The sequence below is a fragment of the Pinus tabuliformis genome, chromosome 7, assembly GCF_031772625.1.
Source record: "Pinus tabuliformis cultivar Carrire ecotype Pingquan chromosome 7, CPIR1, whole genome shotgun sequence".
In the NCBI taxonomy this organism is placed as follows: domain Eukaryota; kingdom Viridiplantae; phylum Streptophyta; class Pinopsida; order Pinales; family Pinaceae; genus Pinus; species Pinus tabuliformis.
This window is the reverse complement of record NC_142293.1, coordinates 1,890,101,499-1,890,245,677: the sequence shown is the minus strand read 5'-3', so window position 1 is coordinate 1,890,245,677 and position 144,179 is coordinate 1,890,101,499. Positions and strand designations below refer to the sequence as shown.

Below are 144,179 nucleotides of genomic sequence, written 5' to 3'. Positions count from 1 at the left end.
AGTAGAGCATCCTGACGATTTAAAACTCTACCCCAATACTCATGAAGTTGTTATACCAAATAGTCCATCTCACGCACTACAAAAATAAACTCCTAAAGATGCAATCCAATCCTCATGAAATTGAACCCTCGTCTACCCATGCCTCCTCTGATCTCCTCTTGTTGATCACCCTACAACACCGGTGAAGTTCCCCACACCATAAATGAATCAATGAAACCAAATGGAAAATCTGCATGACCCTCCCCTGTAGAAACTAGCTCACCTGTATAGGTAGTTGAAGTGCTCATCCGTTTTATGCTATAATCTCCTGCCCATCATAGAAGGAACCTATCTTGCTGACATCGTGACACTCTAGTCATGAAGGACTGCCTAGCATGCTCGTACCAAATCTCGGCCATAACTCTAGGCCATAATCTATGTGATGATGGAAGCTAGGCCAATCTTTCCAAAGTGACTCAACAGTGCCAGCACCTATCACTTCATGGCTAGGCCAGATCCTGAGTAGTAATCTACCTTGTCCTATAGTGAGGACTTTAGTGATCACCCATATGTCCACCTGTGAATGAATCAGTTCGCTTGTTATCCCGAACATGCTCACTGAGGAGTGGAGTATCCCACCAATCTATTGGATCCCTAGATCCCATAACCATACTAGAGGTCCACAAATCCCAATACTCTCTGGTTGTCGCTATGATATGCCATGTTGTTGGGAACCTTTTGTGCCCCATCTCTGCCTCCTGTATGTATCCAATAGCTAGGCACTGAGCATCAAGAACCTGTGCCGCAAATATCCAGTTATCCCAGGTCCTAATGATGTGCTCGGGTATTGCCAGAAGCCTAGGCATCATCCTGCCAATAAGGACTATTTTCCTCCGCACCTCATGCTCCCTTGATGCCTCAAGCTCTCCAACTAAAAAAGAACCATGTAACTCCCTCTCGGTCACCTCCCCAAGTGTGAACCTAGGGGTGGAGCATATGCTGCCTTGACAATCAACCTTTCCGTCCCTATGTCCGTAACCATCAACTCGTGCACCTACCAAGTGTCTCAACCGGAGAGTCTCCTGTCGGCCCATGACACGTTATGCCTGATCCAAGTGCCTAGGGTGAGTCCCCCATCCCTTGTTGCCTGAATGGAGAGTGTGAAACTGAAACAACCAAACTCTCTGCGACTGTAAGAAACACTAGAGAATGATCAAGAGTCTGCTGGAATGCTCAAGACTAATCCTATGGACGACCCTCTCCTTGCCTCAGTCTTGTTGATAACTCCCTTGAGGCCTGGCCTCCAATAAAAATGGTGTCCCCAAATGATCGACAATGTCCTCATCGGTCCTAGGTCAGTTGTGTCTAATGATACACCTACTATCCCCGTCCAAGAGCCCGTTGCACCACATCATGTGTCACTGCATACCACCAAGTACCACCGCACTCCATGAAATACCATTGTATGTAGAAAACTATCCCTATACATCATCGGATACCCTTGACCATGACTATAACATCATGTACCCTCTTGTGTCTAGCTAATGTGACTTCACCTATCACTCCCTGCAAATCCTCAATGCAATGCAAGTCACTCCTCCTAACCCACAGTGTAAACCAACATGCTATAGTATACCACCATGTCTCTCCATTCTCCTCTACACACCACTGCTCCGCGCTACATAGCCCTACATACCAGTCAGTGTTATGGCCTTCAATTGGGTTTGTATCCATCAGGCCACATCCCTCTATATAACATTGAACGCTACAACCTAACTCTGCGTAGTCTTGTGTACCACTACCTACTATCATACCATCCTGTAACATATTGTATCCTACATGTGCCAAAGTGTCTTCCATTCTAATAATGACCCCACCATGACATGTTGTTGGCTTGTTGGGTCCTGACCTAGGTTCAGAGTTAATTAGCCAAAAAAATCCCTGTACTACTGGCCCTTTCAGCAACAGTATGTGGAGCGCTGTTATGAAACCAGCTCAAGAAAAGATAGAAAAGATAGATCAACGCCTTAGAATTCAGCCTCTTCGAGGGGGCAACCTCCTTTACATTACATAAATGAACAATTCTTGAATGATTCAAATGAAAAAACCTCCTTTCTATATATAGGAGTCTAAGGAGTCACAATATAATCCAGCCGACCTAACAATAATAATATAAAGCCACAAAAATAACAATAGAGGGATTCTATGGGGCACAGAAATAACAATATGGGGGTAATAGGGGCACAACAATATAAATAAGGGGTATAACTATAATAATAATGGGGTAATCACTAGTATTATAGGGACCCAACATGCCCCTCTCCTTCAAAAAAGTGTTGTCCTCAACGCTTGAGTAATTCTGGATACTTCTGCATAAAATTCTCATCCTCCCATGTGGAATCTTCAGCAGATAAGTTCTTCCACTTGATAAGGTACTATGAAATTGATCGATTTCTTAGCTATCGAGTTCTTGTTTCTGTGACTGCTTCTGGTTCCAATACAATTTTTCCTTCCTCGTCAAGTTCTGGCAATATTGTTTGAATTGGGAGCTTGTCGCCTATAACCTTCTTTAAACATGAAACATGGAAAACTGGGTGCAATCGAGAAGCTGCAGGAAGCTCCAATTTGTATGCCATAGTACCAATCTTTTGCAACACCTTGTACGGACCATAATACTTTGGTGATAGTTTATTATCCTTCTTAGCTTGCTTTAGGGACATTTGCTTATATGGTTGTACCCGTAGGAATACCCAATCACCTACATCAAAACTTCTTTCACTGTGATGTTGATCTGCCTATTGTTTCATTCTATTTTGTGCGAACATGAGGTTATCCTTTAAGAGTTGGAGGACTTGTTGTTGATGTTCGATGTGATGTTCCACTGCCTGAACCTTAGAATTCTATTAAATATGATGTGATGGATTGTGGTTGATACCCATAAAGTGCCATAAATGGGGTCATTTTTGTTGTTGTATGGAAGGAAGTGTTATACCACCATTCAGCCGGAGGCAACCATTTGACCCATTTGACCTACATCAAAGCAAAGAAGATATCCTTCCAAACATTTGTTTACTATCTCAGTTTGCCCATCAGATTGAGGATGATAAGATGAGCTATGAGCTAACTGAGTACCAAGACAAGAAAATAATTCTGTCGAAAAATTTCCAGTGAAAATGGGATCTCTGTCACTTACAATAATCTTTGGGTTTCCATGTAGCTTTTGAACTGTTTCCATAAATGCAGTAGAAACTGTACTGGCTTTAAATGGGTGTGATAATGCACAAAAGTGTGCATACTTGGTAAGTCTATCAACTACCACCATGATGACACTCTTTCCCTCAGACTTGGGTAAACCTGTGATAAAATCCATTGAAACCTCCTCCCAACGTTGGCTTGGAATGGATAAAGGTTGTAATAGACCCAGTGTCTTAATTGTTTCAACTTTATTTTGTTGGCAAACCAAACATTCCGCCACAAACTTTTGAATATCTGATTTAAGGCCATCCCAAAAAAATTCCTTCTTAACCCTGTGGTAAGTTTTTAAAAATCCTGAGTTCCCTCCTAAGGGAGAAGTGTGCAATTCCATAAGAATCTTTTGTTTTAGCTGGGAATTCTTACAGAGGTATAAGCGATCTTTGTACCATAACGAATCATTTTGCCAGCTAAATGTATCAGAAGTACTGGAATCTTGTTGTAGCTTTCGAATAAGTGCCCACACTTCTTCATCATTCTTCCATTCCTCCCTTGCTTCGTTTATCCAATATGGTTGGATAATAGAAATGGCACACAACAATGCTTCCACATCCTCATCCTTTCTTGAGAGTGCATCTGCCACCACAATTTTGCTTCCCTTTTTTGTAGATGATTTCAAAGTCATAACCCAACATCTTTGTGACCCAATTTTGTTGCTCTTCAGAGGACAATCTTTGTTCTAAAAAGTATTTAAGGCTATCATGATCCGTTTTTACCTTGAAGTGTCTTCCCATTGGGCAGGGTCGCCATTTCTTAAGTGCATGGAGTATTGCCAACATTTCCTTCTCATTAATAGCTTTGCTTAAAAACTTTCCCTTGATTGGACGACTTTCAAAAGCAATGGGTCTTTCATCTTGCATTAGAACAACACCAATTCCATTTCCTGAAGCATCACATTCCACAATAAAGGTTTTTGTGAAGTCCGGTGTAGCTAAGACCGGTGCTTGGCACATTGCCTCTTTAAGATGTTCAAAGGCCTTTGTTGCTTCCGGAGTCCATGAAAATGAATCTTTCTTCAATAATGTTGTTAGAGGTGCTGCTATTCTCCCATAATTCTTAACAAACTTGTGATAATACCCTGTCAACCCAAGAAATCCTTGCAGATGCTTTATGGATGTGGGGATTTTCCATTCCTTAATGGCTTTAATTTTGCTAGGGTCTACCTTAACTCCTTCATGAGATACAATATGACCCAAATATTCCACCTCCTGGACTCCAAAGAAACATTTGGATCTTTTTGCATATAATTGTTTCTCCTCCAATAGTTGTAGCACCCTGTCAACATGTTCAACATGATCCTTCCAAGATGCTGTAGATTAGTATATCATCAAAAAATACTAACACAAATTTTCTAAGGAATGGTTTGAAAATTGAACTCATCAAACCTTGAAATGTTGAAGGTGCATTGGTAAGGCCAAAAGGCATGACCAAAAATTCATAATGACCCTCATGAGTTCTAAATTCCGTTTTCGGAATGTCTTCAATATTCATTTTGATTTGATGATATCCCAAACGAAGATTCAACTTGGTGAAGTAAATTGATCCATGCAATTCATCCAGTAATTCATCAATGACAGGAATGGGGAACTTATCTTTAATAGTGAGCTTTTTGAGCTCCCTATAATCTGGACACATGTGCCATGATCCATCCTTCTTGTGCACCAATATAACTGGATCTGAGAAAGAACTTTGACTCGGTTGAATTATACCAGCCTCTAGCATTTCTGCAACCATACGTTCAATTTCACTTTTTTGGACATAGGGATATCTGTACGGCCTGATGTTTGGAGGAACACTTCCTGGAATCAGATGAATAGCATCATCATGATCACGCATAGGTGGGAGACCTTTGGGAGTCTCAAATACCTTGGAATGATTGTCCAGGACTTTTTGGAGATCTGGAGAAATATATGATTCCAATGTGGAAACATCTAGCGAACATAATTGTGCAATTACACCTCTTTGCTCCTTTTCTAGAAGCTTAGTCATGCCATTAGAGCTAATTATCTTTCCTGGTTTCCTTGTAATACCCCTTAATTCAACTTCCTTTCCTTCCATAGAAAATTTAATGAAAAGTTCTTGAAAATTAAAAGCTATTGTACCCAAGGATTGTAGCCATTGGACTCCTAGTACAACATCTGCACCTCCCATTGGAATGGAAAGCATTGAGCTAGTCAATACATATTCTCCCATGGATAGCTTGATATTATGGCACTTTCTAGAGCAATTTATTGTTCCTCCATTTGCAATCATCACTTGACACTCTGGTGCTGGATATAGGAAGCAATTCAATTCTTTTGCTACCCTACAATGAATAAAATTGTGGGTGCTTCCTGAATCAATCAACACTATTACCTTTTTCTTCTTGATTTGTCCTTCTATCTTGATGGTTTGAGGAGTGGTAATTTCCGCCAATGAATTACAAGATATGGTCGGATTTATTTGTTCTTCATCTAGGCTTTGTTCCTGGAATATATCCTCTTCTTTTGACCTTTCTTGCTCCTTTTCTTCTTCCTCTTCACAATCTATGTAGAATAATTTCTTCTCAGCACACTTATGACCTTTTGTGTATTTGCTATCACAATTGTAACAAATCCCTTTTGTTCTTTTTTCTTCCAATCGTTGTGGTGTCAACCTTGTAGGTTGTGGAAGACTAGGGGCAACAACACTTCCGTCTTTGTAGTTGTGAGTGGTATGCTTCCTAGTTTCCATAATTTTTCTTTCCATTTTTCTTGCTAACCTGAATGCCTTCTCTAATGAATCAGGTTCCCAAAGGCGAACATCATGTTGGATATTATCCTTTAAAGACCCTATGAACACATCAATCCTATGCTCCTTTGGAATGTCTTTTACCCTTATGTTCAATTTTTGGAACTCCTCAATGTGCTCCATTATTGAACCCTTTTGTTTGAGACTTATCAATTGGCTAAAAAAAGTGTTGCTTTTTGTATCCTCATAATGTGCTATCAATTCTTCCGTAAAAATTTCCCAAGTGATAAATTGTTTACGAGAACAAAGCCATTGATACCATACAAAATGATTTGGTTCCAAATATACAATTGCCATACGTACCTTTTGTGCATTTTGGACATTATTGAGATCGAAGAATTTCTCCATCTGTAATATCCGTGTGGCGGGATCCTTGCCATCAAACTTCTTCATATCGATTTTTGGAATATGATGATTCTTCGATCCAACATTAGCGTCTATGGAATCATGATTAACATTTCTTTTGTTCTCATCATGAGATTCCTTTACTACCTTTTCACCATTAGTAAGTATTTCTTGTAGAAAATTTGTCAAATCTGTCTTCAAATCTGCCATGCCTGTCTTCAAATTTGTGTTCAAATCTATCTTCAAATTGTCCATCTTAGCTTCCACGCCATTTATCTTAGCATCTGTTAACTTTTGTGAGCATGACATTTGTTGCACTTGTTCTTGTAATTTTGATATATCATGTAGCATTTCTTCCTCTTCTTCATGAGTCATGCTAGAGCTTTCAGGTTCCTTACTAGGTGTTTGCATTTTCTTTCCTCGGGGCATCAGTTTCCAATAATAATGCTCTACTATGCCCTTTGAATTCCTTGAAAATAAATTTTCAAACCAAGCTTAAGCAAAAATTTAAAAAAATCTACACACCTTTTTTCACTTTGTAGGAGCTCGATATTGCCTCTGATGTATCTCTGTACTTTCCTATCATCTAGTTCTGAATTTGTGACCTGTAGTAGCTCTCTGTGTCCTCCTTCCAATTCCACCAGTCTGATCCAAATTGGATTCTCCAAGAAAGAGTTATGCACAATCTCCCAAGATGACCTGATTATAGACCTTTCCAGAAGAGCGAAGTTGTATGAAGTGCCACGTGTACAATTTTCAATATTTGGTTCTGAAAAAGATATACAAGAAACTACAGTCCATCCTCTTTCTTTACCTTCTTACGAAATTTCAATCTGATTCCCAGAGTGAAAGTTATGAAAATTTTCCCCAGGTCACCTGTTTTGAATGTAATTCAGGAGTCTGCAAAAAGACCAATTTCCTCAGATCATATCTCCGAAAATATCACGCGAAATCTCTGAAATTCGGATCCAAGGTTCAGTGCGATCTCTTCTCAAATGGGTTTTTTTTGTGACTTCTGAAACATCACAGAAGAAAAGTTATAGCGAAAATTCCATGATGGCCTGTTTGGAGCAACGAAACCCTAGAATCCAAAACTCTGATACCAAATGTTATGAAACTAGCTCAAGAAAAGATAGATAGATCAATGCCTTAGAATTCAGCCTCTTCGAGGGGGCAACCTGCTTTACATTACATAAATGAACAATTCTTGGATGATTCAAATGACAAAACCTCGTTTCTATATATAGGAGTCTAAGGAGTCACAATATAATCTAGTCGACCTAACAATAATAATATAAAGCCACAAAAATAACAATAGAGGGATTCTATGGGGCACAGAAATAACAATATGGGGGTAATAGGGGCACAACGATATAAATAAGGGGTATAATTATAATAATAATGGGGTAATCACTAGTATTATAGGGACCCAACAAGCGCGGACTGAGGTCTCACCCAAAGTAGTATGGGGGGGTGTTGGAACCAGGTTTCCACACCCTTGAGATGTATGAGGGTTTGATTTGGTCCAACTTCTCATCCCTATGCGTAGTTTGCTTCGCGTACTTCCTTGGCATTCGTGCCCTAATATACTCTCCCTCACACAGCCCCAAGGGTTGTGGGGCTTCTGTGCTACTAGAGCAGTGCTCTGCACTATTTCCCTAAGTCACACCTGAGATCTTACCTATCTTCCTTAACTAGTTAGTTATCTTCACATAAATAGAATACTGTTGTTATATTTATTTATATAGCACACACACATAAGTTTGCGCAGCAAATAAACAGTATACTTGTAATTTATACTCAATAATACATTTAAACAAGAAAAGATACACATAAATATTGTAAACTTCTCCTTATTAATTCTTCCAACAGTTACATAGTCGACCTGCCCTACGCACTTAGCTGCAGGGGTTTGTGAACTCAACTGCAGACTACTAGACCTCTGCGCACTCAGCTGCAGAGCCTTCTCCTACTCTACAACCCAAAAGCACCCTTTACACTTTGACTCAATCTCTTAGACTCATCATGCCTCTTTTCTCTCTTCTTGCCATATCCTCTCTGCTACAGTCCCATGGTCCGCAAACCATGGGTAGCTCTATCAAGATGACATTATATTACAAAAACAAGGGAAGACAACCCTGTGACTCTATTATGACTTTGTGCTCCGCACCGACAAATCACGGAGTCTTTACAATGGACTTGACAAAAACTTTAGCTTTAAGCCTCAAAACATTCCCTGGGGGGATTCCATCCCCAACACACGTGTCATGCCCCCCCCCCGTCCATCCTTCTAGACCTGAGCACCCTAACTCCACTCCTTCTAGGGAGGCCATCTCTATTATGCGGATCGTCTCTAACCCTTGAGTCCTAAACCTCAATCGAAGAACATCGTCTCCATACAATATTCAGTCTGGTTGCCTAGCCAAGCCATCTCCTCGAACCAGCTCCTGCTAGAGAATGTTAATCATCCTCTGCCCCATGCACAACCAACATGCCAAAACAACCAATAGATTCTACTCACAAACCTCATCACTAGCATCAACTCGAGCTCCCCTAAGGAATGCATGTGCTCAAGCTTGGGGTTGATGACCACATCTATTCCATAGCCATCCCGCATGTATGATATCGAATATGAAGCCCCACCTAGATCCCAATGCCAAATTGGACCTCAAACACTCTCAATGTCTCAAAGTTTCCATAGAGCTTTACTACGAACTACGACCATCTTCATGAGTGTAACCCCTCGACTAGTTACCAACCCAGAATATCTCGCCATCCTACCCCAAGAGAGGGATTGAATGCACAAACTCTAGCACATAGAACAAGCCCGACATGCAGATGTTGCATCTTATGCAACTCTGCCCGTCTCATCCCATTACCCAGTCAACACATGAGATCTGACTAGGTAGCTCCATCCCTCTCTCTCTCCAATGGCCAAAGGTGACCCAACAATGTTGCTAACATGGTCATCCCCTTTGGTATGTCTAGACAACTCTGCCTCTCTCAATCCAATCCGTAAGGATGGGCTGATAACATTGTAGATCCTGTCAGTGTGCCTCTGAAGCGAACTATGCTGAAATCCCAACATGTGGTCTCTATGTTAGCCCTCATCAATGGCTAGACCAACGGATGGTTCTACATCCTCCTCCATTACATGCTCGACATGAACCTTCAACTGCTCCTCCATAGACAACCCAATATGCATGATATGCTCACTAGTGAGCTGTAGGTGACTTTGGTCTGGCAATTCCATCATAGATCTAGAGGCCTCTGTACCTATTGGCTCCTCAACAACAGTGAAGTTGTCTTCCGACACCTCACCAACCCGTTGTGCATTGTTATCACCCGAGAACTCGGCCACAACCTCGAATACCTCATCAATTGATGACGCCTCATCAATGGGTGTATGCTCAACTATCTCCTTGCCAACAATGGCCCGTTTATCTACTCTTTCATCTTTTTTATTAATACTTCTCATCATCCTTGCAAAATCCCATCAAATCTCCATTGGTTTGTGCATACCCCTTAGTTCACAGAATTCCCAAAAAGAGAGGGATGCCTGAAGGCCATGACCCAGTGATTGGTATGCCCTCCAGTTTTCCCCCAATAACACCACACTAGTTTCAATCATGTCCAGATTCCCAAACAAGGAATGAATCAACTTCTTCCCCACATAAATCATCATTTGTTGTATCCTCACCACCTCATTCTAGGTGACCGCCATGTTGTTTGATTCTAATATTTTCCACGGGCTAAGCCAAGATTATGGCTTTGATACCATTGTAATGTTCCTAAACAGGAATTTAAGTGATAAACCAATTAAACAAATAGTGCAAGAGTTGAAAATTAAAAACATTTAGAAAACACCCATGAAACACTGTGATACTGGAACTATTGAGCCATATATTATAAAATATGAGAGAATGAGTACAATATATAAATGGAGTAGTACACCTGGGCTTGTATCAAGGGAAATTTGGACCAAACCTAGGTGGTAGAATAGCTAGAAAGATGGTTGTTTAATTGATGCTCTACTATGCTCTATGTTGTCTAAATAAATTAATGATCTACTGACTTTGGCCTAGTAGAAAATGCCCAAAAACTATCCAGAGAATTCTTCCCTTTTAGCCTTAGACTCCTTCAACAAAACCCAGAAAAACCCAGAAGGGAATTTCTCTGATTTTCACTTTGGATTTTTGGCCCCTTGGGAGCTACTCTTTAACTAGATCTGCTCACTTTCAGCCTACTGGAAAGTGCCCAAAAACTATCCAGAAATTTTTTCCCTTTAAGCCTTACTCTCCTTGGACAAAACCTAGAAAAACCCATAAGGGAATTTCTCTGATTTTGACTTTGGATTTTTAGCCTCTTGGGCGTTGCACTCCCACCACATATACTGACATTCAACTTGTTGGAAAGTGCCTGAAAATGCCCAGAAAATTCTTCCCACTTGGCCTTAGACTCCATGGAAAAAACCCAAAAAAAACCCAGAACGGAATCTCTCTGATTTTGACTTTGCATTTTTGGTCTTTTGGGCGCTACTCTCCGACTACATCCCCTAACTTTCAACCTCTTGGAAAGTGCCAAAAACCTACCCAGAAAATTCTTCCATTTTACCCTTAGACTCCTTGGACAAAATCCACAAAAACCCGAAAGGAAATTTCTCTTATTTTTACTTTCGATTTTTGGCCTCTTAGGTGGCTAAATCAACCTTTGCATATTTATGGCTACCCAGAAAACACGCAGTCTCTTCCTCTACATGGCGGGCTAAGCTCTGAACCGCTACTAGAAACAACTACAATCTCTCTGGAAAAACCTCCCTAGGGTGGGCACGGATGGTCCCCTAAAGTACAAGTTGAATCTTCCCTGCAGAAGACTCATGGCTAAACAATCTGTTACAGGGAAAAGTGTCTATGCAGAACCGCTAATCCCACTAAGGCGAGTAGCTAACTTAGAAACAAACAAAGTAAAACTACTTCCATTTTCCTTTATGAAAGATAGATGAGAGAAGAATAAAGGAGACCAACCTCTGTCTTGCGCTTGGTTCCTTGCTCGATTCCTCTCTCTTCTGATAGTCCTTTGCTACTTGATTTCTTGTATACCCAGCTTCACAGAGTACCTGTAGAATCAAAGCAGCATAACACTATACGAGAACATGGATCTATTATCATAAACAATCTAGGATTAGATGTAAATTGACCATACAAATGCATGAAACATAAATGACATGGAGGAAACCTTGAATAGCTTTATTGATAATCAAGAAAGTGCCAAGAGAGTTACAACCAGTTGTTCTGACCCAGCATCATCCTCTCAGCAAGTAAGCCCTTCTTCACCTCATGCAAAGCTTAGATCACCCAACACTATGATGTTTCCTCAAGAAACCAACAACAATTCCTTACAAGATGCAAAATTCCAGCCTCCGGATCTCTGGGATGAAGGATCCATATATAGATGTCTATAAGGGAGATGAGTCAGCTTGTGATTTGGTTAGTGTCTTCCCTCTAATAGTTCTTGCTTCCACTTGGAGATTGATGGTCTCTTACTCATCCTTGGTCGAATTCAGAGAGGCAAGTGTCACAGGAGAATTTTCTGGAAGATTCCATGCTTCTCCACCTCGCGAATTGACACTGCCATTTGTCTCTTCTCGCCCATCGCACCCCATAGAAGGGCTTTTTGAAATGAAACGCACCCACTGAGTGTACTTAGGTGAGACGCAACACACTTTGCCTATGGAGTAGGTGAAATGATCCAGTTTTTACCAGTTCTGAGTAGTTTTTCATGGAGAACTTCTGGAAGAAGCTGTAATCAATTGACCTTGTTCCTTTAGGGGTTGGAACAACACTTTTAGGGACTTAGGAGCCCTTGGTTTATGGAAATTTTATGCTTGAGGTTGCAGTGCCCAAAAATATCTATAACAATTGCCCCCTAAAGCATGAGGTCGTTAATCTTTTTTTATGTCGGGTGAAATGATTTATCATGAGGATCCGAATTTCTTTCAAGCTAGAAGGAGACCTGTAATAAGATACAATACAATACATTATATTCATAATATTTTCATGATCTAGCTGAGTCGGGCATTCCCATGCTCAGCTTTATAAATTCATTTTCATGTACATAGGACAGACAATCGTCTGAGTGTAGACTGATGATTCTGGTAGAGCCATCATCCCTTTGATTGGATGATTATCTGTGCAGCAATGATGCACATTTGATGTCTTTATTTTCCTGAATATATATCGCAGCCCGGATGGATGAAACTAGATCCGAGGTCTTCAATCTCGTTCGATCTTCACTCAAAGTACAAGTCGATCCATGTGAGAGATGTTCTGGAGTCGAACATCGAAAGACATCGCCTGATTACCCGCCAATGGTGTAAGCTGTTAACAGGTGCGAGAGGAATCACCGATAATGATAATGATCCTCAAGGTACTGCAGTACAATTCACGTGGTGTGAATAAAGGACTTGGCGTCGAACACCACGAAAAATATTTTGGTCGAAGGTCATTGATGTAAACCTGTCACCGGAAGTGAGAAACTTGCCATTGAGGCATGCAAGCTGCAAAGTACTGAAAGGGGTGTTCCCAGATCGACTTCTTGGATAATGAGATGATGTCGACAAGAAGCGATCCGTCATAGGAGGGCCTTAATGAATCCCACGTCAATGACACGGAACGGAGCAAATGATTTTAATGGAGGTGAAAACGGTCTGGTGATATAAGGTTCAGGGTGGCGGTCATGAAAGAATGGAGTGTAAATGTATTGCAGTGGGCGAGACACAAGTGAATTCTCTGAGTGACTTCTCTTGAACATATCGGCAACACTGACATGATGGATTGGTAGCATTAACCCCAAATGTGGATGGTGTGATGTGACCATGGTGATGTGACCAGTGAATGAAATAACCCAACCCGACTTGGATGCGGAGTGAAAGTGTCATGTTCAAGAGCAACTTGCTACCAACAAAGTTTCTTCAAGTTTTCTTCCCAATTTTTCCCCAGTCATTGCTGACCAGTACCTCTTTATTTTTGTCAAGCTTGAGGAGGATAATATTTGCTTGTTCTATAATTTTCCCTTCGGAAAACCCATCGCTATGTTTTAAGGAGCCTAGCGATAGTGAAACTTGTTCTTCTCTGCTATGGACAAGTTTGTCGCTATTAGGTTTTAACGAGTTTAACGACAAAGATAACTCGGTCCTTTTCAATTTTAGAGAGTCTGAAAAGGGACATAAAGGAAACTCCAAAAATCCTTTTTCTTCATCTAATCCCTTAAGTCTGAAAAAGTATAAAGCAATACAGAAGGGATGAACTTTCGATACTTTTAACGAGCCGAACAAAACAAGCGCTCGATCTTTTGGTGTAATATTCCCTCAGGTCCAAAAATATTAAAATCTAAAGGAGGGATAGCACTTCTGGTCCCTTTAACGAGATGGAGAGGCCAATGGCTCGGCAATCTTTTCATCTTTTACGAGTCAGTTGAAAAGAGCTTAAAGGAGACTCGTCTTTTAGGAACGAGTGATAAATGTGGGTAGCAGCTGATTCCAGGTAAGGTTTGGAATTTCCCAATCACGACAGTGTTACAAGGATGGCTAACAGGATCACTCTTCACAGCTGTTCCTCAAAATGGGTAAACAATCAAATGGAGGTGAATGATCGGCCAATACAAAGTGGAGGTGATGATGAGAACACGACCAAGGCTTCAAAGGCTGAAGTACTACATTCAAGATGGTTATTTACCGGAAATTGGTTCATTTTTTATTGAGCTTAAACATTGGGGGAAACATTTGCTCATTGCTTATGTTTATTTTTTAACGAGCATGAAGTCCGCGTTAAAACTGATCGATATATCTAGTCGTATAATAAGGATGTCGCATATATAAAAACGGAAATTTTTCAAATCTTTGCCCCACATCCTTTCTTTATGCAAGTTAGGAAATGACCAATCCTACGAGTTTAAAGGATTAGAGGACCTACAAATTTAAAAAATAAATGGTCGCTCTTCGCTTGCATGCCCCCAAGTATAAAATAGAGTTTCAAGGTCACCCTTCAATCTACCGACAAAAACATCTGTTTTATCGGGAAAGGTTTATCTCTTTCAGGTTACCAAAGATTGTTTTATCTGCACTGCAAAAAAAACACTTCTTCGGCGATGCCTACCGAAATAGACAAAGGCGAGTGGCGCAGATGCCTCCACCCACATAACTTTGACAAGGGAATCTTATTCCAGTCTAACCCCCTTTTCCAATCACGGATGGAAGTGTCATACTAGTCATATATCTCTCGCGGAAACCTATCCTATACCTGAAGTTTTCTTGCCGAAGCAGACCAGGGTGCATGCCCCTTGGGTTTCAGTCATGTCCCCCGAATTACTCACGCTCATCAGGTGGATGGACTGGAGATTGATGAGACATTCCTTGCGTGAAAATACCATTCAGGGATGGTATATGACTATTTGTTATGCGTCAACCGGGGAATGAAAGTTGGTCTATGAGCTTGACCACTCTTCCTTCGTGCGGAAAACACATTACTCTAAAGAGTGATGAGACAATGGCTCCCATGCAATAAATATAGTCTCGTCCAAGGAGTAGATTATAATCCAGGGGTCCTTGGACTACCATTACGTTCATGTGAATGGTTTTCCCTCTCAATGTCATGGGCACATTGGGAAGGATCCCTAACAGTCGACTGGTTCCTTTGTCAAAGCCTGTTAGATTTCTCATCTCAGGCAAAAGTGATGGCAAACCAAGCGCTTTCCAAGCAGTCGAGGAAAGGATACTCACAGAAGCCCCTTCATCTATGATGGTACCAGCCATAACCATTCTATATACTTGAGAAATGATTCGGAATGGTATAGTAGCCGGTAAACAGGGTCTGCCTAGCTGATTCCAGTCGAAGGAAACAACTAGGTTGCTTGGAGGTGGGACCAAATAGACGGTTGGGTACAACTCTGACGAACTTCCTTCCTGCGGTAAAGGAATGGGTAAATTGCCCCCATGTTCATCGGAGTCTGTGTTTACGAAAAGAATTTGGACGGTGTCATCCTTGTTCTCTTCGGTGACTGTATCATCTGAAGATGGAACCTCTGAAGGCAAGACCGGGTCAACTGCTGCCTTGACCTTTTGACTTTCATCTAGTATGGGTTCAGATGGTTTATCTTCAATCATAGATGCTTCGGCCGACCACCTGGGCAGGTCAGCCAAATTTTCAACTAGTGACAGACTCGGCAAGAGTTTCTTATATCCAGGAGGAAGTCGTAATGGTGAAACCGGACGATCGTCCAAAACTATTTTAGCCTCGTCTAAGAAGGGACAACAGTGGACGTTGTGATCGCCTTCACACAGTTTACAAGGAAATTTGCACTTTCCTTTTTTTCCAGGGGCTTCACTTTCACTAGTCGACGGTGTGTTTTCAACATGATCATCAGAGGTTGACGACACCGGGTTGTGCAAACAAGGAGACCAGTCCCTTAATATCTGAGGGATGCAAGGACAATATCTATGGTAGTGGTCTCCTTTGCAAATGACACATGGCGATTTAGGCCTGGCCAGTGCAGTGTGTGGATTTTCACTAGACGACGCTTGGTTACCCCTTTTCACCTTTAGCTCATTCTTCTTCTTCTCTTTCTTCTTCTTTTCCTTCTTCTTCTCTGGTACTTGATTTTTTGCTTTATCAGCCTCATCAAGCGAAGAGGAAGTAGGGGAGGAAGAATTGGACGAAGTAGAGGGTTTGGGGGTAACTCTGGAATTGTCTAGTTGTTGACTCGATTGTTCAGAAATTGCGGTGTTTTGAATGATAGAGGTTGAGAAAATCCATACGGGCAAGCCAATTGTCAATCCTGGAAGCGACAATGTAGCCATATGGGGTGCACCAACATCTCCCCAAGAGGAGAAGGGACTAGGATTTCCTCCAAGCGGAACTCCTTGGTTGGTGGACTCCATTCTCTCAACCTAAGACCAAGGTAGGAAAGGTGATGATTATTCTGTTTAAAATAAATTTTAGATGCTTTGACACAACTTTTTTTTTCAATTTTAAAGAGTCGAGAAAAAACAAAAGATGACTCTAGTCGCCTTCGATTTTTAATGAGCCTGAAGTGACAAGTGCTTAGATGGACCTTTTCCATTAAGGAGTCTGAAAAGGAACGAAAGGGACTGCTCTAGAAATCTAGGTAGAGGGATTACCAAACCAATCGCAAAACTGCAGAATACATTTTACGATACGACAGTCAATCTTCCCGAATGTTGTGTTCAGTGCATTGCGATCGATAGGGCGACAGACATGGATTCCTATGGATAAAGGATTAAGCCTATTATGGTCTCCCAAAATATACTCGACGGTACGTGGGAGCACAAGTCCGAACTGGCACTTATCGTCTCAAAGTGGAGGAATCACCTAACCAACAGTGAGAACAATAGTTACCAGGATTTACGACTCCGGAATACGTCTCTAGCCTAGACTTCTAGATGTTGTGCGTTAGGTTCCAAAGCGTTGTTAGATTCATTAAATTTATTTTATAGTTGATCTTGCATAAGAAATTTGCCTTTCTGGTTCACCGCGTGATGTAGATGTACAATTCCTAAAATGCAATCTAAGATGATAAACATTCATTTTATCTTCTTTGTGCAATGAAAATCCTAGCTACTAAGGAAAGAAAGACAGAATTCTTTCAACAAAGAGCAAAGAGCACACACTATATGCACTGTCCTAAATCAAACCAATCAAACAGTCTAAATGCAAATGCACATACATGTATTTTTTTTCAGCCTTCTTAATATGTGAATGATAAAAAGAAAGGTAATTCGCAAATCTGAATCATTTTTAAAAGCGACAATTACTGACAAGTTTCTTTTCAAAATCAAAATGAAGACAATGACAACACTTTGCGATTTGGAAATGAAAACTTGCTTTCGAGACTAGAAAAACTACTAATTTAGATCAAATACAATAGTAACAGGGTAATTGACTATCAAGAGCAATCAGACTCTCTTCTATGACTGAAAACGACACTTGCGAAACTTTCAAATCAAGAAACGACAGTACAATTACATTGCTTTTTTGCAAAGGAGAACTAAAAATGACTCAACAAATACACAAAAACATTTACAGTTCCTTTCACAATGGAGGCAGAATAACAGCAAGGAAAGGGGTTTCAAACAGAGGTGTATTGACTATAGGCAGCAAAACTCTTGAATAGATCTGAAAAGAGTGAACACAAAAACCAAAATTTAGGAACAATGCCTAGTCTGATCAACGCAGCTGTAACACAGTGAATTTGAAATGCAACGCACCTACTACACTCGGGAAGTGCACTGAATTTGAGATTCACAGAACAGACAGTGTGCTGGACCAAAGACGAGACTTTTCTTGGGTTCCGGGTCACAATTTGCAGTTCAGTTCAGGGATTTTGGCCGAGCAAGTGGTAATCAATAAATCAATCACAAGGGTAGATCTAAGGAGGTTAGTAGAGCCACCACAAGGGGAATTAGAGAGTTTGTAAATCTATTGTTTAATTCACAAACGAAACCCGGAGATTGACTGAAGTGACATTTATCTACTTTGCATTTGCATAGAAAATGCAGTTCGAAGGCTACCTGGCTCAACTTCAGGCTCCGTCTGTAAGTTTATAAAGTAAACAAATGTAGATAAACAAACAACCTAGTCGCTCCCCAGCGGAGTCGTCATTTTGTTACAGGGAAAAGTGTCTATGAAGAACTGCTAATCCCACTAAGGCAGGTAGCTACCTTAGAAACAAACAAAGTAAAACTACTTTCGTTTTCCTTTATGAAAGATAGATGCGAGAAGAATAAAGGAGACCAACCTCTGTCTTGCGCTTGGTTCCTTGCTCGATTCCTCTCTCTTCTGATAGTCCTTTGCTACTTGATTTCTTGTATACCCAGCTTCACAGAGTACCTATAGAATCAAAGCAGCATAACACTATACGAGAACATGGATCTATTATCATAAACAATCTAGGATCAGATGTAAATTGACCATACAAGTGCATGAAACATAAATGACACAAGAGTATGGAGGAAAACTTGAATAGATTTATTGATAATAAATAAAGAGCCAAGAGAGTTACAACCAGTTGTTATGACCCAGCATCATCCTCTCAGTAAGTAAGCCTTTCTTCACCTCATGCAAAGCTTAGATCAACCAACACTATGATGTTGCCTCAAGAAACCAACAACAATTCCTTACAAGATGCAAAATTCCAGCCTCCGAATCTCTGGGATGAGGGATCCATATATAGATGCCTATAAGGGAGATGATTCAGCTTGTGATTTGATTAGTGTCTTCCCTCTAATAGTTCTTGCTTCCACTTGGAGATTGATGGTCTCTTACTCATCCTTGGTCGAATTCAGAGAGGCAAGTGTCACAGGAGAAGTTTCTGGAAGATTCCATGCTTCTCCACCTCGCAGATTGACACTGCCATTTGCCTCTTCTCGCCCATCGCACCCCATAGAAGGGATTTTTGAAATGCAACGCACCCACTGAGTGTACTTAGGTGAGATGCAACGCACTTTGCCTATGGAGTAGGTGAAATGATCCAGTTTTGACCCGTTTTGAGTAGTTTTTCACGGAGAAATTCTGGGAGAAGCTGTAATCAATTGACCTTGTTCCTTTATGGGTTGGAACAACACTTTTAGGGACTTAGGAGCCCTTGGTTTATGGACATTTTATGCTTGGGGTTGCAGTGCCCAAAAATGTCTATAACACAATCGGTAGACTCACTAAGCAGCAGAATGTACAAGAGTGAGTTTTTTTGTCAAATATTCAAGATGAAAACAAAATAAGAGCTTATCTCTCTTTATAACTCCTTGGGTCCCCTTAGTCTCATGTGGGCCCCTCCATCCACCCGTTCGATTTTCCCTCCAAACACATCAAATGGCTAATCCCAACTCCTATGTGGGTGGCCCCCACATTCCTCTAGCAGCTAAATAAAGTCGATTTGGATGCTAAGTCCCTAAGTCGAAAGTGTGGGGTCCTCTTCCTTAGTAAGAAATGTCCAAAATTGTGTAGTAACACCCTATTACTAATGTGTTTGACAAGGGACATGACATTGATTCTATGTGTTGATGCAATATTCTAAGTTCAGTTTTTTGTTCTGGTTACATTGATCTCATTGTTCTATTGAAATTAAGTTGGTTTTCTCTTAAGTTGATCTACAAGTTTTGATGTATTAAAGCAGGTGGATGGTGTGAAACTTTATGAAACATGGTCCATGGATGTTGCTGAGGGTTGGAGACTTTAGTGAGGAAGTCGAAGCTTCCTGCCAGTAGTAGCTGCTAATTAGATCAAGGGGTTGGAGCCTTCAGTAAAGGAGTCGAAGCTTCCTGCCAGTAGTAGCTGGTAATCAGATTAGGGGGTTGGAGCTCCCTTTTAGTAGGAGATGGATAACGATTGAAGGTTGTAGCCTTCAGAAGGTGGGTGCCTGCATACTGGTATGAGTCTGCACTAGTACAATAATGTAATAAGTTTTTGATATTAATACGTTTGAAGACTGGAACGAGAACTATGGTGGTTTTCTCCCACATTGGGTTTCCACCTTAAATCTTGGTGTTCATGTGTGATACTTTATTATGTTCTTACTACACTTGCTTACTGCATATCAAATGCTTGGTAAATCTCTTACATTATGGTTTAAGTTTAACATATAAAGAATTAGTTCTCTTACAATCTTAATAAGCATATGATAGTTTCTTTTACAACAGTGGCGTGCATTCATGACTTGGGTTTAGTGAATCCATGTATATATTTCCAAAAAGGAAATTATTATTGGGAGATTTTGAAATACTGATTCACACCCCCCCTCTTAGCGTTTTTCCCAACAATTGGTATGACAAAAGATCCTTCAAAAGAAGCTTGATTCCTTGAAGGAATATCTCCTAAGATGAGAAATCAAGATGGAAAGACTTCTATCAAACCACCACTCTTCAACGAAAATAATTTAATATATTGCAAGAAAAGAACAAGATCCTATCTTCAATCCCTTGGAGTAGATGTTTGGGAAATTGTGGAAGGAGGTTACCAATATCTAGCTGCAGTTCCCATAGATGCAACAGAAAAGAAGACGTATGAAACCAATTTCAAATTTGTCAATGCATTATTGGGAACTTTAACAAAATAAGAATTTGTCAAAGTTATGGAGTTAAACATAGCAAACCAAATATGGGATAAAATCACTCAAATCTATGAAGGTGATACCAAGGTAAAAAATGCTAAACTCCAAACTCTCAAAATTGAATATGAAACTCTCACAATGCATAATGATGAAATTATTGCTAGTTTCTTTCTAAGTATAGATGATATTGTAAATCACATGAAAAATCTGGTTGAAGAAATAAAGGACATCACTTTAGTAGAGAAAATCCTAATTTATCTAACTCCTAAATTTGAGTCAAAAGTGTCTATCATTGAAGAGAATAAAGATGTGCAAGATATTATTGTTGTTCAACTTCATTGAATCCTAACTACTTTTGAAATGAGAAATGGAGGTCACTGAGAAGTTAGACAAACCGAATTTAAAGAATCTGCAAAAGAAAAAGAAAAGGAAGAACATAAGGAATCAGGATATGTATCAAAAGAATATGAGGTGAACTTTGTAAAGAAACTTCAACTCAGCACGAGAAGGTTTAGAGGTATGCTTCCCTTCAAATGTTTTTCTTGTGGTAGAGTTGGTCATTATGCTTCTAAATTTCCTCATAAAGATAACCATGACAAAGGGAAGGATATTGCAAAAGGTAATAGGAGACGGTTTGACAATAGAAGAATTTATTATACTCATGAAGGTAGTGATGACTTGTCAAATAGTGAAGAAGGAGAATTTGATCAAGATCTTAAATTATTCATGGATTTTGAGAAAAATACTAATGAGTCTAATGATAAATTTGTGGATGCTTTAGAGGAAAAATATTTATTTGAAGAAATTAATCAACTCAATTTTTTTTTGCAAGAAAACAATGTAGCCAAAGGTACATTGAAGCATTAACTCATAGAAAACTAAATGCATAATGAGAAGTTATAATCTGAAGTAGTAAGTCTAAGAAGGAACTTGAGAAAATAAAAGCTCTGAATCTTAGATTTTCTAAAGGATTTAAAACCTTATATGAAATTATCAAGGTACAATGCTCTCCTCTTATGAAGATAGGTCTTGGATACACCGGAGAAGCATCTCAAACAAAAAGGTCTTCAGCCACCACCAGACACTATCCAAATGTAGCAAAAACTATTCAACAAATATTTAGTCCTTAGCATGGATACAAAGGAGAAACATCTCAAACAGAAAAGTTTCATCCACCACCGGAAGTTATATAAACGCAACAAAAATGAATCAACAAAGCTTCAGTCCTCAACAAAAGAATAAAGACATTCCACAAGTAAATCATGTTCACTCTAATCCAAGGATGAACAAAAACAAAAGCACCAGTCAAAACGTAAACAACACTAGAAGATTCTATGATCACAAAAATTTCTTCTTTAATGGACAATGTTTCTCATGTCATAATTTTGGTCATATGAATGCTCAGTGTGTTTCATACAAAACTACCATTACTAGAGAAGCATGAAAACAAAGGAATGAGACAGGAATCAAGAAGAATACTTATAAGAACTTCTCATCTCTTGGAGAATAAATTGAATGTTGATTTTGTAATAAATTTGGACATGAAGAATATGAATGGAGGAGAAAATTACAGCCAACATCTAAAAAAGAGAAAATATCAACAAATTCTAAGGTATGGAAAAGTAACGAGTTACAATCTAAAAGTTGTGTCATAACATTGTTTACATAAGGACAAGAAAATCAATGGTACATTGATAGTGGATGCTCAAAACACATGACATGTGATAAATATAAACTTATTTCATACAATTCTTTAGAGAAAGAAAAGAATCTCACTTTTGGAAATGACTCACCTAGTGTCATTAAGGGTAAATGTTCTATTTCTCTAAAAGAAAAGGTTAAAGCTAGTAATGTTATGTATGATGTTGGATTAAATCATAACTTGTTGAGTGTTAGCCAAATGTGTGACCAAGGAAATGAGGTAGTATTTCGATGAAAGGAATGCATGGCTCCTGAAATTGGCACATGAAAGATCATAATAAAAGGATCAAGAACATTGATCAATCTGTATATATTGAAAGGTGGCCAAGAACAATGTTACCTAGGAAAGGAAAATGAAAACTGCTTATGGCACATCTAAGCTTCTCTCAAATAATCAAATCAAGCAGGCTCAATTTTTTCATGATCTACCCAACATCACCATACCAGAAAGTACCATATGTAAGTCATGTCAATTCGGTAAGAAAATCAGAGTTCAATTCAATGCCAAAGAAGGATCAGCAAGTAAGCCTCTTGAAATTATATATACTAATTTGTGTGGACTAGTAAGAAAAAATTCACCTCGTGGAGAATAATACTATATATTGTTCATTAATGACTTTTATAGAATGTGATGGATCAATTTATTGAAAGACGAAGATGAAGCATTTGATAAATTTAAAGTCTTCAAAGCATTAGTTGAAAATTAATTATATCTAAAAATCAAATATCTCAGATCTGACCAAGGAGGAGAATACATATCAAATGAATTCTTTGATTTCTGTGAACATCATGATATAAAAATACAAATTTTTGTAGCTAAAACTCCTCAACAAAATGGCATGGCAGAAAGAATGAATAGAATTGTTAAAAAAATGGCTTGTGCTATGATTGATGAGTCTAGAACTCTTGGCACCTTCTAGGGTGAAGCTGCACATACCACAATAAATATTCTCAACAAGGCTCATGTTCGTGTGAATAGAAATAAAACTCCGTATGAACTTTGGTATGGTAAACCTGCCACTATAAATAATTTTAGAGTTTTTGGAAGGAAACGTTTCATCAAAATAAATTACGAAAAACTTGGTAAGTTTGAAGCTAGAGAAATTTAAGGAATAAATCTTGGTTACTCATCTAGAAGAAAAGCATACAAATGTTACAATAAGAGACTTCGGAAAATTGTTGAATACATTGATGTTGTGATTAATGAAGCATGCATAGATCCCAAAAAGGTAACATAAACAAAAGAGGATGATGATGATGAATGTTTTCCCACATCAAATCGCAATGATATAGAAGAAGAAACTAATGAAGCAATAGAAGAAGACACATTAGAAAAATAAAAGGCTCCATCCATGTATGTTCAAAAGAATCATTCAGAAACACAAATTCTAGGAGAAAATGAATTTGTGGTACAAACAAGAAGAAACCTTGTAGGTTGTTTTAGATATAAAGCTTTATTATCCACCATTGAACCACAAAATGTAAATCCAGCTAGAAAATATGAATGTTCGGTTAAGGCCATGAATGAAGAACTTTATCAAATTGAAAAGAAAGATACTTGGGAATTGGTTCCAAGGACTCATGATAAAAATGTTATTGGGACAAAATGGATATTCAAAAATAAGTTGAATGAAAATGGAGAGGTCATTAGGAACAAGGATAGATTTTTTGTAAAGGTTATGCTCAAGATGAAGATATAGAATTTGAAGAAACATTTGCACTAGTAGCCAGATTTGAAGCCATAAGAATATTTCTTGCACTTTCAAAGTTTATCAAATGGATGTAAAATCTACTTTCTTTAATGGAGATCTATAAGAAGAAGTATATATTCAATAACCAGAAGGATTCATTCTAGGGAATGATGAAAACCTTGTATGAAAGCTAAAAAAGGATTTATATGGGCTAAAACAAGATCCATGGGTATGGTATTATCATCTTCAAAAATATATTCAACAACAAGGTTTCGCAAAAGGATCCGTAGACAACAACGTTACTCAAAAATTTTGAATGATAAACTATTATTTCTTGTTCTTCATGTTGATGATATCATCTTTGGTAGTAATGAAGAATCTCTGAGTCAAAACTTTGCTTATGTTATGCAACAAGAATTTGAAATGTTTTTACATGGGGAACTAACATATTTTCCTCGTCTACAAGTGCAACAAGCAAGAGATGGCATCTTTCTCCGCCAAAAAAAATATCTCAAGCAGATTCTTAATATGTATGGGATGGAAGATTGTAGATCTATATGTACTCCCTTGATGACAGGATGTAGCCTCAGTTCTAATGATGATTCTCCCGTAGTAAACCAACCAGAGTACAATTATATGATTGAATGTTTGCTTTATCTAATAGGCACTAGACCAGATATCATGCATGCAGTTGGGATTGTTGGACGTTTCCAATCCAATCCAAAGGAATCACATCTTCAGGTATTAAAGAGAATATTCAAATATCTCCAAGGGTTTTGTCTATGGTATCCTAAAGATTCAAATCTTACATTTCATACATATAGAGATGCGGATTTGGCTGGAAATGTTGATGACTAGAAAAGCACTAGCGAAGGTGCATTTTACATGGGGCCCCAATTGGTATATTGGTTTAGCAAGAAACAAATTTTTGTGGCCTTATCTACAGTAGAAGCAGGATATGGGGTTGTTTCATCTTGTTCCACAAAACTCCTCTAGATGATGCAAACATTACAAGATATACAAATACAATGTTCTCCACCCATCTCCATCCTATGTGTTAATAGAAGTGCTATTAGTATTTCGAAAATTCTTGTTATGCACTGCAATATGAAGCATATTCCTATTAAGTATCACTTGCTATGAGAACAATTACTTTAGAAAATGGGTAAGTTTGAGTATTTTCCCTCCAGAGAACAAGTTGTTGATATATTCACTAAACCTCTCTACAGAGAAGCATTTGACTATCTCAGACATAAACTGGGAGTTGCCTCTCCCTCATTTTTTTGTTAATATAGTCTTCTCAGTCTATAGGTAAGAATTCAAAAGGTTGTTTTCTATACACAGGTTTCTTGAACCACAAGCATTTATATATGTGTTTTTTTTTTGCAAAGAGTCACGCATGTTTTTCTATGATAGAAAAACAATGGGATAAACCCAAGATTAGCAACTATGATTTTATTTTTCTTGGCCTGGTGTTGATGGGTACAATCTGTTGATATGATATTGAGTTATGTTTTTCTCATTGATATTTATATGATTGATTAATATGCTTTGATGAATGATTTTTTTACAATGAACAGGTAGCACGGGTTCAAGGGGAGAAATAGCCTTGCAGAATATAATGCATTGTTAGCATTATGGTTGTTGAATTATGCTACTATTAAGAAATTTCAATCTTAGTTATTAATTTCATATCTGTCATTTCATGTAAAGGTCATGTGGAGACCTGTGATGTAATAATTGTCATATTCATTCATGTATGGACTTTTGAGGTCATGTCAAATATGTAATCCCACTTGGTTGGGTGGTTAAGTCAAATATGTATCCCCACATGGTTGGGTGATTGATTTAAGTATGAGTCCTTAATGATAGGAAGGTCATACTCAATTGAGTTATAGAGTCATTTTCCTCATTTGAAAATATTTCTAAACATTCAACATGTGCTCACGAGGAGCATGCACAATATAGTGCAAATCAAATCCAAAGAGGGAGCTTTGGTCCACCCTTTTCCTTTGATGTCAAAGGGGGAGAGTATATTGGTATTTGAATAATAGTTATTTGATGTCTCTAGTGTGTTTCTATAGGTTGAGGTGATCAACACCAACATCATTGTAATGAAGTCCAAAGGGGGCGATTGTTGGCATTATGATGCATGTGTTGTCCTTGATGGCAACTCACTTATAACATAACAAGTATATGGTAGCTAGATGAATCCACGGTTCAATTCAGAGGTGATAGAGTGATCAAATAGAATAATAGAATGATGGGACAAAGGTTTACAGATCATAATTAGATCTTTGATAAAGGTGAAATTTTGAATATCTATATGTGGGTTTGTAAAGGCCAAGTCACATATACACGCAAGTTTGGTGAAGCAAAGTCACATATAGTTTTTTCACCATGGTATTCTAAATACCAAGGGTCTTTACCATGGTATTGGCCTATAGTAATGAGCACGACAACAGATATTGATTCCATCAAAGATAACCACTGGCACTAGTGTAGTTTTGACCGGTGGTATTGGATAAGGGCTAAACTATATAAGGAGATGAATATCAAAGTGCTAAGTGTGCATGTGAAGGGTTTTTTGATGAATACTTACATATGAATTATATTTTCATTGTAAGCGTCATAGCTGACACATAGATTTGAAATAATTATGCACCGATGAATAAAATGATGGATCAGGATCATGAGACCTAAAATGACTTTCCATTGTATGATTTTCTCATTGATTGACTAGATCTAAGTATTGAAGCATGATTTTTTTAATATCTGAATATTATGATCTTGGTCTCTCTGATGTTCTAAAGAGGTACGCAATTTTAGATCAAAATTTTTAGATCCGTATGTACGTTGGTATCGCTAATGTCTTGTACATAAAGGAAGGGTTTCTGCTCATTGTTGTAGATCTATACATATGTTTGTCTCGGTGAATTCATGTATACATGTTATTTCATTTCTTCAAAGTCATGTATATAAAGAAATTGTTTTGTTCATAAATGGTTGATAAACCCGATCAATATTGATGTATCTTTGTTTTTTGTCAATGATGCCCTCATGTTGATCTCATTTGAGTGATAATGTCTGAAGTAGAACTGATTGAATGAAGATGTTGAATTTGGTTACATGTTGATTGGTTGAAAAAATTATTGATGTTGCTACCTGTATGAGGGTTCTGTAAGCTAACTTAATATTTCATAATAACTTTGGTCAACTTTGTGTCTGATTTAGAATTACAAAGTTTTTAGTATATTGAGATATGTACATAGGTTTCTCTATAGAAAAGTGTGTATACACAAGGGTTTCCTTAAGTGAAGTTGCATATACATGTTGACATATGAATGATCAAGGTTGCAGTTAATTTTGTGTGTTGATGTAGTATCTGGGTTCAGTTCTATGTTCTTGTTACAGTGATCTCACTGTTATGTTTGAATTAACTTGGTTTTTGCTTCAGTTGATCTACAAGTTGTGATGTGTTAAAGTAGGTGGATCTAGTGTCAAAATTTATGAAACGTGGTCCATAGATGTTGGTGAGGGTTGGAGACTTTAGCGATGAATTTGAAGCTTCCTACTAGTAGTAGCTAAGAATCAGATGAGGGGGTTGGATCCTTTAGTAAGGAAGTCAAAGCTTCCTGCCAATAGTAAGTGGTAATCATATCATGGGGTTGGAGCTCTCTTCTTGTATGAGCTAGAGAATGAGTGAAGGTTGTAGCCTTTAGCATGTGGGTGCCTGTGTACTGGTATGAGTTTTCACCAATACAAGAATGTAAGAATTTTTTTGATATTAATAAGTTTAAATACTGAGGCGAGAATTGTGGTGGTTTTCTCCCACATTGGGTTTCCACCATAAATCTTGGTGTTGATGTTTGTTGCTTATGTGTGATGCTTTATTTTTTTCTTACTACACCTACTTACAGATTATCAAATGCCTGATAAATCTCTTACATTATTGTTTAAGTTTAACAGATAGATAATTAGTTGTTTTACAAGTTTAATAAGAATACGCTAGTTTCTTTTACGACAGTTGTGTGCATATGTGAGTTGGGTTTATTGAAGTTGTGTATATATTTCAGAAAATAAAATTATTATTGTGTGTTTTTAAAATATTGATTCACCCCCCTCCCCATCTTAGTATTTTCCCAACATGTACATGAGATGTTCAATTTTAAGAAAATATGAATGATAAAGGAGATATATGAAATGAAAATATGGTCAAAACATAGATAATGTGACTAAACTAACATCAAAAAGTGGCACCCAGTAGTAGCACTACACATCCAGAGACCACATTGACTCTACCAAGAAACCTTACTTCTATTGTCTTTCCACTATTCATGCTTGTTCTAACGTGCCACAAATCACACTAATTTTCTTCCATTGATGTATCCCTCAACATTAATTGCCATAGCATAAACATAGAAATAGTATGATCACATAATATCAAGTAATATCCACATAATACTTACCTCATAGATCTGTCAGGGCTTCTCTTCCCATTTGATTCCTCATAAGCCATGAACCTCTTAATGGCATTCACCTACATAGGAAATCACTCCTCCACAAGAATGATCCCTCAGAATTTTGTCAGACAATGACATGCATACATACATATATACATATAAACATCGACATAAAAAAATCATGATCCCTGATAACCCTATAAGACATTGACATACATACATACATGCATATACATATATAGATATCAACATAATCATGATCACAACATAATTACTAGATATCATATGCACAACATTGAGAACAATGGTTCCTAACATAGCCAAGGCATATGACGCCTCAAATACATTTATTTTACATTTCATGTTACCTTTATCATGACTTTCCTTTCGCCATCCATTTATCTCAATGGTCCCAACCTATCCAACCGATTTTCATATTCTTACCTTAAGCTACTCTTATACAAGAACTGGGCTTCATCCAAGTCTTACATTACCTATTGGGTACCACTCAACTCTCCTGACCTATGTTAAGTTCCTCCTTTCCAATCAATTCCCAATACCCTCAAAAACTAAAAGGTGAGAACCAAAAGCAACGAAGAAGAAAACCATGAGAAAGCAATACCAATACAACACCATAAAAAAACATGGTCTGGACATACACTAGACATAAACAAAACCATGAATCAAGCACAAAAAAATCACAAAGCCTCGAAAGCACAAAAATAGCAAGAGAAACCATGAATCAACCCCCATGGGTTACCAATTCTTCCAATAGAAAGATCAACCTCATCTTTCTTTAATATTTCATGGAAATCTCCTTTTCCATGCAATCCCCTACATCATATTACCATAAACACATAACTTTCATTACATAAATAACAATAACAATATATCGGTTACCTTACCTTGTTGTATGAAGCAAGCTTCCCTGAACACCTACACATATATCATCTCTCAAGGAACTACAATTCCTTAATGGATCTAGCCATAACTGGAAACCCATTGTTTATATGTCAAGTACATGTTCATAACTATAGGATGGGAAAGGAGAAGATGGATCTAGCGCACTCTGTTGTTAACTGCGAGGGTTTTGGTTAGGGCATCCTGAAACCCTATCTCCTCAGCCTGCAGACTCCCTACAGCCTACGTTTCGAACCTGCCGACCGGGCCCATTTTTTCAGGTCACAACTATCGCTGTCTTTTTCACCATGGAGCCGGTTAATGAGGTTATGGACACGGAAGAGGAAGTCGATTACTCCGAAGACCCGCACCCGTCTCAGGTCATTTTCGATCGCCCTCCTCCCGCATCATCGTTTGCTGCTCCGGACCCTCTGCTTCCTGGATCGCACCCCTCCCCTGCGGTATCTATCCCGGTCCCCCCCCCCCTCGGGCACGCCAGAAGGTGCGGTTCTCTCTGAATCGGCCGGACTGGATCTTCCCCCTTTATCTCCGGGAACCCTTCGCTTTTTATCATCAGTGATCCCTCCATCACCGCCCTTCGAATCGCGTCCCCTGTCATCCTCCATCCCGGCTCCACCCTCCTCAAGCCAGCCCCCTCCTTCTTCGTCTGGTTTCTCTGCGCTCCTCCATTCTCCCTCGGGGTGTTTTGAAACCCCAGCTGTCAAAGTAGCTTCTTCCAGGACAAATCCGCCAGACTGCCTCCCAGATCCCTTGGTTCACCACCCTTCGGCGCCGCGTTCTGGTAAAAAGAGAACAAAGTGTGTCAAATCCACAGCAAAATACATCTCTATCTGGTTTGGTAAGACTATGGCCATAACAGAGGCGGAAATCATGGCTAATACTATTCTGGTGGGCCATGTCCGGGGGCGAGCCTACTCTGCGACCCGGTTACCACAATGGGTAAAGGAGATATGGGGTGGGATTATGATAGAACTTCCTGAAGTTCAGGTTCTCCCCTGCGGTTGGTTTGCTCTACATTTCGCAAAAGAAAATTATACGGATCTGGTTCTGGCCAAATTCTGGCATATTGAGATGGCACCGGTGTTGCTTAAGCGATGGAGTCCCCTGTTTGATCCGGAACGTGAACAGATTGGAGCTGGGCCTTTATGGGTTCGATTTCCGGGTCTTCCCCTGCAATACTGGAATGAAGAGGTATTCATCCGCATTGGAAATGCTTTGGGCACATACCTCGATCATGATCGCACCTTTGTGGAGTCTAGGAACAGAACGCTCGCCCGAATCCTGGTGCACCTAGACACTCGCGAAGGTCTAGAGGAAAAAATCACTCTCCATTGGGGAAGATACACTCATGTTCAGATCTTAGATTACGAAGGCGTTCCCTTCAAATGCCGTCATTGCCATAGGGTGGGGCACGTCTTCAAGGACTGCCCACTCAACCAGAGACAAGCAGACGCTCCTGATTCCTCCATCCCCACTCCGAGATCAATCTCCCCGACTGCTCAACATGTCCCAACCACGAGCATCCCCAATGTTACTGCTCCATAGGCTCAGGGTGTCTCGCATGGACGTGCAACTGCTCCGGTCACTAGATCTCGGGCGGCCTCAGCAGCGACATCCGCAGGCATACCGGGTAACTCTCTATATCCTTCATTGTCAAATTTGTCTTCATCTCCATTATCATATCCTTCATTATCTGCTGCTTTCTGTTCGATGCCTTCATCCTTCGTCATTGCCCCTGTGGTCACCGCCACCCTACCACCTTCATCCCCTTCATCTTCCCTCTCATCTCCCAGGGGCGCAAATCACCCTCATTTCCTGCGGCCTCGCCCTCACTCACAGGGTCCTCAATCTTCACACATTGGGTTGCGTATATTTACACCTGGTCCGTCCTCCCTGCCCTTGAGAGGGAGAAAATCTGATCTCACAAAGGCTATCCGAAGAGCGGGGGCATAGGTAGCCACCGGGAGACAATCCACTATTGATGGGGTACTTAGAGCGAAGAACACCCCTGGACATCTTCCCCCATGAAGTGTCTCTCCTTCAATTGCAGAGGCCTGGCTAGTGCCTCAAAGAAACTAGCCCTCAAGAGACTGTATGAATCCTCTCCTGTCGACATTATTTTTCTCCAAGAAACCCTTGGACCTGCGGACTCCATAACGGCCTCACTATCTTCTATCTTCCCTGGTTGGCATTTCTCGGCCATGGACTCCTCTGGTCGATCAGGTGGTTTAGCGATTGGATACAATCCTGTTACCATTAAAGCCCAAGGTACTTGGGGGGGACTTGGCTTTTTGGGGCTCGATCTTTTCTCTGCAGACTTGGGCATCACTCTCAGGGCTATAAACATATACGGGCCATGCCACCAGCGTGAAGCCTTCTGGAATTACCTTCTAGGCTTATCCATCCTATCTGTTGAACATTTATTCATCAGGGGGGGACCTAAATTTTTCTCTGGGCTATGGTGAATCATGGGGAGCCTCAACACAAATTGATCCCATATCCGCTTACATGACTGATCTATTAGATCGAAATGACTTGAGCGATGTCCCTATGATTAAACCCCTACCCACCTGGAGGAACAGAAGGATCGGTGATGCTGCCCTGGCTCGTAGACTAGACGGATTTTTGATGAAAGGATCTCTGCTTCAAAGACTACACCTCTACAGGCAATGGGTGGGGAATGGAGGTATATCAGACCACCATCCTATCTATCTAGAAATAATCGGTCCAAATAAAAAACCAAAGGCGCCTTTCAAATTCAACCAAGGATGGCTTCAGGACCCATCCTACATCCGACTTGTTACAGATTTTTGGCCCTCACACCTGATTGATCGAGCTGACTCTTTGGCTAAGGGCTTCTGCACGAATCTATCGCAACTCAAGGAGCTCTCGATCGAATGGGCTAGGAACAAATACAGGCAGGAGGTAGCAGCTCTCAAGCACATTGAAGATGAGCTCACCTCTCTCACCGATGAAAGAGGATTGGGTTTCATATCGGAGGCAGATAAATCCCACTTAGTAGAGTTGGAAAATCAGAAGCAAAAAATCCTCAAAGAGAGGGAAGAATCTACTCGATTGCGCAGTAGGGCCATCTGGCTTAAGGCCGGAGATGACAACACTCGTTTTTTTCACAATTATGCCAAAGGCATAAAAGTCAGTAATACTATTTGGAATCTCCCTATGCCCGAGGGTGGAGTGGCTGACTCTTTCAATAAGCTCTCACAGATGGGTACAGCCCATTTCAGGAACCTATATAAGCAACCCCTGGGTTCCAACATTGCAGATATCATCAACATTGCTGGACATTTCCCTAGGTTTGTAAATGAAGATGAAGCTGAGAGTCTTTTTGATCTGGTGACCCCAGAAGAACTTGGGTCCACCATCAAATGGTTTAAAAAGGAGCGCAGCCCAGGTCCAGATGGATGGACCATCGAATTCTACATTGCCTTTTATGAGATGATCAAATTGGACCTCCTTCGGGTAGTAGAGGAATGTAGAATGTCGGGAACCATGTACAATGCCATCAACTCCACTTTCATTGCCCTGATTCCCAAATCTGACTCGCCCTCCTCTTTTGATGAATATCGCCCCATCTCTCTCTGCAATGTTCTCTACAAAATCATCTCAAAAATCATTGCCAATCGCATTCGTCCCATTCTGTCTCGCCACATTGCCCCTCAACAATTTGCATTCCTGGAACACCGCTAGATTCATGAAGCTATTGGGGTTGCACAGGAGGCCTTCCACTCCATCTGGACAAAACACCATAAGGCCATCATCTTAAAAATTGATCTTGCAAAAGATTTCGATCGGGTAAGCTGGCTATACATCAAAATGCTCCTCATACATCTGGACTTCCCCCACCATTTTATCACATGGATCATGGAATGTATTACAACCCCTTCTTTCAGTGTGTTGATTAATGGATCAGCAACACCTTTCTTCCACTTTGAACGTGGTCTCAGGCAGGGGTGCCCTCTGTCTCCCCTTCTCTTCCTCATTGTCATGGATAACCTCAGTCGCCTTATTGAATCTACCAAGAGAAATGGAGACTTCTATGGCCTCAAGATATCAGATGACTGGTACCTCACACACCTACTATTTGTGGATGATGTCATGATCTTCTTAGATGGTAGCATCTGAGACTCTCGCTCTTTCTCAAATATTATCACTCTCTTCTCATCCGCCACTGGGATGCAGGCCAATCATTCAAAGTCATCTATCACTCTAGCCAGAACCGCTGTAAATGAATCACAAATGGCTCTCCAGCTATTTCCCTACAGCTTACATCCCCTGGATCAGGGCCTCAAATACTTGGGATTCTGGATCAAGCCTATTTGCCCCAAAATAGCTGACTGGATTTGGCTAGTGGCCAAATTGGAAAAGAAACTAAATATTTGGAGCCATCGATATCTTTCTCGTGCGGGTAGGCTGGTCCTGATCAAAGCAGTGTTGGAAGCTACCCCGGTCTTCTGGATGGCATTGGCCTGGATCCCTCGCAGCATTTTATCTCGATTACAGCAAACCTGTAATAGGTACCTATGGAATGGGGCAAAAGAGAAGCGAATATTTGCTTGGATCGGATGGAAGAGGATTGCCATCCCCAAGAAATGGGGGGGCTGGGGGCTCAAGGATCTCCCTTCTTTCGCACAGGCTCTGGCTGCAAAGATGGGATGGACCCTTATCTCTGGGGAAAATCTGTGGACTCACATGGTTTATCATAAATACATATGGCCTCTACAGCTTATGGATTGGATCCGACTTCCGACTTGGCCCAAAGCTGGGATATCCTCTGTCTGGAAAGCACTTCTTCATGCTTTACCACTTATCAGAGAAAACCTGATATGGAGAATAAATGATGGCGCTCAGGTCAGGGTCGGACTGGATCCTTGGAATGATAGCGGGGGCAGGCACATATTACCAGAAGCTCTCATCTGGTTCCTACACTCGCAAGGGATCACTCACATTGCCGATATTGCTGATCATCAGAATACCTCCATCTTTGAACATCGGTGGAAATCTGCTGACCAGATCAACATCCCTCCTCAATGGCACCAAGATTGGATGTCATATACCAGTGCTCTATCTGAAGCACACATTAGAATCAAACAGGGCTCCGACGAACTTATATGGTATCCTTCCAAGCACGGTATCTACACCCCAAAAGATGGGTACCTCTCCCTCATCTCACACAAGATCCCGGACCACATATCTTTCTGGTGGAATTCCATTTGGAAACTAACGGCGCCTCCCAGACAGAAATTATTTTTTTGGTGCATTCTAAAGGGTATAATCCCCACGGGTGATTACCTTATGAGACGCGCGGTCCATGGACCATCCTGGTGTATATTATGTAAACGGGCAGCTGAATCGTGTGTACACCTCTTTCTGCAATGCCCTGTACTGACTCACATTTGGCATTCCATTTCCTCTGATATTCGATACTCAGGCCGATGGGAAGGAGATGAAATAAATTTTATCTGGGAAAATTGGTACCAACAACACAGAAACTCAAAATTGCAAAGCCTGCCCATCATCATCTGTTGGTACCTCTGGCTGGCTCGGAACCGTTTGACCTTTGAGGATAAAACAATACTCTGGCCTCAACTCTCTGCAAAGATCATAGTTGTCTTTAACGAAATTCCGGAGCCTGTGCAGCAGAAGACCCGTCGTCCTCATGACCCTCCCCACATCAACCAAAACAGCCCATGGGCTTTTTTCGATGGTGCTGCCCAACAGCAAGGTTACGGGGGGGGCTTTCTTCTATAAAAATCTGAACAACATTTCTTCAAAGCTAAGCTGGGATTGGGAGCTGGTTCAAACAATTTTGCCGAGCTCATCACCCTCTGCCATCTTCTACATTTTGCTTTGAGCCACAATTGCATGCATCTGAGCATATATGGGGATTCAAAGATTATCATAGATTGGTTCAATAATAATACTGCATGTCACACTCAGCAGCATATTGGATGAAATAAATTTATTGAAGGAAAAATTTAATGATATCTCTTGCAATCATATCTACAGGGAACACAAAAACAGTGCCGACCAACTATCCAAGGAGGCCACGACACTTCCCAGAGGTGAGTGGATGATACAGGAGCAACGAGGCACCAATGCATACCAGTACTACCACCATCCGTATATAGATGCACAGTATCACAAGGCTGCCAGCCCATGAAAATGTTTATGATCTGATATTTATTTTTGGAACATTTTTGTATATAGCTGAAAAATACACTGACATGCATATACAATCGACATGCATTCATGACCAACACATTCCAACAAAAACATCATCAACTTCTGCATGACAACACAATTGTAACAATAAGCATCACCTTGCATACACATCAAAAATATATAAAACCTCCATGAATGGATGAAAAACATGTTCTGCCCATCCACTCCAAGGGTTGAACCATGCTATGATACCATTATGTAACACCCTCCTCACACACTTACCCAATCTTACCGGTCCACCGGGGTAAATATGTGACAAAGAGTTACTATGATATGACTCAACTCCCCAAGTATAGTTAAGGAAGTATAATCCACAAACCAAAACACTAAGAGGTCAAATTCATCCTTATTATCACTAGAATTTGGGAGAAATCCCTCAAAATCCAAAATTTCCCTAATTTAGTGATCAGAAGAAGGGATTTTCTGCATAAGTGTCCTAGTTTGACCAATGTTGACCAGGCACCTCTATGAACCTTTTCGAGAGAAGAATAGGAATTTAGCTACACTTGTACAATGAGGATTACCCAACAGCTTTCGTATTTCTCCTATTTGTCCTACATATATGAAAAGCATGGAGTTATTATAGGAAGTTACAACATATTGTAATGTTTGGCATGTAGGTATGTAAGTCAAGGATTGTTATATGCATTAGGTTTATACACATTATGTTTATGTAAATGTATTTTTCTATTATGGTTACGTTCATGATATATTTTAGTTGATTAGTGTAGTTATATACACGTGCGTCAGATAATTGAAAGGATAGTAACTTGTAGTTTTGTGCGTTGCTCTTGTTGTTTTATGTTATATAACTTGATTATTCAGTTACATGTTGTTGATGAGCATGATAGGTTAACTTGTTGTTGTTAAATTATAGTTCACTTGATGATTAGGGTTATAGAATTTATACCTTGATGTTATATGTATCACACTAAATTGGATTGGCATATGGAGATGGTTAGGGTTATGATGTTCATGAGCCAACATATTTGTGATATGGTGGTGTACTAATCTAGATTGACTTTTCATATGTGCGAATGATAATTGTGTATGAGTTATGATGTAAACATGATAGCTAGTGACTATTGTGATATCATGATTTATCTTTGAGTTGATATGTTGTGAAGTTGTATCATGCTAATCTGGATTTATTGTGTAGACAAGATCACCTCCTCTGAGATACATTAAGGTATGAACTTGTTTATGTCATCTACCTTGAGCTTGACTGTTTGATTATGAAATATATTTGGTGTTTCAATGTTTGGTGTCTAGTTTCTTTATTTAACATGGTATGGTCACAAGTTGGTGGAATGTTTGTTGAATTTAATAATATGAGTATGTTTTCCAATGATCTTGTTTTAAGATGATTGTATTAACATATATCTGTTGAGACAATTGATATGTACATGAATGTAGTTGAAGGTTGTAGAATTATGTCTAATGACTATGAGTTGACTATGGGTTACAACATGATTGTTTGTAAAAGTTTATTTCAAATTGATAGATATGATTGTCTTGATATTTGGAACATGTGGTTGACATGTGTGAGAAGTTGCAGGAAACACGATTAGTATTAACGTGACCAGGTAATATTTGACGTGTTTATATAACTAACAATTGGGTGATGTGACAGTACATAGTAAGCCTCGATTGCAACTAGGTAAAAAGGTAAAAGGAAGGAATTGGACAAGAATTCCTTTGGCTAGGTTTGGAAACCCTAATTCCAAATGAATGAGTGCTTGACATACAAGAAGTCTTCTTGACCTTAATCTTGCCTGACATTATGTGGATATGTGCTAGATTCATGAACATGTACTTGACAGGTATATTACCTAGTTTTTAGTTATAGGTGGAACTGTGAAATGATTAGAGTCACTTTAAGAGATGGTGTGGATGTTTTCAGTTGCAAGCAATGTTCTTGGCCAAACAAGATAAGGTAGCTAGTGTATTGTTATGTTTATCTATGCATTGACATTATTTGTTTATGGCAGTATGATGCAGGGAGTTATATTGCAAGAGATATTTCCATGAAATTTTGAAGAAGGCTCTGGTTGATATTTCATTTGGAACCATGGGGATTGAGTCATGACAGATTATCTTAGTCTGGTGCTTTTGATATTTTGCAATTTTTGCACTTGATTTGTGATTTTTCATGTGTCTGGTGTATAGATATGCCACTTTGTTGCGGTGTCATATCATTATTGGTTTTCATGGTTTTCTTCTTGTTTGTTTCTTGGCTTGCCTTTTATGTTTTGAGTCTTGGGAATTTTTTTGGTGAAGAGTAAAAGTTGATGGATCTTGAGGAGATGTGTGTGGTAAACGACAGTCAATGTAAGACACAGATGAAGCTCGGTGCATGGCTAAGCATAGTGGAAGGTAAGACTATGAAAATCGGTTGGATTGGTTGGGTCCGTTGTGGTAAATGGATGATGGCAGCATAGACACAAGAAATGTAACTAGAAAAGGTAAAATAAATGGATATGAGTTTTTGGATTCCTTGGCTAAGTTGGGAATTGTGGTTCTAAATGTTATCTATGTTGTGCATAGATAAGGAAGTTCTATTAACCTAGACTTTATGTTATCTGGTAATTATTTTATGATCGTGCTTATGTTGATGTTTATATATGTATACATGTGTGCATGTATGTCGTTGTGTGACAAGATGATGATTTATTTATGCTAATGATTATATATGTATGTATGCATGTATCTATGTCGTAGTCTGACAGGATCATGAGGAATCGTCCTTGTGGAGGAATGATTTATTAAGTTGGCGAATGACATGAAGAGCTTCCTGGCTATGAGGAATCAAGTGGGAAGAGTAGTCATGTCAAATATACAAGGTCAATATCATATGGTTATGAGTTGATATTATGTGATTATATTATGTCTATGCTATGGGAAGGTTATACCAAGGGATACAACAGTGAAATGAAAGCAGTGTGGTCTGCGACATGCTGGGACAAGCATGGATAAGACACTCGAAGCAAGGTTTCCTGGTAAAGACAGTGTGGTTTTGGATGAGTGGTACTATTTTTGTGCACATGTTTCATGTGTGATGATATGTGCAGATATTTCATATTCGGTGTTCAGTATGGATGGTGCAATGAAAATGTTGGATATGTGGTTCTATGTACATATAGTAATGTGTGCATGATGCATATGTGGCATTGTGTGCATATGGTGCTCTATACATGTGGGATATGTAATGTTGTGTATAGATGATGCTATGTACATGTGGTGTTACATTCATGTTGTGAGTGTTGTGTTATGTACATATGGTATTATATGCATAATTGTACGAGTGGTGTTGTGTGCATATGATGTTGTGTACATGTTGTACAAGTTGGGCCGTGTGTAGGTGGTGTTGTGTACATGTTGTGTATGAGATGCTTTCTACATGTGGCATCATGTACATGGCATGAATGTGGTACTACGTACATGTGGTATTTTGTACATGTTGTACAAGTGTTACATTGTACATGTGGTGTTGTGTACATGTTGTGTAAGTGGCAACGTGTACATGTGATGTTGTGCACACATTTTGTAGGTGGTGTGATGTACAAGTTGTAGAGTGTACTTGTTGTACATATGGTACTGGTGTACACATCATATTGTGTGCATGTCATACATGTGTTGAGGTCATGTGGTACTAGGTGCATGTATTGTATGGTGTTGTATATCATGTGTACCTATATGTTTGTGACCCACACTACGTGTATGTGCACATGGTTGAGGAGAAGGCACTAGGTGTTTGTCTAGTCTGGAAACTTATCCAGAGTGTGTATAGAATAAATAGAAAGGAGGAAGCTAAGGATTGATGAAAGGATAAGTATCAACATTTAGTTTCTGTTTTATTATGCATGTCATTCATGACTATGGTATATGAAGGTTATATTTGATCTATGATTCTAGTATATGATGGTAACATATGGTTTATGATGTTGATCTATGATGGTTATGTTTTGAACTAACCTTATGTGATATGTTTATACATGATATTTGGATCAAGAAATTAGTTTGACTTGTTGTGATAGGAAGCGAACACGATTGCATGTATACCTTATTGATGAGCTACCAATGTGGTATGATTTGAGGTTATTTCAATTTAATTGAATCTAATGGAAATTATGTGTTTGGAATAGGAATGCATGAACATACTCAGTTGGGTGGTTGAATTCTAATACAAGTATTAGAAGCAACAAAAAAATGAATTGGAACATTCAGCAGTATGTTGGTAGAGTACTTTAGGAGCAAGACCATTGTGGGACACTTGTATCTAATAGTGTCCATTGAATGCCATGAGAATGCTATGACTAGTATGATGGTTGAGGCAAGTATATGTCTTGGTTTTTTTATCTTTTGATGCAAGGAAACCTTGCCAACGGATGGATACCCAGGATAGGGAATTTTGGGGAACTTGGAAGGTGAGTGACTGCAGAGAAGGGGGTGACCAAATTTCCCGAGGGACTATGTAGTAGAGAAGGGAAGGTCGTGGATATATTTTCTTTGGTCATGAGCATTCGTATATGGCATCAGATGCACATTGGGAGTGTGCTTAGGAACAATGAGTCGGTAACTATTCACAGAGAGGACAAGTGGCACAAGATTGTAGTGTTGGACATTCGATGCACCTTTGACTATGGCAGTGGATTCTAGACTTCTTGGGAAGGAGGTGAATCCTAGTACTACTTTGATGGTGGAGGTCTGAGCCTTCTGAGTGCCTTGTTGATTGATATGGGCATCATATCATTTTATTTGCTAGTTTAGAAAATGTGCATATGTGTATATGTGATTATTGTAAATACCATAATGAGTTGTGTTATAAAGCTCCAATATGTGGTATGTTTTCATGTTATCATGATGTTTTACTTTTGAATAGTTCATAATTTTAAATACTGCAATGAGCTAAGTTATAAAGCTCTATTAGCAGTATTTTCTATTTTCAACAGTTTTTTGAGGTCTTGGTATGGTTTCACATTAAGGAGAGTGTTCCCCCAAGGGGTGGGATTATGTAACAACTCTAATGAAAATCCTATGTAATAGTGTAAATAAAGGAAAAATAAGACCACGAGTAAGGAACATGTATTCCAAGTTGAATATTCAGAAAAGATTTCCTAGTGGGCATCACTAGATGTGTTTTTTGGCTAAGAAAAATTGCAAAGGAAAAGGAAATAGGCATTGTTCACACATTTATTTATGAAATTTTAAGAGAACGTGAAGGTAAAATATCAGAGATTGCATGTGAGGAGGAAACGAAGGAAAATAATGGAAAAAGAAGAAAATAGTGACCTCATTAATAAAAAGGTTTCTGAGGAATATCTGGCAAGCTATTAGTAAGTGAAAGCTCTTGGCTCAAGCTTAGTCAGTGTAATATCTTGGCTCAAGCTTAGTTAGTGTTAATGTTTTGTTAGTGAAAGTTGGGAGCTCTATCATTATTCTCTCTCTCTCTCTCTCTCTCTCTCTCTCTCTCTCTCTCTATCTCTCTCTCTCTCTCACTGTTGGTCACTTAGATTTTTCTTGGAGCACTCTAGATTTCGATTAAGGAAGCAAAAGAAGGAAAATGGGAAGGAAGGAAAGGAAGGATCAAGGAAGGAATGCAGGATCAACTAGCTTCAGTAGGAATACTTGTAGGTAACCTTTTACATGTTTGATTTCCTAGTTGGTTTTGACATGCTTGGATTTGCATGTTGTTGTATGGTTCGCGTATTGTCGATGGCATGATTTTTTCAAGATATGGCAATGGTTTTCAGCCTAGCCTTTCCTTTTTTTGGATGCCATGGTATGTTCTAATGTTTACATTGGTTTTGAGCTTTGGTTTATTGGACGGATCTCAGAATCCGGCGCAGAAGTGGTCTGAAGGTTCATTCCCAAAGGCTTAGGAATCCCTTGATCGGTTTTGATAGCATACACAGTAAAGCCTGAGAGAGGAGTCTTAGTTTAGGGCCTAGTGATCTATGTTTTCATTATGGTAAATCCCGAGAGACTGGTCTCAATTTAGGGCTTGGTGATCTAGGATTTTATTGCAGTAAATCCTGAGAGACAAGGAGATGAAAAACTCCTCTAGGATAGTGATGAATTTTGGATGGCATTCCCAGTTTAGTTCGAATGTGCTCAGAGCATTAGTTTTGGTGTGATCAAATTTTGATGAGGGTGGAGGTGGTTTAACCTTTGGATTCCCTTGATATTCTTATATTGTTTGTTCTATGAGATCCCACATTCATGCTTGGAATATGGAACAAGCTCATAGGTACGTCCAAAGATGGGACCATAATAATGAGATCCAATATCATTGTAATTCAACCTCATATGTAACATGAACTTTGCATATAAATGCTTGAAAAATAAATGGGGACCTGGTCATGGTGGGGGAACTGGACCCAAGCTCCAACGAATCTATCATACACAAAAGTGGTTGAATTAACACTCCTAAAATAGTTCATTGGAATCATACCTTTATGTTTAATAGAGAGATCCAGAGGGATGTCGAACAACTCCCCACAAACATCAATGTCCTTGGTGGCCTCCTTCACCACCTCCCAAGAATCTAAGCCTCTAACCTCATGGCTCCTAATTGTTTGTATGAACTATAATATGTGGCCTTGTGGGCGTGACCCCTGGTATGTCTCTACTAACCTATTGATTTTATCCAACATCAAAGAAAATGCAAGATGAGTTGTGAATTGGCAAGGATCGTCTCTATAGTTTTTGTGATCCATGTATGACGGGTCGTAACATCCTATAATGTGATATGAGTTTTAGCATCATCCCACGAAGGGATCGATGCAACACTCTGATCCTCAGCTTCAACCTGCTAAGGGTCTATAAATCATAAACATTATTTAACGTATATATAATTAATAAACTAGAAGCATAATAACATATACATTAAATTCAAACATGTCAATTGAAAACAATTTAAAAGTTAAAGACAATTTTAAGACATGAACACATAAAGTTTAAAGAGGATTTAAAAATGCAAGAGGTGTACCTGAAATGGGTGAAGAATTTCCACTGGATGTAGCATAGTCATCAACAAAGACAAAAACACTGTCTCTAACACTCTGATTGGTGTCAAAGGCAGGATCTATTAGGGGAACATGAACTCTCGATGGGCTATGTGATTTATCACGAGTACAAACACATATAACAGGACCTCTTGCACTGCGATGACCTATAGTTGGGGTGCGTATATGAGACGCCTGAACATATTACATAGAATACATATAAACTAATCCAATAAAAAAATGTTGAAAAAAATTTCATTTTTGAACACAAGAATAATAATCTAGCCTGAAGTCCTAAACTTTAGAGTCCATTTTTAAATAATTTATCAACCTATTGCAGTGGCTACAACCACTCCAAAATTTTTTCTCGCATGCAAATTTCAGAGCCTACCTCGGATCGTGTAATCTATTATCCTTGGTCGCTTGTTGGTAAGTTGATGATTTCAAGTTCCTCTCCTTGATCTTAAGAGTTGTCTGTGTTCTGATCTTCATGCATCATGTGTCATATTTGGGCATAGGGGTTGTTGTTTATTGTGTAAAGGTAATGTTTTCTTGCTTCAAGGGAATTGTGTGTGTATGAGTGATTTTCATCACATAGACATGTTTCACACTCACTTCTTGCACTCACGTCACGAAGGTTGTTGCATCAAGAAAAGTATGTCTTATGTATTATGGATGGTTTATTTTGTGTCACTAAGTGTTTGTGTGTGATCATAGTCAAGTCCTATCAATGTTTGTATATGTTTCATTGATCTCACACTTAGCCATTTTCCCAAGCAACTTAGCCTCATCCAGCTTCCCGGAATTGTACGCTTTTCTTCTGCAACCATCAAGATTCCTCCATTGTCTGTCAAAACCCTATAGTGCACATAGACACCAACCTCCCTAGCATGTTGAAACCCCACAACCCAGAGAGGCCCCAGCCTACACTGCACTTAGAAGTTGCGTAGAGGTGTCCTCCCAAGACCCCTGTCCTGCAACAATGTGTTGAGCCTCAAAACTACGCAATATTGTCCAAGTTGTCTTGTTTGTCTTGCATGAAGAAACTATTAGATGGGACTCCCAGGGCCTCATTCCAGTAGCAGTCCCTGTCCGCTAAAATTGCACAATCTACCTCTCAATGACTATAGGAAAAGGTGACATGCTGAAATTGCTTCCACGGAGTTGAGGAGAAGGACCAATGAACCATGTAATGGGAAAGATCAAGACCGCATGCGAACTCCACTAGATGCATGATTATCTTGAGGGTAAGTATGGTAAGTAAATAACATCTTCTGAAGTACACCTCTTAATTGAGTTTGCAGGACTATTGTCATTGTCATATCATCCTGTCCTGCAAACTCAATTAAGGTGATGTTGAAGGTTGTGTTTGAGTTGTGTTCACTATGTAAACATATATCACACTCACTCACGATGTTGTATGCACTATCTCACAAGCATCATTGTGGTCATTCAATGATATATCACAAGCATTGCACTTGTCACTTGCACCGTCAGTAAGTCATGTTGAACATATGTTGTCTTGATGGTTTGAGGCATCTTGTCGTCAAGTTATGTTGAGTGTGTGTTAGCAATGTTCGTCTATGCACAAATTCACTTGCTCGCACACTAATTCATTTTGTTGAAGTTCTTACGACTGAATCACACTATAACAGCCATACCTGCACCTTGCAATCGACTAAACCAACTATCACCTAGAACAACGAGAAGTGTCCAAAAAGCCATTTCAATTTGTGCTGACTGCAAGCTGATCATCCATATCTCTTGCTGGTCAACCAGAGAGTTTGACCAGCCAGTCACTCGAGAACTCACTCCCCTAAAAAATTACGCAGAAGCTACAAACCTTGCCCGCTTCATTGACTTAGAAAATTGCACAGACAAGCCGAGTAAACACTGAGTGTCCGTCCCTGTCTCCCCTTGAGATTGCGTAGTTTTTATAGCCAGTCACAAATAAGCTGACCTGCTGCTCACCTAGAAAATTGCGCAGATTTCTGAGCAATCCCCTCAGTAGGCCAACACCCCGCTCAACTCAGAAACTGCACAGAGGTGGTCAGCAGGTCAACCTCCCAACAATTGTCTAGTTTTTTATCTCCAGCAAGCCCTGCAACTCACTTCCACCAGCCTCCAGGAACTGTGCAATTTTTTTTGCCAAGCCTCTTGAAGGCTACAATCTGCTCCATCCAGGAATTGCATAGTTTTTTATGCCAAGGCCCTATGCTGCACAAACTGCTTCAGCCTAGAAATTGTGCAGATCAACACTCTAGCTGAGAAAGATCCCGCAAAATGTCACTACTGATCTAGATTGTCCATCTCAGACACACGGTGACCTTTGCGCAATTTTCACCAGAAATGCCTGAAGCTCGCATCCCAGCTCGAAGATCGCCTCATGCAGTTTCACATCTTTGTCCTATCTCTTGGTCACTTGCATACAAAAGTGAACAATCATGCATCATGGTAGACTAGGAGGCTTATGGATTTGATGTCGTCTCATCATGGGTGATTGAAGATATAAGTACATGAACAAACATGACGCGGTGACGAATGGGATGAACAAGGAGAGTGCATGCAAAGGGATGTGTTTGTGAACGGATGAAACATGCGAAGAGGCAATTTCACGAACGGATGAAACATGCAAAGAGATAGTTTTGTGAATGGAAGAAACATGTGAAAAGGCAGTTTCATGAACAAACGAAACATGTGAAGAGACAATTTCGCAAAAGGATGAATGACGAAACATACAAGGACATATTTTCATGGATGGACAAATAAAGGAGCAATGCCAAAGTACAAACAAAGGAGCAATGTGCATATGCAACATCAAGTGAACCCAATGACCATTGAGGACTGCGTACACCTTGTCATGCAGAGGTGGAGCTGCAATACACCAAGAAGAGATCCATCACTCAAAAACATTGCAACTCAACATGCACACCAGCAATAACATGAACATACCAGCACTGTCATGTCAAGTCATGTCGGCCACATAACTACTATGGGCCATACTATTGTTAATGAATGTAATGTAAAGTGGAAGTCCAAGAGACCCACTCGTAATCTGAAGAGTCATGTAATCTGAAAAGTCATGAAAGTCAAATAGTCGTGAGGGAAGTCGAAGAGTCACAAGGGCTAGTTTCACCCTTGACTATAAATACCCCCTCATTTGTACATGCAAAGGACTTTTTCACCTTGTCTCCTCCCACATAGCCCTGAGAGTCTGTAATCGTTTCTTTAAGGAGCGAGTAGTGGCTCCAATGCCTCGCCCATGGGGTTAGTGATGTATGGTGTATCAATGTGTCTCGGAAAATTCAGTTAATTCAGAAGCCTGCTCACAAGCCAGCATGTTTTCTCACATGTGGTGTAACTGTTTGTAAGAATTAATCTTGAACACTTATAATACATGTTGCTTTAACCTACATTAAAAAATTGAACTCATTTAGTTGTTCTAATACATATATTTATGAAAATTTGTTTTATAAGTCGTTAACTCTATCCTTCCCGTGTTTGTTACCTCTCAGACATTAGAAAAAACCTTCTATAATGACTGTCACACTCGCTTGGACTGTCCATTGGGTGTTGTACATGCTATTTTCCTTTGAGTGTTGTGACTGTCGCATCCGTGTGTATTTCTCTTCTGGAAGCTATGCAAGTCTTGTTGTGTTGTGTGTCTCTGACAGAGTTGGGACTTCCTCCCATCTGACCTGAGACTCACTCCCACCCTCTCTCTCTGCTGTGAAAGAACCTTGACATAAGTAACATTAGCATTCACCAGGCACACGAACCTCATTGTTTGAAGATAAAGAATACTACTCTTTCATGCTGACAAGCAAGAGCTAAGGCATATCTTTAAGATAATGACAACCGATCCATTGTATCAGATGGGACTCCTATACCAAACAATGTGAGGTCTAGTCGGGACTTCATACCAGGGAGATTGCCTAATGTTGGTGGGTCCAACACCGTCAACACAACCAAAGTACATTGAGTTCCAAGTAAGTATAATCGAAAGAATTAATCAAATATACCTGCACACTTTTTCTCATTTCTAAATAATGCATTTATTTATAACGCATAAATATGTAAATATATATGTAAAAAAAATTGAATTAAACCTATTTACAAAACTAATAAAATTTCATGCCAACCAAATACTATAATATACTTTAAGTTCTTAATGTTTGACTTTGACACATGACATGTGCTAGGTGCAAGCACATGAAGACAATGTTTCTTGTACAATACACTACATAATGAAACAATATGGTACAAATTAGAAATTAGCCTAAATGCTTTTATTCAGTGGACCAAATGCACTTTTCATCATGGATTTAATGTATCTATCAATGATGCATTGTTGAAACATAAACTTATATATATATATATATATATATATATATATATATATGTTATAACATAACGATAATTATAATTTTATTATAATTTAGCTAAATATATATAATTCTATAGTAATTATGTATGAATTATAATTATCGTTATGTTATAACATGATATATATATATATATATATATATATATATATATATATATATATATATATGTTATGCTAATTAGTTGTAAAAATATGCTATGTTATATATTTTATATATAAAACTATAATATATAGTTATATGATGTTATAGTTAAATATAGTTATATGTTATGTTATATAGTTAAATGTTATAATTATATATAGTTAAATATTATATATAACTAAATTAAATGTGTTTATATATATATATATATATATATATATATATATATATATATATATAAAACAAGATTTATTTTTTTAAATTTTAAATTTTAAAAATTAATATTTTATTTTAAAAACTAGAATCATACAATATTTATTATTGATAAAACATTAAAAAAATAAATTAATTTAAATTTAAAATTATATAATAAGGTAAAATTTCTTATTTTATTTATAGAGGTTTATTATAACTAACCATATTCATTATGTCAATCTCAAGCTTCTAATTTACTTATTAATTGGTTATAGTTTGGTTGTTTTAGTTTTGAAGTTTTTTGGGGTATATTTTTGGTCAAATTTGTTAGAAATTTAAAATACATTTTATATAACAAAAAATTTTAAAAAATTGAAAATTTATTTCACAAATTTCCTAAAGAAAAACTTTAAAACTTAAAATAATTAGAAAACAATGTTTTTACTATTCAAAATCGGAAAATATACATTTAGTAAACAAAACATAAATAAGAAACAAATTTAAAAACTAAATTATAGTTTTTTTGTGGTTTAGAAGTGTTTTCTAAGTTGTTTTAAAGGGGTTCTTTTATGGTTTTATAGGTTGGTTTTGTGGTTTTATAAGTTGTTTTGAAGGAACTTTTTTATGGTTTTCTTAGTTGCTTTTATAATTTTCCATGTTTTTTGAAGGGTTTTTTTTGTGGTTTTTATATGGTTTTTTTTAATTAATTGGTTTTCGTGGTTTTTGTACATGGTAATTTTTTTAATTAATTTTTTAATTTTGCAAAAGATAATTAAATAAGAAGACAAAAGATATAATACCTACCTTGGTTTGAGGGTCTAGGACATTGGTGTGGTGGTTGGCCACATTGATTTGAACACTTCATTGCTCGATCAAGCTCCAATACTTTTGGTCGAGCTAGTGTCACATTCTCGGTCAAGCTCCCATATTGATTTGAATGCTTCATTGCTCGATCAAGCTCCAATACTCTTGGTCGAACTAGTGTCACATTCTCGGTCAAGCGCCTAGTTTATGTGCGATTTGTGCAAATGGCACATGCGGTCAAGCTCCTAGTTTGCTTGTGGTATGTGCAAATGGCACATGTCGTTAAGCTCCTAGTTTAGGTGCGGTTTGTGCAAATGGCACATGCAGAACGTGGGAGAAGTATATAAAAAAACTATAGCTCGATCCAATGTTATAGTTGGATCAAGTGTTAGTTTTTAACCCTCAATCCAGCTACCTTTTTAGTGCCCAAGAAGCTTGATTGAGCCATTGTTTTTTCTACCCAAACATGCCCTCTTTTGCCAAAAAGAGTAACCCAACTTAACACTTTCACCTTCCCTCCGCCCGCCCCTCCCCCCCCCCACACACATATATATATATTAGTAATATTGATATTTATTAACATTATAATTTATAATTAATATTAAAACAATAATTTAATATAAATTAAGATGTAGTAGATCTCATGTGAATGTAAATGTAAACATTTAACATGTAATGGGGTAGATCTCACGTAAACATAAAGGTAAACGTAGAAATTTAATAATTTTAATCTAATCGGGGCCCTATTTAAAAATCAATCTAATTATTATTATGTATAAACACAATATAAATTTAAAATATAAAGAGGTTTAGGAACACTAAAGGTAAACGTAAACATTTAAAATTTAATATTTTTAATCTAATGTTGGCCCTATTTATTTATTTTTGTTTTTTTGCTAAGGCAAGAGTGGATCCTTCTATTCAATTAAAAAAGGGAAATAGTGTACAATAGGCGACCACAGTGGTAAGGCCCACCAATATGATAGGCCTACCCCAAAACATGGTCTCAAGATGACAAAGCAACCCAAGGACTCGAGCCCGTCAAATCAAACAAGCAGTCCAAACCTGACCGTTGGATCTTGTGTTGCAGATCCAGTGGATGAAAAACACATCGGGTGGCCAACAAGCACACCTGTTAACAAATAAATCGGACCCGAAGAACCCAATGTACCATAATCTATAATCCAATCAGGTCCGATATTGACTTATCTTCCGATCACTTTAACCACCCGAAATCCACCGTTTGCATGTGATCCCGGAGAAGTCAAGTGAACAACACGAAACATAACCATTGTTGCGGACCCACCAACATGCACGCCAAATCCTGGCTGTAGATTAGCCTCGCTAGATCCAACGGTTCAGGATCATATCGCGCAGACTAAAAGTGCCGATAGTTAGCGCGCGATGAAGGCGGTAATTCCTCCCCGCCCTTAGCCACGTGTCGCATGGTGAGTGGAATCGCTCCCAATTGAGAAAACCGCTTCTGACTTGATGAGCACGCGATATACCGGAAACCACTTCAAGGGTCGTAAAGCTGTTTACAGGGATAAAAGTTGGGGTTTTGCGTTCACCGCGGAAATCTGGGCTCCGGTGCAAGGGCCAAAGGGAGATGAAGATCCCTCCATCCATCCGACCCCCTGAGACATCTGGATTGCTGATACCTGAGGTAATGAGGCCGACATAGACCTGCATCCTCAAAAGGATCTCACTTATATCAAAACACTTCATGAAGAAACCAGATCAGCTGGACCCCGTCTCTGTGGCTCTGCATCATCATGTACTGTCTCTCGAATTTTCCTGATACTATTGTCGATCACTGAGGGCCCTGGATGCGCATCCCTCCTTCAACCTGTCATCCGTTAAGTCCTCCCACCAACAACATAAATCGATATGCTTGTTTCGTACCCCCTCATTGGCTAGCCAGTCCGCAACTTTGTTTGCTTCCCTACAAACATGTACCAACCTGAGGGTTCTCAGCAATCTTAGGTGCGCTTGAAATCTTTGATAGACTTGCAGAAGTCTCCAGTGTTTTGAGATTTCGTTATAGATCTGGTATGAAAATATAAGACAATGCAAATAAACCCAAGAAATAACAAGATCTGAATATAGATAGAAATGATTCACTTTATTGATCAAACCCTTAAGGTAGGGCAACACCATATATTCACTCCTTAAGGAAGGAGAACACTCCACAAGCCATATGCCTGTTCATACAATAATCTTTCACATCCCTCAATGTGGAGTCTCTAGCCTCTTTATAGGCCTCATACATACAATACCATGGGTCATTACCATGGTTCCCTCAATACCATCTATCTAATACCATGGGCCCATTACATTATTACTAACTACTTGTGGTCCCTTACATGATATGGGTTAACCACCTTCTTTATTACTATAGCCCATCCCATTATTACATTATTCCCTTGGATACCTCCCTTTGTACCCCATGTTATCCCCCCTAGGTATATAACATTCCACCCCCTTAACATGTTTCGTCCCCGAAACATGAGAAGAACACAAATAATAAGATCTACTCAAAAGAGTAGTCCACTGGTACCATGCACGTGCATCTAGCCATCCAAGAGAAAGGTGAACCCTCGATGTTGCTGGTGCCTCGCTCGCTTGAGATGGAAGTTGACCGTGGTAGCTCTTCTATGTTGATGTGTAGTTGGATCTTCGCTCCTCTCTATCTGTCATGTGGGGGTTGTTGTTCTTGTGGCTAATTGGTTGCCATTTTGTTGGTTTTTTTATTGCGGGGTGATGTGGGTGATGATATGTTGAAGTTTTAACCCACGGTGTCCTTTTATTTAATTCACCTATTGTGGTGCCTACTATGGTGTCTTATCTTCCAATATTACTTCAACCACTGAGCCCTCATCTGATGTATCAGCACCTGTATCCTTTTCTGCTTCAGCCTTTGTTTGTGTTTGATTGTCGATCATCAATGGCTCATCATATGATATGTCAGTCCCTGGAACATCTTCTGTGTCAACCTTCATGGACTCTACTTGTTTATTGATGGAAATATCTTGTAATGTAATTTTCTTCTTTTTATACCAGAGCTTCAGGAATTTCTTCTACACATTAATATTGATAGTACCCATGGATTCCATCCAAGGATATCCTAAAACAATATCCATATTATCCATCTCTGAAGTATAAAAATCACCATGCCACACATACTTATCCATAGAAATCTTCAAATCCTTATACACTTGAACATCCTCATCATCCACTTGTGTGTTTTCAATGTGTTTTGCTGGAACTTGCAATTTTTTTACCAAATTAACATTCATAAAATTGTGCTTGCAACTAGGATTTATAGATACAATGATTTTCTCCTTCTGAATCAATCCATGAACCTGAAATAAGGAGACACCCATAGAAAATAACCCTTTACGTGTCTTATTCTCCTTTTTTCTAGTCCGAGGCCATTTTTTTAAAATGACACTTTCAAATTCTGCATCTGAAAGTTTGGACAACTGCTTGTCATCAAGTGAGAAATACCATTTGTAAGCCTCATCTATGAAATTAAGCCACACTGAATCCTTCCAATTTTTTGCCCATACTGACTTAGTTTGTTTTATGTATTCTTCAATAGTAGGGCTATCATCTTTTCCAGTAAAATTTTCCATGAAGAGGGTTTGAGAAAAATTCACTTACTTGGCGAAAATTTGAAATGGCCACAATTTCGTCAATATTGCTCAGAATCCCTATTATGACCTGTTTTTGGAAATGGAACAACCATTCTGCATCTACCCATGTGATAGAAATCTTGATCCAGGCACTGGAATTTCAGATCTGCACTACAACTCTCCTGTCATCACCAAAATTTCTGCAAAAATGAGCTGATTTTAAATCAGCGATATCTCCCTCATTCGGACTCCGATTTGACTGATTGTTTTTTTGAAATTGGGTAATTTTTCCCAAAAAATTCAGATCTGCAATTAGATTTTGTAGATATTGCACTAGGACGTCCAGATCTGTGCCGCAAACTCACTGCCCCAAAAAATTGTCTACAACACCACTGATTTTTAGATCAGCGATATCTCCTTCATCCGGACTCCGATTCGATCGATTTTTTTTAAATCGAGTATTTTTTCACAAATAATTCAGATATACAATTAGATTTTTTAGATCTTGCACTAGGACGTCTAGATCTATGCCACAAACGCGTTGCCCTGAAAAATTGTCTGCAAGCCTGCTGATTTTTAAATCAACGATATCTCCTTCATCCGAACTCTGATTCAACCGATTTTTTTTTTTGAAATCGGGTATTTTTTCACATAGAATCCAGATCTACAATTATATTTTTTAGATCTTGCACCAAAACATACATATCTAATTTGCAAACTCGCCGCCCCAAAAATTTCCTTGAAAACATAAGAAACATTCTCCATTTTTTTGCCCAGGAAAGTGCTTTGATACCACTTGTTATAGATCTGATATGAAAACATAAGACAATGCAAATAAAACCAAGAAATAACAAGATCTGAATATTGATATAAATAATTCACTTTATTGATCAAGCCCTTAAGGTAGGGCAACACCATATATTCACTCCTTAAGGAAGGATAACACTCCACAAGCCATATGACTGTTCATACAATAATCCTTCACATCCCTCAATGTGGAGTCTCTAGCCTCTTTATAGACCTCATACATATAATACCATGGGTCATTACCATGGTTCCCTCAATACCATCTTTCTAATACCATGGGCCCATTATATTATTACTAACTACTTGTGGTCCCTTACATGATATCGGTTAACCACCTTATTTATTACTATGGCCCATCCCATTATTACATCATTCCCTTGGATACCTCCCTTTGTACCCCATGTTATCCCCCCTAGGTATATAACATGGTATAAAATTTGGGGTTTTGCATTCACCATGGAAATCTGGGCTCCGGTGCAAGGGCCAAAGGGAGATGAAGATCCCTCCATCCATCCGACCACCTGAGACATCTGGATTGCTGATACCTGAAGTAATGAGGTCGAGATAGGCCTGCATCCTCAAAAGGATCTCACTTATATCAAAACACTTCATGAAGAAACCAGATGAGCTGGACCTCGTCTCTGTGGCTCTGCATCATCATGTACTGTCTCTTGAATTTCCCTAATACTATTGCCGATCACTTAGGGCGCCCTGGATGCACATCCTTCCTTCAACCTGTCATCCGTTAAGTCCTCCCACCAACATCATAAATCGATATGCTTGTTTCGGACCCCCTCATTGGCTAGCTAGTCTGCAGCTTTGTTTGCTTCCCTACAAACATGTACCAACCTGAGGGTTCTCAGCAATCTTAGGTGCGCTTGAATTCTTTGATAGACTTGCAGAAGTCTCGAGTGTTCTGAGATTTTCTTAGGAGTAGCACCAACATTTATCCTTTTCACTGAGTTAATGACTAATTCTGAATCTGCCTCAATGATGACGTTTTGAATGTTGTACTTGAGCAGTATTTCCAGGCATGATTCCATCGCCATGAGCTTAGCCATATTGTTGGTAGCTTTTCTTAGATAGTTTTGGAAGATGACTTGTATTTTTCCTCGCTCATTCCTCAAGACCCCTCCATAACCAGCTTCTCCCAGATTCCCTTTTGAAGCTCCGCCTATGTTGAATTTTAAGAAGCCCTAAGAAGGGGGTTGCCAAGAAGAATTTTCTACTAAAGTTATCTTGCTAATCTGCATAGGACCCTGAGGGTTAATAACCCTGAGCTCCAACTTCTCCAAAATTCTAGCCTCTCTTTGTCCAATGGGTTTACCTGTAGCTGCACCTCCCAAGATATGAACAATTTTTTTGATTTGTTTAAGGACTAACTTGAGGATGTTGCTCACCAGAATTTCTTTCTCCTTGAAAATCCTGTCATTGTGCTCCTTCCAGACATTCTAGATTAGGAATCCTGGGGTCAACATCCAGGCAAAGTTTAAGATCTCATTATCCGATATATTTTTCTCCAATTCTTCAAAGTAGTGATGATGTCATTAACATCTCTATCTGTCTGCTCAAAGACTTCTCTAACCCAATTCCAAAGTGTTGTGGTGAAAGTGCATCTATTCAGGAGATGATTCGTAGTTTCTTCTTGTTGGCTACATAAGTGACATCTTGAGGGGCCAACAAAGCCTCTTTTTCTGAGATTATCCCATGTCAGAATCTTGCCCTGGTGAACCAGCCATTTGAACAATTTGACTTTCATCCAATGAGGATTTTCCTAGATTTCTTTCCACATTTTATCTGTGTTTGACAGGTTCAACCCTGCATCTATCCTTTTGGCCTCCTTGAGGTTGAAGAGACCTGCCTTGTTCTTTCCCCATCTCAGTTGATCATTCAAGTTTGAATTTAAGATTTGTCTCTTGTCTAAAAGACCTTTAAGGGCTATAGCTTGAGTATGCAACATTCCCATTCCTCTGTAATATGGAAGTTTCCATGTTCTCCATTTCCCATTGTTCCTTGATTGGTCCCAGTAGTCACTTACCCATCTCAATCCTTTGTTGATGGTATCAGTGTGAATGTCTTCTAATTCTTCATTTTAGAGATTGTCCTCCTGCTGCCAATTATCCTCCCAAAACCCAGCAAGGTTTCCATTTCTGATCTCCCAGAAACTATGATTTTGGACTAGGGCCCTGTTCTCCCATGCCCTATTCCAAATTACAAAACCTTTTACTTGTCCTGTCATTCTGATTAGATTCTTCTCCTGCCATTTGCTAGCATATTTTTTCTTCCAAAGTTTTGTTTAGGGGGCTTGTATTTATTTTAGCCATCTCCACTAGATTTTGACACCAAGAACTCTATTAATAATTCATGGGTCATGAAGACCCAAGCCACCATGGAACTTAGGTTTGCACACTCTATCCCATGCCACCAGGGCCCATTTCTTCTTTTCTTCACCTTTACCCCAGAGAAAGTCTCTTTGAATGTTTCTTATATTAGTAACTACACCAATTGGTGCTAAGATGGAAAATAACATATAGATAGGTATACTTTGGAGGACAGTCTTAGTGAGAATCAGTCTCCCTGCTAGATTCAGTGCTCTATTTATCCATTTGCTGATCTTGTCTTTTAGCTTATTAAGTACAGGTTCCCATATATCTTTGTGAAGCGGTTTGTCAGTGAGAGGAACTCCCAAGAACTTTGTAGGCAATGACTGTCTTTGAAAGCCCAAAATTCTGGAAAGATTTCTTTGAATTGAAATATCCATATTGAAAAAGAAAATCTTAGATTTAGTAAGACTTACCTCTAAGCCTGCTGGCCTGGCAAACTCACTCAGAATCTGTTTGAATGCTTTGGCTTCCTTGACAGTGGGTGTGCCTTGAAGCATGGTATCATCCACAAATTGTTGATGTGTCACAGTGTCCCCACCTTGAGTGAGTCTCAGACCCTGAATTCTCCCTTCCTCCTTAGCAGCTCTGATAGCTCTCCCTAACCCTTCCATCATTAGAATGAAAAGGAAAGGAGAAAGAGGATCTCCTTGCCTGAGACCCCTAGAAGGCTTGAAAGTTCTTGAAGGAGAGCCATTGAGAAGGATTGAACGATTGGCAGTGGTAACTAGTGCCATAACCCATTTAATCCAATTGTGATCAAAGCCATAGGCTTTTAATATTGCTCTTATGTACGACCATCTAAGCTTGTCATAGGCCTTTGTTATGTCTAGTTGCATAATCATTCCTGCTTGTTTGTTGGTAATGAGTGAATGAACCATTTCATGAGCTGGAATTATATTATCTAGAATTTGTCTTCCGTCCACATAGCTCGTTTGCTCCTCTGACGCAAGGGTTGGGAGGAGAGGTTTAAGGCAGTTGGAAATGACTTTGGATATACTTTTGTATATCACATTACATAAATCTATAGGTCTAAATCTGTCTGGAGAGGTGGCCTTTTCCTATTTGGAGATTAAGGCTATGAAAGATTCGTTGAGTGCCTTTAAGACTATCTCAAATCTTCGAGAGTCTTCCACTACCTCCAGGATGTCCTGTTTCACTATCCTCTAACAAGCTTTGAAAAAATCTACATTAAAGCCATCTGGGCCTGGTGCTTTCCCTTTTTGCATCTCTTTCATAGCTTCCTCTATTTCTTCCTCTGTTACTGGTCTATTTAGGTTGAAATTATCTTCTCTAGTAACCAATTTATGGATGTGCTAAGTAAATCTTTTTGTGGATTGGTATCTGTCTTCCCAGGTTCCCTCAACAATTTTTTGAAAATGTTGGAGTAGAACCTTCTCCATCTCTTCATGAGTGTTTCTCTCTATTCCATGTTGGTCTATAAGTTTCACAATTCTATTGTTGTTTCTATGAGCTATGGTGGATATATGGAAGAATTTGGTGTTTCTCTCTGCTTCTTTAATCGATTGTACTCTGGATTTCTGTCTCCAGAATATTTCCTCTTGAAGACATCTATTGTCCCACTCCTGTTGAAGTGACTCTGCCATCTCTTTCCTTTCTTCTGTATAGCCTTCAGTTATAAGAATCTGGTTGATTTCCTTTAGTTTCTTTTCCACATCTTCCTTAGCTTTGAAGATGTTACCAAATTATTTTTTATTCCATTCTTTGAGTCTGCCTTTAATGTGTTTTAGCCTGCTATGTAGAAGGAACATTTTTGTACCTTGCAGGTGAATCTTTTCCTTCCACCATTCTTCAATGTTTTTGAGGAAGTCTGAATGCGTGAGCCAAGCATTCTCAAATCTGAAGGGGGTGTTCATTGGTTTTCCAAATGGAGAAGCTTCTAATTGGATAGGCCATTGATCTGAACCTCCAAAAGGTAGAATGAGTGCAGAAAAGTTGCCTCCCTTGAGAAGAAGTTCCTCTGAAACAATAAATCTGTCTAGTTTTGAGGCTACTTGGGTAGATCCCCCTCTTTTGTTATTCCAAGTGAAGATTCCATTGCTTGTTTCCATGTCAACAAATTTCATGTTGGTGATGAAGTTCTGGAAGGCAACTGAGTCTCTACCAAGTGTTCTAGTTCCTCCTTTCTTCTCTATGAGTGATTTTGTTATGTTAAAGTCGCCTCCAAGTATCCACGGTAGAGCTAGGTATCTCTTCTTCACATCCTTGAGTGTATCAATCCAATTGTTATTATGTATAAACACAATATAAATATAAAATAGAAAGAGATCTACGAACACTAAAAAAAGAGGTATGGTAAAAACGTAGACATTTAACATTTCTAATCTAATGTGGGCCTTATTTAAAAATCAATCTAATTATTGTTATGTATAAACACAATATAAATTTAAAATATAAAGAGGTTTAGGAACACTAAAGGTAAACGTAAACATTTAAAATTTAATATTTTTAATCTAATGTTGGCCCTATTTAAAAATCCATCTAATTATTATTATTATGTATAAACACAATATAAATTTAAACTATAGAGAGATTTACGAACACTAAAAAAGAGGTATGGTAAAAACGTAGACATTTAACATTTTTAATCTAATGTGGGTCCTACTTAAAAATCAATGCAATTATTATTATAAATTTAAAATATAAAGAGGTTTAGGAACACTAAAAGTAAACATAAACATTTAATATTTAATATTTTTAATCTAATGTTGGCCATATTTATTAGTATGTATAAACACAATATAACTTTAAAATATAAAGATATTTAAGAACACTAAAAAAAGGTATGGTAAATAAATAAAAATATAAATAAACTAGAGGTATGGTAAATAAATAAAATTTGTTTTTATATTTACTCCATAAACCTCTTTATATTTAAGGAAACTGAGAAAAGAGGTTTATTTAGGTGAAACCTATGGACCAAATACCATTTTAATACTAGGGGCTAAATACCATGGGCCAAATACTATTTTGATAAAAGAGGTAAGGTAAATAAATAAAAATATATCAAATAGGATTAGAAATCAACATCTAATTATATACCAAGCCTATGGGCCAAATACCATGGTAAATAAAAGAGGTATGATAAATAAATAAAAATATAAATAAACCAAAGGTATGGTAAATAAATAAAACCTCTTTTTATATTTACTCCATAATCCTCTTTATATTTAAGACCACTAAAAAAAAAGGTTTTATTTAGGCGAAGCCTATGGGCCAAATTATTATTAATACCATGTAAAAAAATATTATTAACCCTAATATTAATATTAAAAGATTAATATTAATATTATTATAAAATCTAATATTCATATTATAATATTATAATATTAATATTATTAAATTTAGTAACTTTATAAAAGTACACTATCAAATTTTTTATCTTATAATATATATCAATATATCATAATATATATTAACTCTAGATATGTTGAAAAATGGCAACAAGAAATGCTAAAAATAGAAGTGCTAAAATAACATTGCTAAAAATAGTAGTTTGGTAAGAGTGCTCGATTGAGCAATAGGGAATGAAAAATGGAAGTGTTAAAAATAGAATTTATATTTTTAGCAGTTCAGGATGGATTCTTATTTTAGTCCGTCCTTGGACTAAAAACGGGAAGTAAAATTCGAATTTGAACTTAATAGCTGCTTGAAAATAAATAAATTAATTCTCCATGAGTTAATTAGTTGTAAAAAATCAAACATGAAGTTTATGTGAGGACATGCAACAATTTATCTATTAATTGAGGAACTTATCCATCAGTTAAAGAGATAAGGATGAGTTCTAATTTGAGTAGTAATTAGTTGGCTTAGTTAACTGAGTCAAGTCCAGTTAGATTGATTTAAACAATATGTTTAAATTAATGTGAGTTCAGTTAGTCAATGCATGTTTGCATATAACTGCTGCACTTCAGATAACTGAAGATTCTCTCATGAATAACTCATGCATGTCAGTTCAGATAGAGACCCAGTTGAGATCAGAGAAGGGACAATGTACTATCAGTTGGATGAATATTTTTCCTATAAAGGAAGCTCATCCATGATGAGGATTTATCTCCTTCAGGACTGCATAGTTGGATCAGAGGTTAGTGAGTGTGTGAAGACGTCAATTCACACAAGTGGTTGCACTGGACCCCAATCAAAATTGCACAAAGAAATAGGAGGCTTGGAGGGCAGACCAGAGGTTAGAGAGAGGCCTTTGACTATCTATGAGCAGCAGAGGTATTACAGAGAGCACATGATAACTTTTGAGCTTATTCTTAATATAATACTGGCTATATTTCCACTTGTATGATAATACAGAGTTGGGGTTTTAGGCTGAGGCTTTCCCCGGGTTATATCTTCTGTTTTATGTGTGATTGATTCTTTCTTATTAGTTATATGTGTTCTTATTGATGTTGCTCATGTTCGATTAAGCTTCTGCTAAATTGTTTGTAGAAGTAGATCAAGTGTTTTGCTTTAGTATATTGCATTACCAGGTAATCTACAGGTGGGAATTTCTACATAGTATCAGAGTTAGGTTTTCTAGAAAAATTTCTACATGGCATCAGAGCCAAGTTGATCAAAGTAGAGAACAATATACTATGAAGGGAGATTTCGAAGTTTTAAGTTTTGGGCAATGAGTTTTCAGAGCAGATCTGAACATTTTTGTGCAAAATTTTCATAAACAAATAGTAGATCTAGATTCCTCGTGGAAAAATACCCAAATTCAAAAAAACAATCGTTTGAATCAGAGTTCGGATGAGGGAGATATCGCTGATTTACAATGAGCTCTTTTTCCTGAAAATTTCGTGACAACGAGAAAGATGAAACAAATTGGTGTGCTAGCCAAGAACCTGTATGCACTTAAGGTACAAGATGCATCCAAAGCCTTGAGGAGCAAGGCAAAGGTTAGATACTTGGCGGTTGAGAGGGAGAGTAAATTACCTCTCAACATGAAGTGCCAAAAGAAGTCTCAAATAATTGTGGAGGAGCCACAATTGGTGAAGCAACTTCAGGAGGTTTTGGAGCAGCCATAAGTGGGGAAGCCGAGAGGGGACATAGTGGAGGTATCCACTCATGTAGAGACCTCAAAAAGGGGGAAACTTTGAGCTAGGTGGGCAGAGGGATCACATGCAGTCATACCTCCAGGTAGGAGGTGGGGCTATGTGGAGTGATCGTCCCAAGGGGAAGGGGCATGATCCTTGAGGTACCCAACCTCTTTGATTCAACTTTGCTACAGGAGCCCTGATGAGGAGTAGTAGGACTGGATGGTTAGGTAGAGACAGATGCAGATGAAGCGACATAGAGAGATACAGTGCATGAGTCTTAGGACTGTGTAGAGCTAGGAGGCTGCAATGATGCGAGATGCATAGGAGTGTTGCACCAGTGTAGGATGGCATAGAGAGGTGTGCAACGGTGTGAGACACATGGAGTGTTGTAGTAGCTCAGAGGTCAGAGAGGGAGCACTTGTCAGTAGCAGGTAGAGCTTCAGCATCAGAGTATGTTTCTAGCCCAACAAAGAGGTTAGTGGGGAGTTCTTTTGTTCTGAGAGTTGTTGGAGCAACCAAACTTGGTAGAAGTGTTGCATGCAGAACATTCCAAAGGTACAGGATCGGGTTCGAGTTGAAGCCTTTCTTGTTGAGAGGGAGTGTTGAAAAAAAATGGCAACAAGAAATGCTAAAAGTATAAGATCTAAAAATAGCAGTTTGGGTACCAGTGCTGGATTGAGCAACAAGGAATGAAAAATGGAAGTGCTAAAAATAGAATTTCTATTTTTAGCAGTTCAGGATGGATTCCTATTTTAGTCAGTCCTTGGACTAAAAATAGGAAGTAAAATTCGAATTTGAACTTAACAGCTATTTGAAAATAAATTAATTAATTCTCCATGAGTTAATTAGTTGTGAAAATCAAACATGAAGCCTATGAGAGGACATGCAACAATTTATCTATTAATTGAGGAACTTATCCATCAGTTAAAGAGATAAGGATGAGTTCTAATTTGACTAGTAATTAATTGGCTTAGTTAACTGAGTCAAGTCCAATTAGATTGATTTAAACAGTTTGTTTAAATTAATGTGAGTTCAGTTAGTTAATGCATGCTTGCATATAACTGCTACACTTCAGATAATTGAAGATTCTCTCATGAATAACTCATGCATGTCAGTTCAGACAGAGACCTAGTTGAAATCAGAGAAGAGAGAGTGTATTATTAGTTGGATGAATTTTTTCCTATAAAGGAAGCTCATCCATGATGAGAATTTATCTCCTTCAAGATTGCGTAGTTGGATTAGAGGTTAGTGAGTGTGTGAAGAGGCCAATTCACACAAGTGGCTGCACTGGACCCCAATCAAAATTGTGCAAAGAAATTGGAAGCTTGGAGGGCAGACCAGAGGTTAGAGAGCGGACTTTGATTGTCTATGAGTGGAAGAGGTATTACAAAGAGAGCAGGATAGCTTTTAAGCTGATTCTTTTTGTAATACTGGCTATATTTCCACTTGTATGATAATACAGAGTTGGGGTTTTAGGTTGAGGATTTCCCCAGGTTATATCTTCTGTGTCATGTATGATTTTTTCCTTCTTATCAGTTATATATGTTCCTATTGATGTTGCTCATGTTCGATTAAGCTTCCGCTAAATTGTTTTTAGAAGTACATCAAGTGTTTTGCTTCAGTATATTGCATTACCTGGTGATCTACAGGTGGGAATTTCTACAAGATGTATGGGAGGGAAAAACAAATACATATAGTGCTACAGGTCGGAATTTCTACAATATATATGGGAGGGAAAAACAAATACATATAGTGCTACAGGTGGAGAGATAGTGGGAGTGACAAGGGAGAGATTGAGATAAAATAAAGGAGAGGGGAGAGGAGGAATGAAGAGAGAGGGGGGAGAGGAGTTAGAGAGGTAGAGAAGGGTAAAAGTGGGAGAGGGATACATAAAGATGGATGTGAGAGAGAGAGAAGGAGAGAGGGAGGGAGATAGTGAGACGATTGGAGGGCAGAGAGAGAGAGAGAGAGAGAGAGAGAGAGAGAGAGAGAGAGAGAGGGAGGTAGGAGATAAAGGGATAGAGGAAGGATGAGACAGATGACTTGAGAGAGGGAGGGATAGAGAGATGGGGTTGGAGGGGTAGATATGGAGGGAAGAAGAAAGACATAGATATTGAGAAGGTGTAGAGAGAGAGCAAGTGACAAGGGAGAGATGGAGAGAGACTATGTTTATGGGTGAGATAAAGAGGCAAATAAGGAGATAATGGGGGAGAGAAGGAGAGAGAGGGAGAGATATAGTAACATAGTTGGGGAGAGAAAGAGAGAGTGAGAGATAGGGGAAGAGAGAGGGAGGTATGAGAGAAATGGAGAGAGAATAGGGACGAGAGAGAAGACTTGAGAGAGGGAGGAGGAGAGAGCGAGCGAGAGAGAGATGGATTTGGAGGGGAAGAGAGGGAGAGAAGAAGAAAAACACAAAGAGTGAGAAGTGGAGAGAGAAAGGGAGTGACAAGAGGGATATGGAGAGAGAGTGTGTATGTTTGGGGGTGATATAAAGAGAGAAAGAGAGAGAGATGGAGAGAAGGAGAGAGAAGGGAAGAGGGTTTGATATAATAAAAGAGTTTGAGGGTGAAGAGAGAGAGGGGTGGGAGAGAAAGGGAGAGATAGGTGGGAGAGAAAGGGAGATATAGGAAGGAAGAGACAGGATGTGAGAGAGTGGAAAGAGGGAGGGAAAGAGAGATGAAGTTGGAGGGGGAGGGAGAGGAAGGTACGACGAAAGTCATAGAGAGAGAGGAAGTGATAAGGAAGAGGGAGAGAGAGGGAGAGAGGAGAACAAGAAGAAAGAGAGATAGAAGAGAGGGAGAGGGAGTGATAAGGAAGAGAGAGAGAGAGGGAGAGGAGGATGGAGGGATAAATAGATAGATTGGAGAAAGAGAGTGTATGTTTTGGGGGTGATATAGAGAGACAAAGGGAGATAGAGATATTAATGGAAGGTGAAGAGAGGGAAGAAGAGAGAGATGGAGAGATGGAGGGAGAGATAGAAATATTGATAGATATGGAGTGAGAGAGTGTGTATGTTTGGGGGTGAGATAGAAAGATAAAGGAGAGATGGAGGGAGATATATATATAGAAGGAGGGGGAAGAGAGGGAAGAATATTTCTTGCATTGATATGAAAGAAGAAAAGGTGAATTATGCCTCTCTTTCCAAAACCAAATAAAATAAAACTAAGGATCGTGTCAACACTTTGCAAGCATGAAAAATGGGCCTTGAAATAACTGATGTGTAAAAAAGAGCAAAAAAAAGGATTTGTTAACGGAGTTCACCCCTCCTGGGCTACAACTCCGGGCTTGTAAACATGACTAACCACTCATATATTTAGTATCAATGGAGTATATAAACAAGTGTTACAATAAATATGTGGCTATTACCCCTCCTCAGTAATGTTCTCCTACAAAGAACTCTCACAATTTCATCAACTCAAAGCATCTCCTATTAATATGACAAAACTCCAACTGAAATGAGCTAAAACAAGCATGTGAACACCTCAATTCCACATTGAAGTACAAACACAAAACTTCATAGTAAAATAAGTTGAACCTGAGCTGAACCCTGCTAGTTAAAACTACTGTAGTAGTCTTCTTAAATTGAGAATACCCCTACAAGGTCTTCTCCATGTCCAAATAGCCTGCAGAACTTCTTCCAAACTCTAATTGATCCGTACACCTTTAGTCTCAAACCTACAAAAAGACTCTATAGGTGTGCTCTAATAAGAAACTAGAGGTTACTAATGGATTCAGAACACCCAAAAAACCCTAAGAAATCTCTTTCTGAGCTCAATTTGGATAGAAACTCCAAAAGCTATGAGTTTCTTCCTCCTTTAGTAATTTCATTGTTAACTGTCCTACAAATTTGCGTGTCTATTTATCGATTCTACAATTTCGCCTTGAATTTTGCTAACAGAGCAACAAATTGGCAAAAATACAGTAGAATTCGTGGGGTAGTTAAAAAGTCTGCCAAGGCTTAAGGTCTTAAAAATGTGGTCATGTGGGGGGCCACGTGCCCGGAGCTAGGGCTAATCGTCCGACCACGCTGACCAGGCCCCCACTTCCTCTGCCCGCAATTTTGTTGACACACCATATGACTGGGCTTGACCCCTCATGGCTGCCCCCTCTCAGATTCCTCCGCCCTCGCAGTTCCGTGCCAAGGTTTATAAGGTAATGTTTTTGGGGGTTCGAGGCTAAGCCCTGACCCCTTATGCCAATACTTCTGCCACATAAACTTTAAATAGAGGTTGGGTCCTTTGGTTAACAAGGATCATGGTTAACCCGAGTGCTTAGGGAATGGAACTGTTTGTTGAGATGTCTTGGTATCAAATCCTACAAAGTTCTATGTGGATTTCCTAAAATTTTGGTTGTCTCCATGCTTCCATGTGGCGGCCTCTGGTTGGGCCATGTGGTAGCTTGTGGTTGGCCACCCAATAACTAATCAAATGCAACCCAATGAAAATTTTCCACTTCAGCACCAATAAAAACTTGACAAGTGGAAAGATGCCATTGGTCCTTTTGAAGCCTAGTCACGTGCCAAATCAGCAAGCCCAGTCAACATGCCATGCCAGTAGTACGAACTCCTGACTCGGTAGATCTACACAAATTTTTTTCCCAAAATGATTAGAACATGATAAATTTTTCATACGACGTCGACTAGATGTCCCATTTGTGCCGTTGCAATCATGATGACGATCACTACATATTTGTACTATCAACAATGAATTTTGAGAGAGTAAAATTCTGAGCCTTTAGGATCCGTCTGGATCATGTCTCCCCACAAAAATGACTTTTGGTCTCCAAATGTCTTATAGACAGATTTCAGACTCATTACAAAAATTCCCGAAACTTTATTTTACTTATCTATAGTCAAAAGAAACACTATGTCACAAAATAGTGATTTATACATGCATCACTTTACAAAATGCCCAACTGTGTGGAAACATGACATGTGCTTTACAAAGATATTTACAACATTCAACTGGACAAGTAGTTTGCCAATTTCTTACCCAACCAAGTGAATGAACCCTCTACTCCAACTTGTTCTTCTACTTGAGTCACTTCATGGATGGTCACAACTTGTGCCATTTTTTCCTTTGTCACTTACTCTTTAGGTGCTTGCATGTCTTGCTTGCCCTTATTAGGATGAAGTTGTGGATGCAATTTCTAGCACTTCTCGACCCAATGCCAATTGATATTACAATGGGTGCATAAATTTTTGTGCTTGCTACTTGATGACATTATCTTTGAACTTAGAAGAGAGTCTTTCTTCCATGTTTCATTCCCACATTCAAGCAACTCTTTCCTTTGCTCACACTTCTTCACATTATGGTTAGGTGAATGACAAAAAGTGCATGGAACCATATTCCACAAAATTTATTCAATTGATCATGTGGCTCAAAATCAAAGAAACTATTTGAGTGAGGCTTATACCTTCTCTTGTTATCCTTTGAACCATGCTTCTTATGCGAGGAACTTGAATGGCGAGAAGAAATAGTCTTAGTCTCTTCTTCAACTTTCTCATATTTCTTCTGAGAGGTATTGCATTTCATTTGCTCCTTTTTCTTTAGAAACCAAGCTAGTACCAATTCTGGATGCAAATCCCACAATTTATCTCGTCATGTTTCTCTTATGACAAAACGAGCATGATACCCAAGAGCTATTGCTAGAAGACCATTCTCCATTTTAAACATATCCCAAGCTGATCCAGGTGGATATTGGTGGCCACCTGCCAAGTCCACCTGGACCCCCACCATTGTTCTTCTCAGCATTTTCTGTTTCCTTAATTGTCACAACTTACTATTTTTAGCAGTTTTTCGGGTCCTGAACTTCCGGAGCCGTTTTGAGGCCATAAACGACGTTTTTTGGGGAATCCGGGGGCAACATGGGTCCATGGAATGGACCGATGTTTCCCGTTCCAACGATGATAGTGCTCGGATAGATCTTTCTAACGAGCTATTGTATGCATCAAACGAAGATCGTATGCCAAAGTTACGACCCCCGGAAGTTGATGTACCAACTTACCCCAAACGGGGCCCATAGTTTGGCGTTTCATCTTCTAGGGTTAGGTTTTGGAATGTTAAGGGTTTTTCCACTATTTCTCAACAATAAATAGGCCTTTGAGCCTCATTGTAAGAAAGTTCAGAGGCATGTAGCCATCACATCTCTTCTTAGAGGTAAGCTACCATCGCCCTAGCTGGTTTATTTCCATTTCTGGTTGTAAGCATTTTTCAATATTTTCCATTAATGAAATGAAGTATTATTTCCACTGCATCTTTTTGTATATGGTTATCTTTGTAATTTGTTGTGTTCCTGTTTAAATCCGGATCAGTGGTATCAGAGCGGTCTGCTTTTTCTCTGTTTTTCTTTGCATGTCCCCAACAAGGTCGGGATATAAGGAGTTAGGGCTTGAACTGGTTGAACCTTTGCAAGACCAGCCTCGCAAATCCCGATGGCCTCCCATGGTGGATGAGAAGAAAGACGAGGGGGAAGGAGATCCCATCAAAATCTTGCTCGAAGAAGCCCTCGAGCGACAACGGAACGCGATGATGGAAAACTTTGCCCAGATCCTTCAGCGGTTGCCCGAAAGCAACGCATCGGCTTCCAGCAGCTACTCTGGAAATGCCACATCCTTTAAGGTACAAGTTAATTTTGAAATCCCCATATTCGAGGGTCAGATAGACGCAGATGCTGTAGATAAATGGTTAAATCTGCTAGAGGGTTATTTTTCTGTTCATGAATTTTCGAGTCGGGAAAAGATTTTTTTTGCTCTTCTCAAAGCAGCCCCCCACGTCAAGGACTAGTGGGAAACCTACTACGAGCAGAAGGATGAAAGTACTGGCTCACTATTTTTAGCCGCACCCACCTGGGATTCGTTCCGGGATGCCATCAAGGAGAAGTACTACCCCGTTGGAAGCTATGAGGATGAATACATAAAGTGGACCACGCTGCGGCAGGGAAGGGACCAAGACGTGCCGAAGTTCACCAAACTTTTCCATACCCTTCGCACAAAGTTGGGTATCAAGGATTCAGAGCAACATTTGATACTCAAATACTGTGGCTGCCTGCACAAGTACATCCAGGAAGAAATACAATTCCTAAACATCTCCTCGCTCGGTGCAACATACTGATATGCCGTCAAGGTCGAGCAGAAGTTTAAACAAAAGAAGCGAGACTTTGGATCTGCGAATCCAAAGCAGGGGAAAGGTTCCCCTAAACCACAGAACAAAGGACAAAGCCAAGGCGGGACAGCCCAAGACAACCAGCCGAAGCTGCAAGCAAAGAACAGCGCCGCGAAGCCGAGAAAGGACACTGGAAAATGGTGCGAGTTCCATAAGAGCTCCACTCACAACACAAGTGAGTGTCGGGCCAAGCAGTCACTGGTGGCTGAGCTAAAGGTTTCAGAATTAGATGCATGTTCCGACTCTGAGTCAGAACCCGATAAGGGGAATGAAAAAGGGAAGCAGATCATTGATGCAGATCCCAGCGCCACTATTGCTACCGCAAAGATCCAGAAAAATGAACCCGAAGATCCAGAGGAGGAGGAGCATCTCTTCCACTCCCAGATGTGGGTAAAGGGCTCCCCGATATAGTTCATTGTTGATAGCGGGAGTCAAAATAACCTCATTTCGGCAGAGGTCGTGAAGCGGTTGGGCTTACCGACCACAGCCCATCCACAACCATACACCATTGGGTGGCTTCACCAAGGACGAGATCTTCGCATGAGCCAGCAGTGTCGCCTTCCATACAACATCAAGCCCTTCATGGATGAGGTATTGTGTGACATTGCTCCCCTTGAAGTTTGTGATGTATTACTAGGACAACCATACTTGTGGAAGCGACATGTTGTGCATGAATCAAGGCCCCGTGCTGTTATTATTACATTGGGAAATAAGTTGTACAGGATACCAGAGGTAGCATCACCTACCGCCATCTCTTTGATTACTGCAAAACAATGCAGTAAGATCATTTCCAAAACCAGGAAATTTGTTTTCCTGATGATACGCCCTCAAGGAAAGAAGAAGACAGTGGCCGCGGCCTCCAGACGGGGTCCCTCTGCACGACAACTACAGATGGACAAGGTTGTGGAGGAGTACAAGGACATCTTCACCTCCTTGGCAGGGGTTCCTCTGCACTGTCAAGTCAAGCACTCCATCGATCTGACCCCAGGTGCACCGCTACCCAATGGACCAATTTATCGACGCTCTATTCTGGAGAACGATGAAATCAAGAGGCAGATTCAGGAGCTCCTGCAGAAAGGTCACATCCATCCGAGTTCATCGCCCTGTGGGAGCCCGATCGTGTTGGTATAGAAGAAGGATGGGACGTGGAGACTCTGTATTGACTATCGGGCGCTGAACAAGATCACTGTCTGTAATAGGTACCCGATCCCGCGGATTGATGACCTCCTATACCAACTAAAGGGGGCGAAATATTTCAGAAAGATCGATCTGAAGTTAGGATATCACCCATTACCAATCGAACCCTCTGATGTGTGGAAGATTTCCTTCAAATCCAAGGAGGGCCTCTTCGAATGGTTGGTTATGCCTTTCGGATTGACGAATGCTCCTGCAACCTTCATGAGGCTAATGGATGACATCTTGCAGCCATTCACCAACTCCTTTGTAGTAGTATACTTGGATGACATTCTGATCTTCAGTCAGAGTTGGGAAGAGCACCTCCACCACATTCGACAGGTTCTCCAAACACTGCCGCAACACAAGCTATGTGCCAATTTGGAGAAATGCACTTTTGGCATGACCCAGGTTCAGTATCTGGGATTCATCATTGACGAACAGGGGGTGCATGTCAATCCAGCCAAGATCCAAGTCATTCGGGATTGGCCCTCTCCAACCACTCTAACAGAGCTCCGCAACTTTCTAGTTCTTGCCAACTTCTACCGCAGGTTTGTGTTGGGGTTTTCTCATATTTCTTGGCCCTTGAGTCAAGTCACCAAGGGGGGGCGAAAGAAAAATTCTTTTGGTCTGAATCTCAAAAGAAGGCATTCATGGAGTTGAAGGATCGCCTCTGCATGGCACCAGTGCTCGCATTACCAAATTTACAACAACCATTTGAGGTCGAGACAGATGCCTCTAACTATGCTATTGGGGCAGTCCTTACTCAACATGGACATCCAGTGGCATATCACAGTGAAACACTTTCAGACACAGTCCGAAAGTACCCCACTTATGATAAAGAGATGTATTCCATTGTACAGGCCTGCCGACAATGGAAGCATTACATTTTGGGGAAGGAAACGGTCATCCACACACACCACCGACCCCTGCAGTTCATACAGACCCAAGGGAAATTGCAGAATGATCTCCATCATAAGTGGTCTACATACCTACAACAGTTCCACTTGAATATCAAGTATAAGAAGGGCAAAACCAATAATGTTGCAGATTGCCTCAGTCGACCACCGATCATGGCGTTAACCACCGTGCTCAATTTTTGTGGGCACGAGACTTCTGATTGGCCACTTCTCTACAAAAGCGACCCAGAATTCGGCCACACATACTAGACACTCTTGGAGGGTCGGCATGTTCCAGATTTTCACCTTCAGGATGCCCTATTATACCACCTCGGTCACCTTTGTGTTCCTCCAAGCGAGCGTGCCAAGATGATTTTGGAAGCCCACTACAGTTGGGCTGCTGGGCATTTCGGGGTCGAGAAAACAGTGGCGGTTCTGCATAATTTTTTCTATTGGCCGAATCTTCGACAGGATGTTGGAAAGTACATCAGATTATGTACTGCCTGTGCCATTGCCAAACCAACCATTAAGAAGCACGGCCTCTATACCCCGTTGCCTACCCCAAGTCGACCTTGGGAATCCATCTCCATGGATTACATGTCAGGCCTTCCTTCCACTAAGCATGGAAATGACTGTGTTTTTGTGGTCGTCGACAGGTTCTCGAAGATGGCCATTATGGTGGCCTGCAAGAAGAATATCACAACAGAAGCCTCTGCTAAACTCTTCTTTGAACGAGTGTGGGTGCACTTTTGGATCCCACAGTCTATCATCTCAGATCGGGACAGTCGGTTTCTCAGCACATTTTGGTCCAGTCTCTAGTCAATGCTGGACACCAAACTCATGAAGTCCACAGCCTTCCATCCTCAAACTGATGGCCAGACAGAGGTTGTCAATAGGATGATTGTACACATTCTGCGCATGTATAACTCAAAGCATCCACGCACATGGGACGAGAGCCTCCCCTATGTTCAGCACAGCTACAACCGAGCTCTTCACAGCTCCACTGGCCATAGCCCTTTTCAGGTGGGTTTGGGATTCCAGCCACTATGCCCCATTGATGTGGCCATGCCACTTGCAGCTACTCACATAAATTCAGCTCATGTCCAGTCCGAAACAAATAAGGCCACCAGCTTCATTGAGCGCATCCAACACATCCACCAGCAGGTCCATGACATCCTTGAGAAATCAAATGCCAAGTACAAGCAGCGACATGATCAACATTGGGTGCCACACAAGTTTCAGGTGGGCGACAAAGTCTGGTTGCATTTGCAAAAGGAACGCCTTACTGGAGCCTATCGGAAATTGAGACCACTCCGATATGGTCCTTACACCATTACTAAGGCTATGGGAGACAATGCATTTGAGCTCAGCATTCCCCCATTCCTTGGCCTGCACCCAATGTTCAATGTGGACCGCCTTCGGCCATACTTTCCACCATTGCTAGACACATCCGACATTGCAGAACAACTCAAACCCACAGAATTAAATCCAGATTGCATGGAACAAGCTGCAACTGATCGGATCATGGACACACAGATCAAGAACAATCGCCAACAGAATATCCAACTGTATCGAGTTGTCAAAGCAGGCCAACTCCTTCAGCAGGGCAAGTGGCTGACCAGGGAACAAGTTCAGCAAAAGTTTCCTCATCTCATGGAGGAGCTCAACGCAATGGGGACCATTGCTTCCTAAGGGGGGAGGAATGATCCAGGTGGATATTGGTGGCCACCTGCCAAGTCCACCTAGACCCCCACCATTTTTCTTCTCAGCATTTTCAGTTTCCTTAATTGTAGCACAACTTACTATTTATAGCATTTTTTCGGGTCCTGAACTTCTGGAGCCGTTTTGAGGCCCTAAACGACGTTTTTTGGGGAATCCAGGGGCAACATGGGTCCATGGAATGGATCAATGTTTCCCGTTCCAACAATGATAGTGCTCGGATAGATCTTTCTAACGAGCTATTGTATGCGTCAAACGGAGATCGTATGCCAAAGTTACAACCCCGGGAAGTTGATGTACCAACTTACCCCAAACGGGGCCCATAGTTTGGCGTTTCATCTTCTAGGGTTAGGTTTTGGAATGTTAAGGGTTTTTCCACTGTTTCTCAACAATAAATAGGCCTTCGAGCCTCATTGTAAGATAGTTCAGAGGCATGTAGCCATCACATCTCTTCTCAGAGATAAGCTACCATCGCCCTAGCTGGTTTATTTCCATTTCTGGTTGTAAGCATTTTTCAGTATTTTCCATTAATGAAATGAAGTATTATTTCCGCTTCATCTTTGTGTATATGGTTATCTCTGTAATTTGTTGCGTTCCTGTTTAAATCCGGATCACAAGCCTTCATATCAAGGTCTCTCCCTTGCCTCAATTGGATGGATATTGCCTTGATTGTTCACTCGAAGGCCTCCTCCCTTGTAACCCATCTTGGACAAGAGCTTTGTTCCTATGCCTTTTCTATGCTTCTCAAAGGTTGCAATAGAGCCTAAATCAACATTTTCATGTAAAGACACTACATGTATATGCTTACCATTTTCCTCATCTTTCGATTGAGGGACAAAGATGCTCTTCAACGCTTTCCTAATTCTCGAGGTGTCTTCTTGGACTCTTGGTCTTTCTTCTTTAAACTCCTTGGACTTTGGCACTGATAAAACCTCATCCTCATCATCATGCAGAAAAAAGGTGCACACTTGGCCATCTTCCTTCTTTGAGGGGATTTATGCACTAGCCTCTTATGGCTACCCATCCAACAATTCCTCATTCTTCTCTGCCTTAGATGAAGTGGTGGATGATGCTTCAAGGAAACCTCCTTATGTCCCTCATACATAGGAGGCGTCCTCCATTTGACAAAAAATACATATACATGTATCATCTTGACAAGAGTCATAGGTTTCATTCTTTCCATGTCCACAAGCTTGCTTAGTATTGGAGGGACTATTTTCTTTTCTGGTAGTAGGACATTCATCAGTGTGTTCCTCCACAACATTATGCAACATGAGGTTCATCTTTTGCTTCTCTTCCTCAACAGCTTCAAGTAGTCTTTTGAGCTCTATGTTCTCTTGTTGGAGGGGGGGCGAAGCCCCCCGTTCGTTGTGTCGATTATGAAGTGGGGGGGTCACAGGGGGTTTGAGGGGGGCAGGTAGCCCCCCTTTACGGGGTCCGAGGCAGCACCTCAGTGAAAATTTATTTGGACCCTATATTAGGTGGGGCGAACCTACCTATGGTTTTGTGCATGGTTTTCGCACAGGGTTTTGGGCGCGATGGTTTTTGGTCCATGGTATTGGATGCTTCAACATGTATATATATGTATTGTAACATTGAAAGGAATATAATGAAAAATAAATATGGTAGTCTTAGTTTTGGGATGCATGGGAAAATCTCCATGTATTTGTGTTTTATGTGTTATGCTCTCGCATTGTTTATTTTCTATGTTTTAGAATTTGTATGCAGGTAATTTTTGTACGGGGTTAAAACCTACATTTGGTATCAGAGTTGTTTTAGCTTCAAGGGGATGCCTTTGTTGCTGAGGGGTTTCAGCTGGGCCTGTGGTAGACCCTGTTCAGTGGGAGATATGTGGGATCAATTCTGGTGGTGAAAGAATATGGTGAGCAGTGGAAAGATAAAGATCGATAAATTTAATGGTTAGAGTTTGGAGTTATGGAAAGTCAAGATGGAGAATCTGTTGGTAGATAAAGATCAGTGGATTGTGGTAGATCTGGGTACTAAACCAACGGAAGTTCTGATGAAGAATGGAAGTTGGATCGGAAGGCAAAGAGCACAATATGATTGTGTGTCTCAGATTCGATATTGTTGAATGTATGAGGGAAAGATACATCTAAGGATTTGTGGGTCAAGTTAGGGACTTTGTACCAATCTAAGTCTCTGGTGAATAAACTGTTCCTACAGAAAAAGTTGTATAACCTGAGGATGAAAGAGGGAGACTCTATGACAGAGAATCTGAACGCATTTAATATTGTGGTAAGTTAATTATTATCTGTTGATATTAAAATTTCAGATGAAGATAAGTGCATCAGTTTGTTGTGTTCTCTACCAGATTCGTGGGATAGTCTGGTTATTGCAATAGGTAACAATGCAACTGCCTTGTAGTTTGATGAGATAGTCTCATCTTTACTGATGGAGGATATGAGATGGAAAAATATGGAGAGCCAGAATGGTGATGCATTATATGTACGAGGACGGTCCCAGAATAGAAACAAAAATAAGTCATCGAGTGGGAGTTCTAAATCTAGAGGGAGATCTATATCTCCAGGAAAACCTTTAAAGGTGTGCTGGAAATGGAGAAAGGAAGGGCACTACAAAATGGATTGTAAATTTAAAGCTCCTGACAAAGGAAAGGGATATGATGATTCTCCTTCTGTAGAGGCGAAAACCACCTGAAATGAAGGTGGGGATGTATACTTGGCTTCTTCAAGTACACATGTAGATCATGAGGCATGGTTGATTGACTCAAGTGAATCCTTTCACTTCACTCCCCATAGAGAGTGGTTCTACGAGTATGAGAAATATGATGGTGGTGATGTATTCTTAGGGGATAATAGGAAGGATAGAATCATTGGTCACAGAAAAGTAAAGTTGAAGTTGCAAGGTGGAAGTGTTAGAACACTTCTAGGTGTTCTGCATATTCCTGCATTGGCCAGAAATATGATTTATATAAGAAAGATGGATGATGCAGGTGTAAAAATAGTGTTCGAGAAAGATACCTACAAGATGGTTTGGGGAGCACTGGTATTGATGCGGGGAGTTCAGATTGGAACTTTGTACAAGCTACAAGGTAGCACTGTTATTGATGGGTGAAATAGTTTTGTGGTTATTGAAAGTGGAGCAGAAAATATAGTAGTCTCTGGAGAAAAGACCATGCTATGGCATCAAAGGCTTGGACATATTGGAGAGAAGGGCCTTCGAATACTTCATGGTAAAGGTATGATTAATAGCTCTCTGGATTTTGATTTCTTTGAAAATTGTGTATATGGGAAGCCGAATTGGGTGAGTTTCCCCTCTGGTGGTAAGAGAGCGAAACAGATATTAGAGCTTGTGCACAGTGATGTGTTTGGTCCTGTGAAGGTTCCATCACTGGGTAAGTCTGTGTACTATGTATCATTTATAGATGACTTCTCAAGGAATACATGGATATATTTCCTCAAGAAGAAATCTAAAATCTTTGATAGGTTTAAAGAATTTAAGGCTTTGGTGGAAAACCAGACAGAGAAGAAGATAAAGGTGTTGAGGACAGATAACGATGGAGAGTTTTGTAGCAAGGAATTTGAAGAATTCTGTAAGAAGTGTGGTATAGCACGAAAAAAGAATACTCCATACGCACCTGAGAAAAATGGAGTTGCAGAGAGAATGAACAAGACGTTGATGGAAAGGGCAAGAAGCATGCTCAGTGGTGTCGGGTTAGGACATGAATTCTGGGCATAAGCAGTAGAGACAACATGATACCTGGTCAACGAATCACCTTCATCAACGTTGGAGGATAAGAATCCACAAGAGATATGGACTCGTAAGAGACCCTCTCCTTAACATCTGAGGGTATTTGGATGTGATGCATATGTACATGTTCCAAAGGAGAAAATAACAAAGTTGTATAGTAAATTTGAAAAGTGCATATTTATTGGGTACAAGGATGGCTTAAAGGGTTATAAACTTTGGAACCCAATAACAAGGAAGGTTGTGTACAACTGAAATGTGGTGTTTAGAAAGGTGAAAAATGTTATTAAACATGAAGTCCCATCAAAGGAACCTGAGAAGATAGAGTTTGAAATAAAGGAGGAAGAATTAGACTCTACAGCAGAAGAGGAATCAAAAGATGAAGAGCTATAAACTTCGGTTGTGAGAAGATCAGTTCGAGAAAGAAGGCAACCAAAAAGGTATAGTCCATCTTCTTTTTGTTCAAATTTTGCTTTATCTATTACTCATTATGATCCCAGAACTGTGAAAGAAGAAACGGATTCAGAGGATGGAAAATTATGGAAATAGGCCATGGTTGATGAAATGACATCTTTGCACAAAAATGAGGCTAAAGATCTGGTGGAGTTTCCGGCTGGAAGGAAACCCATTGGAAACAAATGGGTGTTCAAGAAGAAGAAAAATGCAGAAGGAAACGTGGAGAAATACAAAGCTTAGTTGGTAGCAAAAGGTTATTCCTAGGTTCTGGGAATTGATTTTGGTGATATTTTTTCTCTTGCTGCCAAGGCAGCTTCTATTAGATTACTTTTATTTGTTGCTACTACTTTTGATTTTGAGGTAGAAAAGATGGATGTGAAGACAACATTTCTCCATGGGGATCTGGAAGAGGAGATCAACATGAAGCAACTTGAAGGCTTTGCAGTGAAGGGTAAGAAAGAACTGGTATACAAGTTAAGGAAGTCTCTGTATAGGCTAAAACAGTCACCAAGGACGTGGTATCCAAAATTTGATACATTTATACGGGGAATTGGCTTCACCAGAAGCAAAGAATATCATTGTGTATTTTTTTTTGTAAGCTACGACATTTCTATTATCTACATCAAATTTAAAAGTACAAACTTAGGAACCTCAATCCGCCCAACTGGGAAACCAGATCTGTTGGCTCCTCTTCATCAGACGTTCAATAATGTTTTTCATGCTGAATACTGTCAAAAAACTTTGCAGGACATTAAACCCTCTCTCCCCAGATTTTTCCAAAAAACTATTCTTTCCAAGATCTACTAAAAGACCTAACTTTACTACTACTGCTATGGCATGCAAACTAATATCCAAAAACCAGAGCAATATCATCTAAATTCAAAAAGAAGACAGTTAACAGGCCTCTCAATTCTCTACGTTTCCTCTTCTGGTTTCACTGCTGTTGTTGGTCTTCCCCAGCTCCTTCAGCATCTCGCGAATTTCCTTAAGTTGTTCGTTCTGTTGACGGAGCAGCCCTTCAATGTTCACCACCTCCTTCTTCATTGCCGTCGTTTCCTGAGCCATTTCCACCATCTCTGCTGCTACTTGCTCCATGGCCTTTGCCAAGAGATGCTTCAACACCCAGTATGTGTGAAGAGCGCAGTGGTAAAGAGTTAATCTGCCTCGGGTGTTGCCTAGGTCAGGCAGCTGAGAAGTCCATTCTTCCATCTCTGTGTCAGACGGTTCCTCCAAGACTCTGCCTTCCATAACATCAATAATTTTCCTTATGTCTACATTTGTCTCCAGATTGTATGCCTGTTCTGCTTCATGCACCGCCATGCGAATCAATTTCTTCCCCCTTTTTTGTCTTCCCTACGTCTGATTCCCCTCCTCGCTGATAATTGGTTGTCGGGGTTGACTCGGATGACCCTAACCCACTCTAAGGGTGACAGTTCCTTAGCAACAACTGTAAAATAAACTACTTAAGGTTTACTTCTTTATGAAAGCAAAAGAGAGTGGAGAAAGCACTAACCGTTGCCTTGCGCTTAATGTCGAATCCAAACTCTTCTCTTTGGCTGCTTGCTCCTAGCTCTTTGTCCTTCTTCTCGCCCAACTACAGTGAGATCCTGCAAAACAACAAAGAAGGACACTACAAGAGGCATGCAATCATAACTGGTTCATGGATTAGTGTAAACCAAACATGCAATCATCACAATATATAATTGAAACAAGAGCACATAGAAGAACCTCAATAGCTTTTATTAATGAAGAAATAAAGGTTCTGAGAGTATTACAACCATTGCAGGCTCTAACCCAGCAACACCTCCCAGCAGAAAGAATTTCTCTTCTTCACCTCTCTCAAACAATCACCCAATAACTCGAGAATGAAACCAACAGCATATCATTACTTTGCACAAAATTCCAGCCTCCTGAGCTCATAGGAGAGAGCTCAATATATAGATGAATTGAGAAAGGATGAGTCAGCTTGCAACTGATGTGTAGCTGCCTTGTGTCCTCTCTCTCTTCAGTTAATCTTTAGTTGATCTTCAGTTCTTGAGTCCACTTGGTGAACCTTGCTTCCACTTGGAGAAACAAAGCCTCTGACTCATCACAAGGCGAAATACCTGATCCAAGTGTCATTTTTGGAAGATTCCAAAGCAATGACTCACTGTGCCACATGTCCAAACTCGCCCAACGCAGGTGGGCTTTTTTCTACCTGCTTTTCAACGCAGGTACACCATGGAGCAATTGTGTTTCAGCGCAGAAGCCTAGTGGAGCACCTGCTTTGATTTCAGGATTGCTTGTTTTTGAGTGTTTTCAGGTGGAGAACTGATCTGAGAGCTGTTGGTTTGCTGACCTTGTTCCTCTAGGGGTAGGAACATCATGTTTATGGAACTTTGGATCCCTTGGATTATTGACAATTCATGCTTGTTGCTGTAAGGCACAAAATTGTCTATAACAGATGCCCCTTAAAGTATGAGGTCGTTTATCGGGTGAAATGCTTTATTGAGAGGATCCGAAGTTCATTCAATCTGCTGAGAAGTGTCCTGTAATAAGATACAATACAATACATTATTTTTCATACATTTTTCATGATATAGCTGAGGCGAGCCTTCCCATGCTCAACTTTATAAATACATTTTGGTACATAGAACAGACGATCGTCTGATTGTAGACTGATAATTCTCTGCCGAATTTATCATCCTTTGAAAAGGATGATCATCTGCTGCAATGATGTACATATCAAATGTCTTTATGCCCTGAATATATATCGCAGCCCGGATGGATGAAACTAGATCCGGGGTCTTCAATCTCTTCCGATCTTCACTCGATGTACAAGTCGATCCATGTGAGAATTTCTTGAAGTCGAACATGGAAAGACATCGCTTGATTACCGGTCAATGATGTAAACCGTTAACAAGCGCGAGAGGAATCACCGATAAGGATGATGACCCTAAAGGTACGGTAGTACAATCTACATGGTGGGAATAAAGGACTTGGCGTCGACCACCATGCAAAATCTTCTGGTCGAAGGTCATTGATGTATACCTGTCGCCGGAAGTGAGAAACTTGCCATTGAGGCATGCAAGCTTCAAAGTACTGAGGGGGGTGTTCCTAGATCAACTCCTTGGATAATGAGCTGATGTCGACAAGGAGCGATCCGTCAAAGGAAGGCCTTAATGAATCCCACATCAGTGACACGGAACGGAGCTAGTGATTGTGATGAGGTGAAAACAAACTGTGATGTATGATTCAGGGTGGCGGTCATGAAGTGGATGAAGGATAATGTATGGCAGTGGGTGGAACACGGTTGAATCTTTACAGAACCACATCTCTTGAACATATAACGACACTGATGTAATGGATTGGTAGCATTACCCCAATTGTGGATGGTGTGGCAAGGACCATGATTCTGCGACCGGTGAATGAAACAACCCAACCCGATGCGGTACGGAGGACAAAGTGTCATGTTCAAGAGCGACTTGCTACCATTAATGCTGTGAGGTTCTCCCAATTTTTCCCCAGTCATTGCTGACCAATACCTCTTTATTTTTGTCAAGCTTGAGGAGGATAACATATGCTTGTTCTATAACTTGCCCTTCGGGCAAGCCCATCGCTATGTTTTAACGAGCCTAGCGATAGGGAAACTCGTTCTCGTCTAAAGACAAGTTTGTCGCTATTTAATCATTTTAACGAGTCTAACGACAAAGAAAACTCGGTTTTTTTCATTTTTAGAGAGTCTGAAAAGGTACAAAAAGTTAACTCCACAATTCCTTTTTCGTCTTCTAATCCCTTAAGTCCGAAAAAGTATAAAACAATACAGAAGGGATGAATTTTCGATTGCTTTAACGAGCCGAACAAAACAAGCGCTCGATCTTTTTGTGCAATAATCCCTCAGGTCCAAAAAGATTAAAATCTAGAGGAGGGATAGCTTTCCGGTCGCTTTAACGAGCTGGAAGGCCAACACTCGGCAAACTTTTCATATTTTACGAGTCAGTGAAAAGAGCTCAAAGAAGACTCGTCTTTTGAGGAACGAGTGATGAACAGGGATAGCAGCAGATTCCAGGTACAGGTTGGAATTCTCCAATCATGGCAGTGTCACAAGGATGGCTAAGTGAAATCACTCTTCGCAGCTGTTCCTCAAAATGGGTAAACACACATATGGAGGTGAACGATTGGCCAAATGAACGGATGGAGGTGATGGCATATAAACACGACCAAGGGTTTTTAATATGGCTTTCAAAGGTTACATTTCTCGAGGTTGTTTACCGGTTCATTTTTTCTGGGTGAGCTTGAACTGTTAGGGAAAGATTGCTCACAATTTATGTTTATTTTTTAACGAGCATGAACTCCACACAAAAACTGCTCGATTCTCGCGTTTATTTTTTAACGAGCATGAACATTGCTAAAACTGCTCGATTTATACCAGTCTTAATACAAGGAATGCTTTAGGTGAGGTAATCTTATTTAAGGAGCGATACCTCACTAATTACTCCAATTTGGTAGGTTTTAACTTTTGCCCTTCATCCTTTCTTTATGCAAGCTGGAAACGGCTAATCGTACGAGTTTAACGGGTTAGACCTACAGGTTTAAAGGGAGGACCTAAAAATTTAAAAAATAAATAGTCGTCCCGTGCTTGCACTCCAAAAGGTTTGCATGCCCCCAAGTATAAAGTATAATTTCTAGAGACTGCCCTCTTACTTATTATCCAAAAAATGGTTTTGTTTGCTGCCACAAACTAAACTCTCTTTTCGGCGATGTCTATCATTAGGTTGCTAAGGATGGTGACTACTTGTTACAGCAATTTCCTCTCTTTCTTTGAAGACTGCCCCTACTTCTCCTTTAAAACATGCTGTTTTAATGGGTGAGGCTTGAAATTCAAAGATGGTGCCTTCTTGCTGTCACAAATAGACCCCCTCCTTAGGAGAGCCCACTTCTTTAGACAAAGGGAGCGATTCTTCCGCTTCAACATAACTTTGACAAAAGAATTTTATCCTAGAACAACCCTCTCTTCCTCTGCCGGACGGGGTACGGACTAGTCCATCCTTCTGCGGAAATTAACTTTATACCTAAGGTTTTCTCTGCCCGAGGCAGGCCAGGGTGCATGCCCCCTGGGTCCCCATTCTTTTCTTCTCGAATTACTCGCATTCATCGGGAAGTAGAACCGGGGGCGGTGGCATTCCTTGAGTGAATAAACCGTTAAGGGATGGTATTTGACTATTTGCAATGTGTGATCCTGGAAATGAAAGTTGGTCTATGAGCTTGACCATTCTTCCTTCGTGCGGAAAACACATGACTCTAAAGAGCGAGGACACTATTGCCTCCATGCAATATATATAGTCTCGTCCAAGGAGTAAGTTATATGCCAAGGGTCCCTGGACGACCATGATGTTCATGCGAACTGTCTTCCCTTTCAATGTAACTGGAACATTGGGGAGAATCCCTAACGGGTGACTGGTTCCTTTATCAAAACCTGATAGATTTCTCATCTCAGGTAAAAGCGTCGGGCAGCCCAGTGCTTTCCAAGCAACAGAGGAAAGGATACTCACAGATGCCCCTTCGTCAATGATAGTTCCAGCCATCACCATTCTGTAGATTTGGACTATGATTCTGAATGGGACACTGGCTGGTAACCGGGGTCCGCCTAGTTGATTCCAATCAAAGGATACAACTAGGTTGCTTGGTGGTGGGAACGAATATACGGCCGGATACGACTCTGACGATGTTCCTTCCTGCGATAAAGGAATGGGCGCATTGCCCTGATGCTCATCAGAGTCTGTGTTGATGAAAAGAATATGGACGGTGTCATCCTTATCCTCTTCAGTGAGGGTGTCATTTGAAGATGGGTCTTCAATGACGGAGTCATTGGACGATGATACCTCTGAAGGAAGAACCGGGTCAACTGCCGTTTCGACCTTTAGACTTTCGTCTGGTCTGGATTCAGTAGGTTCATTCTCAATGACCGACACTTCAGCTGACCACTTGAGCGGGTCAGCTGGATTTTCAACTATCGAGGGATTAGGCGCGAGTTTTTGGTATCCAGGAGGAAGTCGTAACGGTGAAACCGGGCGATCTTCCAAAACTCTCTTTGCCTCATCTAAGAATGGACATCGGTGGATGGCATGCTCGCCTTCACACAACGTACAGGGTGATCTTGGTCTCCCTCTTCGTCCTTCACTCTCACTAGTTGACGGACTGCAATCAACATGACTACCAGATGTTGATGCTACCGGATTGTGCAACCTTGGGGACCAGTCCCTTAGTATCCGGGGAATACAAGGACAATCACGATGGAAGTGGGTCCCTTCGCAAATGACACATGGCGATTTAGGCCCGGTCGGTGCAGTGTGTGGGTTTTTGTCAGCTGTCTTTTGCTTGCCCCCAGTCGCCTTCGCCATAGGCTCCTTCTGCTTCTTTTCTCTCTTCTTCTTTTCCTTCTTCTCCATGGGAGGCTGAATTTTGCCGGCTCTACCTTGTGAAGATGAAGGATGAGAGGAAGAATTGTAAGAAGTGGAAGGCTGGTGGGTACCTTTAGATTGGTCTGACTGTTGATTCGACTGCTCAGGATTAGTGGCGATCTGGACTACATTAGTTGAAAAGAGCCATACAGGTAGGCCAATTGTCAATCCTGGAAGTGACAACGTTGCCATATGAGGCGCACCAACATCTCCCCAAGAGGAGAAGGGATTTGGACTTCCGCCAAGGTTACTTCCTTGGTTGGTGGGCTCCATACTTTTCAACTGGAAGATCAACGTGGGAATAACAGGTGATTATGTTCCGCTTAAAATAAATTTTATTAACGACGCTTTTAGACACAAACTTGCTTTTTCATGTTTTAAGAGTTGAGAAAAAGCTAAAGATGACTCTAGTCGCCTTCGATGTTTTAACGAGCCCGAAGTGACAAATGCTCGGATGGACTTTTTCAGTTATAGAGTTTGAAAAAGGCCAAAAGAAACTGCTCTGGAGTTCTAGGCAGAGGGTGTGCCAAACTTTTCGCGAAACCACAGAATACATTTTACGGTACGGGTGGTCGATCTTCGTGAATGCTGTGTTCACTGCATCGCGCTCAGTAGGGTGGTCGACACGGCTTCCTATGGATAAAGGATAATTTCCTATAGGGGTCTCCCAATATATACGCGACGGTACGTGGGAGCACAAGTCCGTATTAGTGCCACCGACTCTCAGGAGGAATCACCCACCTTCGTAGAGATCGACAGTCACTATGTTTAACGACGCCGGAACACGTCTCTACCTAGACCTCTAGATGTTTGCGTTATGTTACAAAGCGTTGTTATGTAAATTGGATTTATTTTAATGTTGATCTTGCTTAACAGTTTGCCTTTAAGGATCACCACGAGATGTATATAACAAATTCCTGAATGCAATCTAAGATGAGAAGCAAACTTTTCAATCTTTCAACTTTGAAAACCTTAACTACTGAGGGAAAAGAAAGGAAAATCTTTTCACACAGATCATAGAGCACACACTAAATGCAATTTTTTCCTAAATCGTCAAGCACACAGTCAAATGAAAAATGCACAATGCATGTATTTTCTTTTCCCTTTCTTAATGTGGATGGATACAAAAAGAAAGTGGTTATATAACTTTGATTTCGATTTAAAGCGAAAGTAAACAAGTTTGTCCAACAATCAAAATACACCTTAAGATTCACTTGCTTAATCACTGGAAATACATGAAATCAAACCATACTAACAAAAGTAAAAAGACTAACCAGCTATGGACAACAAAACAAGCTAACCCTTTAGACCAGCAAAATGCCTAACACAGGTTCAGATCTAAGAGGCCAAAAGCATGACTAGTTTACTTTTCGTTATGGGAAATTGTAAATGGGTAAGAAATACAAAGAACAAGTACAATTTCGTTATATAACAGAGGCGGAATGATGGCAAGTAATATTGGTTTCAAAACAGGCACAAGACTGACACCTAGCAGCAAAACTAGGTGAAAACAGGCAAGAGAAAGGAGGAAACCCCAAATGCACTAGGCAAATTTGGGCCAACGCAGGCTCTGCATAGCCAAACTGGCTCTCAGCGTAGGTAGCCCCTTTGGGACCTGCGTTGCAAAGCAGGTAGCCTGTGTACTACCTACTTTGGAAAACGAGAATTGCGTTTTCACAGTTTCCGGGTCATAATTTTCTCAAAAATGCACGGTTTTTGCTCAAATCAGAGACATTCAGTCAAGCACACTCAAAGGGATGATCAAGAAGGTGCAAAGCTATCACTAAGAGCTTACAAGGATCTTTGTAGATCAGCTCTTCAAATCATGAACTTGCTCAGAAATGAGCCAGAGTAGCTGCCCCTCTACTTCGCTTTTGATATAGTCAAAAGCTTTTCGATTTGGTACTCTTTGGTTCAGGAAATGAATAGAAAAAATACTACAAACACAATCAAACGGATACGATCCCCAGCGGAGTCGCCAGTTTGTTGTAGGGAAAAGTATCCGACTCGGATGACCCTAACCCACTCTAAGGGTGACAGTTCCTTAGCAACAACTGTAAAATAAACTACTTAAGGTTTACTTCTTTATGAAAGCAAAAGAGAGTGGAGAAAGCACTAACCGTTGCCTTGCGCTTAATGTCGAATCCAAACTCTTCTCTTTGGTCGCTTGCTCCTAGCTCTTTGTCCTTCTGCTCGCCCAGCTACAGTGAGATCCTGCAAAACAACAAAGAAGGACACTACAAGAGGCATGCAATCATAACTGGTTCATGGATTAGTGTAAACCAAACATGCAATCATCACAATATATAATTGAAACAAGAGCACATAGAAGAACCTCAATAGCTTTTATTAATGAAGAAATAAAGGTTCTGAGAGTATTACAACCATTGCAGGCTCTAACTCAGCAACACCTCCCAGCAGAAAGAATTGCTCTTCTTCACCTCTCTCAAACAATCACCCAATAACTCGAGAATGAAACCAACAGCATATCATTACTTTGCACAAAATTCCAGCCTCCTGAGCTCATAGGAGAGAGCTCAATATATAGATGAATTGAGAAAGGATGAGTCAGCTTGCAACTGATGTGTAGCTGCCTTGTGTCCTCTCTCTCTTCAGTTAATCTTTAGTCGATCTTCAGTTCTTGAGTCCACTTGGTGAACCTTGCTTCCACTTGTAGAAACAAAGCCTCTGACTCATGACAAGGTGAAATACCTGATCCAAGTGTCATTTTTGGAAGATTCCAAAGCAATGACTCATTGTGCCACATGTCCAAACTCGCCCAACGCAGGTACACCATGGAGCAGTTGTGTTTCAGCGCATAAGCCTAGTGGAGCACCTGCTTTGATTTCAAGATTGCTTGTTTTTGAGTGTTTTCAGGTGGAGAACTGATCTGAGAGCTGTTGGTTTGCTGACCTTGTTCCTCTAGGGGTAGGAACATCATGTTTAGGGAACTTTGGATCCGTTGGATTATTGACAATTCATGCTTGTTGCTGTAAGGCACAAAATTGTCTATAACAGGGGTCTACCTCTTCCTCGCTGTTCTCGCACCTTCCTTCTTGTTCCTTTGCTGCTTTGACCTGTTTCAAAATTCTTGCTCCTGAAACCTTCCCCCTAGTTATACTCCATTTCATCTGAGCTTTCGATTTCAATTTTTACTCTACCCCGTTCGAAATTCCTGTCGCCTACTGCCTCCCTCTCTGCCTAGACTGTCTTATCCCATTTCTCAGACATTTTGGTACGGTTGAGGCATTGATTTTGGTTCCTCTGCCAAGTCTCACCTTCTCTCGCCACCTTCTTCAACTTCTTGTTGTATGTCATCCTTCTCCTGTTCCACCTTATAGAATTCTCGCCACCTTTTCGATTATGATGGGTTTTCCCTCCACTTCCTTTCTCCCTTGCACCTTAAATGATGCTTTCTTCAGTGTTTTCCAATTTTTGTTTTGGGCTGTGTACCTGCTGTTTTGAATTATCATTAAATGTTGATGTCAGGGAGGTGAGGCCGCCATCCTTCTGTCCTGTCTTCGCTGCCGAATAAACCTGCCTTATTTTCCTTCTCCGGGTATTCGCAATTTTTTGATTACCATTATGTTGTTTCATGGTTATTGTTGTCTATGAGCTGTTTTAAGCCGTCCCATCTTGTCATCGCTGCTTGATTGGTCTAGCTGTCATCCACTTTCGCAAATAATTCCTTACTTCCCTAATTGGCCAAGCAATCCGTAGGCTTATTTCCTTCTCTTCTGACATGCGAGGTGATTTTGTAATTGATACCTTTCAGTGTTTCCTCGATTTCTTGGACTATACTCGCTGTTCTCCAGCTTTTAACTACCTTCTCCCATTGTTTCCCTTGTATTAATTTTCTTATGGTGGTTATGACCAGGGCTGAATCACCTTCGATCTCTATCTTCCTATATCCATTTCTTATAGAAATTTTGAGACCCTGATAAACTGCCATAAATTTTGCCTCGTTATTACTCATTGTTCCTCCGTGTTCTGCATATATCCATTCTACCTCTCCTTGTCTATTTCTAAAGATTCCTCCAAATCCTGCTGGACTTGGATTCCCCTTAGCTGCCCCGTCGAAGTTAAGCTTGATAAACCCTTCCTGTGGCTTACGATAGACTGCATGACTTTGGCCCGCGATAGGTTGGTGTTGCTTTGCTTTTTGTTGATAGATCATCCCTTGTTCCAAGTTCAACCTTTTTAGGATTTCTGCTTCTTCCTGAGAGGTCTTCTAGTCTTCTTCTGCCCAATTTTCAGCGAGGATTGATTCTCTGATTTGTCTTAGGGTTCTTTTCCAAACTTCTTCCGGATTTGATATTTTCCCCTTGAAGATTCGACCATTTCTCTTTTTCCAAAGATTCCACACGTTGAAGCCTACTGCCATGTTCCAAGCTCTTCTTACCACCTTGCTTTTAAACTATCCTTCTCCCCAGTTACATAGAGTTTGAATTATATCCTGTGGATTTCGTTCATTGGTCGAGAATAAATTTCTAGTCTTTTCCCATTGGAATTGGGCCATGTTGCATCCATTGAGAAGGTGTTCATGGTCTTCTTCATCTTGATAATAGAGTCAGCATCTTGATGGGCCTGAGAATCCTCTTTTTTGTATTTGATCCCAAGTTAGAATGCGTTTCCTTCCTACCAGCCATACAAACATCTTTATCTTCGGCCACCATTTATTTCTCCATAGCTTCCTCCACTTCTGCTCTTCCTCCCCCCGCTCTTGCTGTATCTTTACATTACATGCTTCTTTAATGGTAAACGTTCCTTTGGTTTCTTTACCCCATCATAAAATGCCACTGCCTCCTCTATTTGTTATTTTCCTGGAATCTAATTCCTTGCTAAATATTGTTTTTTGTTCCTTCGTTGCATTCTTGTTCCATTCTTCCATTGATTTCCATTCCCTCCATTCTTCATTTCCTCTTTCTTCTATCCAATAATCTTTAACCCTAATGAGGTCTCTGTCCATACCTGTTCTGTAGATGTCCTGCATTCCTTGTAGGTACAACATTTTCTCCCTTTGTTGTCATGCTTCCTCCCAAAATCTCGCATTCTGACCCCCTCTGATTTCCCAAAAAATATGACCATCAACTAAATCTCTGCTTTGAATGGTCAGGTTCCATATATCTGATCCCCGAGGTGTTTCTTGTTTCCTTAGTATTTCTTCAGGATTTGATGGCATATTATATTTTGTTGTCCAAATTTCTTTCCACAAATCCTTCCCTCCTTGCATCCATCTCCATCTTAATTTGGCTGCTAGAGCTTGATTTAGGATCGATGGGTCCCTTAGGCCAAGACCTCCTTTTTCTTTGGGTTTGGTTAGGCTGTCCCATGAACAGAGGGCCCATTTCTTTTGTTGCTTAGGTACTCCCCATAGAAATTTTCTGTATATCTCTATCAGCTTATTGCATATCCCTTTTGGTGCTACCATTACTGATAAAGGGTATATCAGGATCATCTGAATGGTGGATTTAAGCAAAACGACCCTTGCAGCCAGGTTCAGAGTGCAGAAGGACCAATTTTCCAGTCTTTTCATGATCTTTTCCAAGATGGTTTTCCAGTTTCCTATTTTGAGGGATGAGGAATCTAGCATAGTTCCTAAGTACTTTGTTGGGAGATCCCCTTTCCTATAACCCAGGATCCTAGTTAAATTATTTTTGATGGGTTCCACTGTATTAAAGAAGAATGTTCTTGATTTTTCATTGTTTACCTCCATACCTGAGCCTTCCATGAATACCTCTAAAATTTTCTTTATCTTTCTCACCTCATTCATGGATGCTTTGCAGTATATAATGATGTCATCCACGAACTGTTGGTGGGTGACTGTAGTTTGATTGCCCCATAGTCTCAGACCCTGGATTTTCCTTTCTCTTAAGTATTTTTTGAAGTATCTACCTAATCCTTCTGCTGCTATTATGAAGAGAAAGGGGGATAGGGGGTCCCCTTGTCGGAGTCCTCTTGTAGCATTGAAAGTAGCAGATGGAGCTCCACTTAGCAGGATGGAGAAATTTGGTGTGGAAATCATACTTAAGACCCACTTCACCCATCTGTCACAGAATCCAAAGGATTGAAGGATGGTTTCTAGATATCTCCAGTTTAACCTATTATAGGCTTTTGACAGGTCTAATTTTATCAGCATCCCTTTTTCCTTCTTCATTTTCAAAGTGTGGATTACTTCCTGGGCCACCACTAATCCATCGAGAATCTGTCTTCCTTCTACAAACCCAGTTTGTTCTGGGGATATTATGCTTGGGAGAATCGATTTCAGCCTCTGTGCCACCACTGATGCCACTATCTTGTAGATGACGTTACATAAAGCTATGGGGCGAAAGCCTTCGGCTTGATTCGCTTGGGTAGTTTTAGGAATAAGAGTCAGCAGGGTTGAGTTTATACCTGGCCATATTCTTTGATTGATTCTAGCTTCCTCCACCACTTCTAGAACTTCTTCAGCAAGGAAATGCCAACCTGCTTGGTAGAATTCTACCGTATACCCATCTGGCCCAGGGGCTTTGTTCCTTTTCATGTTCCTGACTATATCCTCCACTTCTTCTATTGTAACTTTCCTCATTAAAGCCAAATTTTGTTCTCTGGTTACTAGTTTAGGAATCTCCCTGCTTATCTTTGTTATAGCTTCTGATCTATTATCCTGAGTTTCCTTTAATAAGTTTTTTAAATGATTGACCAAAACGTTTTCGATTTCTTCATGGTGGAGAACTCTCTCGCCTTCTTGATTTTTTATTGAGAAGATTCGGTTTCTTTGTCTATGTTGTATCATTGCTTTATGGAAGAACTTAGTATTCTTTTCCCCTTCTCTAAGCCACTGAACCCTTGACTTCTGTCTCCATAAAATCTCTTCTTGTTTCCTTCTTTCTTCTAGCAGGTTTAGTATAATTCCTTCTTCCTTTATTCTATCTTCCTGTGTGCCTTCTAGGATATCCATCTGCTGCAGCTCTTCCATTCTCTGCTGCAGGCGCTTTTTCTCTTCCAGTATATTTCCAAATTCTTCTTTATTCCACTTTTTTATTTTGTCTTTCATCTCCTTTAGTTTGAGTTGAAAGGTATGCATTTTATTTTTTCCTCTTTGTTCACTCTTCCTCCACCATTATTCAAGTTTCTCTAACAGTCCCTCATTTCTTAACCAAAAAGCTTCAAATCTAAAAGGTTTGTTGTTTGGTCTTTGCTTGAGATCTATTTCCATTTTTATCGGCCAATGGTACGATCCTGCTACCGGAAGAATTGTGGCTTCTATGAAAACATCTTTCATCATTATTTGTTTAGAAATTAAGAATTTATCAAGCCCGGATGCTATTTGATTAACTCCCCCTCTTCGGTTATTCCAAGTATGGTTTCCATTTATTGTTTGAATATCAATCAGTTTCTGCTCCCTTATCAAATCTCCAAACTGTTCCATTGTTTTATCCGTTCTCCTTAGCCCTCCTCTTTTTTCCGCTGAGCTTTTAATTAGGTTGAAGTCCCCTCCTACTATCCACTACCTTCCAGGGATTAGACTTCTCAATGCTTTTAGATTCTGCAGAAAGTTTTCCTTTTCTCCTTGGGTATGGGGTCCATAAACCCCTGTTATAATAATTTCCTCCATTGTTCCTATTATCTTTGTTGTCCCTGTTAGAATTCTTGGATAACTTATCCAATTGCTTAATTGAATTTCTTCAAGGTTCCAAATTATTACCAGACCTCCTGTGCTCCCAATCGCATCCTGTCCCATCATTTCATATCTATTCTTGTTTCTATTCAAAATTTCCCTCCTTTTCTCAGTACTTATTTTTGTTTCTTGTACTATCATTATGCTGGGTTTTTCTTTTTTCAGTCTTTCATTTAAATACCTCTGTTTGCCTCTACTATTGAGGCCTCTTATGTTCTAGCTTGTGATGATTATCGCAGAAGTTTCGGGGGAGTTTGGAATACCTCTGAGAGAGGTATCACTCTTCCTGAATTTAATAACATCTCTCCAAGTTCTTGAATTGTTTCACTCATTGTTCTTCTACCTCTTTTTTTGCCTCCCTTGCCAATGCTGCTCATTCCTAGATTTTGTGTTTCCTGTTTCCCCATTTTCCCATCTTCTCTTTCTTCCAATATTCCTTTTTTCTCTTTATATCTTTGAAAGGCTTCTTTTTTCATCTTTTTATGATCCTCTGGAATAAATCTTTCATCGAGCCTCTTCTATTCCTGCAGAAGCTTCGTCATTACTTGTTCTTATTCTTCTCCTTTTGTTTTCTGTGGATCTATTTCCATTCCTCGTTGATCCTCTTGGTTTTTTGTTGGGGTCTCCGTTCTCTCTTGATCTTTATCCATTTGATCTGACTCTTTATCTACGTTTTCCTTTATGACTTCCATTTCCTATATTTCCTCCTCCTCGTTCTCCTCTGTTTCTACTTCCTCATCTTGCAGTATTTGGAACTTGTTTTGGGATTCTATGTTATATGTTCCTTTTTGTTTGCCCATCTGGGTCTTGCTGATTCCCCTTTTTTTCTTCCTCTGCACTTCTCCGAAGTCCTCTTCCTCCTCTCCTGATTTCTTTGCTGCATTTCTCCTTTCATTTTCGGCTTCCTTTTCCTTTTCTGCTAGCGTGATAGGGCATTCTCGATATAGATGGCCATACTCATGGCATCTTCTGCAGCGAAAGGGAATGTGTTCATAGTCTATTGTTTGATGCCAGATCTCGTCATGATATTCCAATTCTATTGTATCTGGAAGTGGCTTTGTGATGTTCATGTATTCGCATATTCTTGCATATGTTGTATATCTTCCTCTCTTTGTCGATTCTGCCACTTTCACAAACGACCCTATTGCGTTACCTATACCCTCAAGGATCTATGGGTCCCATAATTCTGTTGGTAGGCCAAAGAGTCTGATCCATACTCGGGCTGCTAGCATTCTTTCCTTATCTGGGTTGTAACAGTCTACCCACTGCCTCATAAATAATCCAACATTGTTCATGAAGTAGGGTCCTTTCTCAAAGATTCTTTCCCTATCTTCTAGGTTGGAAAATATAACTGTAAAAAATCCCTTTGCCCCCAACTTTACTTCCACATGTCCTTTTGGTTTCCACCTTTGCTGGATCCATCTTAGAAGGTCTTTCTCTAGTGGCCAATATCCTACAAACTTACAGATCAAAGCATAATCTTTCATGTAACTTCTATATTTCTCTAATCTGTTATGCGGAATTACAAACCTGGGTTTGTTTTTCGCCCTCAGAAAACATTTGCTTGTTGCTCTCGTTCTCCTTTGCGTTCCCGCTGCTAAGGTTTCTCCTTCATTGGTTCTGTCTCCTTCCTTTTGCCGTTCCTTTCTCGCTTCCCCCGTTATCACTGCTTTGAAGGAGGGGATCTCTCCCCTCCCCTGCTCCGTTCCCATTTCTTCCCCTCACATCCTACGTTTCTGTTTATCCCCCAATCTTTAGGTTTTCTTCTTTTTCTTATTCAGGTTCTTTTGCTTCTCAGTCTCACACCCGAGATCTATCCTCGTGCGCTGCTTCCGCACTCAAAAAACCTTCTTCCCTTTCTTTGATGAAACCCTCGTCTGCGTTGCTCTCGTCTACGAAACCCTCATCCCATCCAACTATGGACCATCACTGTGTGTATTTTAAATTAATTGGGGACCATGTTATTTATCTGGTATTGTATGTGGATGACATGTTTCTGGTTGGAAATGACAAAGAAATTATCCACGATTTGAATACACAATTGTCCTCCAAATTCAACATGAAAGATCTTGGTGTTGCAAACTATATTTTGGGCATGGAAATTAAAAGAGATGGGGCAAAGAGGAAGCTCTGGTTAAACCAGAGGAAGTATGTCGAGACAATACTGTAGAGGTTTAATATGCATGATAGTAAATTGATGAAGGTTTCCTATTCCTGTAGGTGTAAATTTATCTGCTGAACAGTGTCCCAAGACACAAGAAGAGGAAGAGGACATGTCCTGTGTTCCGTATGCAAGTGCAGCCGGTAGTCTGATATATGCGATGGTATGTACTAGACTAGACATTGCACATGCAGTGGAAGTATTGAGCAGGTTTATGTCAAGACCACGGAAGGAGCATTGAACAATAGTGAAGTGGGTTTTCAGGTATTTGCGTGGCACTAGTGATTATGGTTTGTGCTACCAAGGAAGACCAGGATTAGACGAAGTTTTGGATATTCGTGGCTTTGTTGATGCAGACTGGGTTGGAGATCTAGATGAGAGATGATCTACAAGTGAGTATGTGGTTAACCTATTTGTAGGTGCAGTAAGTTGGATGAGTAAGAAACAATATGTAGTGGCACTATCAACTACAAAGGAATAATACATGGGAGCCACTCATGCAAGAAATAAAGCAATTTGGTTGCGAGATTTTGTTCAAATATGGGGTTAGTACAAGGAGTTATAAGGATAGATTTCGACAACCAAAGTGCAATTTTCTAGGCAAAGAACCCTGCTTACCATTCAAAGACAAAGCACATTGATGTTCAGTATCACTTTGTGAGGGATATGATAGAAGAAAAAAAGGTGTTGTTGGTAAAGGTGGACACTTTGAATAATACTGCAGATGCATTGACAAAATCTGTGAGCTCAGGGAAGTTCTATTGGTGTAGAGAAACAATGGGCATTGCAAGGTTGGATAAATGACTAGGCTCTCCTGTGGCCCCATGTGGAAAGAAAACAACAAGTGGGAGAATGTTGGGTTGTGTTATATTCTTTCCACGACTAGCCACCCTAGTTAACCAGGGGTTAGAGGGGCGGCGGAGCCCCCCCTTTCTTGCGTAGTGGGGGGGTCACAGGGGGTTTGAGGGGGGTAGGTAGCCCCCCTCTATGGGTTCCGGGGCAGCACCCGGGGAAATTTTTTTTTTGGACCCTATATTAGTCGGAGCAAACCTAGCTACGGTTTTGTGCATGGCTTTCGCACATGGTTTTGGGCATGATGGCTTTCGGTCCATGATATTGGATGCTTCAGCATGTATATATGTATTGTAACATTGAAAGGAATATAATGAAAAATCAATTTGGTAGTACCGTTTTTGGATCTAGGGGGAAATCTCTGTGTATATGTGTTTTATGTGTTATGCTCTCACATTGTTTATTTTCTATGTTTTAGAATATGTATGTAGGTAATTTATGTACGGGGTTAAATCCTATAGAAATAATGTCCTCTGAATCTTGGAGACTATCATGCTTTGAACTAATGCCCATGCTTGCAATTTGGTCAACTTTGTGCTGTGATACTAAATTGATCTGAAAGTGGAAAAGGTGAATTCCACCTCTCTTTCCAAAAGCAAATAAAATAAAACTAAGGATTGTGTCAACACTTTGCAAGCATGAAAAATGGGCCTTGAAACAACTTATGTACAAAAAAGAGAAAAACAAAGGAATTGTTAATGGAGTTCAGGGCTACATCTATGGGCCTGTCAACATGACTAGACCACTCATATATTCAGTATCAATGGAGTACATAAACAAGTGCTGCAATAAATATGTGGCTATTACCCCTCTTGGGTCATGTTCTCCTACAAAGAACTCTCACAATTACATCAACTCAAGGCATCTCCTATAATGATGACAAAAATCAAACTAAAATGAGCTAAAACAAGCGTATGAACACCTCAATTCCACATTGAAGTACATACACAAAACTTCATAATAAAATAAGTTGAATTTGAGCTGAACCCTTCTAGTTACAACCATTATAGTAGCGTTCTGAAATTGAGAATACCCCTACAAGGTCTTCTCCATGTCCAAATAGCCTCCAAAACTGCTTCCAAACTCTGATTGATCCATACACCTTTAGTCTCAAACTTGCAAAACGATTCTATAGATGTGCTCTAATCAGAACACACAGGTTATCAATGGATTCAGAACCCCCAAGCAACCTCTTTTTGAGATCAATTTGGATAGAAACTCCAAAAGCTATGAGCTTCTTGCTCCTTCATGAATTTAATCGTTAACTGTCCTACAAATTCGCCTATCTGTCTATTAGTTCTACAATTTCACCATGAATTTCACTAATGGGGCAACAAATTGGTGAAAATTGAGCACAATTCGTGGGGCATTTAAAAAGTCTGCCAAGGCTTAAGGTCCGAAAAATGTGGTCATGTGGGGGGCCACGTGCGTGGGGCCACAGCTAATCATCAGCCCTCTCGAGCCAGGCCCCCACTTCCTCTGCATCCCAAAACCCCTAAGCAGCCTCTTTATGAGCTCAATTTGGATAGAAACTCAAAAGATACGAGCTTCTTGCTCCTTCATGAATTTAACTCTTAACTGTCCTACAAATTCGCGTGCCTGTCTATCGGTTCTACAATTTCGCCATGAATTTCACTAACGGAGCAACAAATTGGTGAAAATCTAGTGGAATTCGTGGGGCAGTTAAAAATTCCACTAAGGCTTAAGGTCCGAAAAATGTGGTCATGCGGGGGGGCCACGTGCCCGGGACGAGGGCTAACTATCCGCCCTCTCTCACCGGCCCCCCACTTCCTCTGCGTGTGGTTTTGTTGACACGCCATATGGCCGGGGTTGGCCCCTTGTGGCTGGCCCCTCTCGACTTCCTCCGCGCCCATGGTTCCATGCCAAGGGTCGTATTGTAATGTTTGTGGGGGATTCGGGCTAAGCCATGGCCCATTACCCCAATACTTCTGCCACATGAACTTTAAGTAGAGTTTGGGTCCTTTGGTTAACAAGGAACATGTTTATCATGAGTGGTTAGGGTGTGACGCTCTTTGTTGAGAGGTCATGGTATCGATTCCTGCGGAGTGATATGCAGATTTCCCAAAAAAATTCGTGGCCCCCATGCGGCCACGTGGCGGCCTCTGGTTAGGCCACGTGGCAGCGTGTGGTTGGCCACCCAACAACCAATCAAATGCAACCCAATAAAAAATCACCACTTCAGCACCAATAAAAACCTGACAAGTGGTGAGCTGCCATTGGTCCTTTTGAAACCTAGTCATGTGCCAAATTAGTAGGCCCAATCATCATGCCACATCAACAGTACTCCTAGGGAGACCCGCACAAAATTTTGTTTGTTTCCCAAAGAAATAATAACGCCATAACTTTTTCATATGATGTGTGTTTGACATACTATTTGTGCCATTGGAATCATGCCAACGAGAACTACGCAATGGTGCTATAAAAAAAATGAATTTTGAAACATTAAAATTTTGAGTTTTTTAGGATCCATTTGGATCATGCAATAGATGCATTGATTTTAGTATAGATGGCGATTTCTTATCCTATTTGATTGCTTGCACTAAATGCATTGATTTTAATGTAGATGTTGATTTATATTGATATTTGATTGCTTGCACTAGTGAATTAATTTCAATGTAGATTATTTCTAATCCTATTTGATTGCTTGCATTAAATGCATTGATTTGAGAGTTGATGATGATTTCTTATCCTATTTGATTTCTAATTATATTTGATTTCTTGCACTAGTTGCATTAATTTCAATATAGATGACTTCTAATCCTATTTTATTTTTTGCACTAAATGCATTGATTCTACTTCTAGATAGTAATTTCTAATCCTATTTGATTGGTTGCACTAAAGGCATTGATTTTAGTGTAGATGTTGGTTTCTAATCCAATTTGCTTACTTGCACTAAAGGCATTGATTTTAGTGTAGATGTTGGTTTCTAATCCAATTTGCTTATTTGCACTAAATACATTGATTTCAGTGTAGATGTTGATTTATGATTTGATGTAATTAGATGCATGATGGTACATGAATTTTAAAGTGATTGGATTAGCAATATGCATTGATTGATTTCAGTGTAACCACAAAAAATGATTGGCTATGTACATTGTTTTTTGTGTTATAGTAATTCAACATATTAATATTGGTGAGAAAGAGAGATAAGGTAGGATGTTTACTACAACAAATGGAGCTAAAGATTTACTAACAAGGGCAACAACAAGAATAATAGAAGAAAATAGTTTGAGATTCATTACAATGAAGACTATTTGTAATATACTACATTCTTACTATTCACATTTTCTATCATTCAACACTATTACATTGTCACTTTGCATTCAAATTTTTTATTTCATCATTAAAGTTATTAACAATATTTATCATCTCAACTAATCAAATTTAAAATCAAAATGACTTACTCACATATTTAGCATATTTATAATGATTATATTAGATGTATTTACATATTATTGATAAAATTAATCATATCTTCTATAGATTTTCCTTAGCTAGAGAAAACTAGTCTAAATCCATCTTAATTCGCCATCTATCAAGAGCCTAGAAGAATCAAATCTCTTGAGGTGCAAACCTTTCCTCAAATTTTGCACTTAAAAAAAAAAGTTAAAAAAAGAGATTTGCATTTAGAGAAAGGAAAATTTTGCATCTCCACATTTTTCCTTCTAGTGACTTAAAAACTTTACTGCTAGCCTGAAATCCTAAAAAAAAAACCAACTATTACAACATTTTTGAAAGCAACACCAAACCTATTTTATTTCAGCTCAAAACAAACAAACAAACAGAGTTATTATTTTTATATTGGATCCACTACCGAACATGTGTGGAAAAGATTGTTGTCAAAGAATATTAAGATATTATGTGACATTTTCAGGTGCATGATGCATGATGAATGTAGAATTTTTGGCAGTGAAGATTGTTTTATTTTTGGTGATAGCAGTGGTAAAAATCATGGTTTTGATAAATAATTATATTGAGAATTAAATAATTTATTTTCCTAACTTAATTTGTATAATAATTTATTATATTTATAATTTTATTAATTTAAATTTAAGATAGATATAAAAATTTATTTATTTTTGTGATTTCATGATTGAAGCCAATTTAGTTAATCAAATTCAAGTCTAATAGACTTTTGCAACTACAACTCAATCTCCATAAAAACCAAATTTCTTAATGCAAACTATAGTATAAGATTGAATGATACTATTCATATTAATATACATATTGTTTTGTCCCCAATTAGTAATATGACTTGATCAACATCAAAGAATCATTTGAAAGAAAACATGATTGGTTTTCAAATGAGAATGGGGGACATTCATATGTGTTTAATGTGGAATTCCTTGTTGGGCTATGATTTATAGGTTTGGGTTGTTCTCCAAATAGAGATACTTACCTAAAAATTAGTTTTAAAAAGTTATCTCTAAGTGTGATATAAGTAAAATTTATTAAGCTAAATTTATTCTTGGTGTGGATAAAGTAGTCTAAAGTGTGAGAAATTTTGAAAAGATTTAAGCTAAAATTACTGAGAAAAATACCAATCTCATATTAGTTTAACTATTATTTTATCTCTTATTTATATGGAGGCAGCAAAGAAGTTCCATGGTAACTTTAGGGTTATTTGTAAAAGAAGTATTGATTTTGGAAGTTTTATAAAAAAAATTAATATAGAAATTTGATAATGATAATATATATTTACTAATTTAAATAGTAGTATTTCATCCATTTAAATGTTAATTAATAAGTTAAATATTAATTAGAAAAATTATTTATTTAGATATTAAGATTTTTTGAATTTAAATATTAATTAATATATTAATGTATTAATTAAAATATTTATTAAGAGATTCTAAACCTATAAATTTATATCAATTATATTCATTAATGTGGTTATCTTAGTTATATTTTGGAAGTTAATTTTGTGATGAATATTTTATATTTTGTTTCTTTTAATTATTCAATAATGTTTTGTTTGAGTTTGAATGTTAAAGAGAGTTATCTTCAATAACATGTTTTATTTGTGTTTTAATTTTGTTTTTATCCAGAAAAATCATATAAATCAAACCCCAATCATTTAATAATAATTACTATTAATATGATTAAGTTGATCAAATTGAAAATTTAGGATTCTAATACTAAAGCAAAAATTATTATCATTATTATGATTAAATTGATCAAGTTGAAATTTTAAGATTCTAATACTAGGGAAAAAGAGAGAATCTATAAGTTATTATTTTACTTAGATTTTAATACCACTTGAATTTTTATATATATATATATCAAAATTTATATTAATCTGATAATTTATTTCCTTATGTATCTTTTTTTTTCCCTGGAAAAAGTCTTAATTTCTATTAGAGTTAAGAAATTACATTTTGTAGATGCCGAAGCATTCATATAGAGGCAACTGTGCCTGTCAAGTTCATAGTCTCCTAGAGTAGATAGTCAAAAAAAGAAACAAGTTGTCTCCAAGCAGGGAGAAATTCCAAAACTGTGTACTAGTAGTGTTCAAATTTATAGCCATGCTCTTCGCAGAGAGCCATATATATATGCTGATAATATCAAAAGTATAGTGCTGTACTCAGAACTAGACAAAGGAAATATATACAAGCTATAAACAAAAAAAAGAGTCTGTAATGGGCTTTATAGCCCATCTTCCATATGATCATCAAAGGGTCTGTGATAATGCTGGTAGTATGTTCCCTCCATTTCCTCCAGCAAGTTGTCTCCTTGTCTGTGCGCTGCCTCTTTGGAGAGCTGGTTAGCAATGGTGTTTTGTTCCCTGTAGATGTGACGACAGACAAATGATTCAAAGGAAGCAGTCAGTCTTTTTGCTTCATCTAATATGTGTCTCAATGAAAATGCATGACAATGAGATGCATCATTCAGCCAATTGCATACTATTTTAGAGTCTCCAAACAGCTGGAGGTGCCTGCATTGTTTTTGGATGGCAAAGTATATGATGTGTTTAGCTGTGCACATTTCAGCATAATTGTTAGTGCCTCTGCTTACCTTTATTTCAGTGTGTTTCCTTGAGATAAAGTAACGTTCCTCCTCTGCAACCCACTTCTTGCCCCGAGCCATCAAAGAAGGCCCATGGTTTTGATTTGTCGATATTCACCTGTCTTATGATACGTGCTGGGGCTGTGGTTTCCTCATTAGGTATCGAGTTATAATCAGCAATAGTGTGGTGTAGGATAGTGGGCCAGTGAGGGACTTTAATGTTAAAGATAGCCCGATTTCCGGCAATCCAAATGGCCCAGCAAGGGAGCAGCTGAATTTTGATGGATTTCCCTGAGTGGTTCTGGTACCAGCTTTCCCAAGCATCCATTATATTATTGCCTTGCCAATTGTTCAAATGCTGGAAGTGAGCGAAGAGGGCATGCCAAAACTGTAATGTGATGCTACAGTTCAAGAATAAATGTTGAGTGCTTTCTTCCTCCCCATGACATAGCTAACATCGAAAAGGTCCATGAAAGGATCTCTTCATGAGATTTGTGCCCTTTGGTATTTTATCAAACAGAATGTTCCACATAAGCAATCCCGTGGGGCCGACTTGAGTTTCCATAAAGCTTTCCATGTGGGGTGGATGTTCTGAGGTTTGTAAGGCTCCATGAGTTTTAGATAGCCTAGCTTCTGGACCTTATGCTCCATGCTTAGCAAAGGCCCATATGATTTCATCAGGTCCTTCTGTGAGTCTGATGTGGGCTTAGGTGAGAGCGTATGTATACTCCATCCCCCTTATTATGTATCTTATTCTATATATAAATAATTTTAAGATTCTAATACTAGGGAAAAAGAGAGAATCTATAAGTTATTATTTTACTTAGATTTTAATACCATTTGAAATTTTATATATATACCAAAATTTATATTAATTGTTGAAATAATAGCAGAGAAAGAAAGAATAGCAAGAACAAAATGAGAGAAGACCAAGAAATAGAAACTGAATCTTTATCTGATTTATTGAATAATGAGTTTTCATTACATGGCATTCGATATATTATGTGAATAGCTACCGTTACACACAACTAAACTACCCATTACATAAACCGATTAACTACATTTACCAGAAGACCGTTTTCAAACTAACAAACTCCACCTTGACAAAAATTTTCCCATTCATCATCTCTCCTGCAAGCCAAGAGAAGCTAAACACCACCGCAACTTCTCTACTATAACTGGCTTTGTGAATATGTCTACACAATTTTCTCGTGTGTGGACCTTTTTAAGAGCTAATTTTCCACCATCGATCACATGTCTCAAAAAATGATATCTCACATCAATGTGCTTGGTTCTGCTGTGATAGGCAGGGTTTGTGGCCAAGTGAATAGCACTTTGACTGTCACAAAGTACACTCACTTTCTCCTGCGTTCTTCCAATTTCATCGAGCAAACCCTTTAACCAGATTGCTTCTTTACTGGCATCTGAAGCAGCTATATATTCAGCTTCGGTAGTGGACAATGCAACTGTTTCTTGAAGCTTTAACATCCAACTAATTGCTCCACCTGCAAGAGTAAATACATAACTTGTAGTAGATCTTCTTTTGTCCAAATCACCTGCATAGTCAGCATCTACATATCCGCAGACTGATCCTTCACTACCATTAAAGACGATGTAATGATCTCTTGTGCCTCTTAGATATCGAAGCACCCATTTCACTGCTTGCCAATGTTCTTTACCTGGATTTGCCATGAATCTGCTGACAACTCCAACTGCATGTGAAATGTCAGGTCTTGTAGATACCATCGCATACATTAAGTTGCCTACCACATTTGAATATGGTACATGAGACATATACTGCTTTTCTTCATCAGCTCTAGGACTCAAAACCGAAGAAAGCTTAAAATGGGAAGCTAGGGGAACATTAACAGGTTTCACATTATTCATAGAAAACTTTTCAAGTACCTTCTCCACATACTTCTGCTGTGATAACCAAAGCTTACCATTTTTCCTGTCTCTGTGTATCTCCATGCCCAAGATATGTTTTGCTGCTCCAAGATCCTTCATATAAAACGCCCTAGAGAGTTGAGCCTTTAACCTGTTGATCTCTTCCATGCTTTTGCTTGCAATAAGCATATCGTCAACATACAAAGATAAGATAATGAATATGCCATTGAAACTTTTGAAGTACACACAATGATCATACTCACTTCTTATAAAGTTCTGGCTCACCATGAAGGAATCAAACTTCTTGTACCATTGTCTGGGAGACTGCCTCAGACCATACAATGATTTCCTGAGCTTGCAAACTAATCTTCTACTGCGACCTCGTACAAAACCTTCTGGTTGTTCCATATATATCTCTTCGTTCAAATCACCATGTAGAAAAGCTGTTTTAACATCTAACTGTTCTAACTCAAGATTATGCAACGCAGTTAGTGCCAAAACAATACGTATAGAAACAAGTTTTACAACTGGAGAAAAAATCTCATGAAAGTCTATACCTTCAACCTGAGAATACCCTTTTGCTACCAGTCTCGCCTTATATCTCTCGATACTACCATCAACTTTCCGTTTCAGCTTGAAGACCCATTTACATCCAACAACACTTCTCCCTTCAGGAAGCTCTACAAGATCCCAGGTATTGTTCTTGGCTAAGGAGTCCATTTCTTCTTCCATATCCTTTTTCCATTTTTCGCTATCTGTATCATCTATCGCTTCCTGATAACAAGATGGTTCCCCATCTTCAGTAACCAAAGCAAAAGATGAAGCAGAATCTTCATACCTTTTGGGAGTTTTCCTTTCCCTTGTTGATCTTCTCAGAGTGACTAGTTGCTGAACTGGTTCAGAAACTTGCACTAGTTCAGAAGCTTCAACGGCTTCCTTTGTGTCTTCAACACCTTTGTCTCCAGAAGTCTCTCCTTCCTTTCGACTGTCACCGAAAGATCTAGCCTCCAACTGAACTCGTTGACACAACGATACCTGTTCCTGTTCAATTCTTTCAACATTTGATTTTAACAAAGAGGATTCATCAAATGTTACATCTCTACTAATGACTATCTTCCGCAATGTAGGATCCCAAAACCTATATCCTTTCACTGCATAGTCATACCCAACAAAGACATAACATTTCGACTTTGGATCTAACTTTGAATGCTGATTTTTAAGAATCAGAGAATAAGCATCACAGCCAAATATCCTCAAATGAGAATAGTCACAAGACTGACCTGTCCAGACTTCTTCAGGAATTTTACAATCAATTTCTACTGAAGGTGATCTATTAACTAAATAACAAGCAGTAGATACTACTTTTTCCCACAACTCCTTTTGCAAGTTAGCATTGCTGATCATTGAGTATAAACAGCAGTTTTGTGTCTAACAATGCCCTCATCCTTACAGTATTGTTCAAGCTCAACAGAAGTGAACTCACCACCATTGTCAGTTCTTAGACATTTAATAGATTTTCCCGTTCTTTTCTCTACCATTACTTTAAATTGTTTAAAGACATTGAATACATCAACTTTCCTTTTTAGCATATAGACCCAAACTCTACGAGAGTAATCATCAATGAACGTTAAAAAATACAATGCACCTCCATATGACATAATAAGGGAAGGCCCCCACAGATCAGAATGAATGTAGTCTAGAACATCTTTACTATTATGATTGCCAACTTTAAATCTCTGTTTACACTGTTTCCCATACACACAATGTTTACAGAAATCTAAATTCAAGGATTTCAAACCGGGAAGAGATTTACGTTTCATCAGTATGTGAAGACCTTTCTCGCTCATATGACCCAAACGCTGATGCCACAGACGAGTACCTACTTCTTCCTTTTCTGATGCAACCGCTGCTTCACCGACCTGAGTACTTCCTTTTAACCTGTAAAGATTCCCGACCTTTTCTGCCTTCATAACCACAAGGGCACCTTTGAAGACCTTCAAGATGCCATCCTGACCTATAAACTTATAACCATCTGAATCCAACACTCCCAAAGAGATTAAATTTTTCTTCAAATCAGGTACATGTCTAACACTAGTTAATGTCCTAACTGTGTTATCATACATCTTAATCCTAATATCTCCCATCCCAACAGTCTGACATGACATATTGTTACCCATAAACACAGAACTACCGTTTACATTTTCATACGAAGTAAACCAATTTCTATGTGGGCACATATGATGCGAAGCACCAGAATCTAACAGCCAGCTATCAAAACTCTGAGAGACATTACATTCAGGTGAAGTTTCATCTATCATACACAATTCTTCAACAGATAAAACTTTGTCTACAATACCCGAATCAGCCTGATTCGCTTCGTTCTTCAGGTTTTCGGATTCCTTCCGTTTCCAATAGTCCTTCTTCAAGTGGCCAACTTTACCGCAGTTCCAACATTTTACCTTACACTTCTTGCCCTTCGATTTCGACCTGGAAGACCCCCTTGGTTTGTCTCCTCTTTCCTTTGAGCGTCCTCTAGCGACCATGGCTTCTGATGTAGTTGTATCGGTGCTGGATTTCCTTCGTACTTCTTCAGACAGAAGAGCTCCCACGACTGATTCAAACTTCAAAGAATCAGCAGAGCTGAAGCTGATTGAGGTTACGAAGTGATCCCATGATTCAGGCAGAGAACACATCAAGGTTATGGCTTTATCTTCTTCCTGTATTTTGACTTCCATATCTGTTAATTGACAAATTAGTGTATTAAAAACATTCAAATGTTCTGCAACGCTTGAACCTTCTTTCATTCGAATACTGTATAATTGCCGTTTCAGATATATTCTGTTGGTTAATGATTTTGTCATATAAAGGTTTTCAAGTTTTTCCCACAAACCTAGCGCCGTAGTCTCTTCAACGATGTTGAAGAGAACTTCATCCGCTAGACATAACCAGATGGTACTGAGAGCTCGGGCATCCAAGTCCTCCCAGTCTGAAGTAGTCATGGTTGTGGGTTTCTTAGTAACCCCATCCAATGCCTTGTGCAACCCTTGTTGCACAAGCAGATCCTTAACCTTCAGTTTCCAAAGAGAAAAATTGCTCTTTCCGGTGAATTTCTCCACCTCGAATCTTGCATTCAACATCTTGGCCATTTTCCCTCCTCCTTAGGATTTCAGGCTTTCAAAAAAAAAAAAAAATATCTTCCCCAATTCAAACAGAAAGACAAGTTTCAAATCCTTTGATTTCTTGCAAACCCTTTTGTTTTTCTAGTTTCCCAACATTCGTGCAAATCCCTTGCAAACTTGTTCTTCTACAATATTTAAAAAAAACAACAACACCCTTTTCAATCTCTGCTGCTATCTTTAAAATCTGAACAACCTTTGCTGCTATCTTTAAAAAAATTCTGCAAACCCTTCCCTTTTTTCAATAATTTTATAAAAACCACAACGACAACCTTTGTTGCTATCTTTAAAATCTGAACAACACAACAACCTTTGCTGCTATCTTTAAAATCTGAACAATCTTTGCTGCTATCTTTCTGCAAACCCTTTTTTTTTTTTTTTTTTTTTAATTCTGCTAAAAAAAAACAATACCCGGATTGCAACGCCATCCACAGAGCCGTCCTCAGGGATTCTGCCACCCTGAGGGATCCAACGCTTGTGCTATCGTTCGCAGGACTCAGGGATTCTGCCGTCCTCATGGATTCTGCCATCCTCAGGGATCCAATGCTCGTGCATGACTCAGGGATTCAACACAATCATGCCGTCACGCTGTTCTCAGGAATCCGGATTCTTCAAGCCAAAACACGCCGTCACGCCGTCCACGATTCTGCTACGTTCAAATCACGGGTTTGATCACAGGTTCCCACTGCAGGGGTTTTGTCGAGGCTCTGATGCCACTTGTTGAAATAATAGCAGAGAAAGAAAGAATAGCAAGAACAAAATGAGAGAAGACCAAGAAATAGAAACTGAATCTTTATCTGATTTATTGAATAATGAGTTTTCATTACATGGCATTCAATATATTATGTGAATAGCTACCGTTACACACAACTAAACTACCCGTTACATAAACCGATTAACTACATTTACCAGAAGACCGTTGTCAAACTAACATTAATCTGATAATTTTCTTTTCCTTATTATTAATATCTTATTCTATATATAAATAAGTTCAATTTGGCATTTGGCTTTGGCTTTTGGTTTGTCAATAAAATATGTAAAATCCACATCAAATCAATATGAATATTGAGTTATATATTTGATATTGATATGTTAATACTTTTACTAATATTAATATGAATTATAATGTACTCGTGTCATTCGCACATTTGACTAACGTTGAAAAATATGTTTTTATCCAATACACTCAAGAAATGGGAAACATGAAATGGGAGACATTATGGGTACCGTTACAGTATCATAGTTCTCTGTTTTTCGCCTTTCTCAAGTCCATGAAACGACACAGACCAACAAATTCCTACATTTAAACTAGTAAAGAGCCAAGTTGCAAATATTTTAGTGATTAGTAATTTAATCACAGTTCCTATTAGATGTTGTGTTTCCACTGATATTAACCCTTCTTTTATTACTAATGTGCATTCAAAATAACAACGTACATTACATTAAAACACTACAAATTCAACTGATTACACTCAATTCACGAGGGTATCAATCAAATCAAATATTTGTTGTCAATGTCCGAAACCCTAATGTGTATTCTTCTATTTTTGGATCTGTAATTGGGTTTGTCAGGTCTTTCAATTATGATTTTACTTTCTAATTGTTCCCTTTGAATGACAAGTATATCAACCAATAGAAGCAAGAGCTTTGATGATCTCAGAGTCCTGCATTGCGTCATTTTATTACTTCAAAACTAGGTTGTTAAGATGTGCAAGGATATGAAGTAGGATAACATAGATTACAATGAAATGACCCCATTTGGACTCCTAACATATGGGAGCATAATAAATAGGTTTTGTAGTTTTGAGGGGCTAAACATTATTAATTGCTTAAGAGTTTCAAGTAAAATTACATGTGAAATAGTTTGGATAACTTAGAGGCTTCTCAATTTTTCGAACTTAGCCTAATTGCAAAAACATATGCAAAGTAATTTACTGTCAAAATCTCATAGTTATTGGGCATGCCTGATTTTTTTATAATGTTGTAAGTTTGAGGTCTTTTTGATGGAAACGAGAGTAGAGAAACACCAATATAATACTGGAGTAGAATGGGGGACACTATATGAGATCTCTCCAGGAGATTGGGTTTGGACCGTTGACATGAAATTCAAGTTGCATATGGGCTGAAGGATGACCTTATATTTACTGTGGAAGTTCTCAAAGCGCCTCTCCCTAGCATTATTTCAATGATCAGGTGTAGGTGCAGAAGTTCCTCTAACCTCCGCCCATTCTTGTGTATAGTTATGATAAAGCACGGTAAACCAATCATTGTTTATCAGAATTAATGAGGCACACTGAACATATATTCAATTACACTGGGTAATAGCCATGTGGAAAAGAGCTTAGGAAGTGAAATGGATCCTGCTATGCAAAAACTCCACGAGGATTAAACAAAGCAAGGCATAAAAAAAACAATAGTGTCATGGGCGTGTAGAATATGAAATGACTTATTTCCAGCCAAATGAGAAAACAATACTATGAAGAAAAAAACATATAAAAGATAAAACAATTAAAAAACACAGTGACTATGTGAGCTAACAAATGCTGCAAATCTCATATATTTAATTCAACTATAAACTACATTCTTAAATACTAAAACTATTACTAAAATATTTGTCAATCAACTCTGCAATCAATCTACAGCTAATTTCCAGCACTACTACAGCTAACAATTTGCTGCCTTATTTTTTGCAGAGAACACTAAATAGAAATTTACATAACTAATTAAGCATTATTCCCAACACTCCCCCTTAATGATTAATGAGGATTTACTATCTTATCTCGTAATGCCAAAAACTGATCTTTTTCAACTGCTTTAGTGAATATATCTGCTAGTTGATGCTGAGTATTTATATGCTTCAATTCAATCTCCTTCTTTTGCACCAAATCTCTAATGAAGTGATATTTGAGGTCAAAATGCTTTGTCCTGCTGTGATGAACTGGATTCTTTGCTAACTTGATGGCACTTACATTATCACAATAAATGACTGTAGGCTGAACTTGTTTTTCTCCAATTTCTTCCAAAATTTTTCTGAGCCAAAGAGCTTGTGTACCTGCTGAGGTAACTGCAACATATTCTGCTTCTGTGGATGAAAGGGCAACAATGCTTTGTTTTTTTGAGCTCCATGTAATCAAACCAGAACCAAAAGAGAAACAATTTCCAGATGTGGACTTACGGTCATCAAGACTACCTCCCCAATCTGAATCACTAAATCCAACAAGATTGAACTTTTTAGAAGAGTAGCAATGAATACCAAAATTTAGAGTGCCTTTCACATACCTTAAAATCCTCTTGGCTGCCTTCATATGTATTTCAGATGGATTTGTCATATACCTTGAAACAAGTGAAACTGAATATGTAATATCAGGCCCTGTGTGGGTTAGAAAGATCAAGCTCCCCACAATACTTCTGTAAGTTTTCTCATCAACTAAATCAGCACCATCATCTCTACATAATACCTCTCCATGAGCACTTGGAGTAGGGGATGGATGACAATCAAGCATATCAAATTTATTTAGCATATCCTGTGCATACTTTGTCTGACAAATGAAAATCTCATCCCTACTTTGATAAACCTCCATTCCTAGAAAATATTTCATGATGCCTAGATCTTTCATCTCAAATTCATTCATCATAGCAGCTTTGAATTTATCACTCATCTTAGAACTACTACCCATATACAATAGATCATCAACATACAAACTTATGATTAAAATATTAATACCTTCTTGTTTGTAGTAAAGGGTAGGATCATTCTTACTTCCCTGGAAGCCATTTTCCTGAAAGTATCCATCAATCCTTGCATACCACGCTCTTGGTGCTTGCTTAAGGCCATACAAAGCCTTCTTCAACTTGTAGACATTATTCTCCTTTCCTTCCACTTCAAAACCTTGTGGCTGCTCCACATATACTTCCTCTTCTAAGTACCCATTCAAGAAGGCACTTTTCACATCCATATGATGTATGCTCCACTTTTTATGAGCTGCTAATGAAATCAACATTCTAATGGTCTCTTGCTTGCTACTGGTGAAAATGTCTCTTCATAATCAATTCCATACTTCTGTGTGAATCCTTTAGCAACTAATCTTGCTTTGTGTCTTTCAACACTCCCATCACTGTTAAATTTAGTCTTATAGACCCATTTGGTGCCAAACTTTTCCTTGTCATGTGGAAGCTCTGTCAACTTCCAAGTGTCATTCCTTTGAATGGAATCCATCTCTTCTTGCATGGCTTGCATCCAAACCTCATTAGTACATGCATCTTCAAAACATGATGGTTCAAATTCAGCCTTAGCTAATAAAGCAAAATTGACTATCTCACCTATTGGCCTTTCTTCATGTGCTTGATTTGCACTCCTCTCATAAATATCACTCAATCTTCTTACCTTCCTTGTAGAACTTGGAGAAGAAGTTGGACTTGAACTTGATGTTGAAGAAATTGATGAAGCGCTGCTTGGTGGAGTTAATCCACTAATTACAGAAACATTAGTTGGCTGCTCATTATCATTATCAACAATTATATCATTCAAAACAGATTTTGTCTTCTCAACATGGCCTTTTTGATGACCATAAACTCCCCCTTCATCAAAAATTACATCTCTTGAGACAATAAGCTTGTTAGTTAGAGGATTATACAATTTATAAGCCTTGCTTGTCTCACTATACCCAATAAAAATACATAACTCACTCTTTGCATCTAACTTTTTTCTATTCTGATCAGGTACATGCACATAAGCCAAACAACCAAAAACTTTGAAATGATTAACATTAGGCTTTTTTTCATACCAAGCTTCATAAGGAGTCATATTTTTCAATGCACTGGTGGGGCTACGGTTGAGGATGTATACTGTTGTAGCAACTGCATCTCCCCAATAAGTGTTGCTCAATCCCTTAGTTTGTAGCATGCATCTTGCCATTTCAACCACAGTATGATTTTTCCTTTCAGCTGTGCCATTCTGCTGGGGTGTGTATGCCGTAGTATGTTGCCTCCTGATTCCATTCATATCACAATAACTCTGGAAAGCTTTTGAGCAGAATTATCCTCCACGGTCAGTCCGCAAACATTTTATCTTGCACCCTCTCTCATTTTCTACAAGGGCTTTGAACTTCTTGAATGTATCCAGGGCTTCACTTTTGGCCTTCAAAAAATATACCCAACAATTTCGTGAGTAATCATCAATAAAAGTGATAAAATATGATGACTTACCCAAACTCTTAGTCTGCATAGGACCACATATGTCTGAATGAACAAGCTGAAGTGGGTAATGAGCCCTCCATGCACTTCCCTTTGGAAAACTTTCCCTTGCATGCTTTCCTTTAGCACATCCTTCACAAACCTCCTTATGCTCTTCTACCTTGGGCAAACTAGAAACTAATGCATGTGAGGTTAGAAACTTCAAACTGTGAAAATTTAAATGCCCATACCTCAGATGCCATAACCAACTTGAATCCTCATAAGCCATATTAGCAAGATTGCTGTTATGTTCATCAAACCTCAAGGGAAACATCCTATTTCTTGTCATAGGCACAACAGTGATCACCCTATTTCCCTTATTCTTATCATAGATAGTACATGTCTTATTTTCAAAGACTACTTTATAATTTTTCTCACATAGTTGTCCAACACTCAACAAATTATGCTTCAATTGTGGAGTATAATAAATGTCATGAATACTCTTTATACCTTCTTTTGTTTGGACCTCCATAGCTCCTTTGGCAGCAACCTCCAATGATTTATCATCACCAAGCTGGATCTTGGATTTGAAACTTCCATCCTTTGCTGAAAACAACTTCTCATTCCCTGTCATATGGTTAGAGCATCCAGAATCTAGGTACCAAACATCTTTACTAGTATTTTCACCTTTGGCATAAGATAAAAATAAGTGATCTTGAGGATACTCACCACTTTCTTGAGCATAATTAGCATTTTTACCTTCTTTCAATCTGCATTCTCTTTCAAAGTGACCATACCTGTTACAATGGTAACATTGAACATTTCTCTTATCAAATCTACCTCTACTTCTTCCTCTGAAACTACCTCTTCCACTTGAGCCACCTCTTCCTCTACCTCTTGAATAATTTTGTCTTTGCCATTTACCTTGACCTTGATGGCTTTTGGTACTGCTACTTGCATCTTCATTCTTTGTAATTTGTAATTTAGAGGAAAAAGCTTTCTCTACAGCTTCAAAAGTATCCTTCAATCTTTCTTCATGAGATATCAAAGATCCAACTAATTCATCAAACTGTAGTTTTGTTAAATCCTTACTTTCTTCCATGATTATTGCAACATGATTCCATCTATGTGTTAAAGACCTCAATACTTTTTTAATTAAAACTTCATTACTTACAGCTTCTCCAAGTGTAGCCATTTTGTTGACCACATCTTTGACTCTCACACAATAGTCACTGATACTTTCAGCTTCTTGCATCTTCGAATTCTCGAACTCTCGCCTCAATGTCTGAAGCTTGACCACCTTAACTTGATCACTACCTTGGTAAGCTTCTTGTAGAGTCTCCCAGGCAACTTTGGCAGTTTTTGCTCCAGATATTCTTGGAAATAAGCTCTTATCAAGAGCTATCTGAATGTGAAACAAAGCTTGAGCATTCTCCTTCCTTGCTTCCTTTCTTGTTGTTCTTTCATTGGCTGTAAGAGCATTCCAATCAGCTGGCTCTTCATATCCTGATTCAACAATCTCCCAAAAATCTTTTCCAATCAAAAAGCTTAGCATCTTAATGCACCAATAATCATAATCGTTGCCATCAAATTCTGGAACTAGCATCTGGTTAGAATTCGACATGATTAACTTTGGCGAAATTCCAACAATACAGCTTTAACCCAAAATAATTTTACCTGCTGTGATACCACATGTAGAATATGAAATGACTTATTTCCAGCCAAATGAGAAAACAGTACTATGAAGAGAAAACATATAAAAGATAAAACAATTAAAAAACACAGTGACTATGTGAGCTAACAAATGCTGCAAATATCATATATTTAATTCAACTATAAACTACATTCTTAAATACTAAAACTATTACTAAAATATTTGTCAATCAACTCCGCAATCAATCTACAGCTAATTTCCAGCACTACTGCAGCTAACAATTTGCTGCCTTATTTTCCAGCACTACTGCAGCTAACAATTTGCTGCCTTATTTTTTGCAGAGAACACTAAATAGAAATTTACATAACTAATTAAGCATTATTCCCAACAGGGCGGTGCCTATAATTGAGTGAGTGGGAGTGGGTCAAGAATGCCTGTAGTCCAACAATCCAGTAGTTTGATGGGAGTCCAGGTGCAGTAGTAGGGGAAATTAGGCAATGATGGAGAGAGCAATGGACAAGATTAAAGACGGTAGATTAAAGATTAAGTGGGTAGATCAAAGATGAAGTGAAACTGAAATGGTAGAAGAAATTAAATGTTGTGGAGAAGACGCGGAGATTTAGTGGAAGGCAAAGCATGGTTAAAGAAGAATAAAGGCATTATGACAGATGGCAGATGGTAGAAGAAATTAAATGTTGCGGCAACAAATGGTGAAGTCACTGAGATTTAGTGGAAGGCAAAACATGGTTAAAGAAGAGTAAAAGCTGCATGGTTATTGAAGAGGGAAAAGGTGGAAAGTAAGAGGAAATGGACACAAAAATGAAATGCAGAGATGAGTAATTTATATTTTCTATATTGTCTTTTCCCGAGGAGAAAAAACCTAGGTTTTAAATAAATTTCAATTTCTATCTGGAACTAAGGTTAAAAATATTTTATTAAATTAAAATCTCAACCATCCACACATTTAAAAAAAGAATTAAAAATATGGAAGCCATATTATGATATAAACCACACCTATCAGCAGTCTAACAATCTAGTGGTTTGATGGGAGTCCAGGTGCACTAGTAGGGGGAAATTAGAGAAAAATGATGGATAGAGCAATGGACAAGATGAAGATGGTAATAACAATTAGAAAGTGAAACTGAAACTATAGATGGTAGAAGAAATTTGAGGGTTTAGCTGCATAGATTCAAAATTCATCTCCCTTCTGCTACTTAGCTCTAGGGTTAAGATCTGTCCTAAATCCATAATCCTACTGCAACAACTGATTAAGTTTCTTCTATTTGTTAAATGAACTCAACAAATTATTTATTACATGCTATGGTAAATATGGAAACTAATACACTATAGGTTTCACAAATATAATATGCCAGAAGAAAAATAATTCTGGAAGAATAGAAACACATATACACAAATACAAAGTTATTTTTGGACTAATGTCCCTTAAAAAACCCAACTTGGGAAAACCAGTGTTGGAAATAGTCAAGGGGTGAATCAATATTTATTTTCAATTGTTACTTTTACCAGTGAAATCAATTATATTTAGAACACACAATGAACAATAGGAATAAATAATTTTATTAACAATATATATAGGTATCCAACAGTTGCCAAGCACCAACTTCGTCTTTTGTGAGGTTCCAATCTCTATGGCTCCAACAATGTCTTGTCAATGTACAAACCTTGTATTTAGGAGCACCAACTCATAGGACACCAATCCTTTCAATTATGAGGCACCAAGCTTAATGGCCATCACTCTTATCTTGTAAGGGATCAACACCAACTCCAAGAACACCAATCCTTCCAATTCTAAGGCACCAACCCCAAGGGCTCTGACCATGACCGTATGTTTCAATGCACCGACTTTGTTTATTCCAGACTTAGGGCACCAACCCTCTGGGCTCCAACCCACTGCATTTTGTGTAGATATGTTTGATAGTAATTCTCTTCTCCCAAAATATTCTTTACCAAATTTTGTCAATCCAGAGCTTCAATGCTACATCAATGACAATCTTTCTTCATATGAAGGAGTCTTCACAACTCTTCATATTGCCCAAACACAATATCCAAGTCACTTCATGATGACTAACACTCCATGGTATTCAATAGTTTTTACACAATGGTCAATGTATCTTTAATGATCTGCACACACACAACTCTTTGTTTCAACCCTCTTTTCTTACTATAGCCGTAACTGCTTGAGGAGTATGCTTATGGAGTAATTACTTCACAAGAGTGATTGTAGCGGCTTCATGTTGTGCATACAATTATAAAAACAACCCTTTCTTATGAATTCTCTTTAAAAAATGGAGGGTTGTGCTACTATAGATTCATTTGAAGAGGGAAACTTTCAACCTCGAAAAAGGAGGTATGGTTTAAGGATGACCACCAACTCTGAATCTGTTATGGATTGAAGTGGCTTTGAAGCTTGTATATGACCATCACTCCCCCCTATCAGATACAAGGTGAGATGATGAAGAAAAATAAACTACAAGACTTTTTCATATTCTAGAAAAAATTCTACCATATGACTAAAATATATTTTTGGCTACTAAACCCCATTGCCAAGAAGCAATCATCTATGGGAATCTTTGTTCTTGTACTAGCTTGTTTTTAAAGCATATATTTGAAGAATGAGTGGTTTTATGACAATTTTCACATGGATGAAGATCAAAACAATGACCTTTCATATGGCGAAATCTTTCACAATGCTCGCATTTAACAATTTGTTATTTGAAGAATGAGTGGTTTTATGACATTTTTCACATGGATGAAGATCAAAACAATGACCTTTCATATGGCGAACTCTTTCACAATGCTGGCATTTAACAATTTGTTGTGATGGTTGTGGAAGAGTACCAGAATCTAAAATAATTGAAAGTCAACTTTCATGAACAAATCCAACACTTTGAAACTGAATGAGGTTTGAGTAATCTGGAATAAAAGGAAACATCCTTATCATATCTAAGACTTGTTCTGTGCTTGTTGCTCACAAGCTCTTCCCAAGGTCTAATGAGCTTGGGAAGTATATGTTGATTTTTTACATCTTTCTGCATATCTGCTTCTAAAATGGGTATTGTATCCGAAATTTCTTGGTGCTGATGGGAATTTGTCTCAATCTCAAACAAATGACTATTCTGAACAAAAACAAGTTCAGAATGATTACTTTTAGGTTGTAACTCCAGTTGGTGTAGGTGAAATTCAAGCTCCAAAAACTCTATCTTTTCTTGTGCATTATGCAGATAGGTCTGAATGTCAAAGAGAGTGTCCTTCCCAATTTCCACAGTGTCATGAATGTCAAAAAGAGTGTCCTTCCCAATTTCCACTGTCATGAATAGTGAAATGAATGATGCTATTCAACAACTCTAATGTATCATCAATTTTAACCATTTTTCTCAACAACTCAAACGTACACTTCCAACCCTCATCATAACTATAAACGAACAATCAACACCCACTCACAGTACAATGTTAGTACAATTGGATTATACAACATGTTGTAATTGTCCTCTTAAACATAATACATGTCTTTAAGGAGCATAATATTTAACAAAAATCGTGAATAATATATAAATTATAGAAACCTCAATTAATAAATATGTTTGTCCACAAGAATAGAGCAAAACAAAAGCACTCGAATGCCTCTTCTCTAGTCGAGATAGGCAGCGGTGGGCAGTGTCTGAATTTGATGCTTTTAACAGAAGGGGCACTCTCTTTTTTCTGGAAAAACAACCACCAGCTCGAGCATTGCTGAAAAAGCTAACCTCACTCAAGAAAGTGATTATATATGTCACTACTCATATAATATATGGTCACTCATAAATAACATATATGTATTCTATTCAATTCAACGAACTTCATATTTCTCCTTAATATATTATATGTCCATCATCTATGTGAACCATTACCAACCATTCATGTCCACCGCCTTCAAAAATATATCCTCATTTTTAAATCAATGATTGATAAAGGTCATTCAATATATAATAAAATCAAAACACATGCAAAATATATGCTTATTATTTTTCAGAGAGATCTTCCTGAAAAAAGAGGGTGTTTCCTCTGCTATTTTGGAGAAAGCAGAATGATTTGTCCCCCTTTGGCAATAGAAAACCTGTAACCATTTGAAACTTCACCTATCGAAACAGTTCTATGAGCCAATTGAGTCCATGACAGTGCTTGAGAATGTTAAGCATACAAAGATAACCTTGGAAATAGTTTGCAATCCATGGAATTTGATTCACATGACAACTTGAATATGTTGATTAAGTTTGTCCAAAGATGCAACAAGAGACGTTGGAAGATTCACAAGGAGCTGGTCCGAGTGCTGTCAAATGTCTTTGCAACGGAGTATTACATATTCAACTTATGGTGAGGTTGGTGAGGTGGAGCCTTATACCATTCAACGTAACATGGGCGCCATGATGGTAATATGGACCAGAGCCGAGGAGTGAATCGAGGAGCGGATTTACAAGTAGTGTGGGTAAAAAAAAAAATATATGTGTGTTATATATAGATATGATGAAGCAACCGGTATTACACAGGGTTTGGAGTGATGACAGAGTGCAGCGTGCATAACAAGTAGTGTGGGGAACAATATATATATATATATATGTGTGTGTGTGTGTGTGTGTGTGTGTGTTATATATAGATATGATGAAGCAACCGGTATGTATTACACAGGGTTTGGAGCGATGGCAGACTACAACGTGCATAACCATGGTATGGAGGGATGGCAGGGTATGGAGTCGAGAGTTGCATGAATTCGAGTGGTAGGAGAATGGAATGATTGGCGGAAACCGGACTAGAAGGGTGGATACCAGCACTGTGTAGAGTGGAGTTAAAAACACCCAAGAGGCGATAATAACATATGGTATACAACGTTTGGAGGAGGTGAAAACAATGTATGGAATATAACATGTGGAGGAGGTGATAACAACTTTCTTATGCAGGCCACGGAATGAGTGATCCCCAGGGTTCTGTTGTGCCCTACAACAACCCCCCATTTCATATCATTCTTATGTTCAAAAAATTAACATATGGAATGGGTCCCTTTTAATAATTTTGGCATCAATGCTTGTATGTTCAAAATAGGCCGCATAATCAAATGAGTTTTCATATATTTAAGCCTTTTTGGGACATCAATGTTTCAAATAATAAATCATCTTTTGTTATTGCGATAAAGCGATCGCAAGATCGCATATCGCAACAACATGAGAGATGCATTTAAATGGCATTTTGGTCTCCGCCGATGCGATATCGCTATCGGCGATCGGCAATGTTACATGCACACCACTAACGGCACATAACTCATGTCCCGACGCGACGCGACGTCGGCGATCTGCTATCGGCGATACCTCATGCGAAACCGCTTTATGATTTAAATCCCGTCTGTTGTGGGGAAAAGTATCCGATGCGGATGACCCTAACCCTTTCTAGATGTGACAGTATCTAGCAACAACTGAATGATAAAGTTTTCATGTTCTTCTTTATGAGTATACAGATAGAATGGAAAGAAGGTCAACCAACCTGGTGTCTTGCGCTTGATTGATCCTTATCTTTCTTCCTTTGTATCCTGCTCCCAGCTCTTTGCTCTCCAAGCCGATCCAGCTACACACAAGACCTGCACAACAAGAGAGAGCAAACTAACAGATACAAGCACTCATAATCAAAGCATGGATTAGATTGCATCAAATACACATGTAAACACAAAGCATCTATGTAAAACAAGTGTATAGGAGAACATGCAAACTTTATTGATAGAAAGTAACAGGGTTCCAGAGGAAGTTACAACCAATGATGTTGGCTCCAATCCAGCAGCACCTCCTCGGCAGCAAGAACTCTCTTCTTCACCTCTAGTAAAACAATCACCCAATAATCCTGGCGGTATACCAACAGCACCTCCTTGCTTATACAAAATTCCAGCCTCCCTAGCTCTCATAGAAGAGCTCTATATATAGGGTAGAAGAGGAAAAGATGAGTCAGCTTGAGACTGACATGAAGCTGCCTTGTGTCCTCTCCATCTTCAGTTAATCTTCAGTTCCTGTGTCCACTTGGAGATCCTTGGTTACACATGGTGATCAAGTACCTCTTACTCATCACAGGGCGAATCTCATGAACCAAGTGTCAGTTTGGAAGCTTCCTGGGCAATTGACACCTTGCAGGATGACTGTGCCACTTGGCCAATCTCGCCCAGCGCAGGTAGCCTTCATAGTTTTTGACTTCCAGCGCAGGTACAGAGTGGGACAGTTGCAATACAGCGCAGAAGCTCAGTTTAGCAGCTGACATGATCCAAAATAAGCCTGTTCTGAAGTGTTTTCAGGTGGAGAACTGATTGGAAGTGCTGTTGATTGATGACCTTGTTCTTTTAGGGGTAAGAACAACATGTTTAGGGACTGAGGATCCCTGTAATTATCGACATTCCTTGCTCCTTGATGCGAGGCACAAAAATGTCTATAACAGTTGCCCCCTAAAGTATGAGGCCGTTAATCGGGTGAAATGCTTTAGCTAGAGGGTCCGAAGTTCATTCCAGTACCGGAGGAGAGTGCCCTGTAATACAATACAATACAATACATTATCTTTCATTCAATTTCATGGTCTGGCTGAGGCGGGCATTCCCATGCTCAGCTTTTATAAATACATTTTGATACATATGACAGATGATCGTCTGTGGACAGACTGATAATCTTCTGCTGAAATTATCATCCTTTGATAGGATGATCATCTGCTGCAATGATGTACATGGCAAATGTTTTTATATTTCCTGAATATATATCGCAGCCCGGATGGATGAAACTAGATCCGGGGTCTTCAAACTCGTTCGATCTTCACTCTAAGTACAAGTCGATCCATGTGAGAATTGCGTCGAAGTCGAACATGGAAAGACATCGCTTGATTACCGGCCAATAATGAAAACCGTTAACAAGCGCGAGAGGAATCACCAATAATGACAATGACCCTCAAGGTACTGCAGTACAATTCACGTGGCGTGAATAAAGGACTTGGCGTCGAACGCCACGCAAAATCTTCTGGTTGAAGGTCATTGAGGTATACCTGTCGCCGGAAGTGAGAAACTTGCCATTGAGGCATGCAAGCTTCAAAGTACTGATGGGGGTGTTCCTAGATCAACTTCTTGGATAATGAGCTGATGTCGACAAGAAGCGATCCATCAAAGGAGGGCCTTAATGAATCCCACATCAATGACACGGAACGGAGCTAATGATTTAGTGGAGGTGGAAACAAACTGTGATATATGAATCAGGGTGGCGATCATGAAAATGGATGAAGGATGATGTATGGTAGTGGATGGGACACGGTTGACACTTTCTGAATGACCCCTCTTGAACATATAACGACACTGACGTGATGGATTGGTAGCATTACCCCAAATGGATGGTGTGGCGAGGACCATGGTGACGAGACCGGTGAATGAGACAACCCAACCCGATGTGATACGGAGGAAAAGTGTCATGTTCAAGAGTGACTTGCTACCTCTAAACTTTGATGTTCTCCCAATTTTTCCCCAGTCATTTCTGACCAGTACCTCTTTATTTTTGTCAAGCTTGAGGAGGATAACATATGCTTGTTCTATAACCTGCCCTTCGGGCAAGCCCATCGCTAAGATTTAACGAGCCTAGCGATAGGGAAACTCGTTCTCGTCTAAAGACAAGTTTGTCGCTATTTAATCATTTTAACGAGTCTAACGACAAAGAAAACTCGGTCCTTTTCATTTTTAGAGAGTCTGAAAAGGTACAGAAAGTTAACTCCATAGTTCCTTTTTCGTCATCTAATCCCTTAAGTCCGAAAAAGTATAAAACAATACAGAAGGGATGGCTGTTCGATACTTTCACGAGCTGAACAAGACAAGCGCTCGATCTTTTTGTGCAATAATCCCTCAGGTCCAAAAAGATTAAAATCTAGAGGAGGGATAGCGTTCCGGTCATTTAACGAGCTGGAAGGCCAAAACTCGGCAAACTTTTCATATTTTACGAGTCGGTGAAAAGAGCTCAAAGTAGACTCGTCTTTCGAGGAACGAGTGATAAACAGGGATAGCTACAGATTCCAGGTACAAATCGGAATTTTCCAATCACGGTAATGTCACGAGGGTGGCTAAGTGAAATCACTCTTTGCAGATGTTCCTCAAAAGGGGTAAACACACATGTGGGGGTGAACGATCGGTCAAATGATAGTGGAGGTGATGGATGAAAAACACGACCAAGGCTTTTAAAGGCTATAGTTTTACGATCGCAATGGTTGTTCACCAGTTCATTTTTTAATGAGCTTGGACCCTGCCGGAAACTTTGCTCACACTTTTCTATTTTTTAACGAGCATAAATTCCGTGGCAAAACTGCTCGATTCATGGTCAAATTTACTTTTTTACCTTAATTAGCTTTTTCTCTTTTCAAATGTAGTACTTCATTATCAATTGCTGCAACAAATTTTGTTAGAAATGGATAATAATTGCATGAAAATGAGTATATAACCCTAATTTTTAACTTTAAACGATGTAAAAAGTCATAAAAAGGGATTTTTACCTCTCATTTACCATTTCATTTGCATTTTGCTTGTTGGAGCTCTGGAGGTGCCTCTTCTTCCTTGATTTTCACCAGCTGATTCCGGGAGATTCTGTGGACGATTTTCGGCGCCGTTTGGACCAGGTAGGAGCTAAACCTTAGCCCTTCACTTTCATGGTTTACTTTTCCTGTTTTATGCTTGTTTTCCAGTGCTTCTGGGCCCCAGGGGTTCCATTAGGGCGCCCTGGAATCAGCGCAGGTTCCCCTTTCGAAACCTGCACTGTATCCCAGTCAGCTATAAAGCAGACTGCGTTACAGAGCAGGGGGAACTCTCTCTGCCTGCGCTGGGCCTATAAAGACTGAGTTTGCATGCATTTTTTGATGTTTTTTCGCCAGATTTTCATCAAATTCAGGAACTTACTCATCCTCTTGTTTGTTTGCAGGGAAATTCTACCAAAATGTCCCTTACATGGCGAGAACGAGAACATGAAGGAGAGGACATGGTTGCTCTCCATGATCCAGTCACGGTGAACGCACTTCGGAACTGTGGACTGCTGAAGTTCTTCCGCATCTCTAGTATGAGAGCACAGATATCATTACTGCAGTACATGCTTGATGCTTGGGATCCTGTTAACCAAGTATTCCAGATTAGGGGGAAGGCCATCCCCTTGACCATAGAGGACATGTACTTCTTGACTGGATTGTCAAGGCGGGGTGCCCCCATTTCCTTGTCAGGTACGGTCCGAGGGACCACTTCCACCAGGGATTACATTCGCCAGTATTGCAGGGAGGGTTCACAGCCGAGTAAAGACGGCAAGATCAACATCCGAGACATCACTGACAGGTCTCTCAGGTCCATTCTGTTCACCATTGGTAGGATGGCAGGCAGTGCAGCTTTGCATGTTGCCAACAGGTCTTATATGCAGTACGCTTTGGAGTGTCTCCAACCGAAAGTGTTTAACTGGTGTGATGCAGTACTAGTACAGATGAAAAGTCAATTGACCAAGGTAAAGGACGGAGGGCTGAAGAACTTTGGATTTGGTTCTATCTTGACTGCCTTTATCTTGGAGAAAGTCCCATTGATGCAACCTCAGTATATCATGCTTGATTTGCCTTCTCCGACCGAGCCACGTATGCAGAGGTGGGTTGATCATATGTCCCGGCATGCTGGTCAACCACATATTACTTTTACTGAGTCCTTCTTTAGGTGGTTCGAGCGCCAGGAGATGGCATTCTCTGAGTATCCATATGTGGGTATGGACTACCGAGGTGATCCGGACTTGGTGCTTCCGGATGGTGAGCAATGGGGCGCTATAGGTAAAATCTCTGACCATGTCACTGTTTATTGTTTTTAACCATGATGTTACTGTTCAAAACTGATCGAACTCTTGGGTGCATGCAGATGTTGGTCCTGTTCGTCCAGTAGCTCGTCCACGGTCGCCAGTTGCTGCCCCAGCAGCAGAGCCTGCTAGGAGAGTGGTCATCCGCGACCTTGGTGATTCCGAGATACTTGCAGCTGTGCAGGAGCAGGTGGAGAGCCTTACTCGTGGTCTTCCGGATGTACAGATTGACGAGTTACCTTTACAGTTGCAGCGACACACCATTGGTGTGCCTAGACGATGGACTCGTCTCTTGCGCATGATTGCACAGACCGTGACGTACTTTCATGAGCACCACTAGGCTAGGGTGCCCCCTAGCATCTTTTTGAGTTCTAGGTCACATGACCAATTTTGTTTTGACTTCAGCACATTATGTATGAACTATAAACAGTTTTATATATATTTTGATTTTCGGAGTTTATTCTGGTTTATTTGTGATCCACTTGCATAGCACCGATGCATCTCTTTTTATATATGTTGTAGATGTCTATCTAATACATAGTTTGCTAATGAATCTGTTAATGTGTTCAAGTTTCTGGAAATATGTTGGTATTGGATTGAATCAAACTCTCTTTCCAAAATCTTAACCCTTAGAAACATTCGATAAATAGCTGGATTGCGGACTGAGTATATCCCACTGAGTTGTAGTACCACAAGCTGTGAGTCTAGCCTAACAATAAGTTGGCGTATACCATGGGCAATGGTATCAGAGAGGAGTTCAATCAACGCACTATACTCAGCGATATTGTTTGTTGATCGACCAATACACACACCTCTGAAACTCACTAACTCGCCGCTTGGATCAAAAATGGCCCAGGCTGCGGAGGACAAACCCCGCGTACTACGACTTGCACCGTCAGCATATCCTACATATGTTTCAGAACAATTCGACATCTGCAACAAACGAGAAGGGTGGATTACTTAACCGAAACAAACATTTTAGCGAAAACAAAATACAACAAAAGCACTCAGGTTACTATTTAAGCATAGTAACGCTTGAGGTACAACCCGTTTCGGGGTTGCGCCAGTGGTATTCCATCATAATCCATTAACTCGTAGGCTCCTTTTGCTAACACCCTTTTAACAATATAAGGACCCATCCATAAGGACTGAAATTTCCCTGCTCCTAATTTATCGGATTCTTGGTCGTAAAGCAAAACCAAGTCACCCTCAGAGAAGATGCGCGGTTTGACATTCTTGTCGAACTGTGCTTTGACTCGTTTCTTATGAGCCTCGTTCGCCAAAGCGGCGTCGCGACGGTTTTCATCCAACTGGATCAATTCCAGGAAATGAGCCTCTTCTTCTGAGGTTCTGGGGAGGAGGTCAATTGCGAGTTTAAGAGACGAAATTTCGCACTGGATCGGTAAAACTGCCTCCAGACCATATACCAATTGGAATGGTGTGAACCCAGTGGCGTTTTTTACCGAGGTTCGGTAAGCCCATAGTGCTGAATACAGGATTAGATGCCATCTTCTCTTGTGAACCCCGATCATCCTCTGCAACATACGCTTCAGGACCTTGTTGATTGCTTCAACTTGTCCGTTGGCTTGTGGATAATATGGGGTAGAGCTGTCGTGAGATAGCCCTAGTTTGGCAGTTAATTCAACCATCATGTGATTGCGAAAATGCGATCCATGATCTGTCACTATAGCTTGCGGAACACCGAACCTGGCGACTACATGATTGAAAAAGAAAAGGGCAGCTGTTTCACCAGTGTTATCCAATGTAGGCATCGCCTCGGCCCATTTGGTAAAATAGTCAACAGCGACTATAATATACCCATGCCCCCCGGTCGAGGTGGGGTTACATTGCATGAAATCGATGCCCCACTTGGCGAAGGGCCCTACAGCAACTACTGGCTGCAAAGGTGCGGGTGGTCTTCTGGTTTTGCTATCAAAGATCTGACATGCATGGCAACTTCTGACAGCTATTATGCAATCTTTAAACATGGTTGGCCAGAAATATCCTGCTCGTAAGATCCTTTGTGCTGTTGCATATCCAGATTGATGCCCCCCGCACGCGCCTGAATGACAATCATTCAAGGCTTTTTCGGCCTCCTCATGGGTAAGGCACCTCCTCAGAACTGTATCGACACCACGACGGTAAAGAGTATCACCGACGATCATGTAGCCTTTCGATTGGTATCGTATACGTTTCCGTTCTGAGTGTGAGGTATTAGACCTGAACTTTTGGGTTTGGAGATAAACAATGATATCTCCATACCACTCATCGCTTACTGATATCAGAAACAAATTTTCATCCACGATTGACTCTTCTGATGTATCATCGTTGGACGACGATGGGAGATCGCATAATAATTCCGCGAAAACTAGGGCTTTCTTTGATTTGGATTTTACAAAATCTAAATCAAACTCTTGAAGGATTGCTATCCATTTTGAATATTTGCCCCCAAGCAACTGTCGCGACAGTATATATGTCATGGGATTGCAATCTGACAAAACAGTAGTCTTCCTAAAGAGGACATAATGTCGAAACCTTTGAATCGCTTGAACAGCAGCAAGCGCTAGTTTTTCAACATAGGAATATTTACTTTCTGTGTCATTTAAGTTTTTACTTAAATAATAAATAGGATGTTCAATTCCATCGACTTCTTGCACTAAAACCATCGCAATGGTCGTATCTGCTGCAGCAAGATACAGGTTAAAATCTCTTTGATAGTCTGGGGCGTACATTAATGATGCTCTTACTAGACATTCTTTCAGAGCGTCAAAGGAAGCTTGCGCAACCTGGTCCCAGACAAAAGGTATATCCTTTTTCAAAAGACGAGTATAACCCTTGGCAAGTTCTGCGTAATTAGGAATGAACCTCCTCAGAAAGTTTGCTTTCCCTTGGAGTTTCTGAATCTGAAGCAAATTTGAAGGTGGAGGCAAATTAATGATTGCCTGAACCTTACAGGGGTCGAGACGAATCCCATCCTTAGAAACCACAAATCCAAGTAGGCGACCAGAGCCGACGCAAAACACACACTTATGTGGATTGAGTCTTATCTTATAATGTCGGCAACGTAGAAATATTGCTCTCAAATGCCGCGGATGATCAGTCCGCTTTCGCGAATGAGCCGGAAGATCGTCGAGGTAAGGTTGAACGATGTTCTTGATGTCATGGAAGGCATAATTCATTGCCCTCTGAAACGTCGCCCCTGCGTTCTTTAAACCAAAGGGTAATTTTCGATAAGCGAATGTGCCCCACGGACAGATGAATGCAGTCTTAGACTGGTCCTGTGGGCGGATATTTATTTGATTATACCCGGAAAATCCATCCATAAAGGAAAAGATTTCACATCCGGCGCATTCATCAATTATCTGGTCGATGAAGGGTGTAGGGTAGTTGTCCTTTTGACAAGCTTTGTTTACATCCCTATAGTCAACGCACACTCTTATCGTCCCTTGTTTTTTCATAACAGGGACAATATTCGATACCCAATCGGTTAGAGGAACCGGGTAGATGAATCCAGCATGGAGAAGTTTTTCAACTTCTGCCTTAATGGCAGCGGCTTTCTTCGGATGTACCTGCCGAAGCCGTTGTCTTACTGGTTTGACATCAGGAAACATTTTAATTTCATGTTCAACTATGCTCGAGTCAATGCCTGGAATTTCATCATATGACCATGCAAAGACATCTCTAAATTCGCGAAAGAGAGCACTATATATTTCCAGTTCTGAAGGGGAACAACTTTTGCCGACATGAATATTCTCAACAACATCAGATTTTGTCGAGATATTTATGGCTATGGTTTCTTCAATATTGGATAGGTTTCTTTCTGAATCCACCGTATTTACAGTATTTGTTAGGAATTCAAACACTGAAGGGTGGTATAGGTCGTGATGAGTTTCTTCTTCACACTCTGGAAGAAGGGAACGATGGTGGTTATCATTCCATGGTGCCTCCTCAATCATCACTGATTGTAAGATCCCTTCGTCAGTCCCATGAACTCTTGACCAAGGATCTAATGGGGTACCATATTCTTCGGACCTATCTACCCAAACGCTTGACGAGCGTTCATTTGGGCTCGCCTCCCATGCCTGAAACATTGATTGCTACAATACTTCAATAGGGCTAGGTGGCAACACCACTTGATAATCCATGACGACCTTCGATGAAGATACCATGTTGCATGTTGCTACAAACGGGATTTCCCCTACATGGAACGGAGGTGGCAACGCGAAAGTTCCCATCATTGTGGGATCTTTAAGCAAGCCTACTCCTATATCTTTTATTGAATGGTCGTTCCCATGGATCAGGGGAATGCTTCCCGTAACTTGTGAACCATTAGGGAGGAAACTCTGTTGGTCGACGATCGTAATCCCTCCTTCAAATGGGAATGCGATCTTCCTAAAATATGTCGACACTACAGCTGCCATGGCATATATCCATGGTCTTCCCAGTAGAACGTTATAGTCAAGATTGCCATCAATGACTTCAACATCAATTTCCACTGTTTTTCCTCCTAGTTCAACCTTAAAGTTGTTCAGGATACCGTACGGAGTGTACGATCTACCGTCAAATGCTTTCAATGTCGTCGAAGATCGCGACAATGTAGGAGATCCGAGAGTTTTCCAGCAGGACATCGACATGATACATGTCGATGCCCCCTCATCAATAATTGTTCTATGAACAGTTTTGTTGAGGGCTTTCACTTGTATAAGGAAAGCTAATTGCGCTGGTAACTGAGGATCATATCCTTTGTGATCAAAGGATACAAGATTGGAATCTTTAGGATCCACTCCACCAATTGCTGATAACAATGCCTGCCTTTGGGATGGGCAATTTTGTAGTACCTCAAGAGTTGACATAGCAGATGGCGATTGGGCCAAATCCTCCACTATATTATAGTGTTGCGCCGCTCTGGCGCGAGGGTTGAATGTCGACTTGTGGACTACTCCCTTAGGCGGCTTTATTGTTAATTCATGCGTGAGGGGGGGTACAACTTCTGCCGAAGTTGTTGTCGAAGTACTGGGTTGATCTTTCCCTTTGTCGTTCGACACCGGCGGATTCCCATAATCTTTATTCCTAGTCGATATCAAAGCATCACTTTGCTTAGAAACCGACAGCATAAGCACTTGAGACGGGGAAGCATTTCCACTATCAACCATATTTTGACCTGGGTTAGGAAACGGGTCAGTCAACACAGCTGAAGTCTGGGAACTTTTAATGAACCTCTTTAACTCAGCTTTGAACGGACAGTTCTTTGTTGAATGATTTTCATCACATATTTGACATGGATAAAATTGTTTCTTTTGCCCAGGAGGGTTTGAAGAAGTTTTTTGAGGGGATGAACCACCTTGTTTCTTCTTCTTCCCTTTGTTTTGTTTCTTCTTGCTTCCTGGTTGATTGGAGTTTTTGTCTCTATCCGTAGATACAGCGTTAACTTCCGAAGCAAGAATCTCTTGATTTGCTTTTTGATTCGAAGTCTTACGGGCTTTCTTATTCGAATCCCTTGTCGACTTAGCGTTTGCAGTTCCAATCACGCCGTCACCGGCATGAGAGTCACTATTCGATCTAGGAGGAGGAGGGATTGAAAATTCTGGTCTGGGGGCATCAGGTATCTTATCATAGAGCGTGCCCGACTGAGTATACACTAAGTCCAAATACTGAGCACGAGCAATAACTTGCTCCTCTGTTACGACACCTCCCTTGGCCACATCTTCTGTAATTGCCGGCAGAAGCGACTTTATAAACCACTCAGCTAATAGCTGATCTGGAACATAGGTCTTTACCATTCTGCGACGACGACGCCACTCATGTATATGATCAGATATATGTGTGGCCGTTGTCTGCTTGAAATTGGTTAAGATCTCCGTTCCAGTTTCGTACCTTATAGGTAACTGAAAGTGTGTTAAGAAAGTCGTGGCTAGGGAGCTAAAATTGTCGAAAGAGGCTCTAGGTAATTCAATATACCATTTGGCCGCCGGACCAGTCAATGTCCTCTGGAAAAGGCGAAGCCTTATCGAATCATCATTCAAGGTATTCGACGAACACCACAGATGGAATGTCATCACATGATTCGACGGGTCTTCACCCGGATTTCCATTGAATTTAGGAATGTCCGAAGGAAGTTTGTGAGGAATCGCTGGCCACCAATGGGCATAGGCGATTGGATCGTTCGTTAATCGATGTAAATCTGGTAATTCTAACGTCGCCACGAATGGCAACTGCTGATTCAAGTTTGGCGAGGCGTACCCAGGATACGATGGAATCGCTTGAGCAGTAGGTCTTTGCACACCAGTATAATGCAACTGATGTTGATATGACTGATATGGTTGGTGGGCTTGGCCACTGTAAAGTGGTTGGTTTAACCCATTCTGAATATAGGGTTGCCCACTATTTGCAAAAATCTGTTGCTCAGATCCCTGGTACACCTGTTGAAACTGAGGTTGTTGGTATTGCACCATCCATGGTTGCGAAGCCATGTTTTGTTGTGCAATACTAACCGACGGCCCAAGATGCGGGGTTATGGTCCCCGTTTGTATCTGTGTCGTCCCGGCAGTTGGCGATTGTGGTTGTGTTGCAGGGTCAATTGGCTGTTGCATTACAACTTGTGGTTGACATACAACAGGCATCGATTGAACTTGCGACACGGTTACAATTGCTGGCGTCGTCGGGATGCTAGACATAGGCATACATTGTTGCATAGAATATACAACTCTTGGTTGCTGGGGTAACATAGGTACCCAACTATTCGTCGTTACTTCAGCTAAACTTGAATTTGGTTGAAAACTGCCGTATGGGTATCCTCCCGGAAGAGGAAGTGAAAGGGCATATTGCCCCCCATACGGTAACAATCCGGAACTCACGGGCATAGACTGCCTTTGAGGACTAGATGGTCTAAACTGATTCCCAAAGGGATCAATTTGTCTAGTTTCAACATAAGAATTACCGGGTATTATACCGGCAGAACAAACTGGAACAGACCAAGTTGTCATAATAGTCCCTGGGTGGACTCCTTCTAGTTGATGAGAACTAGATGGGACGGATGGTATGCCGGCAAACATCGTTGGAATGGCAGCAGGAGCTTCTGCTATCGCTGTGTCATTTGGCACAGTCCTAGATGTCGACGGTTGTTCAGACATTTTAAGTCTATCCAATAAACTTCCTAACGATTCTTCAGGAACTTCCGGTGGCGATAGACAAACTTCTGATGCAGAAGGAAAAAGAGGGGTACCAACTCCAAAATGAATTGGAGTATTTGCTTGCTGGTCCTCTACGATTTCTTCTATTGCAATCAGACCAGGAGGAAGAGGTAGACCGTCAGGTCCGTAAAAGATTTCTGGTGCCGAAGAAGGGGTTGTTTCGACAGCGACAGTTGTTTGAACAACAAGACTTTGTGGACCGGTTTCAGATGGAACTGGTTCAGTTAAACAAGTACTTGTTTTCAGACTAGGATCAATACAATTGTCCTTCTGTTGCCGTTGAACTTCTTCAATAGAGGCAGGGATTCCAGAAATTTCGGGAGTGACCAGAATCTCAGATGTTGTTGGAACTTCTGTTCTAACTCTAAAAGGAGATTTTGATCTGGTCCAGCGAGATCGCTTTGCTCGTACTACTTTCGGTTCCGGAGACAAAGATGGTCGACCCGCAAGTCTCCCTGAACGACGGGGTTTTAATTGACTTTCCTCCATGGTTGCGGATTACTTGATCAACTAAAATACAAAAAGGGGAATTATGTTTCCGTATTGAATGAATTTTATTAGACGCTTTTAGACACAACTTTGCTTTTTCATGTTTTAAGAGTCGAGAAAAAGCTAAAGATGACTCTAGTCGCCTTCGATGTATTAACGAGCCCGAAGTGACAAATGCTCGGTTGGACTTTTTCAGTTATAGAGTTTGAAAAAGGCCAAAAGAAACTGCTCTGGAGATCTAGGCAGAGGGTGTGCCAAACCTTTCGCGAAACCACAGAATACGTTTTACGGTACGGGTGGTCGATCTTCGTGAATGCTGTGTTCACTGCATCGCAATCAGTAGGGCGGTCGACACGGCTTCCTAAGGATAAAGGATAATTGCCTATAGGGGTCTCCCAATATACGCGACGGTACGCGGGAGCTCAAATCCGTATTAGTGCTATCGTCCCTCAGGAGGAATCACCCACCTTCGTAGAGATCGACAGTCACTACGTTTAACGACGCCGGAACACGTCTCTACCTAGACCTCTATTGTGAGCGTTATGTTACAATGCGTTGTTAGATTCATTCAATATATTTTAAGTTGATCTTGTTTATCAGTTTGTCTTTCAGGATCACCACGAGATGTATTGGTACAAATTCCTAAATGCAGCTAAAATGATAAGCAAGCTTTCACTATCTTTTTAACTTTGAAAATCCTAGCTACTGAAGGGAGAGAAAAACAATATCTTTCCAAACAGAGCACAAAGCACAAACTAATGCACTTTCTCCTAGATCAGACACCCAAACTTATCAAAAATGCAAATGCAAGATGCATGTATTTCTTTTCGTTATCCTTAATGTTGATGCTAACAAAAGGAAAACTGTTGTATGACTTTCGAATTCAATCTAAAGCATAAACAAACAAGTATTGTCTAAATGAAAAGACGCTTTACAGGTACTTGTTTTATACTTAAAAATATATGAATTCAAACCATAAAGTGAAAACAAACCAATCCAAAACAGCTATGAACAGCAATAACACTAACTCATAAGATCGCAATCTAAGAGGTCAAGGCTGTAGGTTTGCTTTTCACTATGGGAAATTGTAACTGAAACAAGAAATACTGAAAGAACGTTTACAATTTCATCACACAACTGAGGCAGAATGAAGTCAAGGAGATGAGGTATACAACAAATACATTAACCAGCAATCAATCAGCCAAAAACAAGTGCAAACAGGGCCAAGACACAGAGGAAGAGTTAAGCTAGCCTAAGGCCAACTAGACCAGCGCAGGTACTGGTCTGCCAGTTTCACTCTCAGCGCAGTTCCCGAAGGGACTACCTGCGCTGTAATGCAGACTTCCTGTGGATAGCCTGCACTGACTTACGAGAGTTACGTCTGCTAACAATTCCGGGTCATAAAAAGCTCAAAAATGTACTGTTTTGACTGAAATAAAATGCTATGGGTTAAGTACAGGTAAAGGGATGATCAAGAGGATAAAGATCTATCACAAAGAGTAAAGATCTACCTGTAGATTAGCTCTTTAAATCTTGAAGTTGCTCAGCAAAGGAGCAAGAGTAGCAAACCCTCTACTTCGCTTTTGATATAGTCAAAAGCTTTTCGATTCGGTACTCGGTTCTTCAAGATAGAAATAGCAAAATACTACAAATAACAACAACAAGATACTAGGATCTCCCCAGCGGAGTCGCCAGTTTGTTGTGGGGAAAAGTATCCGATGCGGATGACCCTAACCCTTTCTAGATGTGACAGTATCTAGCAACAACTGAATGATAAAGTTTTCATGTTCTTCTTTATGAGTATACAGATAGAATGGAAAGAAGGTCAACCAACCTGGTGTCTTGCGCTTGATTGATCCTTATCTTTCTTCCTTTGTATCCTGCTCCCAGCTCTTTGCTCTCCAAGCCGATCCAGCTACACACAAGACCTGCACAACAAGAGAGAGCAAAATAACAGATACAAGCACTCATAATCAAAGCATGGATTAGATTGCATCAAATACACATGTAAACACAAAGCATCTATGTAAAACAAGTGTATAGGAGAACATGCAAACTTTATTGATAGAAAGTAACAGGGTTCCAGAGGAAGTTACAACCAATGATGTTGGCTCCAATCCAGCAGCACCTCCTCGGCAGCAAGAACTCTCTTCTTCACCTCTAGTAAAACAATCACCCAATAATCCTGGCGGTATACCAACAGCACCTCCTTGCTTATACAAAATTCCAGCCTCCCTAGCTCTCATAGAAGAGCTCTATATATAGGGTAGAAGAGGAAAAGATGAGTCAGCTTGAGACTGACATGAAGCTGCCTTGTGTCCTCTCCATCTTCAATTAATCTTCCGTTCCTGTGTCCACTTGGAGATCCTTGGTTACACATGGTGATCAAGTACCTCTTACTCATCACAGGGCGAATCTCATGAACCAAGTGTCAGTTTGGAAGCTTCCTGGGCAATTGACACCTTGCAGGATGACTGTGCCACTTGGCCAATCTCGCCCAGCGCAGGTAGCCTTCATAGTTTTTGACTTCCAGCGCAGGTACAGAGTGGGACAGTTGCAATACAGCGCAGAAGCTCAGTTTAGCAGCTGACATGATCCAAAATAAGCCTGTTCTGAAGTGTTTTCAGGTGGAGAACTGATTGGAAGTGCTGTTGATTGATGACCTTGTTCTTTTAGGGGTAAGAACAACATGTTTAGGGACTGAGGATCCCTGTAATTATCGACATTCCTTGCTCCTTGACGCGAGGCACAAAAATGTCTATAACACCGTCCCGATGCGATATCGCTATCGGTCGTCGGCAGAATTCCACATACTTCGGTGAGGCACCCGGTTCCTACCCCCGATGCGATGCGATATCGCAATCGGTAGCCCCAAACTATTGTATATGCGCCTACCTTTGTTTACATGCGCTAGCCCGATGCGATATCGCTTATCGGCTGTCGGCACCACCTTTTGGTAATAATTGTGCAGCACCTATTCCCCGAAGCGATGCGATATCGCTCATCGGTGGTCGGTAGTTTTAAAAGCCATCTCTCAAAGCTTTAATTTTATATTCATATCCGGTTGATAAAGTGCGAATCCCAAAAATGCCATTAATGCAATGCATAAGGTAATGCATGTGTATTTAAAAGATTTTACCCCTTCGATTAATGAACACCTGCGTTTAACCGTCAGAATATCTGTTGCACGCTTAAGTGAGTCATTCACCCAGATAAAGGTATAATCATCACATTTAATCGGTAGCAGACCTCAAATCACCATTTATTGCATCTGCAATATCCTCTCAGCAATTGGATCCGCAGCCACTTTTGGAAATTAATCTTGGCACGCTTCAAATGATATATCTATCCCTCTGAGTAGCATCATTGTTATTATGTTATTACGATTTCTCTTGCAATTGTGTAGAATTCGTCTTTTGAGAGAAGCTCAAGTATGATGGGAAAAAGATCCAAGAGGGCTACGGGCTCTATGGTTACACCTGTAGCAGGTCAAGCTGCTGCAAATAGCAAGAAAGGCCTCGTTTCAGACACTACATGCACTGGTCTTAACAAGACTACATGGCAAGGCACATATAATTTGCTAGAAGCTGAGCAACCAAAAGTTTCAGGGATAGTGGCTACTGCAGACCCATTCAGAAAGTCTGATGCAACTCTTAAAGAGTTGGCTGATTCCTTTCTTCACAGAATAGCGGCCAGAGAACAAGTCCTTCCCTACACTGATGTAGTGCGATGGGCAATTGAGGAAATTCCAATCGTTGACAGAACGTTCCACACAAGAGATGGAAGGATTTTCGGGTCTTTCAAGTCAGAGCACCTGAGGGAAATGTATCATTTGCCCGAGCCAGAGAAAATCTACAAAAAAGACTTCGTGGAGAAGTTTACAGCTGAAAATGAAGTACCATCCGAGCCTATTCGGGATTGGAGGCAGAACCCGACCAAACACAAGCACGAAAGCTCGGGTAAGTACTCCGTCGATTCCTTGGCTTCTCCCTATTGCTATGCAGGAATTATGATGTGTAGGCTCTGGGGATTACATGATTCTGCCAATTTTGATATAGAAATGGTTCCCCTAATGGAAACAGCTGTTAATGGTTTTATGATGGATTGGGCCACCATTCTTTCTGATAAATTGACCGTAGCTGTCCGGGATTTTAGAGCTAAATCTGTAGTTACCGAAAGGAAAATCCCCCCATTTTAATATAGCGCCTACATTATGGACACATTGTGTTTTAACTCTGAGTTTCCCATTCTCGGTTGGAGATGGACCAGCCAAGACCCTTTGCCCATTCATTTGTATCATCGGAAATTGTGGAAGTCCTCATACAAGGACCATTTGTATCAAATTTGCAATGGTTTTATGCTTCCCGTTCATTATTCCATTTTTGATCGGCCTATTCCTAAAATCTCCTATCTCGCTTCCTTTGACTTACCAGCTGTAGCAAGTTGGTTTGGAGAAGAGCACTTTACCTATATTAGGGTTTATGGAAGCCAATCCAAACCGCATGTTCTCCCTCTATATGTTCCAGACAAACTGTTAGCCCGAGAGATCTCCTACCAGATCATGGCCGAGAGTGTCACTCAAACTCTCAAGAAAGAGAAAAAGAGGGGCTGGCCCCCTTTTCCCTTAAGGATGGGTGTTTTTACTCTGCATAATATTCAGCATGCAGAAAAGGAGGCAACAAAGATGCAAGCTTTATCCCTACCCACTATGCCGGCCAGACTCTATGATCCACATAAAACTGCCTACAATGCCTTAGAACAGGCCAAATTGACCAAGATTGACCATCAAGAGGACGAGTTTGATGACCTGTTCGTAGCTGCTGATTCAATAGGCCAAACCAAGCAGCTTGCCAAGATGAGATACAATGATGAAAATTTAATCGAATTCAATAAACTTAGGGAGCAGAGGTTGCAAACTCTGCCCCTAGATTTATTGTCATTAACTACAACATCCTCCTCAAGCGAGCCAGGTCAGAAACAGACGAGCCAACCTCCTGTTATAAATAAAGAACAAAAGAAACAACAGGAGGAAAGGAAAGAGAAGCAGCAGGTAGAGAAGCAAAGAAAGGAGCAAATGGATAAGCAGCAGAAAGAGCAGAAGGAACAAGAACAGAGAAAGCATAGGCAGATGGAGGAACAGCGGAAGAAAGAAGAAGAAGAGAAACAAACGAAAGAACTGGCAGATAGGCAGAAAAAGGAATTAGCAGATAAGCAAAGAAAAGAGCAAGAAGAGAAACAGAGAAAGGAGTCAGAAGAACAGAAACAGAAAGAGTTAGAGGAGCAAAAGAGGTTGGAACAAGAAAAAGAGAAGACCAAATCCCAGACCTCCATAGATCCTGAATTGCTGAAACAATGGAATCAATTCGATTCCATTATCAGTGGAAAGGAAGGCTCCAAAGACACACCAGACACCACTTCTTCTCAGGTTCTAAGCGGAACCAGCGGCCCACCCATTTCAAAGGAGCTCGAGGTGATCACCAAAGACCCTTCCGATCAGATTGTGCTCCAGGTGGAAGATATTCCTCCCCTGGACGTTTTCTACAGCCCTAGGCTCAAAGCAGTTGTTAAGCGCTCAAGGAAGAGACGAAGGCTTGATCAACCTTCCATCTTTCCTGAGCATACAGTTACGGGGAATGTAGTCTGGAAGGAAGAATTGGACCCCTCCGATGATCTAACCAAGTTATCGCAGTACGCGGGAGCTTATTCTGCAGCGACTATTGATAAAGCATCGGAGGTAAGTCTTTTGTTAAAAACTAAGGACCAGGAAATTTGTGCATTGCAAGCAGAGGTAGCTGAAGCACGAAACAAGGCAGCACAGGTAGAAGAGCAGTTGCTTGCGCAACAGCAGGCAAACAATGTCTTAACCCAGCAACTACAGACTGAAAAATAGAGGATTGATCAGAGCGCAATCCAGAAGCAGAAAGAGTTAACAGAGGCATTGGCACAATTGAGAGCGGCAAACGAGCTAATGACAAAGTCAAAGGATGAGCAAATTGCTCGACTATTAGCACAGCTCGAAGATATCAAGGGCACTAAGAAAATCGAAGATTTCAGAGCAGAGGCAGCTCAAATAAATAATGCATTAATCTCTCAGGTTAGAATCTTGTGCCAACAACTAACTGAGGCTGAGCCATTATGTGAAGCATCTGCAACAATATGTCAGCAAATTGAAAAAGCCAGAAATGAGCTAGATCAGGCTGAAGAAACCATAACCTCATATCTTGATTGGCAAGATACTGATGAGGGAAAAGAAGCAAACTTGCCTAGGATCTATGAGCCATTCAAAGACATACTCTTCACGGAATGGAACACTCAGATGATGAAAGCGGAAAGAGCAGCTTCAAGGTGTAAAATGATTTCCAACAATATGATTGATTTGGTCAACAACACACTCTATTGGGCCAACATAATCTCTCAGTGTACACCTGGAAGCATAACCACAGTAGACATGATTGAACAAACAAGTTATCATGGTCTGGAGGAAAAGAGAAAGTTAATCGCTGGAGTAAAAACTTTAACCTCCGACGCATATTGGCTCTTTTTAATCAAACCGCACACTCAAAGGTCGGCTCTTAAGTGTTTAACAGATGCTCTCAAGTGCCTAATCCCTGACTTTTAGGATGCCACATATGATGCCCAGCTCACGTCGTGTCTCAACACTCCACCGGAAGTACAGCCCATGCTTGCGATATGTCAGTTGAGGTTTAAAGGCAAAGAGCCCACCGAATGAAGCATTGCTGCCAACTGCCAGATTGCCAAGAAAGATGGAGAAATATTTATTGATGCCAATTTCATATTTTTTCAGTTTTTCTTAGATATTTAGATTAGAATAGTATTTATAGACCCTTTCATTGTTTTGGAAAGGGTCGTAAAATTTTGTAATAGACTTAAAGGCTGAAGTTTGCACTACTGTGCTTCAGCCTATATTCTTTTGTGAAACTCGACCGATAGTCCTTTATTTGATGAGAAGGCTGTTTTATGCATCTGTGCACTATTGTCTCTTGTTTGGAATGCTTTCTGGTTTGAAGGAAGGACTGCGACATAGCGATTTATATAATGGAATGTTGAGTAGCTTACATGGTACTTTTATCTGCATCTGTCCTCTTTCCTTTCATATGAATTGTTGTGTTATTATCTTTTGCTATTATTGAATACATGTATGTGCTGTAACAGCAAATCTTCATTTCATTCCACTATTGGATGTTTTGTGATATGCTTTTCTTTTAATCATGCATGTAGCAATGATATGAATGACAATGTGTAGGAATTCGCTTTTATCGCTCTGCATAACTAATTATGCTGAGCAATTTTAAATGGTTTAAACATCTATGCTTTAGAGTTAGAGTCATCTATATGCCTGCCTTAAAGCACAGAATATCAAACGCTACGCTTTGAAAGATTGATAAGTCCCGGGATTAGATTATTAGATTATATATTTTGCTGATAGTTTTAGTTATTCGCTTATCACTATCCTATCTCATAAGCTACTCGTCCATCCAACTTTTATCTATTATTGGGAAACTGGTCCCAATATCCCCAGTCGGAGCCACTATTCCAAACGGAAGAGGAGCTGCTTTCAAGGTTCCGGACCAGGTGGTTTCCCCTTTGTTGTGGCAGTGATTTTCGAGGCCTCAACAAAATTGGCGCTAGAAGGAGGGCCTCAGCTGTGAATGGAACATAAGTCCAAACCTATAAGCCATTCCAAGAGTACTTCACCCTTCGAATCCCCTCGATCTTCCTATTTGTATACTGGTTCGCCGGTACCCGAACAAGAAGAAGAGGAATCAACTACCACTGCTCATACCCATCATACCACAGAACAATTAAGTCTTGAATCACCTGAAGTTCAGTCTCTAATCCATAAACTTTAGAGCTTCTCAATTTCACCACAGAAATCTGAGGTATCAGAAAGCAGTACGACTTCGCAGTTCAACCTCACTCACCCTCTCACCAGACTTCAGAGCGAAAAACTCGGTATTGAACCAACTGAGTTTCCTTTACCCAAAAGGAAAAGGGCAAAGAAAATTACTGAAGGATCTGATAGTGAAGGGCTTTCTTCCACGTCCTCCATTTCATTTTCTCCACTGCAAGGTCGACCATCCACTCCCCCATTACAAATTGTCGTTCACCAGGGATCACAAGCCTCAATATCCCAACCTATTCACTCCTCATCTTTAATCCCTTCCCAGACCTCTGGAATCCCAGCAGTAGTCTCAACCACTGTTGCTATTATAATGGCAGATCCATGGACTAGGCTAGGAGTAGTCAACATGCATGGACCATTTCATGATCTACCCAATGATCCCGAAAAATGGCTGCCTAAATTTAATCCAGATGATGGGATCCAGGCTGAAGAACACATCAACAACTTCATGTTAGCAGTCAACCTAAAAGGAGTGACAGAGCAAGATGTTGTTGTAAGACTTTTCCCTTACACTTTGCAAGGATCAGCAGGATCCTGGTATTTTTCCTTACCTTCTGGTTCCATTACCAGTTGGAATACATGCCAAGAGCAGTTTCTCACCAAATATGGAGATGATAGGTCCCTAGCAACTTTAATAAACGACCTCTCCAATTTGAGAATAGAGCACAGGGAACCAATAAAAGAGTTTAATGCCAGATTTAATAAACTACTGAATAAAATCCCTACCGCTTCTAAACCAAGTGAACAAATCCGAAGCGAATGGTACATCACTGCCCTACCTGCCAACATAGCCATTTTTGTAGACAGGGCTGGGAAACCTACCTTAGCTGAAAATATGAGAGAGGCACTTGCTGTTGAAAAGCGCATCAATGCTCTAGAAAAGAAAGCTGCTCTGGAGGATAGAAAAGCTAAAAAAGTCTCGTTTAAAGAAGATTCCAAGAAGAAAACCCCAAAGGACCCGTATGACATGGAAGGTTTAAAAAAGGTCCTTAAAACATTATCTAACGAAATGGTTGAGATTAAAAAGCAGGTGGCTGAAACTTCAAACAAAAGACCATTTAGAACTTTTAAGAAAACCGAATCAAAGCCGCCCAATGTTATATCTAATGCTGATTCAGACCAAGAAGAAGAGGAAGAGGAAACATCTTCACAGACCGATGATGAAGAAGAAGTAGCTGAATGCCACGGAATGTGGGATTTTATACTCCCAAACTCTGATATAGAGAATGAAGAAGAAGCCTTTCCGGTTACTACAAGAAGTAAAAGTACTCCTGAACCCGCCCAGGCAACTTCAAAGAAGAGGAGTGCAGGCGCTACTACACCAAAGGAAAGAGTTCCCCCAAAGAAGTCACCTGTAGTAGTTTCTCAAAACTAGCCTTCAACTTCTAGTTCTCCTTCAACATCCAAGACTCTAGTGGTATCCGATTCAATGGAATATAACATTGTTGATGACATGAAGAAAACTAAGGCAAATATAACCATGTTTGAACTTAGTAAACTAAAACATCAACAAAAGCTACTTCTCAAAGAATTAAATGATGTTACCTCTACTCCCCTTCCCAGTGCAAGAGCTGCCAACGATTCAGGTCAACCTCCTGCAGGTATGGTTGAAATTACCGATTCAGTCTTAATCGGAGATAAATCAAATTCTCACACTCCACCCTTCCTGCTCACTTATGAGATTTATAATAGAAACCTGCACAACTGTTTAATAGATTCAGGGGCCTCATCTAATATAATGCCAGCTTCAGTTTGCTCTAAGCTGAACATTGAACCCCAGAAGTCTGCCATTCATATTGTACAGTTGGATAGGACTAAAGTGCAGGTTGTAGGAGAAATTAATTATGTAACCATCAGGTTGTCAGCCGACCCCAGAATTGTTCAGAGGATTGACATCTTAATTGCCGACATACCTGAATTTTATGGTTTGATTCTAAGCAGAGATTGGTCCGAAAAACTACATGGGTATATTTCCACAGATTGGTCACATATGTGGCTTCCCTACAAGGGAAAGCCAAAACAAATAAGGATCGATCGGGAGAAGCATATGACCCACACAGTTACTAAATTTGAGCAAGAAAACCAACCTGTGGCATTCAACAACAATATTTTGGGGAAACTATTCGTCCGAATCATTCTTTGGCAACTTTGTTGCCCAACCATCTCCTTTTTCAGTTAATCATTTTACGTCTCAAATTGAAATGTTTTCACAAACAAATAGGTCCAGATGTTTTAATGATGCTGAGAAAAATGTAAATATTTTTGTTAATACTCCTTTATTTTGATCTTTATGTTTTGATGGCTCTAAGTCCAGTGAAGGATCATGAGCAGGTTGCATTTTGGTTAGCCCGCAAGGAGAAAAGACAATGTTGTCTTGTAGGTTAGAATTTGAATGTACTAATAACACAGCTGAATATGAAGCTCTGGTCCAGGGTTTATATAAAGCGATCGGCCTTGAAGTGCGATATCTAAAAGTGTTCGGTGATTCGGAAATCATTGTTAAACAAGTCAGAAATGCAATTCATTGCCTTTCGACTCACCTTAAGCATTATCAATCGCTAGTACAGGATCTTACCTCACACTTTTCAGCCTTTAACATTTCTTCTATTCCTAGGTCACAGAATTCAGCAGCCGACCTATTAGCCAATGTAGCTTCTAAGCTTCTACCTTCCGAAGACTACAACCTTGATAGATTTTCTGTAGAATTACTTTTTAGGCCTTCAATTCCTGACAATGTCACTAATTGGAGAGTATTTAACCATGATGAAGATATCTTGCAGTTTCTAACTTTGGAAAAATCCTATGACAATCAAGTCATTGAGGAAGATGATCACGATCTTCAGATGAAACAAGTGCCTCAAGAAAATTCAATTCCCAAACCCGTGGTGAAGCTTGAAGACCTTTATGATATCAAAGACAGGTTTAAACTTGTGATTAATGCAAAGCTTCAAAGTTCCAATCTTAGGTTTGAATTAATAAATCTAGGCACTGACGATGCTCCTCAAAACATCAACTTAGGAATAGGACTTTCCCAAGAAGAAAAGGAAGCATTTATTAAGCTATTGAGAAAAAACAAACAGGTCTTTGCTTGGAGATATGATGACTTAAAGACATATGATACATCTATTATCCAACATACCATCCCTATGCTTCCTGATCAGAAACCAATTCAGCAGAAATTAAGGAAAATACATCCAAATTTGGAGACCCAGATAAAATCGGAGCTTAATAAGCTTTTGAAAGCCAAAATTATCTTTCTGGTCCGACATTCAAACTGGGTCTCTAATATGGTGCCAGTTAGGAAGAAGAATGGCGACATTCGAATCTGTATTGATTTCAGGAACCTCAATAAAGCAAGCTTGAAAGATAATTTCCCGTTACCTACTATGGAGAAAATTCTCCAATCAGTAGCTGGTTCTGAATTGATGTCCTTTCTTGATGGATTCTCCAGATACAACCAAGTTTTGGTTCATCTTGATGACCAACTTAAAACTACATTCAGAACAAAATGGGGAATGTATGCATATCAGAAAATGCCTTTTGGACTCATAAATGCAGGAGAGACATTCCAGAGAGCCATGGATATAGCCTTCAAAGGGTTGATTAATCGATCAGTAGTCGTCTACCTAGACGATATTACTGTATATTCCAAAAAGAGATATAATCATTTGCATGACTTAAATCAAATCTTTCAGCGATGCAAAAGATATGGTATTTCTCTAAACCCAAAGAAGTCTTTCTTCGCTCTTGACCAAGGAAAACTCTTAGGCTTTATAGTGTCCAAAGATGGCATTTACATTGATCCTGATCGGATTAAGGAAATTTCTGAAATCCCTTTCCCACACAATAAAAAATCGATGCAGTCATTCTTGGGTCAGATTAATTTTGTCAAACGATTCGTTCCAGATTTCTCTCAAATTGTATTACCTCTTCAGACAATGATCAAGAAGAATTCAGTCTTCAAATGGGGACCAGAAGAAAAGCAAGCTTTTGATGTTATCAAGCAATCAATAATCAATGCCCCAGCCTTGAATACTCCCAATTTTTCTAATCATTTTACATTGTATACCGTTGCATCCGATGTATCCTATGCTGCAGTTCTCACGCAGCCAAATGCTCACAACTTGGAAGCACCCATTTCATTTTTTAGCTCAAATCTTTAGGGTGCCGAACTAAATTATTCCGATGTGGAGAAACAAGCCTTTGCTGTGTTCAAAGTAGTTAAACATTACAGGCCCTTTCTTTTGAAAACTCACACGAAAGTAATAGTCCCTTTCCCAGCGGTAAGGCAACTATTAATTCAAAAAGAACTGGGTGAAAGAAGAGCCAATTGGGTCACAACACTTCAAGAATATGACCTAGAAATAAAGCCAGCAAAGATTGTTAGAGGTCAAGGTTTTTGCAGGATATTGGCAGGAGCATCAAACATTCCTGAATCAAGCGACATCGATCAGACTCAATCAATCAATCAGATAAGTGTCAATGATTCCGAATCTCAATATGCAGATTTAATATTTTATTTGAAGAATGGTTATGCTCCTCCAAATTTATCTTACAAAAATAAAAGGGCCATTAGGTTAAAAGCGAAGAATTTCACTCTCATTGATGATGTGCTTTTTAGACAAAACTATGATTCTATCCTGTTAAGATGTCTTGAGAAACCTGAAGCTCAAAAGGTGTTACAGGAACTACATGATGGGCCAGCGGGAGGACATTTTGGGGCGGACACAACAGCCCACAAAGTCATCCATGCTGGATATTATTGGCCTACTCTGTTTAGAGATGCTCATGAATACGTAAGAAAATGCTTCAATTGCCAAACTGCTAGTGGAAGACAACGGAAATCAGCTTTCCCCCTGCAACCTGTCAACATTGAATAGCCATTTGAACAATGGGGATTAGATATCATTGGAGAGATTACTCCACCATCTTCCAAACAACACAGGTATATCCTCACCGCTACCGATTATTTTACCAAATGGGTAGAGGCTATTCCTTTAAAGGCGGCAAATTCAGAGGCAATCATCGAGTTCATAGACCAATTCATCATCACCAGGTTTGGTGTTCCAAACGCTCTCGTTTTTGATAATGCTTCCTATTTCTCAGGAAATGCTATATATGATTTTGCTATTAAGAGGGGGTTTAAACTGAAATATTCTGCTAACTATTATCCCCAGGGAAATGGTTTAGCAGAATCTACTAATAAAAATCTCATCAAAATCATTAAGCGAACTGTTGAACAGAATCATAGAAACTGGCACAAATCTCTAGTGTTTGCATTATGGGCTGATAGGGTTACACGAAAAGATTCTATAGGTTCCTCCCCATTTAATCTAGTTTATGGAAAAGAAGCAGTAATGCCTACCAATCTTGTTCTACCCTCTTTAGCCCTAGTTCAGTACATCGAAGGGACTCCTTCTTCCTCTATTCAACTTAGACATGACCAGATCCTCAAATTAGAAGAAGAAAGGGAGAAAGCCAAAATCACCCATGCCAAACATCAACAAATGATCAAAGCATCCTTTGACTTAACCTCATCCGATTCCAAACACTTTCAAGTTGGTGACTTAGTTCTCAAATGGGACAAGGCCCATGAAGATAAAGGTAAGCATACCAAATTTCAGAAGATGTGGCTTGGACCATTTCAGATCTATCAAAAGATAGGCCATTCGACCTTTTTATTGCAAGACTTATCAGGGGTGAGAGATTCTCTCCCTGTTAATGGCCTAGTCTTGAAGAAATTCTTTAATTGAGAAGGTGATCCCTTCTCTTCTTTGTAGATTTGTGTATTTTTTAGGATCGATAGGAAATAAAACTGTAGAGTATCTCCATTGACCTTTAGCTTGGTTTGAAAAAGTTGTCTCACAAAATAATACAAATATTTGCTTTTAGATAATAGAATCCTCAACCAAAAGGAATAATTTCTAGAAAACTAGATATCTGTTTGTTCTGAAATCACCACCTAATGTTTTGAAGACTCTTCTCAAAAGGTAAAAGTTCTGTAAATCATTCCTGGTTTTCAAAATTCGTCTCAAAAGGTTATCCATTTTAAGATAAAAACTAACCCATTTTCAGCATCTTCAACTCTTCACTTGTCATCCATTTATTCTTAAGGAGAAAATTGTTCACCCCATTCACTAAAGTTTATGGTTATTCAGAGTGTAATTCTAAAATATAGAAGATTAAAGATAAGAGGTCTTATTACAAGCCTGCTTACCATGTTCATAAGAAAATAGTTTGATTGACATTACCGATACTGCCTATCATAACAGGGTAATGGCTTGAAACTTCAAGACAAGAGGTCTCACCACGAGCCGGCTTGTTCAGTTAAATTATTACCAGTGAATGGCATTGTCAACAGCTGGCCACCAAACCAGGACAATGGCTTTTTATCTTATCAATGACAAAGAAGAAAAAAACAGATAAAAAAATAAAATATGGAAACATATTTTAGTTGCATTCTGTTAACTACAAGCTTATGTGAATGGAAAAGTGAATAATACTATGGTTAAAAGGTATCCCTGTCGAGACTATAAACGTTTGCTGGCAACAGAGGCTCTACCTATGACAGAGGGGTTAATTATAAAAGCTGATTTGGGAAAGTTTTTGTTTTATCATTATAAACCAATAAAAGCCTATTTTAAGACTTAGAATGTATTTATTTTTCTTGAAACCAAAAGAAAAGAAGTTAACAGAATTCACTTGGTTCAGAACGCGCGAATATCCAGTCAAATTAGAAGTTTTCCCTTCTGATTGAGTTTCTAGTTTTGAAAAGCTTAAGTGTTTGCATTACTTTCAGAGATAACTGGTTCTTCCAGCGAATTGCCAATTGTTGTGCCCTACAACAACCCCCCATTTCATATCATTCTTATGTTCAAAAAATTAACATATGGAATGGGTCCCTTTTAATAATTTTGGCATCAATGCTTGTATGTTCAAAATAGGCTGCATAATCAAATGAGTTGTCATATATTTAAGCCTTTTTGGGACATCAATGTTTCAAATAATAAATCATCTTTTGTTATTGCGATAAAGCGATCGCAAGATCGCATATCGCAACAACATGAGAGATGCATTTAAATGGCATTTTGGTCTCCGCCGATGCGATATCGCTATCGGCGATCGGCAATGTTACATGCACACCACTAACGGCACATAACTCATGTCCCGACGCGACGCGATGTCGGCGATCGGCTATCGGCGATACCTCATGCGAAACCGCTTTATGATTTAAATCCCGACCCGATGCGATATCGCTATCGGCCGTCGGCAGAATTCCACATACTTCGGTGAGGCACCCGGTTCCTACCCCCGATGCGATGCGATATCGCAATCGGTAGCCCCAAACCATTGTATATGCGCCTACCTTTGTTTCCATGCGCTAGCCCGATGCGATATCTCTTATCGGCTGTCGGCACCACCTTTTGGTAATAATTGTGCATCACCTATTCCCTGAAGCGATGCGATATCGCTCATCAGTGGTCAGCAGTTTTAAAAGCCATCTCTCAAAGCTTTAATTTTATATTCATATCCGGTTGATAAAGTGCGAATCCCAAAAATGCCGTTAATGCAAGGGATAAGGTAATGCGTGTGTATTTAAAAGATTTTACCCCTTCGATTAATGAACACCTGCGTTTAACCGTCAGAATATCTGTTGCACGCTTAAGTGAGTCATTCACCCAGATAACGGTATAATCATCACATTTAATGGGTAGCAGACCTCAAATCACCATTAATTGCATCTGCAATATCCTCTCAGCAATTGGATCCGCAGCCACTTTTGGAAATTAATCTTGGCACACTTCAAATGATATATCTATCCCTCTGTGTAGCATCATTGTTATTATGTTATTACGATTTCTCTTGCAATTGTGTAGAATTCGTCTTTTGAGAGAAGCTCAAGTATGATGGGAAAAAGATACAAGAGGGCTACGGGCTCTATGGTTACACCTGTAGCAGGTCAGGATGCTGCAAATAGCAAGAAAGGCCTCGTTTCAGACACTACATGCACTGGTCTTAACAAGACTACATGGCAAGGCACATATAATTTGCTAGAAGCTGAGCAACCAAAAGTTTCAGGGATAGTGGCTACTGCAGACCCATTCAAAAAGTCTGATGCAACTCTTAAAGAGTTGGCTGATTCCTTTCTTCACAGAATAGCGACCAGAGAACAAGTCCTTCCCTACACTGATGTAGTGCGATGGGCAATTGAGGAAATTCCAATCGTTGACAGAACGTTCCACACAAGAGATGGAAGGATTTTCGGGTCTTTCAAGTCAGAGCACCTGAGGGAAATGTATCATTTGCCCGAGCCAGAGAAAATCTACAACAAAGACTTCATGGAGAAGTTTGCAGCTGAAAATGAAGTACCATCCGAGCCTATTCGGGATTGGAGGCAGAACCTGGCCAAACACAAGCACGAAAGCTCGGGTAAGTACTCCGTCGATTCCTTGGCTTCTCCCTATTGCTATGCGGGAATTATGATGTGTAGGCTCTGGGGATTACATGATTCTACCAATTTTGATATAGAAATGGTTCCCCTAATGGAAGCAGCTGTTAATGGTTTTATCATGGATTGGGCCACCATTCTTTCTGATAAATTGACCGTAGCTGTCCGGGATTTTAGAGCTAAATCTGTAGTTACCGAAAGGAAAATCCCCCCA

At 39.7% G+C, this 144,179-nt stretch overlaps 1 protein-coding gene across 1 annotated transcript; it reads left to right on the top strand.

Moving 5' to 3' along the window:
• Positions 1-30,085: 30,085 nt before the first annotated feature.
• Positions 30,086-30,784, top strand: LOC149256018 (uncharacterized). The gene has a single exon (XM_089455187.1). The coding sequence runs from the start codon at positions 30,086-30,088 to the stop codon at positions 30,782-30,784; it is 699 nt and encodes a 232-aa protein (XP_089311313.1).
• The last annotated feature ends 113,395 nt before the right edge of the window (positions 30,785-144,179 follow it).

Bases quoted from the DNA above. Each gene is read 5' to 3' on its own strand.
- LOC149256018 (XM_089455187.1), top strand. From the start codon at position 30,086: ATGGCCATAACAGAGGCGGAAATCATGGCTAATACTATTCTGGTGGGC.